Consider the following 144,179-nt stretch of genomic DNA (forward strand, 5'->3'; position numbering starts at 1 on the left):
CAACAAAATTATTAAGATGGGCAGCAGCATCATCAGAACTAACACCAGAAAATTTCTCTCGCATAACAAGATTTAATAAAGCAGGTTTAATTTCAAAGAATTCTGCTGTAGTAGCAGGTGGAGCAATAGGTGTGCATAAGAAATCATTATTATTTGTGGTTGTGAAGTCACACAACTTAGTAATTTCAGGGTTGGCCATTTTAGCAACAGTAAATAAAGCAAACTAGATAAAGTAAATGCAAGTAACTAATTTTTTTGTGTTTTTGATATAGCAAACAAGATAGCAAATAAAGTAAAACTAGCAACTAATTTTTTTGTATTTTGATTTAGTGCAGCAAACAAAGTAGTAAATAAAACTAAGCAAGACAAAAACAAAGTAAAGAGATTGAGAAGTGGAGACTCCCCTTGCAGCGTGTCTTGATCTCCCCGGCAACGGCGCCAGAAATTTGTTGCTGGCGCAAAGTTGACGTGGGAGTTAGAGATCTCTGTGGTGTAGCTTTTCTTCAGGTCCCCGGCAACGGCGCCAGAAATTTGCTTGATGCGTGTGGTTGACACGTCCGTTGGGAACCCCAAGAGGAAGGTGTGATGCGCACAGCGGCAAGTTTCCTCGAAGAAACCAAGGTTTAATCGAACCGTAGGGAGTCAAGAAGCACGTTGAAGGTTGATGGCGGCGGGATGTAGTGCGGCGCAACACCAGGGATTCCGGCGCCAACGTGGAACCTGCACAACACAACCAAAGTACTTTGCCCCAACGAAACAGTGAGGTTGTCAATCTCACCGGCTTGCTGTAACAAAGGATTAACCATATTGTGTGGAAGATAATTGTTTGTAGAAAACAGTAGAACAAGATTGCAGTAGATTGTATTTCAGTATAGAGAATTGGACCGGGGTCCACAGTTCACTAGAGGTGTCTCTCCCATAAGATAAACAGCATGTTGGGTGAACAAATTACAGTTGGGCAATTGACAAATAAAGAGGGCATGACCATGCACATACATATTATGATGAGTATAGTGAGATTTAATTGGGCATTACGACAAAGTACATAGACCGCCATCCAACTGCATCTATGCCTAAAAAGTCCACCTTCAGGTTATCATCCGAACCCCCTCCAGTATTAAGTTGCAAAGCAACAGACAATTGCTTTAAGTATGGTGCGTAATGTAATCAACAACTACATCCTTAGACATAGCATCAATGTTTTATCCCTAGTGGCAACAGCACAACACAACCTTAGAACTTTCTCATCCTTGTCCCGGTGTCAATGTAGGCATGAACCCACTATCGAGCATAAATACTCCCTCTTGGAGTTACAAGCATCTACTTGGCCAGAGCATCTACTAGTAACGGAGAGCATGCAAGATCATAAACAACACATAGACATAACTTTGATAATCAACATAACAAGTATTCTCTATTCATCGGATCCCAACAAACGCAACATATAGAATTACAGATAGATGATCTTGATCATGTTAGGCAGCTCACAAGATCCGACAATGAAGCACAACGGGGAGAAGACAACCATCTAGCTACTGCTATGGACCCATAGTCCAGGGGTAGACTACTCACACATCACTCCGGAGGCGACCATGGCGGCGTAGAGTCCTCCGGGAGATGATTCCCCTCTCCGGCAGGGTGCCGGAGGCGATCTCCTGGATCCCCCGAGATGGGATCGGCGGCGGCGGCGTCTCTGGAAGGTTTTCCGTATCGTGGCTCTCGGTACAGGGGGTTTCGCAACGGAGGCTTTAAGTAGGCGGAAGGGCAGGTCAGGAGGCGGCACGAGGGCCCCACACCACAGGGCCGCGTGGCCAAGGGGGGGCCGTGCCGCCCTAGGGTGTGGCCCCCTCGTGGCCCCACTTCGTCTCCTCTTCGGACTTCTGGAAGCTTCGTGGCAAAATAGGACCCTGGGCGTTGATTTCGTCCAATTCCGAGAATATTTCGTTACTAGGATTTCTGAAACCAACAACAGCAGAAAACAACAACTGGCACTTCGACATCTTGTTAATAGGTTAGTTCCAGAAAATGCACGAATATGACATAAAGTGTGCCTAAAACATGTAGATAACATCAATAATGTGGCATGGAACATAAGAAATTATCGATACGTCGGAGACGTATCATCGCCCAATTACATATTTTTCTGAGAAACTTTCTGGTGCTAAGTTGAACTAACCAATATATGATAAATAATTGTATGCTTTAATTAGAGTTCTTGAGGTTTGGCAACATTATTTGTGGCCAAAAGAATGTATCATACTGATACATCTCCAACGTATCTATAATTTCTGATGTTCCATGCTTGTTTTATGACAATACCTACATGTTTTGTTCACACTTTATATCGTTTTGATGCGTTTTCCGGAACTAACCTATTGACGAGATGCCGAAGGGCTAGTTGCTGTTTTCTGTTGTTTTTGGTTCCAGAAAGGCTGTTCGGGCAATATTCTCGGAATTCGACGAAACGAAGACCCAACATCTTATTTTTCCCGGAACCTTCCAGAAAGTCAAAGGGGGACCAGAGGGGAGCCCTGGGGGCCCCACACGTGTGGGCGGCGCGGCCCAAGGGGGGCGCGCCCCCTAGTGTGAGGAGGCCCTGTGGCCCCTCTGACTCCGACTCTTCGCCTATTTAAGCCGTCCTGACCTAAAACATCGATACCGATTGACGAAACTCCAGAAAGACTCCAGGGACGCCGCCGCCATCGCGAAACTCCAATTCGGGGGACAGAAGTCTCTGTTCCGGCACCCTGCCGGGACGGGGAAGTGCCCCCGGAAGCCATCTCCACCGCCATCGTCACCGCCATCGTTGTCTCCATGATGAGGAGGGAGTAATTCTCCCCCGAGGCTGAGGGCTCTACTGTAGCTATGTGGTTCATCTCTCTCTTTGTGATCTAGTTACTCTGGTGATGTTATTAAAGTACTCTATTCCTCCTTCATGATGTAATGGTGACAGTGTGTGCATCATGTAGTTCTTGGCGTAGGTTATGATTGTAGTCTCTTGTAGATTATGGAGTTAACTATTACTATGATAGTATTGATGTGATCTATTCCTCCTTTCATAGTGTGATGGTGACAGTGTGCATGCTATGTTAGTACTTGGTATAATTGCAATGATCTATTATGCACTCTATGTAGGATAACGTTGCATAGAAAACAAAAATTTTCCTACGGCGAACACGCAATCCAAGCCAAGATGCAATCTAGAAGACGGTAGCAACGAGGGGGTATCGAGTCTCACCCTTGAAGAGATTCCAAAGCCTACAAGATGAGGCTCTTGTTGCTGCGGTAGACGATCACTTGCCGCTTGCAAAAGCGCGTAGAAGATCTTGATCACGATCGGTTCCGGCGCCACGAACGGGCAGCACCTCCGTACTCGGTCACACGTTCGGTTGTTGATGAAGACGACGTCCACCTCCCCGTTCCAGCGGGCAGCGGAAGTAGTAGCTCCTCTTGAATCCGACAGCACGACGGCGTGGTGTCGGTGGCGGTGTAGAAGTCCGGCGGAGCTTCGCTAAGCTACGCGGGAAATATGAAGTGGAGGAGCAAAGCTAGGGTTTGGGAGGGGGTGGCCGGCCACTCAAGGGGGGCGGCCAAGCTATGGTCTTGGGTTGGCCGGCCCCCTCCCTTGGCCCCTCATTATATAGGTGGATCCCAAGTGTTGGTGTCCAAGTCTTCGAATAAGACCCGAAACAAAAACCTTCCATAGGAGGGGGCAAACCTAGCCCAACTAGGACTCCCACCCAAAGGTGGGATTCCCACCTCCCATGTGGGGGGGTGGCCGGCCCCCTATGGTGGAGTCCACTTGGGACTCCACCCCCACTAGGGCTGGCCGGCCATGGAGGTGGAGTCCCTTGTGGACTCCACCTTCCTTGGTGGTTTCTTCCGGACTTTTCTAGAACCTTCTAGAACCTTCCATAGAACCTTCCGCGACATTTTATTTCACATAAAATGACATCCTATATATGAATCTTATTCTCCGGACCATTCCGGAACTCCTCGTGATGTCCGGGATCTCATCCGGGACTCCGAACAAATATTCGAACTCCATTCCATAATTCAAGTGCTACCATTTCAACATCCAACTTTAAGTGTGTCACCCTACGGTTCGAGAACTATGCGGACATGGTTGAGTACTCACTCCGACCAATAACCAATAGCGGGATCTGGAGATCCATAATGGCTCCCACATATTCAACGATGACTTTAGTGATCGAATGAACCATACACATATATTACCAATTCCCTTTGTCTCACGATATTTTACTTGTCCGAGGTTTGATCTTCGGTATCACTCTATACCTTGTTCAACCTCGTCTCGACAAGTACTCTTTACTCGTACCGTGGTATGTGGTCTCTTATGAACTCATTCATATGCTTGCAAGACATTAGACGACATTCCACCGAGAGGGCCCAGTGTATATCTATACGTCAACGGGATGGAAAATTCCCACCGTTGATCCGTATGCCTCAACACATCTTTTCCTGATACTTAATCCCACCGTTATAGCCACCCATTTACGCGGTGGTGTTTGGTGTAATCAAAGTACCTTTCCGGTATAAGTGATTTACATGATCTCATGGTCATAAGGACTAGGTAACTATGTATCGAAAGCTTATAGCAAATAACTTAATGACGAGATCTTATGCTACGCTTAATTGGGTGTGTCCATTATATCATTCACACAATGACATAACCTTGTTATTAATAACATCCAATGTTCATGATTATGAAACTAATCATCCATTAATCAACAAGCTAGTTTAAGAGGCATACTAGGGACTTCTTGTTTGTCTACATATCACACATGTACTAATGTTTCGGTTAATACAATTCTAGCATGATATATAAACATTTATCATAAACATAAAGATATAAATAATAACCAATTTATTATTGCCTCTAGGGCATATCTCCTTGATCTCCCACTTGCACTAGAGTCAATAATCTAGATTACATTGTAATATACCTAACACCCATGGCATTACGGTGTTGGTCATGCTTTGCCCTAGGGAGAGCTTTAGTCAACGGATCTGCTACATTCAGATCGGTGTGTACTTTGCAAATCTTTACTTCTCCATCTTCGATGTACTCGCGAATCGAGTGGTAACGCAGCTTGATATGCTTCAGCCTCTTGTGTGACCTTGGCTCTTGTGCATTGGCGATGGCACCCATGTTATCACAAGAAATGATTAATGGGTCCAATGCACTAGGAACCACACCGAGCTCTACAATGAACCTCTTCATCCATACCGCTTCGATGAAGCCTCCGAAGCCGCTATGTACTCGATTCTGTTGAAGACTTCGCCACCGTGCAATCGCTTCGAGCTTGCCCGACTTACTGCAGCACCATTCAATATAAACACGTACCCAGATTGTGACTTAGAGTCATCGGGATCGGTGTTCCAACTTGCATCGGTGTAACCGTTTACAACGAGCTCTTGGTCACCTCCATAACAAAGAAACATATCCTTAGTTCTTTTCAAGTACTTCAGGATATTCTTGACCGCTGTCCAGTGTTCCATTCCTGGATCACTTTGATATCTGCTAGTCAAACTAACAGCATGTGCTATATCCGGTCTAGTACATAGCATGGCATACATGATAGATCCTCTTGCCGAGGCATAGGGGATGTTACACATCCTTTCTCTTTCTTCTCGTAGCCGGTCCTTGAGTTTTACTCAATACCTTGCACAGTAACATAGGTAAGAACCCTTTCTTACTTTCGTCCATTCTAAACTTCTTTAGAATCTTGTCCAGATATGTACTCTGTGATAGCCCTATTAGGCGTCTTGATCTATCTCTATAAATCTTGATGCCTAATATATACGATGCTTCACCAAGGTCTTTCATTGAAAAACTATTATTCAAATAACCCTTAACACTGCTTAATAGTTCTATATCATTCCTGATCAATAATATGTCATCTACATATAATATCAGGAATGCTACATAGCTCCCACTCACTTTCTTGTAAATACAGGCCTCTCCATGACACTGTATAAACCCGAAGTCTTTGATCACCTTATCAAAGCGTCGGTTCCAACTTCTTGATGCTTGCTTCAGTCCATAGATTGAACGCTGAAGTTTGCATACTTTGTCGGCATTTTTAGGATCGACAAAACCTTTGGGTTGTACCATATACAACTCTTCCTCAATATCTCCATTAAGGAACGCCGTTTTGACATCCATCTGCCAAATCTCATAATCGAAAAATGCAGCTATTGCTAACAAAATCCTCACAGATTTTAGCTTCGCTACAGGTGAGAAAGTCTCATCGTAGTCAACTCCTTGAATTTGTCGGAAACCCTTTGCGACAAGTCGAGCTTTATAGACAGTAATATTACCATCAGCATCTGTTTTTCTCTTGAAGATCCATTTATTCTCGACAGCCTTTCGGCTATCAGGTAAGTCTACCAAAGTCCATACTTTGTTATCATACATGGATCCCATTTCGGATTTCATGGCTTCTTGCCATTTGTTGGAATCTGGGCTCATCATCGCTTCTTCATACGTCGCAGGATCCTCATCATTGTTATCTACAATCATGACATTTAGACAAGGATCATACCAATCAGGAGTGGCACGTTCCCTTGTCGATCTGCGAGGTTCGATAGTTTCCTCGTTCGAAGTTTCATGATCATTATCATTAGCTTCCTCTGTTGCCGGTGTAGGCGGTACATTTACAACTTCCTTTAAGGCGCTACTCTGATCAACGAGTATAGATTCATCAATCTCATCGAGTTCTACTTTTCTTCCAGTCACTTCTTTAGTGAGAAATTCTTTCTCAAGAAAGGTTCCGTTCTTAGCAACAAAGATTTTGCCTTCGGATTTGTGATAGAAAGTGTACCCTATAGTTTCCTTAGGGTATCCTATGAAGACGCATTTCTCCGCTTTGGGTTCTAGCTTGTCCGGTTGTAACTTCTTTACATAGGCTTCGCAACCCCAAACTTTCAGGAACGACAGCTTAGGTTTCTTATTAAACCATAATTCATACGGTGTCGTTTCTACGGATTTTGATGGTGCTCTATTTAAAGTGAATGCGGCTGTCTCTAATGCATAACTCCAAAATGATAACGGCAAATCAGTAAGAGACATCATACTACGAACCATATCTAAGAGAGTTCGATTACGACGTTCGGACACACCGTTTCGTTGAGGTGTTCCCGGTGGTGTCAATTGTGAAAGTATTCCGCATTTCTTTAAATGCATGCCAAACTCATAACTCAGATATTCACCTCCACGATCAGATCGTAGAAATTTGATCTTCTTGTTACGTTGATTTTCTACTTCACTTTGAAATTCCTTAAACTTCTCGAAAGTTTCGGATTTATGTTTCATGAAATAGATATACCCATATCTACTCAGATCATCTGTGAAGGTTAGAACATAACGATAACCACCGCGCGATGCTACGCTCATTGGTCCACATACATCTGTATGTATGATTTCCAATAAGTCGCAGCTCGCTCCATCATACCAGAAAATGGAGTCTTTGTCATTTTACCCATTAGACATGCTTCGCATCTATCAAGTGACTCAAAGTCAAGTGATTCAAGTAATCCATCAAGATGGAGTTTCTTCATGCGTTTCACTCCAATATGACCAAGACGACAGGTGCCACATATAAGTAGAATTATCATTAAGTTTAATTCGCTTAGCATCAATGTTATGTATATGCGTATCACTACTATCGAGATCTAATAGAAATAAGCCATTCTTTTGTGGTGCTCGACCATAAAAGATATTATTCATAAAAATAGAACAACCATTATTCTCAGACTTGAATGAATAACCGTCTTGCATTAAACAAGATCCAGATATAATGTTCATGCTCAACGCAGTACATAATAGCAATTATTTAGGCTTAAAACTAATCCCGAAGGTAGATGTAGAGGAAGTGTGCCGATCGCGATCACATTGACCTTGGATCCGTTTCCAACGCGCATCGTCACTTCATCTTTCAGCTTGTCGTTTATTCTTTAGTTCCTGTTTCGAGTTACAAATATGAGCAACCGAACCAGTATCAAATACCAGTGTACTAGAACGAGAACCAGTGAAATGAACATCTATAACATGTATATCAAATATACCTTCTTTCTTCTTCTTGACAAGGCCGCTCTTCGGATCAGCCAGATACTTGGAGCAATTACGCTTCCAGTTGTCCCTTCTCCTTGCAATAATAGCACTCAGCATCGGGCTTAGGGCCGTTCTTAGGTTTCATAGGAGGCGTGGCAACTTTCTTGCCACCCTTCTTGAATTTTCCCTTAGACTTGCCCTGTTTCTTGAAACCGGTGGTCTTGTTGACCATCAACACTTGGTGCTCTTTCTTGATCTCAATCTCAGCAGCTTTTAGCATGCCAAAAAGTTCAGGTAACTCCTTGTTCATGTTCTGCATATTGTAGTTCATCACAAAGTTCTTGTAACTTGGTGGCGGTGATTGAAGGACACGATTAATCCCCACCGTTAGGAATCACTATTCCCAAGTCACTGAGTTTCTTCGCATGCCCGGTCATGGCGAGCATGTGCTCACTAACGGAGCTGCCTTCTTCCATCATACAGCTGAAGAAATGTTTCGATGCTTCATAGCATTCCACTGCCGCATGAGTCTCGAATATAGCTTTCAGCTCATTCATCAACTCATGAGGATCATGGTGCTCAAAACGTTTTTGAAGATCGGATTCCAGATCGCACAGATGGCACACCGAACTTGAGAGTACCGAGTTTTCCGAGTCGCGTAAACAGCTTTTACTTCATCGGATTCATCTTCTGCAGGAGGGTCACCTAGCGGTGCATCAAGCACAAATTGCAGATTTCCGCCGAGAGGAAGATCCTCACATGACGGAACCAGTCGGTGAAGTTGCTACCGTTGCTCTTAAGTTTCTCTTTCTCTAGGAACTGATTAAAATTGATTGGGGACGCCATCTCTACAACATATATTTGCAATAGTTTAGACTAAGTTTATGACAAATTGAGTTCAAATTTTAATTCAACATAATTAAAAACCTAAGTGAACTCCCACTCAAAACAATATCCCTCGCATTGTCTTAGTGATCACACGAACCAAATCCACCGCACCTAAACCCGATCATCACGAGAAAAGGTGTGATTTCAATGGCGAACACTCAAAGTGTTCATCATATCAACCATATGATTCATGCTCTACCTTTCGGTATCACGTGTTCCGAGACCATGTCTGTACATGCTAGGCTCGTCAAGACCACCTTAGTATCCGCATGTGCAAAACTGTCTTGCACCCGTTATATGTACTTATTGAATCTATCACACCCGATCATCACGAGGTGCTTCGAAACGACAAGACTTGGCAACGGTGCTACTAAGGATGAACACTTTATTATCTTGAGATTTTAGTGAGGGATCATCTTATAATGCTACCGTCGCGATCTAAGCAAAATAAGATGCATAAAAAGGATTAACATCACATGCAGTTCATATGTGATATGATATGGCCCTTTTGTTCTTGCGCCTTTGATCTTCATCTCCAAAGCACGGATATGATCTCCATCATCTTCGGGCATGATCTCCATCATCGTCGGCGCAGCGTCAAGGTCAATGGCGCCGTCTTCATGATTGTCCTCCATGTAGCAACTATTACAACTACTTTGAAATACTACTCAACATGAAATTTAAAGACAACCATAAGGCTCCTGCCGGTTGCCACAATACAATAATGATCATCTCATACATATTCATCATCACATTATGGCCATATCACATCACCAAACCCTGCAAAAACAAGTTAGACGTCTCTAATTTGGTTTGCATATTTTACGTGGTTTAGGGTTTTCGAGAGAGATCTAATCTACCTACGAACATGAACCACAACGTTGATACTAATGTTTTCAATAGAAGAGTAAATTGAATCTTTACTATAGTAGGAGAGACAGACACCCGCAAAGCCTCTTATGCAATACAAGTTGCATGTCGAACGAGGAACAAGTCTCATGAACGCGGTCATGTAAAGTTAGTCCGAGCCGCTTCATCCCACTATGCCATAAAGATGCAAAGTACTCAAACTAAAGATAACAAGAGCATCAACGCCCACAAACCATTGTGTTCTACTCGTGCAACCATCTATGCATAGACACGGCTCTGATACCACTGTAGGATAACGTTGCATAGAAAACAAAAAATTTCCTACGGCGAACACGCAATCCAAGCCAAGATGCAATCTAGAAGACGGTAGCAACGAGGGGGTATCGAGTCTCACCCTTGAAGAGATTCCAAAGCCTACAAGATGAGGCTCTTGTTGCTGCGGTAGACGATCACTTGCCGCTTGCAAAAGCGCGTAGAAGATCTTGATCACGATCGGTTCCGGCGCCACGAACGGGCAGCACCTCCGTACTCGGTCACATGTTCGGTTGTTGATGAAGACGACGTCCACCTCCCCGTTCCAGCGGGCAGCAGAAGTAGTAGCTCCTCTTGAATCCGACAGCACGACGGCGTGGTGTCGGTGGCGGTGTAGAAGTCCGGCGGAGCTTCGCTAAGCTACGCGGGAAATATGAAGTGGAGGAGCAAAGCTAGGGTTTGGGAGGGGGTGGCCGGCCACTCAAGGGGGGCGGCCAAGCTATGGTCTTGGGTTGGCCGGCCCCCTCCCTTGGCCCCTCATTATATAGGTGGATCCCAAGTGTTGGTGTCCAAGTCTTCGAATAAGACCCGAAACAAAAACCTTCCATAGGAGGGGGCAAACCTAGCCCAACTAGGACTCCCACCCAAAGGTGGGATTCCCACCTCCCATGTGGGGGGGTGGCCGGCCCCCTATGGTGGAGTCCACTTGGGACTCCACCCCCACTAGGGCTGGCCGGCCATGGAGGTGGAGTCCCTTGTGGACTCCACCTTCCTTGGTGGTTTCTTCCGGACTTTTCTAGAACCTTCTAGAACCTTCCATAGAACCTTCCGCGACATTTTATTTCACATAAAATGACATCCTATATATGAATCTTATTCTCCGGACCATTCCGGAACTCCTCGTGATGTCCGGGATCTCATCCGGGACTCCGAACAAATATTCGAACTCCATTCCATAATTCAAGTGCTACCATTTCAACATCCAACTTTAAGTGTGTCACCCTACGGTTCGAGAACTATGCGGACATGGTTGAGTACTCACTCCGACCAATAACCAATAGCGGGATCTGGAGATCCATAATGGCTCCCACATATTCAACGATGACTTTAGTGATCGAATGAACCATACACATATATTACCAATTCCCTTTGTCTCACGATATTTTACTTGTCCGAGGTTTGATCTTCGGTATCACTCTATACCTTGTTCAACCTCGTCTCCTGACAAGTACTCTTTACTCGTACCGTGGTATGTGGTCTCTTATGAACTCATTCATATGCTTGCAAGACATTAGACGACATTCCACCGAGAGGGCCCAGAGTATATCTATCCGTCATCGGGATGGACAAATCCCACTGTTGATCCATATGCCTCAACTCATACTTTCCGGATACTTAATCCCACCTTTATAGCCACCCATTTACGCAGTGGTGTTTGGTGTAATCAAAGTACCTTTCCGGTATAAGTGATTTACATGATCTCATGGTCATAAGGACTAGGTAACTATGTATCGAAAGCTTATAGCAAATAACTTAATGACGAGATCTTATGCTACGCTTAATTGGGTGTGTCCATTATATCATTCACACAATGACATAACCTTGTTATTAATAACATCCAATGTTCATGATTATGAAACTAATCATCCATTAATCAACAAGCTAGTTTAAGAGGCATACTAGGGACTTCTTGTTTGTCTACATATCACACATGTACTAATGTTTCGGTTAATACAATTCTAGCATGATATATAAACATTTATCATAAACATAAAGATATAAATAATAACCAATTTATTATTGCCTCTAGGGCATATCTCCTTCACTCTAAGGTTATTTAAATATGAACATTGAATGTTGTGGAGCTTGTTAACTCCGGCATTGAGGTGCTCTTGTAGCCCTACACAATGAATGGTGTTCATCATCCAACAAGAGGGTGTAGAGTGGTTTTATTATGTGATCAATGTTGAGAGTCTCCACTAGTGAAAGTATGATCCCTAGGCCTTGTTTCCAAACATCGAATCTCCGTTTATTTACTGTTCTGTTGCATGTTTACTCGCTGCCATATTTTATTCAGATTGCTATTACCACTCATATTCATCCATATTACTTGTATTTCACCATCTCTTCGCCGAACTAGTGCACCTATACATCTGACAAGTGTATTAGGTGTGTTGGGGACACAAGAGACTTCTTGTATCGTGATTGCAGGGTTGCTTGAGAGGGATATCTTTGACCTCTTCCTCCCTGAGTTCGATAAACCTTGGGTGATCCACTTAAGGGAAACTTGCTGCTGTTCTACAAACCTCTGCTCTTGGAGGCCCAACACTGTCTACAAGAATAGAAGCACCCGTAGACATCACATACATTCTGATCATGAAGCTTTAAAATATCTGAAAGCTCAATCTAACTTGCATAGGCGTCTTGCTAAGTGGGTTGAGTTCATTGAGTCTTTTCCATTCATTATTAAGCATAAGAAGGGAAAAGATAATATTGTTGCTGATGCTTTATCTAGGAAGAATATGCTATTAAATCAACTTGATGTTAAAATTCCTGGATTAGAGATTCTATGTGATTTATATGCTACTGATCATGATTTTGCTGAACCATATCGCATGTGTGATATTGGTAAAGCATGGGAAAAATATCACATACATGATGGGTTGTTTTTTCGAGCTAACAAACTATGTGTTCCAGAGTCGTCTGTGCGTTTGCTCTTATTGCAGGAATCACATGCTGGAGGTTTGATGGGTCATTTTGGGCGTGAGAAGACGCTACTCATGATAGCTGACCACTTTTATTGGCCAAAGATGAGGCGGGATGTGGACAGATATGTGAAGAGATGCATTACTTGCAACATGTCCAAGCTGAAGCCTCACGGTTTGTATACTCCTTTACCGACACCTACTACACCTTGGGAAGACATTAGTATGGATTTTGTGTTGGGTTTGCCGTGTACTAAGAGAAGCCATGATTCTATATTTGTGGTAGTGGATAAATTCTCTAAGATGTCACACTTTATTGCCTGCCATAAGAGCGACGATGCGTCGCATATTGCTAACCTGTTTTTCAGGGAGATTTTATGTCTACATGGAGTCCCGAAGACTATTGTTTCTTATTGTGACGTGAAGTTCATGAGCTACTTCTGGATGACGCTTTGGAGAAAGCTGGGTACGAAGCTAGTTTTCAGCACTACTTGTCATCCCCAAACTGATGGTCAAACTGAAGTGGTGAATAGAACATTGTCACAACTGTTGAGATCCATGATCAAGAAGAACCTGAAGGAGTGGGAAGATTGTTTGCCGCATGTGGAGTTTGCTTATAACAGGGCGGTACATTCTACCACAGAGCTGTGTCCTTTTGAGGTGGTGTATGGTTTCCAACCCATTACTCCACTTGATTTGTTGCCTTTGCCCATACATGAGAGAGTCAACATGGAGGCATCAAAGAGGGCAGATTTTGTGCGAAAGATTCATGTGAAGACTAAAGAGTTGATAGAGAAAAAAGGCAAGAACAATGTTGCAAGAGTGAACAAGAAGCGCAAGGAGATGTTGTTCAAGCCTGGTGATATGGTCTGGGTACATTTTCGCAAGGATAGGTTCCCGAAGCTACGGAAGTCCAAGTTACTTCCTCGTGGTGCTGGTCCTTACAAAGTGCTTGCCAAGATCAACGATAATGCATACTCTATAGATCTTCCAATTGATGAGTTTGGTGTCAGCAATTCTTTTAATGTGGCTGATTTGACACCATATGACGGAGAAGACCTTGGAGCGTCGAGGTCGACGCCTTTTGAAGGGGGAGATGATGAGGACATCCCTACTACACTACTACCTCCGTCATTGCAAGATGAAGACGATGCTGGTGTGAAGATCAAGTCCAATGAAGTCAAGATTGGACCAATGAAACGAGCTCGTGCGAAGCTACTCAAACAACAGGTGAACTTGTTCCTAAGTGATACTTTGATCGATGAGAACTTTATACTGCCTAAGTCCTTTTAGTTATGTATGATCAAGTATGAAGAAGGAGCAAGCATCACACGAGGAGGAGAGGAGCAGCTGGACATGAAGACATCCCATGGAAGCGCGAGGGAGGAGAGGGAGGCATGCGCGAGTGAAGAAGACGAAGTCCAGACCGGCGGCAGACCCGGTCTGACCGGCCGCCACGCCGACGCGCTCGGTCCCAGGCCCGGTTCAACCGGGCGCCAGACCGGCCCAGCCCGTCGCCGACCGGATCCCCAGCTGGTGCCAACCGGGCACTTCCAGTAAGCCCGGATCCCTAGCCCAGTCATCACCCGATGCCAGTCCCGGTTGAAACCGGATGGCCCGGTCCTAGGCCCGGTCGACCGGTCGTATGACCGGCCGACTCCGAGTCTGTCTCGACCAGATCCGATCTGGGTCGTTTTTCTATGTGTATTTTCAATTTCTGGTCGTCTTGAACTCCTATATAAGTGTCCAGGACGCCCCCAAATTAGGCAGACGACGTTTAAGATAAATCCTAGTTCATAGTTGATTGCTTTGCAACTCTATCGAATTTCTACACCATATTGCATTGATTTGGTGTATACCCTGAAAGTCTTGTGTGATCTGTTGTTCCATTGGGAATTAGATGGTTGCAACTTACCGCTTCGTGGTCGGTGACTACGTGCGCAAGTGTGTGGAGTTGCGAATATCTTGCAGGGTTGAGAGCTGTTGCATTGGCGACAGGGACCAATTGAGAGACTTCTTTGCGTCATACAGGTTATCATCAACTTCCTCATCAAGTTATCTCCGATGTGTTCATCCCATGATCATCATCACCACCGTGCTTACTGAGAAGATCGGACAACCCCTTATCACATGGCCAATTGTTTGGTGGGCATGGGTGGTATGGAGACTGGTTGGAGATGGCTTATGTGGCTAGGAACACTTGGCTCTTGGAGTATCCGCATGTTGGGTGTAGAAAAGAGTGTCTCATGGGTATGAAGAGAGGTGGCAAATAGATTCAAATGAATTCGTTGGAAATATTTAAGAATGGAAATTCAAAGGATAAATCACCAAATAAGCTAGATCTTTTTTTCAGATAGAAGGATTTTTTTTGAGTGGTAGAAGACACCAATAAAGCAGTGAGTTTATTTTTTGGGTGTTAGAAGAAGTCTCATAAAATCCTTCTCATGGGAAGCATAATTTAGTTCACATCTACTTTCAATGATAAGTCCATCATAAAAAGTGCATAAAAGTAACGAAGATGATAATTCATGTTGAGGGAAGTGTTCGACAAAACTTTTAAACCTTCCATAACTAGAGTTACCAAACTTTCACCTAGGCGGTGATTAAAATGAGTGACCATGTGTCTTGCTCCATAAGTTCCACTTTCTGGATAGGAGCGAGTCGAGAATGTAGTGGATATGCTAGTTACCAAACTTTCACTTGGGCGATGATTAAAATGAGTGACCATGTGTCTTGTTCCATAGGTTCCACTTTCTAGATAGAAGCGAGTCAAGAACGCAGAGGATAAACTGCTTCATGTGTCAGTTGTACATATGGAGAAATCTTTATACCAAGTGAGTGCGTATTTTGTACTCCCTCCGTTCCAAAAGAAGTTGTTGAATCACCGCTAAGTGACCAAAAAAATTCAGTTTTACATCTATCAGTAGAATTTTTCATTATAAAAGTGCCACAAACTTTTTCAAAGTAATCAATATGCGAATATGGATCTTCAGTGTCGGCCCCTATGAATTCATTAGTGTACATCAAATCAAGTAGGAAGGGATTAATTTCATATCCTCATGATTCACATTTAAAGATACCTTTACAAGCATTTATTTGTGGCTCTCCAAGCGCTTGAAGCGAGGCTAGCTTAATGATGTGGTCAAATGATTGAATATGGTGAGGAAAATACATGGTGTCTGCCCAGTACCTACAAGCATCTCAATACAGGTAGTTAAATAAAATAACATAAAAGAAAAAAGAGCTAAGCTTACCTGCAACGGTGCTAGAAAATATATTGATGCCTGTGTTATCACCAGAATTTGACCGAGTCAGAGGTGGGCCGCGATCAAGATGGACTTGAAGAATATACATGGAAGAAATACGTGAATCGGCCTGTTATGCAAAGTTTGGGCTAGTTTGCCCGTGTATCTGTAATATAGTAGGATACGTGTCGGTTAGTTAGAGTTTATCTCGTGCACGGTGGGGATTATTCCCACGTTAGAAAGTCTACGGACTATAAATATGTATCTAGGGTTTATGAAATAAACAACAATCACGTTCACCACAAATCAATCTAGGCGCATCGCCAACTCCCTTGTCTCGAGGGTTTCTTCCGGGTAAGCATCATGCTGCCTAGATCGCATCTTGCGATCTAGGCAGTACAAGTTTATTCGCTGTTCATGCGTTGCTCGTACTGAAGCCTTTTTGATGGCGAGCAACGTAGTTATCTTAGATGTGTTAGGGTTAGCATTGTTCTTCGTATCATATGCTGTCGTAGTGCAACCCTTATACATCTAGCCGCCCTTACACCTACCTTAGGTGTAGGGGCGGCACCCCGCTTGATCATTATTTAGTAGATCCGATCCGTTATGGTTGCTCCTTGTTCTTCAAGGATTAGTTTAATATCTGCATAGTTAGGCCTTACAAAGGGTTGGAGGATCCAGCGACGCGTAGGGTGTAGTTTGCTAGCCCTAGACAGGATGTTCCGGGGATCAACCTCGTGTTGGTTTTTAGGCCCTGTCTAGGATCGGCTTACGATCACCGTGCGTGACCGCGAGGCCCAATCACGAGTAGGATGATCCGATTATGCGGTGAAAACTCCAAATCGTCGTAGATCGTTTTAGCTTTATCTTGATCAAGCAGGACCACCATATATTCGTACACCTCGTGCGAATCATGGGTGGATCGGCTCCTTGAGCCGATTCACAGGATAACCTGAGAGCCGATCGAGGCTCGTATTTAATGTTTACGTGTATGCCATGCAGGAAACTAAGCGAGGCATCTCCATCACCTTCCTGACCAGGTATAGGTCAGGTGGCACGCCCTTGCACCAGCATCGGACGTGCCTGCCGGAGTTCTGTGCGGGCCGTCGCTCGGAGGGACCAGGGCCAGCCGCAGCCCTAAGTTGCTCCCGGCTCTCCTGTGTTGCCCGTCGCTGCTCGCCGGTGGGTTTCTGACCGCAACACATTCTGGCACGCCCGGTGGGACAATCTTCTACATCAACCACATCGCCATCTACATCTGAGATGGCGGACGGCACCCCAGTCACGTACGAAGATCTGACCGAGGAGCTCAAGAAGAAGTATGACGAGGTCAAAGCGATCCTCGAAGCCGACCTCATCGGCTCTTTTCACAGAACCCGTTCACATGGCATCAGGTGGAAAGGGTTCTCGCCTGAAGGTGCGCTCGATGGAATAGACCTGTCCGCCCCGTCAGAAGAACGCACCAGGTCCCTGCGTCAGGAGATTAACTACATGGTGGCTCACTCGCTGCACCGCCACTCTGAGAACCTGGTGAACACTTTGGAGCGTGTCGCTCTTCGGGTGATCCAGGAGATCATGAGGCACCAGTACTCTCCGTCAGGACCAGCTCTCGGGACATACCAAGGAGAGATGCCACTCCAGTCCCGTCCACCGCTGCCATTCGCGTTGGCAGCACTAGAAGTGCCGAATTCACCTGCATTCGTCGTCTACAAGATCGGTGGTGACCCTAGCGACTACCAGTTCTTGTACGAGGCGCCTAAGGAGATCCCTCACGGATACACGTGCACATACGTGCCGCATCGCAGTAATCGGGCACTCACAAACCAGATCGCAACGGCAGGGACTTCGGAAGCGGGGAGGAACGTCAGCGACAGATCTTGAGAAGCAGACGTGGCTAGCTAAATATGCCACTCCGACAAACCTCCAGAGCTCAGCTCCTGCAGTTGGCTCAGAGCTGGAAAAGCAAGCATGGCTGGCTAAGTACGCCACTCCGGCGAATCTTCAGAGTTCGACTCCTGCAGCCAGCACCGCGGATCAAATCAGTACCATACTGAGAGACCAGTTCGGCATGGTGCCGAAAAGGAGGACAATCGGCTATTCCAAGCCGTACCCCAACGAGTACGAGTTGATCCCGCTACCACCCAAATATCGGCTCCCTGATTTCTCCAAGTTCAATGGATCAGATGGTTCTAGCTCCATCGAGCATGTGAGCCGATACTTGGCACAGCTGGGCACGATCTCAGCAGCAGATGAGCTACGTGTGAGGTTCTTCGCACAGTCCCTCACAGGATCGGCTTTCGGGTGGTACACTTCGTTGCCACCAGACTCGATCCGGACTTGGAAGCAGTTGGAAGAACAGTTCCACATGCAGTATCACTCAGAGGCTTCCGAGCACAAATACGTCAGAAGCGTGGAGAAACTGTGGCAGAATACGTCCAGCGCTTCAGAAATCTAAGGAACCGATGTTATTCGGCTCGTGTGACTGAAAAGGAAGCAGTCGAGTTGGCAGTGGTGGGCCTTGCATCACCAATTAAGGACATGGCCTCCCAAGCAGACTACCCTTCACTGGCGCACATGGTTCAGAAACTGTCGTTATATGAACAGCGCCACCCGGACTTATACCAGGACAAATTCAAGCGTGCGGTAGTCCTGGTTGAGGCAGATGAAGACGAAGGCTCTGCGGGAGATCAAGAAGTAGCAGTGGCTGAATGGACTCGGGGGGCAACCCCCGTGTCCTGCAAATGGGTTAAGCCACCAGGTCCGCCCAGAGGGTTCGATTTTGACGTGACTAAAACTGAGCAAATCTTCGACCTCCTACTCAAGGAGAAGCAGTTGAAGTTACCCGAAGGCCTCAAAATCCCCACGGTACAGGAGCTGAACGGAAAGCCATACTGCAAATGGCATAACTCGTTCTCCCATGCCACCAACGACTGCAGGGTGTGGCGTCAGCAGATCCAAATGGCGATAGAACAAGGACGTCTGATTTTTAACCAGTACGCCATGAAGGTCGACACCCACCCCTTCCCCGCCGTTAACATGGTGGAGTGCACTTACCCTGAAGGTTGCCAGCCAGGATTCTCGTTCAACGTCAACATGGTAGGACCTGGACACCACTCTGGCAAGGATGGAGACGAGGGCAGCTGCTCTCGTAGCAAGGATACAGAGGAGGCCGCTCCACGCGATCGGCTCCGTCACGATGGCAAGCGCTACATCACAGAGGGAGAAGTAAGGAATGTGAGATATCAGCGACCTGTCTCTGATCACCTCCTCAATAAGTATGTGAGTCAATATAGCCAACGCCGACGATCCAGCGACGATGATGATAGAGATCGTCTGGCTAGGGACGCCAGGAGACATCGTCGGCATGATCGCAATGAGGAGAAGTACGAGCGCCGTGCCAATGAAGAATCGAGGGAGCAAGACGACGAGGATAGGCACTGGGACTGCCCTTTCTTCAGACACTGCTGGGATTCAGGAATGAGCCGATTGCCTACAATCGGCAACTGCCCAGAATGTAGACAGAAGAGGAAGGATGCAGCTAACGTGTCCGTGTTCAAACGTCTAGGGCCTCTCCCACCTCGAAGCAAGCGCGCTGAGTCCCCTCGGGTGGAAGATCTCGAGGATTTGGAAGACGAGGAAGAAGAAGAAGAAGACAGGTACCACCGGCCAAGGTGGTGCCCTGATGGACTCAGCCGTTCCCAAAAGCGTAGGGTTCAGCGACTGCGCGGCTTGGAGGAAGCCGAAAGGTTATACCTGCACACGCTAAGAAAAGCGCGGCCTGATCTGGCCGCGAAGGTCCAGCGAACCCTGGATGAAGAGGGTCGACCACAAAAAATGGAGTGGCGCCCCAAGCAAAGGAAAGCCGATGATGAAACATCGGCTGGCACAAACATGGTGTTCATCCTTCCTACGGAGTTCAGTGCTCCAGGATTAGACGAGGCACTGTGGCACAACTTGATCGCGGCCCACGGCCGGTTATCTTTGAGAAGCCACGAGAAAGAAGCTACGGACATCTGAAGGCCACAGTACTTGCGAGGTTATATCGATGGGAGGCCTGTCAATAAGATGCTGGTGGACACCGGAGCGGCGATCCAACATTATGCCATACTCTATGCTACGTCGGTTGGGACGCTCTAGCTCGGATCTGATCAAGACCAACGTGACATTGAGCGATTTCAACGGCCAAGCGTCTGACGCACAAGGTGTTCTGAACGTGGATCTGACCGTAGGAAGGAAAACCATCCCTACGACGTTCTTCATCGTCGATAGCAAGAGCACCTATGCTGTTCTGCTAGGAAGAGATTGGATCCACGCCAACTGTTGCATTCCCTCCACGATGCACCAATGCGTAATACAGTGGGATGGAGATGAGGTAGAGGTCGTCCAGGCCAATGACTCAGCCGAGATTTCAACGGCTGGCATGAACGCTTGGGAAACAGCAGGCCAAGAGCCACTCTCAGGTATCAATTTGGACGACTGCGAGCGCATCGACGTGACGAAGGGCAGGGTTAGGCTGGTCTTATCCACCGGCCTGACCGTGTAGCAAGAACAAACTGATGAGCAAACGTGGTGAGGCCGATCCTTGGGATCGGCCCCAAAGATCTATGAAGGAACATTACAAAACCTTCATTGAGCGATTCAATATGGAGGCCGATTCCAGCAATCGGCCAAAATTATCCTCACCACATGTTCTGCTTGTGTTCAACATCGATCTACTGGGCAGCGGTTTTACGTCGGCTGATGAGTTAGGAAAAATCAACAGTGGTCCTACCGGAGCCGACGTGCAAATACAGTGCCTTGGCTAAGCTACAGAGCCGATATCTGCAGTTACCTGACAGATTCGGCTCGGGGGGCATCTAATCAGATGAACATGTGCAGATGAACATGTGTGCAGTGAAATGTTGGGGGCCGATAGAAAAATCGGCCAGTAAAAAAAATCAGCATCACGATATATAGCCGATGCACGAACATCGACTTTAGAACTAAGAAACAAAGCCGATGCACAGCCATCGACTCTAGTACAATTACACAGGATCTACCTGCTGCGTGTTCAAGACGCGGATTTTCATCAAGTCCTCTACTTCCTCGAGAGGGCAAACAATGAGAGCTTCCTCAGCTGCAGTGAGCCGATTGCAGTAGTACTATCAGAAGTCAGCTCTGGCGTGCAAGACGGCCTTTTGCTCGTTAAGCCGTTGGTGTTTCGTCTACAATATCGGCTTTCAACGGAGGAAGAGGCAATCGATGGGGGCAAGTTCGGCTGGTTCGACATGGTGGTTGCCTCAGAGTTACCTGAGTTCAAAGCCCTTGGTCTGATCTGTGCATCCTCACCAATATTCTTGCCATGACTGAGGCTCGGGGGGCAGCTAGCCTGGTAGATGCTCTGTTTTTTAGAAGCCGATTGGAGTGTCATCGGCTGGTCCTTCGTCGCAACCTTCTTCACAAAATGATGAGTGCTCGCAGAAGAGGATCGCTGGAGCTGGTGCGAGAAATTTAAGGGCTCTCTTGAAAAACTCTACAGTATCCACCAGATCTCAAGGACATCAGCTGAAGAATTGAAGGATGATTTATGAAGGACCGATGTGTTGCTATCGGCTCATTAAGCATTGGCTAAGGGGACAAATTGGCAAAATCAGTATGAGGGGAAATCGGCTAAATTAAGCTCAAGGGAAATCGGCAAAATCAAATTGGGAGAAGTTCTTCATTGATAAGCAAGATTTCTTACATATAAGAGCTGATTGCTCTCAAAAGGAAGTACTAGGGGATACATTGCCCCATCTACTACTACTGATCCTATGCTAAAGGTCCTATCTACGGGCCGTCGCTGCCCTCGTCGTCGCCATCGTCGCCGCTATCGGCGCTACTCCCGGCGGGCTCGTCGTCGCTGCTCCAGCGGCCGCCGACTGGGCCTTCGTTGTCCTCGTCCTCTTCGTCAGCGTCGTCGTCGTCGCTGTCGAAGTCGCTGAGGTTCCCCGGCCAGGGGCAGAAGCGCTTGGCCGGCGGCTCGTCGGAGGAGGTGTCATCCTCCTCCTCCTCCTCCTCCTCCTCCTCCTCCTCCTCCTCGGGAGAGGAGAAGTCGTCGCAGGAGAAGCGATCGTCATCGCTCTCCTCCTCCGTTTCCCCGTCGGCGAGGAAGCGGAGGTCGCTTTCCCCGTTGGTCAAGGACTTGTCGTCCTCAGACCAGACGGAGAAATCATGGCTGGATTCCTCCCCGGCCTCGATGGCACGGCGGGTGTTGGCCGCATGGACCTCCTCCGGGTTCTGCTCCGGCGTCGGCTCGCGGGAAGAGGAGGACTGGGTGGAAAGATCCGATGAGGTAGAGGAGGAAGAAGACATGGTGGCGCAAGAGGGCTTTTGGAGTGCTAATGCGAAGGGGATGCGGAAGTAAACTGTTTGGAGCGGTTAAATAAAAGGGGATATAGTGGAGATTCAATGCTATAGCAGTTTCCGAGGAAGTGGTGCCTAAAAAAAAAAAGACTGCCAGGTCACGCGGAGAAGTTGAGAAGGCAAGGCATCATGATGAAGGATACTGTGACGGTTCTGCCACGACATGACCCGACGAAGAAAAAGCAGAGTGATTTTGGAATTATCAATTCCAAAACCAGGGGGGCATGTGTTATCACCAGAATTTGACCGAGTCAGAGGTGGGCCGCGATCAAGATGGACTTGAAGAATATACATGGAAGAAATACGTGAATCGGTCTGTTATGCAAAGTTTGGGCTAGTTTGCCCGTGTATCTGTAATATAGTAGGATACGTGTCGGTTAGTTAGAGTTTATCTCGTGCACGGTAGGGATTATTCCCACGTTAGAAAGTCTACGGACTATAAATATGTATCTAGGGTTTATGAAATAAACAACAATCACGTTCACCACAAATCAATCTAGGCGCATCGCCAACTCCCTTGTCTCGAGGGTTTCTTCCGGGTAAGCATAATGCTGCCTAGATCGCATCTTGCGATCTAGGCAGTACAAGTTTATTCGCTGTTCATGCGTTGCTCGTACTGAAGCCTTTTTGATGGCGAGCAACGTAGTTATCTTAGATGTGTTAGGGTTAATATTGTTCTTCGTATCATATGCTGTCGTAGTGCAACCCTTATACATCTAGCCGCCCTTACACCTACCTTAGGTGTAGGGGCGGCACCCCGCTTGATCATTATTTAGTAGATCCGATCCGTTATGGTTGCTCCTTGTTCTTCAAGGATTAGTTTAATATCTGCATAGTTAGGCCTTACAAAGGGTTGGAGGATCCAGCGACGCGTAGGGTGTAGTTTGCTAGCCCTAGACAGGATGTTCCGGGGATCAACCTCGTGTTGGTTTTTAGGCCCTGTCTAGGATCGGCTTACGATCACCGTGCGTGACCGCGAGGCCCAATCACGAGTAGGATGATCCGATTATGCGGTGAAAACCCCAAATCGTCGTAGATCGTTTTAGCTTTATCTTGATCAAGCAGGACCACCATATATTCGTACACCTCGTGCGAATCATGGGTGGATCGGCTCCTTGAGCCGATTCACAGGATAACCTGAGAGCCGATTGAGGCTCGTATTTAATGTTTACGTGTATGCCATGCAGGAAACTAAGCGAGGCATCTCCATCACCTTCCTGACCAGGTATAGGTCAGGTGGCACGCCCTTGCACCAGCATCGGACGTGCGTGCCGGAGTTCTGTGCGGGCCGTCGCTCGGAGGGACCAGGGCCAGCCGCAGCCCTAAGTTGCTCCCGGCTCTCCTGTGTTGCCCGTCGCTGCTCGCCGGTGGGTTTCTGACCGCAACAGCCTGCAAGATCACAGATCGCGTGTAGCTAGTTTTCATAAGTAAGAGTATCAAACCACGGTGGAGCCGACTGGTAATAGTTTTATTGATTCTTGTTATCTTCACGAAAATGTACATATGAGTTATCCTTAATTCTAAGAAAGAGTGTTGAAAAGTGTTTTGGTTTTGGAAATTTTAAACAAAGTAATAAATAGTATTAAAGTGAACGGGCCCGTGCTATCGATGGTAAAGTGAATGAAACTCAACAGGGGTGAAGTGTTCCGGGGGAGTTGGGGATTTACCACTAGCATCGTTACTAAGTTGATTAGGATTTAATATGTTTTTGTTGCACGTGTGAAGTGAAGAGAGGCCTAAATAAAGGTGCTTCCGGAAGTACTATTCTACACCCCTCATAACCACTATCTTTCCTCTTGCGAGCCGTGGAGGTCCGGTAATTAAGGGTCTTCCCATGGCTATGGTCATATGCTCTTGTACCCCGTACCCCTCGTTGAGATATGGTTGAAGGAGGCGGCGAATTTTTCCACTCTACACCCACGTACCTCCAACCGCGCTCAACAATGATTGCCTTCAGTGTCCCTAATGGAAAATATTGCGTGGTGCACAACATACAACACCATTGAAGACAACCACCACTTTCACATGTTATAAATAAAAAATATTAAATCTTCATTTTAAATCATAGAAGTGACAGGGTTCCTCCATCTCCCTAGGAGTAAATGGAATTACTCACTCATGGAGGCAAACAACATCATCATGAATAAGTGAATGAATAATAAAAGGATCGAATGGATACAAGTATAAATTCAACTTAAAGTTAAGGATTACAACATGATGAACAATGAGGATGGTGATGGTGATGATGATGATGATCAAGATCGATTCTGGTGCCTCCTTGTCCCAAGTATTCTCCTCTTCTCCATTCAATGGTGTGGTGGTGGTGATGAACATTTGTGGAGCCGGCACTGCAATAGGGCTCCGCTGTGTGGAGATGTGATGGAACGGTTGATGGCGGCTAGGGTTTTCCCCTCCTTATATAACCTCTCAGAGGTCGGTTTTGAGTCTGGGGTAATCCCCGCACTAGATATGGCCTTCGGACCTTCGCAAATATTGTTTGGTTTGACGAAACGGTCCCGATGGAGGTCCGTATGGTCATACCAAACGGTCATCACAACCGTACGAGTGGTCGTTAAACCTTCTGATTTCCTTCAGTAATTCAATCGTCATTTACTCATAAGAACTCCGATTGAGGTGTTCTTTGGCTCATTGGATTTGTTTGAAGAAGGCTACAATATCATGGTGTTGGATCTTTATTATATTTTCATAGAGAATGTCATTTTTCCACCCTTGAAATGGCTAAGTCACGGTGCGTGTAACTCTTCCATATTGCATCCCTTTGGCTCCCTTCCTCGTGCTTTGTTCATAAACATTCATAACACCTACACACACATTCATGACATGAAAAGGTGATAAAATACAACTAAAAATACTAGTTGTGCAAATCTATCATGAAATTGAATCAATACTTGTAATCATACATTTTGGACATAGTAAGAGCTTGATAGAGCATGTAATGAGACAATAAGTATATGTTTATGTAATGAAATCATGTCGTTTTTTGGACTCATCAAATAATACCGCCAAGAGCATGTTCAATGGTGACCGCTGCCGTCAAGACATCCCACTCCGATCCAAGAGAATCCACATCATCAGTGTCGGAGGAGGGGTCTCAATGACGGAGGGTTTATGCACAAGAGCCCTGCTTGGCATACTCAAGGGAACCCTTCGAGGTGAGAAACTCCTCCATGGCTTGGGTCTCCGCCGATGCAGTGCCTACTCATAGATGTCAATGATGCTGAAATCATTGGTGATGAGCTCCAAGATGCCGAAGTGGATGGAGCCACCAGGAGCTTCCGAGCTAGGCATGCAGGCGCCGCTAGGACTGCTCTCGGCAATGACGATGTTGCTACCGCGAATCGGAACGATGAACCCATAGAGATGCTTGAAAGTGATGCAGAAAGCTCCTACCTGGCACGTCAACTATCGTGGTTTCGATTCCTGATCATAAATTTATAGGTGCAAGGGCTTGTGATCGCGAATCGATGGGCTAACAACCTCAAGACATGATATATTTCTACAAGTACACACACCGTATGATGATCCGATAACAACTATACATCCTCTGTTGGATTTATTATATGGAGTGTGTGAGGTGCTTAGGTGTTACAGATGGTGGTATTCCGGCTACAAATCTAGCTGGAATGTTTGATAGTGAGGATGACGGCTAGGAGTCTAGCCGACGTGTCTATTACGGCTAGGATATAGCTCTCTAGCATGGTATATTACATGATTGACCATGCTAGAAGTTACATGATAATTATGATACACTTCGCAACTAGGTAAAATGAATGACTTACTTCTAGTGTTAATGGATACCTATATATAGTAGTTTACACTAAACCGTGGATATAGATGACAAAATCTTTTGAGTGGTAGTTTGGAGGTAATGATCTAAGCCAGCCACATGAGGCTGGTTTTTGTACATGTGTGTAAGTAGATGAAGCTGGGACTTAAGCTGGAAACAAAACTGATCAAGCATCTGATAGGCTGGTACTTCTTCTGGGCCTTCTCCTGGTCAACAATCCGATATAGCGGGCACATCTGATGGTGTTCTTGGTGGTGAACCAACTGCAGATATTTCAGGCCATAACTTAACTATGGGTGCAAATGCAACCTTCAAATCAGGTGCACATACAAGAGTGTCACAATCTAGTGAGGACAGTGGTAGTGATGCCGAGGTTCAGTCGACACCTAAAGCACTAGTATGCCTTGCAATGCTTGTGCTTATACAAGCAACAGTGGAAAAGACGTGCAGATAGGGAAGAAGTACAGTAAAATGATCTGAGTTATTGATGGTCGAGGAGAACCGCCGCCATGCGACCCAAGCTTTGTCAGGCGATGCCCTTGGTGGCGGCGGCGGGAGTGGTCTACGCATGGAGGAGGAGGAGGGGATGTGGGCGGCATGGTGGCACCGAATGGAAGCGCGGTATGGGCAGGGCTAGGGAGATGTCACGGTGAGCGGTCGTCGTTAACTAGTCATATTAATAAATTAAGGTCTCGTTTGGAACGTGTGTGCTTGAATACTATTGTTTTCCCGTTTCAAATTATTAATTTTAATTTTTTACCATTCTGAGTTCAGCTTTCCTAGATGAAATTTGTGTAAAACCGATGTGATTAGGACGAGGGGACGGGGCCGGGGTGGGCATCCTGGCACAACGAGGCGGGGCAGGGGTAACGTTAGGGAGAGGTGGCGGTGAGCGGTTGCTGATAATTAGCCACATTAACATAGTAAGGTCTCATTTGGAACACGTATGCTTGAATACAACTGTTTTCATGTTTAAAATTATTAATTTTAAACTTTTTCTTTACCGTTTTGAACTGAGCTGTTCTAATTTTAACTTCAAAGTCGTTTGTGTCAAACCAGCACCTATAGGTAGGCAGCCAACAAGATGCCCATGTCCGGGGCGTTGAGAACTTATTTTAGCTGCTTTTCTTTTTTGGCATGATTATATGGAACACGGATCTGTTTTATAGGGAGAGACATGTGGGTTCGGGACTTTGGGAGTGAGCTGTCGCCTTCATGGGCGGGTGCCGGTAAGATGTTTTACTAGTATGGTAAAAGAGCGATCAGTGAGGAAGCGAATCAATATTGGCTGCTCTTCCACATGGCTGGACCGAGGTCACTTCATAACAGTAGCTCAGCCAAAACGATGGGCGTTTCCTCAAATCGAAACTCATCGGCATGGCCTCATCACGAGACCCGAAGCAAGAAAATTAAAGATTGTATGCTTTCGGCTCTCTCGGAGGCCCTCATAATGGCTACTTCGCAAGATACTGTATGTGACAGCACGAAGCGATATCATGGCAGGGCACGCATGCACCCGAAGGCTACTCGGCTAGATATAAACGAATCGATGCGGTTAGGGCTTATCCTCCTCGAGAAAAAAAAGATTCCTATTTGATATCATCTCTATCCAATTCGCATCGGACGCATCCTTGCACATCACGCGACTATAAAACTGTGCTATCTATATTCGCATAGGATCCATCTTTACAAGTCTTTTCCTTTTTATCTAGGCGTCGATTCTTCTCTTTTCGCACTTTGCCCCGCTAGAACTAATATTGTTATGTATGGTCATATTACATGTGTTTTTCTCATATTGTAAATTATCCTTGTTGCTAACTTTTAATTTTCTCTACGCCTTAGATGTTACTTCCTCAGTTAGGGATTACAATACCAGTGCGTATCCCTTGGTCATAAATTTGACCAACGTAATACAAAATATATATTATTAAACATGTATCACTAGAAAGTTCATATATCTACTTTCTAATGATATAATTTATTTTTATGTTATATAATTCATATTATGTTGGTCAAATTGACGATCTAGGAATACATGTTGGCCTTATAATCCCGAACGGAGGGAGAAGCATGGATAAGTAAAATTATATATAAAAAAATCAATTGTATCAAACGGGTGCTTGCGATGTGCATGTTGAGGAAGCGTACCATATCATTTTGTTAGGAAACACTCCATGCATTGGTGCATAGAAGTTTGGTACAACAATAGAGGACAGTGACATCTATGTTGATGCATGGACTCTCGTGCAAAATTATAGGCTTTCATATTAATCTTTAGTTGTTACCTTTTCCACGCTTGCTTAACTCATGTTGTCTGGATTTGATGAGATTTGGTTGTGCGCACTTATATTTTAGGCCATGTGGCTTTAGGAGGGCGTGACGTGAAGCTTCGATGTCTGATGCCATTATGGGATATGTCGGTTTTTTATTTACATGAAGAAGACAATGGCAGAGAATGTTATGACGAGTGAGGCCTGAGGTCTGAGGTCTGAGGTATAGTAATGGCGGACTGAGTCTTCATCGTCAAGAGGACTTTGTTTGGTGTTCTTGCCTTGCAGCAGCGACATCAGTAAGCAGCGGCGACAATGTTGGAGTACAGAGTCTTATGTTTCAGTAAAAATTCAAGGTCTGATCTTAATTGGCTATGACTAAAAATTGTTGAAGGCATTGTTTGAGAGGGAGGACTTGCTCCAAGGTGAAAATCTATGGTCTGGTCTTAATTGGTTGTGTCTGGTAATGATATTATTGAAGGCATTATTTTGAGAGCGTGGACTCCGGGTGTTGTCTTGGCACTTGTTTGTGTTGCAACTGAAAGGTTTTGATCACCGTAACGGGATCTTTTGTGTTTCTTTTTTTTTTTTGTAGTGGGGTTGTGTGCATCCGTGATGTCTTTAGAATATTTCGCTGTCGCACATGATGGATGCAATTGGTATCTTCGTGATATTAATATATTCTTTTTTGTCGAAAAATATTGCCTACTTTTATTCAAAGTGTAAATGATGATTGCCTGCATCTACTCTTATGATCATCTCTTGTTCTATATATCATTCCACCACTTTTTGTTATGATTTTTCTACCAAGAGTTCCCATATTTATAGTTATTTCTACTCCGACCTTGTCATTGGCCTTATTATGGTTATTCACCAAAATACCGATGTTTATTAATTGTCCCTACTTATATCTAAATGAGATATGTTTTGTTCAATCGTAAGCATTCTTTTTTCTTAAGCCCGAAAACAAGGACATGTTTGGCGCATGGGGCGAACAAGATTTTGGCATATTCGTCCATATAAAGCATCTCAACCATATGGTGATAATGGCATGATACAACACTGGTCCAAAAATTGCTAATATTCGAACAAGTGGTGGCGAAAGTTGGTAGGAGAGAGAAAATGATTTTTTATTTGCGTAACTATTTCATCCAAGAGAAAGAAAAAATTTATTCGCACAAATATGCCGTTAAATCTGCTGAAAGGATACAAATATTCCCTATCTCCTGCATTTGAAATACTATTTACATTTCGACCTTGTAAATGCCGGTAATGGCCACAGTTGACCCTTAACAAAGGTGTGAATACACCTTGCATATATGAATGCACCCTCAATTAATGTGTCACAAATTTAATCAAAGATTTTTTTGTAGCGGGTCTCTAAATTTTAAAATAATAGCAACTTATATATATTTTAGACGTAGAAATTATTTAAAGTCTTAGCAATTCTAACTGATTTGTTCCTTCTTTTATTTTCTTCTAGGGTCTCCCTGGCGCTTCACAACCTCAAATAATTTATTTGCTGAACTGATGCTCTTGCATATGAATAGCAGGTCGCATAGTTGTGTGTACATCCGCTTCGAAGCAGTGTGTTCTTATTTGAACGTAAAATACATTGCCTCATCGCCATATTAGAAAATCTTGAAAATAAGTAAGGTACATGGTGACGATAACACACAGGAAACACTTCGTTTGAATATATAGAATAGTAGATGATTCCTGATATTTTTTTTTTTTGCGGGTATAGTAGATGATTCCTGATTGAATAGAGTAGGTTTGTGTGATATGCGAATCTATCTTGCGTCCATGATGATTAGCGCTACAACTCATGAAGCTAGGCAGCACTGCGTATATGCAATGAGAAAAAAAGGAAAGGCAATACACATTAGATGCATCCTTACACATCACGCAACTAGAAAAGTGTGCCACCTATATTTGCATTGGATGCATACTTACTCATATTTTGCTTTTTCTTTTATCTGGACCATCCATTCTTCTTTTTTCCTTAATTTATTGCATTTGTTCTTTAAAAATCAAACCTTTCTAGCATGTTCTTTCAGATCGATAGAGCCACGGTGCCATTCAGTTTGCAAAAGAAATCTTGATGTGCTCACCAGCCCATCTTCTTCTATTTAAAGCATCTGTTTCCTCTCTACAGGCAACCTTTCAAACATCATATCTTCTCTACGTACAATAGTCTCAGCTCACACCATCTGCACCATTTGTAGTTGATAATTATAGCAATGGCCTCTACCAACAGCTGGACCCACGAGATTCAGTCGCAGGTGGCCGCGCCGCGCATATTTTGTGCATGCGTCACCGACTGTCACACTCTGGCACCCAAGCTCGCCCCACACATCATCGAGAGCGCCCACCACGTTGAGGGAGATGGTGGTGTCGGCAGTATCGGGCACTACAACTGCGGCTCAGGTACCATACCACACATTTGACATACATTCATGTCACCCTACTGTATTGCACACATGTGCAAATCATAACACTGGGTTGATTGTGCAGCTGTGCCCTTCAACGTCGTGAAGAAGAAGATCCAGTTCCTCGATGTGGACAAGTACGAATGCAAATACACCATCGAGTGTGACGGCATTGACATGGCCACGTGGAACATCAAAATTAAGCCAACGGAAAATGGTGGGAGTGTGGCGAAGGTGGAATGCACGTACAACTGCGTGGAAGGTAAGGACATGATGCTCAAGGCCAAGGACTCTGGCATCGATATGTTCAAGACTGTTGAGGCCTATCTCATCGCCAACCCGGATGCCTAAAACTAAGTTAGCAAAGAGGGTCATACATAATAATGGTGTTTTCTTCCCAATCGAATAAAACTGCTCCAACCTCGGTGGTATGGCAGAGCAAGCTGGGTGTGAACTTATGAAATTAAATATAAGGAAGTTGGGTGCGTACTTCAGTGTGGGTTTGTTTGAAGGTGTTGTTGCTTTCTTATGTATCTTCCTCATGGTTCTGCACAAGAATAAAAGAAAGTATGCTAAATACATGGCACTGTTATTTGGAATCAGTAGGTTCTTTCCAGACATAAAGTTAACAAGTGTTAACAAGACTCAGAATCCATAGTCTATCAGTAATAGATGATGGGGCAATACGCAGAAAATGCACCACTGATGGCATGGATCCACGTCTGTTCTACGGCTCGGCTCTTCAATTGATTCAAGCGTTAATTGATCAACAACTACTTAAAAAGGAGAACCAAAAAGAATAGTTTCCAAACCACACTTTCAAGAATGAGAAAGAATATTCAAGACCTAGAAAAAACAACACAAAATCACTACCTAAGCGTAAAACGTGTTAATTGTTAAATATAGATTAAGCCATATAAATTCCCAGTTTTATCTATTACTCAAGGCATGTATACCATAATTTATGTCCCTATATCATTTGACCAACGTGATAGAAGGTATATATTGCAAAAATATGCATATCATTACAAACTTATTATACTTTTTAATGGTATAACTTTGATGATGTATATATAATTTAGATTATACTTATCAAATTGACGAACTAGCTAGTAATATGCGCAAGACATGTAGACCAGCGCGGAGGGAGTACACAATCAGAAATCTTGCCATATGATCACATCACTTTAGGATTTTCATCATTAGTTAATTAATCCAAAAGTGACTTAATATTTCTAGGATTCTCTGTTCTAAACTACTACTAATAGGCTACATTAATGACATGCCATAATTGCATAATAATTCACATGACTCAACTATTCCGGAGTGGTTTCAACATCAATATCGTGTACACCACGAGGACCAGCAGCGAGCACGAACTCCGTTGAGTAGGAACCTTTCGGCGCTGCTGTTGCTGTGTTTGACAAGACCGGAACGATCGAGCTCACTCCACAACAGCCAAATGAACAGTGTGCACCTGTGACGTGGCCACGTTACATTTCCGTCTCGCAGAAACACGGTAGCTCAGATAGAGAACTAGTTGAGGGATTATATCCCTGCACCAAGAACTAGGAATTGAATAGAGCGTTGGAGAAGTGTTTGGCAGCTGCGGCCATCTGCCCCGTCAAGCCGTCGCCATTGTTTCATATACAAGTCTCCCCCATTGTTTCATTACCTCGACACGCCAGCTACGACGCTGGCGCCACTGGCCAGGAGAAGTTCTGGGATTCGTACTCCATGATCAGGTCGGCGCCTCCGTGTATCTTTAGATTTAGAGGGATCGCACCTAGTTTGCTTTGTGCAAGAGACCCGAGCCGAGCCGTTAGCGAGTCAAGCTCTCACAGGTGTTTGTCGAGCATAAACGGTTTTGACAGCCCGAGCCAGGAGGTCCGGTGAGAACCCAGATGTGAATAACCTGAAATTGTATTTCTAAAGGGTATGTTGCAGTCTCGCCAACAGAGAGAGCCCCTCAACCAACAGTCACATTGGCAGACGCACCGAGATAAGGGATTGAGCTGTAGATAAAGAGGGTACATCACCTCAATACACATATATCTTCTCTGCTGAATATTTAAGGACGTGCTTCGAAGACTCTGGCAGATCAACTTGAGGGCCACGAAGATGGCAAAGACAACATGAACTGCCGCCTTCATCAGTGTGTGCTGGCATGTGAGATCAGGGAGCCTCGATCTATCATTCGCAACATTGGATTGTGATCAATCGCCACCGAAAAAAGTTCACAACATATGGTCACGTTACATTTTCCCTCTCGTACATGGCCACCCTCATAATTGAACTTGTAGTTGTAGCGATACATGTCACTAAGCAGATGGCTTCGGATTGATTGATGTATTATTTTGTAATTCTTTGTAAATAATAATATAAAAAAGGTTATGTGTAGGCTTGTTTTACGGTACCGAAAAAATACTTTAACTCAAGAGGGAATTAATTGAGGAATCATATACTTATTGTTATAGCCTGAAGAACTAGGAGAACTTTATCTTGTGAGCGCTGAAGAAGTGTTTGGCAGCTGCGCCCATCTGCCCCGTCGGGCTGTTGCTAGCACCGTCGCCGACGACCGGCTCGTCGTGGCCGTTGTTAGAACCAGAGCAGAAGCGCGCCAGCCAGGAAGCCAGCGCCGCCGGCCAGGAGAAGCTCTCTGATTCGTACTCCATGATCACCAACGGCAACGCACCTCCCAGAATCTTCAGAGTTGGAGAGACACTTTGTTCACTCTATGCAGGACCTGGAAACGAAGCTTAATTTGATTGACGTACTGCTGCGCCTCTTTTACAGTTGCTAGCTAGTACCCATTTTATAGAACGATGTACTGGGGGAGAGAGTCAGAGAGATGTGTGCTGGGTTTCTTGGTGATGAAGTAGCAACGTGCGCGATTTTTCAATGGTTTCGTTACTTTCGTGGACTACTCTGCGGTCAAGGTGAAGCGAAGGTGATGTATGACAAGGAATATTAATCGGGTGTGATGTGCAGCTGAGTACGGCGCCAGCGCAGCTTCCTCGCTGATGCTGGCCTACCTAAAAAGAAAGTTTCAGTTATCTATCTCACGACCTGAGATTTGAGAGTGAAGTTTGGAGGAAAAAAATGGCGTTTGCTGTCAAGTCCAATCGTAGAGGATGACACGCGCAGATTGACTCTTCCTGAGTTGTGGCATCCCTGTGAAATTCACAGTGTGAATGAATGATTGTCCAAAAGTAAAATGCAACGTCTCTCCGTCAGTATCAACGATTGCACCAACTGAATGTCCTTCGCATGCTAAGCTACGGCCCGCAGAGCATGCGTGTGAGTGTGACGCACTGGAAATGGGGTGGACTATAGCCTGGCATCTTTCAGAAATTTCTTGAAGAACAAGAAGCAAGAAGGTGGTGTCGTTTGGAAACAGTACAAGATTTTCAAGCGCGGACTTCCCCCTTCCTCCCGTGTCGCTCCCGCTTGGGGTGACACCGGAGGACCCCAAACCCTAGACCTCCTAGCCCTCCCCTCTCCCTCCCTCCTCCTCGCCACCGCCGGAGGTGGCCGCCCGGAAAACCGCGCGCGGCCGCGAAGGAAGGTGGCGGCCGGGATCTCGCTGCTTCGCGGTCCTCGCGGAGAGCTCGGGCATCTAGGGCGGCGGCCTCGCTTCGGGAGGGCGGCGTCGTTCCGGTGGCAGGAGGCGCGCGCTGATGCTGGTGGTTCCTCTTCTTGGCTGGAGGGGCGGCGAGGAGAGGATGTGGTGAGGTCGCGGTGCTGTGGCTGCCCCGTCGGCCTCCGGTCAGATCTGAAGACGGTGGCCCGTGCCTGTGCTGTTCCGATCTCGATGCCTCCGGATCTGGCCATGCCGGATCTGGTGGGTAGTCGCGGTGTGCGGGGCTGGGGCTTTGGCCCGGGGAAACCTTTGGCCGGCGGAGGCGGCCACGGCGTCAAGGGCGCTCTGGCCGCACTCCTTGGAGGTGATGCTGAGGTCCAACCCTATCCCCTTCCTCCCTCCTCCCGGGTGAAAACCTAAATCCCTTGTATTGGGCGGCGGCGGCGTTCTGACGTAGTGTCTTCCTTGGAGGCGTCATCTTGGGACGGTGGGAGGTGAACGGCGGTTCGTGGGCACCTGGTGGCGGCTTTCTACCATGGTCGGCTGCGGCCTACAACGGTGGTTGTGGTGCCATTATCTTGGTCGTGTCTTCTTTTGGCGGCTTCGCCCTAAAGCTTGCTTCTTGATGAGTGTTCGGTGCTAAGGATGACGATGTGCGTGGGCAGCTCATGTGCAGTTTTGATCCTGCTCGATGTTCTTCTCCCGGCATCCCTTTTGGTCAGTTCTTCCTGCGTGCTCTAGGGTGAGCTATTCTACCTTCTGATGGTTCGACCCCTTTCGATCCAAGGCGGGGAGGCAGGAGCCTTCTTCGGAGGTAGAGGCGGAGTTCACGACCACTATGGTGTTGTCGAGATTTGACGAAGACAGGGCCTTTCTCAGGCGTGTCTACTCCACGACTTCTTCTTCAAGGCTATGAGCGCGAGGATGGATGAAAGCTTCATCTCAGGCGGTGTTTCTTGATGTATTTTTTTGCTTTGTGCGTGTTGCCTGTTAGCTGAACTGCCAACATCTTGTATCTGCCATTCGTGGCTTTATTAATTTAAAGCTTGGCTAAGGCCTGATATTTAACAGTACAAGATTTTAGAGGCCTCGTTTGTCAGTGAATGGGTCGTGTAAACTCAAGATGAATAGCTGGCCAAGAGTGATTAATGAGCCAAGTATGGGAAAGATTTGTCAGATTCCGCGCGTACCGGTACAGAATTTAACCTTGGATTCGAAATGAAGATGATCTTGCATTAGCCATGATGTATAGGAGGTAGAGGGGATCTATTTGCACCTCCAGGGTTTATTGACTATTTTAGAAGGATTTTTGGTTGACTCACTTGTGAAGGTAAGATTTTTTTTGTCAAATCGGTTTAAAACTGTTTTACTTCTATGTTTTGAGCATGTAAATGTGGGTTTTTCACTTGTGAAGATCAAAATTATCATAATGCGATTTGGTAAAACCATACATAATTCACATCCATTAATGACTGGTGGGACAAGTTCATTGAAGGAAAACCTAAGAAGGAACTGCGTTCCATGAGCGGATGCCTCCTCTACGTCTGTCGAATCTTCATTGGGCAAAGGCTCACGCTCGCTGAGGTGGCATTGATTGCCCGAGAGGACATTCTACAAAGGGAAAAAGAGCCTCCAACGCCAACACACCAGCTATTCCAGCCGAGCCAGATTAGGGTTTCTTTGGTATCTTTTGATGTGGTGGTTTTTGGCATGTTCCACAATAATATAAACATGGCCTCCTTGTACATTGTGTGGGTTTTCTCTCTTTTATATGAAAATGCAGTGCTTCTACCGGTTGGTCCAAAAAATACATACTTCTAGGTGTAAAATATGGATTTTACTATTTATGCTCATATTTGAAAAAGAGAATGAATTACTTTAGTTGATCAAAGATGGTTTGCTTTGATGATGTCTCGTACCAGATACAAAGCTGCATAAAGTAGCTACTTCTTACTAAGCCCTCTCGGCTCTAGAAAAAACAGCTACAGTCCTTGGTTTCCTAAACGGCGCCTACCTCCGCGCCTTCCTCCATCTCATACTTTTATAATGCTCAAGCCTCTAACAATTATTTGAAAAAAAATGTCATGGGAAGTAATGCAATACCATACGTTGTCAAAGTATGGTTTAACAATTATGGTTTTTCGAGAAGAAAGGGATGAGATAACGTTTTTGCCAAGGAAAAATAGTACTAGAAGATTTTTGAGGTTGACCCCATATGTCATGCTAAATCAAGTTACTTTGGGTGTATTTCAGCGCATTTTTTGTTTTTCATATTTTTGTTCTTATTAAAATTTAAAAAACAAAAAAAAACAAAAAATACTTAGTTTTCTTGTTACATTCAAATTTTGCTCAGCAATAACAATCACTTACATAACAGTGGGTGACAATTTAAAATTTATCGTCATCTATGGTTTGTAACTTCCTCCTATCCTAAAATATGAGAAATCTCGCCTCTCTATTATATGTTGTCCAGAACAAGTTCAACATGCACTCTTGTACCTATTTATACTAAACTTTTTTACAGCATCAAACTCTTCAAGATGTTAATGTGTATTGTTAATCAATGCATTATTCGGTACACTATATATACAACTACATTTTTTGTATAGCAAACTCATTAACATTTGAAAAATGCCACTCGTTTATATTAAGGTGCAACTTTTTCATATACTTTCCATATTTATCATTTCAAATATATTTCAAGTGGTACACTAAAATTATACATTGTTGCAAAGTGTGTTTGCATAATTTTTGGGGTGTTTAAGAAAATTATTTTGTCATAGTGGGATTCACCATAAATTCAACCAAATCAATACTTCCACATTATTCCACCAAAAAATTAGATAAATTTTTCACAATTTATTTAAGCACTACATGTTATTATAATGCATTTGTATATGTGTCTTTAAGCACTACATGTATTATAATGCATTTGTATATGTGTCTTTATAGTATATGGATCTTTCAAATAAATTCAAGAGTTCTCACCAAGAGATTAGAAGTTCAAATATAACTAAGTATTTAGTTCTAGAGTGTATGGAGTGTTAATTAGTCGTATGTTCTCAAATCTCAATGCCAAAGTGTCAACTAGTACTCCTTTGTACTCAATCTTTGTTATTGCTTCTAAGCTCCTCCATTTTACAAATATCCTCCAACTTGCTAAGAATTTACATTCGCATGCAACCACATGCAAACCTAGCCTCAACGAAAGCCGAGCCCCGACATGGTTCTTGAATCATCTCGGCTATATCTTACGTGGGACAAACAACTAGGATTTGAGTCGCTGCCTTCGATCCACTTAGACGCATTCCTTCCCACCGCAACCTTGGCCCGTGACCCTTCTAGCCACGGATATCATGTATATGAGTGTATACGTCACGATAATAAGAGATGAGTACATGACACATTGATCTTGTAGCTAAACTCAAACAAAAGTGAAGAGCAAGTTAACATAATGTGTCTTAAGCTTAGAAAGATTAAAATGGTGTATATGGTGGATTATATGAACCCTAGGTCAACTTACAGCTTGAAGGTGACCGATCGTGCGTCTAGGGATTCTCTGGGGAGTATTTATGTTGTGGCCTATATGTTCTTCATATGTACTCTTGTGTTTATAATCAGGTTGGTTGTAGCCAGATTTTGTAAGTACCTATCACACAAAACTAAGGAAATAATCCTTAGTCGGGCCTAAACTCTAATTCCATGAGGTCAGTTCCCTATGCACACATAAATCATTTCCCTATACCATCAGGGTCAGCGCTGGAGAAGAATCGCTCATACTCATATGTAGTCAGGTCGTCGAAGTTTTATTTTGTGTTCTTAATGTGAATATTTTAGGGATTGTTGAGGTGACATTTTGGCGGTTGAAGTGGTGGTGTATTGAAGAAAATAACTAAATTTCTCCCTCTTGGTCTTCGTGTGACGTCCTTGTGGGCACCAATGGAACCATGGTGTCGACATCCTTGGAACCAACGACTCTAGGTTTCATGGTTTTTTGTTCATTATCTTGTCATGTCTTGCCATTGGTGCCAAAAAAATTCGGTGCCTACTTTTCTCAACTTCATCGTTGGGCCTTGACCTTCTTCTCCAACGATGTGGCGAGGAAGTAGGCAGCCCAAACAATTTACCTTTGTGAGGTGTACACCTGCCTTAGTGTGTCTCATCTTCTCACCTCTTGGGGTGGATAACCCATGTAGCTTTTCAAAACTTTTGAGTTATTTTTTCGACTTGTGCGGGTGGGTATTCTGCAGTTCTTCTCTCTCGAGATAAGGAGGAAAGTCAAGAAGTGAAAGTACATCTGAGGGCTTACTTGATGCAACTTTTGGTTCAAAATCAAGTCTATACAATATGTGTCCTTGTAAATTTCTTCGATCTTTTGTAAAGTACCTTTTTTTCAAAAAGGAGTAAAACCTCCAACTCTTCATCAGTTCATGCACACATCCATGATCTTCTGTAATCCTGCTCCTACATCGTTCGCTATCAAAAAAAGTCAAATCTCCGCCTTAAAAACATATCTCTCAATGGAAATTCAACCATGCCAATTCAGAAGGTCAGCTTACCGCCAATTCCGAACTTCAACTGGAGGCAGCCTGGATCTTGGATAGATACAGAGCAACCATCCACATAAAGAAGTCAAAGAGGTGTATATTTCGCAGTGTTGGCACTACAATGAGTTGTATATATTGGAATCCAACCCTTACTCAACTTCTACACATGATGCAGAGCTGCGGAGATATATACACTTGAATTTGTACAAGGAACTCAAGTCAGTCAGTGATCTCTCATCACCCGCTATACAATATACAGAGTGCCATGGTGGAGACCAACGTTCGGCGTCGGGGCTGCCATGTCACATGCCAGCATGCCACCAAATCACAAGGAGCAAGCGTCGCTATACACGGCCACTCCGTTGGACACCGCCGCAATAACAATCATGAAAACCGCCAGCAACTTGTCCCTCTTCTTCGCTATGCCGTGACGATCCCTGACGAGGAAATCAGACAGACAAACCATTAACGTCCATGACGAAACACTTGATATCGAGAACAAGTTAAGCTTACCTGAGCACCATGGCGGCCGGGAAGATGTACGCGATGGACACGGCGGCGGTGGCCCCGGTGAACTGGAAGGCTAACCAGATATTGGGGATGAAGTTGGCGGCGAGGAAGATGACGGCGAGGAGCGCCGCCGTGAGCGCGGCGAACCTTCGGTTGTCGCACGCGAGCGGCCGCGCCGAGGGGAAGAGGAGGCCGTCCATGTTGAGGCGGAGCGCGTGGAAGACGATGGGGAAGACGAGCATGAGGTGGAGCGCGTAGCTGACCCTGACGGCGTCGTTGAAGACGGAGCCGTAGGGGATACCGAGGTCGGAGTCGAAGTTGGCGAGCACGTCGTCTAGCGTGTCCTCACCGAAGAGCATGAAGCCGAAGAAGCTGGTGGTGACGTACACGACGGAGCACAGCACCAGCGACGCCCGCACGATCGGCTTGATCTGGGCTGGGTCCTTGAGCTCGTTGTGAATCGGGTGCACTGCACGCAAGACAGGAACAATGTCAAATCAGGCAATGCCAATGCACGCAGAAGTAGTAGATTGAGTTGATCAGATTCAGCTCGCATGTACCGTTGTAGTGGCAAATGTAGGCGGTGACAAGAACTGGAGCGGCCGTGAAGATCCTGAAGATGGACTCCCAATCGTGGACGTCGGGGAACAGCTTGGGCATGGGGATCTGCCCTCTCGTCAACTTGATGACGGCGATTCCGGCGGTGATCACGACGAACACCACGGCCAGCGCGACCGACACGGCCGAAGTGTACTTCAGTGAATCTATATCGAACCAGCAAAATGTTCAGGAAAAGAAAAAAGGTATCTGAACTTCCTGTTACTATCTGAAACCGGCCGCACGTACCGACGCGCTTGAAGCATGTGAGCGGCGTGAAGACGCCGAGGGTGGTGATGGCGAGGATGGCGAAGCGACCGTTCCAGCGGTTGTGGCCGAACCATCCTTCGAACACACCGTGATGGTGGACGCCGCTCGAAGAAGGAGAAGTTCCCGACAGCACATCGCCTTGCTCGTTCATAACATCCAGGAGTCAGACCGAGCATTTCCAATAGCTTAGATGAAGAACAAGAATATAGACCGGCGATGCTCGGCCGTGGTACCAATGATGATCATGTAGACGACCATGACGCCGACGTTGTTGACGACGACACACAACTGGAGGAACCCCCTGCCGAAGGCCCCGAAGGCGTCGCCCATGGCCTCGCCGTAGGACGCGGCGCCCACGGCGTTGCTGAACCGCATGAGGAGCTCGATGGAGGAGTCCGTGAGCACGGCGGCGAGCACGACCAGCGTGAGGCCCGGGACGAGGCCCAGCACATTCATGGTGGCCGGGAGCGCCATGATGCCCGCGCCCACGATGGTGGTGGACAGGTTGAACACCGCGCCGGCGAAGGATGCGTCGCCGTCGCCCAGGTCCACGTCGTCATCGCGCTTCCTGGTGAGGAGTGGCCTCCTCGCTTCCGTGTCTTCGCCGGCGCTCGCCATCGGCATCACCATGGCGCCAGAACCCGAAGGCTCCCTCCGAGGATAATGTGATTTGCGCGTACGGAATTCCAGCTTTGAATCTCCACGCACCCGCTGATCAATTACAACATTGCGGAATTCCTGGTTTCTTCGGAGAGTCCGGATTGCGGGACGACGTCCGGCACGCGCACCGGCCGCGCAGGCGCAGGAGATAGCGAGTGAAGTCGGGGCGGAACCTTCCTAACTTTGGCCGGACCGCCGGAGGAGGAGACGATCGCCGTCTTATAATTAGAGCGCCTCGTCCCGGTTCGAAGAATTTTTTTAGGGCACCTCCCGTTTTAGCGACCACCTGCTAATCACACGGGGCTGTACGTGACCTGATAATTCCTCAGTCATAGACTCATAGTGTCCCTAGCGTGCTGGATCATACGGCGCGGCTGCATGCCAGAGTGTCCTTTCTCTCGCCGTCCGGCGCGCCGCCAACCCAAATCTTCGGCTCCGGGCGCGGCCACGCGCCTCACGCCCGTGCAGTGCTTCTTTACTTGCCAACGGTACCGCCGCCGCCTGCGCGCAATCAAGCCATTTGACATTGGCAAATTTTTCTAAAATATTTTTTTTATTAATTTCACAAATATTGCACTTCTTTATGAATTTCAAAAATATTGTGGCGTCAAGTTAGCCCATCCCGACATGGATTTTTCGGTCGAGGTGGACCCGAAAAATTTATATTACATGAGCCCTGCCTAGTGACAGAATTGGTTGGGCTGGCCAAATCCAATTGAGTCTTGTCGGGTTAGCGGAACCCGACTAGACCTGGTTGGGCTAGCCTGACTGGTCCTCAGTCAGAAGCCATCTAATGTTTTATTGGTTTACATACATGTTGCGCACACCTACGTTGAATTTTTTTTTAAGTATATCCTTGTGTGGGAAGGGATGGACCCGCATATCCAGTGGGTAAGAACCCATTGGAAGCACGTGTATGGTACAAAAAAAAATCCATGGATATATAAATAAAAAAATATCATACTCATTGGGTTAGGCGGGTACAGGTATGTGACCATAAAGCCCATACCCGTGTACCCTTATACCCATTAGATATTTCACAAGTAGGATCTCGGTAATATTCTAACGTCACGTAGCTTGGTCAAACCTCACACTTTCTAGTCGATCAGGAGCCGTTTTGTGACAATCATAATTCATATATTTTTTACTATTGATCTTTATGGGGAAGTGTTGTTGCTTATGAGAATATGTTGTTATTTATAATACGATGTTGTTATTTATAATACGATGTTGTTCATAAGTAAGTGTTGATGCTTATAAAGAGCCCGTGTTTATAAATTATGGTTACCTATTGTTGTTTATGGCTATTTTTTGCTCAATTCAGTTTTCGGCGACATTTACGGGTTCTGATACAGTTGCTCTCAGATAGTAATATTTTTTTTAAAAAAACACCCCCTTACAATGCGGTGAAGAGGCTCTTCTAGTGGGCCGCAGTGGCTGGGTATATGTTGCTCCCATTGGGCCAAGTAAATGAGCTTAACGGATCATTGGGCTGTGGACATGTGGGCTAGCCAGGCCATGTCGGCGGCGGCGGCGTCATGGGAGGAGGAGGAGTCGGTCTCCGGCGTCCGCGGTCGGACGTCGGCGCCTGCCACGCGCGAGACAGGATCCAAATTCAGTGCTCAGCTTCCAGTGACGAGATGAACTACAGTTCAAGTGGGATGAGCTCCTCCGCGCCGCCAGCCCCTCGCCGGCGTCGACGCCCGAGCACACCTCCGTCCGCAGCCCCTACTCCGGTACCTCCCGGTGATCTCCCATTCTTCCCTCGCCCGTGCTCACATCCGCTCTCAGCACCTCATAGCACATTCCATTATTGCCGCCTCAGAGACACGTTGCACACATCACCCTGCGTCCTGCGATGCATTTGGTACATGGTAGTTGACTAGTTGTCCTTAACTGACGCACGCCATTGACTACTGTTAACACCATGACCTCAACAATCAGGTAGATGCGTACAAAAAGAATCTGTCCTTGTGTCATACCATATCCTCACTTATTCTATGGTTGCTCAACAATTAACATACATTGTGTCCTTTTCTGATGCTTTTTCGTAGCTATAACCTGACTTTCTTGCATCCATTCGTAGTCTATATTTGAGCATGTGTCATCGAATAGAAGTAGGCAGTAAAGGTTTGGCAAGGGTCAGTCCATCAGTTTCAGTTAGGGCACTATGGAACAATCTTTATCCCGCAGTTTCACAAGCCAAAATTCGTGACAACTGATAAGTAGCTTATGCAGTTGAACTTGTGTTGACTTTGTTCCAAGAGAAATTGTTCAAACCTGCCTAGATTATACGTATATAGTAGTATGATGGGTTAGTTGTGGTGACATTTTTCAACGTGCTTACATTTTAGTCCAATCTGAATGTTCAAAGTAGCTTGCTCTCACTATCACCTGCGATTGTGATCTGCATCTTTTACTTTACTGATGCATCATCCATGGCTTCATGCTGAGAGTTAGAAATCAAATGTTATGACTTGTTGGGTACTGATGATATCATTTGTGCTATCCTCTGTTAATCTAGGGAAACTGGAACCATTCCACTGTAAAGTTTGCACCTCTGAAAGGCTGTGGCCAGAGTATGACATCCCAATGCAGACATCCAATGCATACTTCAAAACTGCAATTTCTCTTTGCAGTGGAATGTCTCCCAATGTACCATTAATGTATGATGCATAGCTTTCAGCGATAAGGATGGAGCTGTCATTAGGTTCTCTTGGGTAGCTTGCCAACCTACCGCCTAACTTTGTTTCTATTAAGAACTTCATACTTCCTGTTTGCAGGAATGATGTCATTCTGTCACCAAGAGTGACACCCATTTGTCGTGTTCTCCTTTTACTTGGATAACATCATCAGACGTTTCCTGTGATAAATAAGTGCATTATTAGAAGGGGGCGTATACAATTCACCCATTTTGCTGGCTCTTCTCTGTTTGCACTCCTCTATAGTAGATTGTGCTTCACAGAAGGCTCAGTGCTGGAGATAAAAGAGGCAAACATGCTCATTCTATAGCTCCTCTACAGTGTACACGAAATCGCAGCGTTCAAACTTGGAGGTTATGGATACAGGTACTGTATTATAGCTGTAATCTTCATTCGTTTGTTTCGAGACTTTTTGGAAAAACATTGTGTTAAGCTCTTCTGAGAAAAAGATGCTATCCCTTCTTCAAGAAGATTTTTGTTATGCTTTGCCAGCCTAAGGATCACAGATTCATGGCTCTTAGTTGTCTTTTCTGATCTCTGTACTTCAGGTAGAAAAGGCTGCTGCCTGTCCATGAATAGTTTAGCTAGATAGAAAAATCATTAGTTTGAGAAGAGCACCACATGAAAATGTCAAAAACAATGCAGGTCTTCTCTGAGTAACCATCATAGTAGCTTAAGGCCTCATGTGTGCCCTTGTAATGTTTTTTCATCTGAAACACTCTTCAGTACTTTTATGTCTGCTCCGATGTGTCATTCTGATTAATTAGTTTGTATGTTTCATTAGTTCCCTTATCTGAACAATGTTTTTCGTAGAAGGCTCCTTTATCTGAACAATAACTTGCATTGTTCTTGTCTTTGCTTCTTCTGTATGGATATGCAGTCATGGTGATGGTACCCACTGCTAGTGTTAGCCAAGAGGACTCCATGGAGTCAGGCAGGGCCATAATGGAGCGTCAAACAGCTCGGAGGGCCCCAGCCAATATGATACAGATGCTAGAATCTCTATTTACCAGTATCAACCTTGCTAAAGACCTCACTGCAAAATGCAGAGGAAGAGCACTGCAACTCACAGATGATGAGATGCAAATCACAATACAAGACCTGGAGAATGTCATTGGGAACATATGTGATCATCTTGGTAGTATACCAGCATCAGCACTTGGCAGCAATGCTTACACAGATGTGGCAGACAGGCCCAATAGGAGGTCTGTCTACGACAGTGACATGCCGAGGCTGGTGGACTTTCTGCGGGGAATGTACCATGAATCACATGAATTTGGCGGGCAAATGTTCAACTCTCTCCCGGAGGTCACGGAATATGTTGAACCTCTGTATGATGGATTCTTCTGTCCACTGACAAATGAGGTGATGACTGATCCTGTGATAACAGAGGGCGGTGTGACATATGATAGGAGAGCCATAGAGGAGCATTTTGAGAAGTCTGCAGACAGTTCTGAACCTGTCTGTTGCCCTTTCACAAAAATTCCATTGCAAAGTAAGGCAGTGATGAGCAATGCTTCGCTGAAGAGTGTGATTGCAGAATGGAGAAGGAGGAATGAGGCAATGCGGATCAGGATTGCACGCACTGCACTCTCATTGTCGACTACTGAGGCTATGGTACTTGAAGCCATACATGAGCTGAAGTTGCTGGCCAAGCTGAGGGGGAAGAACAAGGAGCTGATGCATAAGATTGGGGTCACCAAGTTCCTATCACGGCTGTTGGACAACCACAATGCACAGATTCGGCGTGACGCTCTGGAGCTTCTGTGCTTGTTGGTTGATGATGAAGAGGGAAAGGTAAGTAGGAATACAGTTTAGAATAGTAGACATGCTCAATATCCAAGCCTTGCACTGTATATTATCATGAAAGTTTAAAACTTGCTTCATGACATACAGGATATAATTGGAAAAACTAAGGCCATTGCCAGGACAATAAAGCTACTGTCAAGTAATAGTACTGATGAAAGGCACGCGGCCATCTCTTTCTTGCTAGAGCTTTCAGAGTCACAGTTATTGCTGGAGAATATTGGATCAACTGCTGGAAGTATTCTGATTCTCACCACAATGAAGATTAATGATTCTGATGATCCAATTGCTGCCGAGAAATCGAGAGCAGTCCTCAAGAACCTGGAGAAGTGTTCGAAGAACATCAAGTATATGGCTGAAAGTGGTTACCTAGAACCCCTTCTGAGTCATCTTGTTGAAGGTATTGCCTCTGAAGAAATTATGCAACTCTGTTTCGTGCATTAAAATATGTTATGCTAGTTTAGCACAGTAATAGAGCATATTGTTATTGTTTCCTTATAAGTGTGATTATACTTGAACCACCGAGTTTTTTTTAAGCATAAACCATCTTCCTGTTAAGTAATAGCAAGATGCATTGTGTTGCTACACACTAAAAAGATCATAATACATCTTTACAAGAATAATTAATTTAAAAAGACTATTTACCTTATTTAAATGAGGTGTGCTTGGTGAATCTGCAAATTCATAGTAGACATCATGTCTTTTGCCAAAACAAAAAGATTTAAGTGGGCAGGGCAGAACAAAAAACCTAGCAGCATTAAAATGTGTACTTCCCAAAGCTGTTGGTAGCGAACCAAACAGTTTTGTACAAACCCTGAGCAGATGGATCATCACCACCAATTTGTTTGTTTATATGAGTAAAGAAACTCAAGCTGATTATCTACGCTACACATGTTAGAACCGTCTCAATTTTATACACTTTAACATCTGAATAAGATTAAGGGTGTTGAGTTGAGGCTCACGGCCTTCTGCTCCAGTAATTAATTGAACTCCAAGCTGACATGAAGATTCCAAAACAGGTTCAGAAGAGGTACAAATGGAGATGGTCAGCTACCTAAGCGAGCTGGTACTAGAGCAGGAGCTCACAATTGATGTCAGCAAGAGCACGTCGGACATTCTCATCAAGTTGGTATGCAGCTGCAACACAGTGGTCCATAAGGCAGCGCTCAATGTCCTTGTCCAGCTTTCCTCGCACCACCCCAACAACAAGGTGCTCGTCGAGGCAGGTGTTGTGCTGGTCATGATTGAGGAGCTCTTCATACGGAAGATAGATGACGAGCCTGTGAGCTACAAGGCCAAGGCTGCCACCGTCCTAGCCAACATTGTTGAGTCTGGCATTGATCCAGACACCACCGTCGTGAACAAGGAAGGCCACGTTTTCTCGTCCAAGTACTGCATCTACAACTTCGTACACATGCTCAAGTGCTTCATGCCCGACGACCTCAACCTCAGCATCATCCGCCTCCTGCTCGCACTCACCGCGTTCGCCAAGCCCCTGGATGTCATGGTCTCAGTCGTCAGGGAGAACCACCGTGGCCATGCCATTGTCGAGCTCATGAACTCCCCAATGCAAGCGCTTAGCATTGCTGCGACGAGGCTGCTCATCACTCTGTCCGCGCACATTGGGCACACCATCGCCGAGAGGCTCTGCAAGACGCAGGGGCAGCCTGGCAGGCTAGTCAAGAGCATCAGCCACGCCGGGCACGTTAGTGAGCGGCATGCTGCGTCGGTGATGCTCCTCTCAAGTCTACCGCACCGAAACATCTCGCTCAACCTTGGGCTCGTCCAGGAGGGTGCGGTGCCGGTCATACTGAACGGGATAGATGAGATGCAGAACGGCGCAACGAGAACCAGCAGGTATGCGGTACCATACATGGAGGGTCTTGTGGGCTCTCTGGTGCGTCTCACCACAACACTGTACAACCCGACGGTGCTGAAGGCGGCCAAGGACTACAGCTTGGCCTCGGTGCTCACCGAACTCCTCACCGGGGCTGCTGGAAGCGGCGAGGTGCAACGCCTCGCTGCTGTGGGTCTTGAAAACCTCAGCTATCAGTCCATCAAACTGTCCCAGCTGCTGCCCGAGGAGGACCCACGGCCAAAAAGGAAGACCATACTTAAACGCCTGATGGACTCAAGGGTACACAGCAACAAAGCCCCCCAACACCACATCTGCCCGGTGCACCAGGGAATATGCTCCACGGTGACAACCTTCTGTCTCCTCGAGGCCGGTGCCGTCGAGGGTCTCCTTGGCTGCCTGGAGAACGACAGCCCCCGAGTCGTCGAGGCCGCGCTGGGAGCACTGTGCACGCTCCTCGACGACCGGGTGAACGTGGAGGGAAGCGTGTCCGCTCTCGCCAAGCTGGATGGCGTGAGGCGCGTGCTTGGGGCGTTGAGGCGGCACAGGGAGAACTTGGTGTGGCAGAAGTGTTTCTGTCTGGTGGAGAAGTTCCTGATGTACGGCAACGACAGGTGCGTGAGGGAGGTGACCGGAGATAGGACGCTGCCCACGGCGCTGGTGAGCGCCTTTCACAAGGGCGACGCCGGCGCCAAGCAGGCGGCCGAGGGCATCCTCACGCGGCTGCACAAGATGCCCGACTACTCGGCAATCTATCTGTCCGTGGAGATTTAGAGCTTGCCATGCTGCTGCCTGCTGGTGACTAGTATCCGAAGTTTGCTGATGGGCAAATGTTAGAGCATCTCCACTCGTCCCCCCGAACAGGCCCCCGGCGAGCGTTTTTTCCATCCGGACGGCGAAATTCGGCCCAGTCGCGCCCCCGGTTCCTCGTTTTCGTCCGGATTTGGGCCTAAATTCATCCGGCGATCCCACGCCCCCCCCGGCCCCCCGGGGAGCGCTCGGGGACTCCGGACGAAACGAAAGCGCGCGAAACGGCGAGGAAACTTCCCGCGCGTCTGGTGGCCCCAACTTGTCGGCGAGAGAAACCGATCGTCGTCCTCATCGCATCGTCTTCCGCGCGCTGTAAAAGCCTGCCGCCGGTCTGCATTCGCCGGCCACGCGGCGAGTTAATGTCGTCGTCTTCCGCGCGCTGTAAAAGCCTGCCGCCGGCATGCATTCGCCGGCCACGCGGCGAGTAATGTCTTCGTCTTCCGCGCACGCATCGTCTTCCGCGCGCACTAAAGGCTGCCGCCGGTCAGCTCGCCGCGATCCACGCGGCATTTAATCCCCGCGCCAGCCACGCCTATATACGCCGGTCCGCTCGCCGCGAGGCGTACCCCGTGCTCCACTCTCCCTCCATTCTCCCTCTACTCTCAAGATGGCGTTCTACGACAACGACGGCGCAGCCAACAACGGCTTCGCCCGCCGGTCTCTCCACGCGTGGGAGGGGCACCTCCTCCACCAGGCGGGGTACCCCGCCCGCCGGGACACGAGGCCTCCCGGAGGCGGCCGGGCGGCTAAGTGGCGGCGTTCCAATCCCGCCGCCGCCGCGGGCCATGCCCTCGACGTCGCCATCGAGGAGGCGAGGATGACGATGACCGACGAGGAGAGCGCCGACCCGCGCCACCACCCCGACAACTACACGCGGTGGAACTCCTACTTCCTCCGGCGGTGGGAGCGGAGCCGGCGGCCTACGACGGCCCGCCGCCTCCGCTCGCGCGCAACAACGCCGCGGGCCGCCGACGGTGGTGGGCGCGCCGGGCCGGACACTCGAGGCCGTCATCGAGCACATCGAGGCGGCAACTCCCCGGTGCTCACGATGCCCCCTCTATCGGCATCGAGGGCATCGGCGAGCCGCCGTCGGGGAAGCGTCTGGCAGCCACGGCGCATGGCTGCCGGCTCGTCGTCTTCCGGATCGGCGTCAAGGTCATCCTTGGCGCCGGTGAAGAGGAGGAGGCGACGTCGCCTTCGACGCCGGTGCGCGTCAAGAAGGAGCCGGCGTCTCCGCCGGCGACCGAAGGCGCAGCAGCGGCGCCCTCGTCATCCGAGAACAGCCTTCCGCGCCGCGAGCGGCCGGAAGAAGACGAAGAAAGAGGCCGCCGCAAGCCGCTCGCCGAGGAGGAGGCGAAGCGCGCGGAGGAGGCCGCGATGGCGGAGGCGATCGCCGGGTCGCTTGCCGACATGGAGGAGGAGAAGCGCGCGGACGACGCCGCACCGGCCCGGGCGCGATCGCGCGGCCAGCGGCGGGGAGCGGAGCGACGGCGGCTGCTGGACCTGGCCGCCGCACGCCAACTCGCCGCCCGCGCCGCTCCAACCGCCAACGACGATGTCGCGCGGTACCGCCGTCCTGCGACACCTCCATCCGGCGTCGCTGTCCCCGTCGTCGACCTCGAGTCCTCCGACGACGACTGGTACAAGCCATCCCCGGGGTGGGGAGACGCCGGCCAGGGCAGCAGCAGCCAGGCCGCGCAGCCGAAGGTGCCGAAGGTCGAGGACGACGGCTCCGACGACGGCGGCGACGACTACACGGTGTACTACCGCCGTATGGGCATGTAGAGCGCCGTGTTTTAAAATTAGCGTTTGAATTCCCCTAGCCGAATTCGAAATATAGTCGAATTCGGCCTCTATGTATGAACTCCGCCCGTTTTAGTCTAAATATCATTAAATTTAGTCTATATTCACCCGAATTTTAGCCGAAGTTTGTCAAGTTTCCGTTTTTTAAATTCGCATCGTCGACTTCGCCTGGGCACGCGGCTGGGAAACTAGCGCTCCCCACGCCAAAACTTCATCCAATCCGGACGAAAATTTCGCCGGATTTGGGCGTGGGGAGCGCCAACGAGTGGGGATGCTCTTACAATGTCTAAAGCAGAAGAACGTTGATACTTAAATTTGTTTGTTTAATTTCCAGTCTTGTGATTTGTGAACCTGGCCGTTTGCACATATGAATCAAAGATATTGATATCTTGTGACGGAAAATGAACACGCTGAATTGCTTTTGTGAACTATTCTTTTGCTTAAAAGGTCACAGAATTTATTTATACCAAAGAACAGACGATGCTGTAACACTCCCACCCAGGATGCGATGCTGTGCCACTCCCACCCAGGATGCTTATCATTATAGGCAGATTAAGAATAGGCCTGATTAAGCCCAAAGTGGTAAAGTCGGCCCGTTTATATTTTTTTCAAGATCGGCCCATTTATATCTGGGATCGCTCGTTTCCCCTTCCCTTGCCGATATGTACCGAAGAGACAAACCCTAGCTTCCTCAAACCTTAGAACCCTAGCCGCCAGGGACCTGCTTAGCTCCTGGCTCTTTTTTGTTTCTGGCTCCTTTCGTTGTTATTTTTGTTGATTCGTTGTGTTTGAGTTCTTGGCCGCTTTGAGAGGGGTTAATCCTTGTTGCTTTAGTTTTACTCGCTAGGAGTACATACTTTTCTTCGTATTGTTTTCTGGATCTGATTGTTTTTGTTATGGTTAACTCGCACCATTAGCCCCCTGCGCTGTTGAGCTTTGGAGCAGGGAAAACTGCGGGAAAAGGGTATCTATGGGTGCAAAATCAATCCATTGGTTGGACAGGAGCTCTATACGTCTGGGGAAGCCAGCGAATCTCCGCAGTATCACTTCTTCTGTCCACATCGCATCACCTTACTGTGTGTTATTATAGTTTGTTTTCATGTCTTTCCTGTCTTCGCATCATTTATTTGAGCAGATCATGCTCTTGTATTTGTTCAGAAGCGAAGTGAGGAGGCGAAATCATCTGAATATTTTCTACCGTAGATAATACCAACATGGTTTAGGGTTATCTGATCGCTTGGTGTTCAAATCTTTTAGTGTAACTTATTGTGTTTGCTCACCTGAGTTCTGTTAAATATAATAGCACAGCAAAATGAGGAAGTCTTACCATCTGAAAGTCTACTACTGTTTATAATGCATATATGGTCTTCAAAGTTCTCTGATTGCTTGTTCCACGGCTGCAGCTACACCCACTTATCCAAGTGGCGCCTACCTAGATTTATATAGCCATTATTTTTCCTCGTTTTTATTTTTGGTAATTACCTTGCAAATTGCTTCTTGATGATGCTCGAGTAAAAAAGAAATGCATTTCTAAAGATGTTTTTGAAGCAAAATGAGTAGGTCATATGATCTGATGTATCCGATATTGATACTTTGTACCTACACCTTACCGATGCCCATCTTGGTATTCTTTCCTTCTTGCTCGAGTCAAAGTTGTAATGCTTAATATATTTCAAAAGCAAAATGAGGAGATTATATGATCTGAATTATCAGATGTTGATACATCCGTACATAGCCTTCAAAGTTCTCTGATTGCTCAGTGTTGTTATGCCTACACCCTCTTGTTGATGTCCATCTTGTTTTCCTTTCTTCTTGCTCGGACTCAAAATAATAGTGTTTTATGTAGTTGAGAAGCAAAATGAGGAGATTATATGATCTGAAGTATCGGATGTTGATACATGCATACATAGCCTTCAAAGTTCTCTGATTGCTCATTCTAGTTATGCCTACACCTGATGTCCACCTTGGTATTCTTTTCTTCTTGCTTGGAGTCAAAATAATATTGTTTTATGTAGTTAAAAAGCAAAATGAGGAGATTATATAATCTGAAGTATCAGATGTTGATACATCCATACATAGCCTTCAAAGTTCTCTGATTGCTTTACTGTACGCATCTATGTTGGTATTTGTTGCTGTGGCTATATACTTGTTACAAAATTGTAATTGTTTTAGGCACTTGAGAAGCAAAATGAGGAGGATATATGATCTGAAGTATCTCCTGTTGATACAACCATACATGGTCTTCAAAGTTCTCTGATTGTTTCTCATGAACCCTTGAGTAACACATTTTTCAAGTTTTTGTAGGTACACTTTTATCAGTATTCTCTTCTGTATTGTTCTTGTTGTAATTAGTTTCCTGCCCTTTACAAATAAAACTGTCCGCATTATAGCTTCTGAAAAAAAAGGACTATATATTTTATCCTTACAAAAGATAAATATATGGCACTCCTTTACCTCTATTTTCGTGCTGTGCATAACTAAAGATTTGACATGTTGACAGTGCGCACACATGCAATCTCTGTTAAAAACCGAAAATTGTTTTCCAATACAATTATTTTGTCTTTCTAAAGAGGTTTTGGCTAATGGGTTCTGCAGAAAATTTGTTACTGGAATATTTCATGTGTGATCAACCTACATCACCATTGCACTGGGTTTCAAATGTCTCAACTCCTGAGTGAACTGCTTTGGGTCATTGCGGATGAATGCCCGAAGAGATCTACTAGTTGTCGGTTAGCGAGGGCTGGTTAGGATGATCTTATGAGCTGGTCAAGACTTGAGACACTGAGGAAGAAGCTCAGCGATGTAACCTGTTAGTACTTTGATCTGGTGTTCTCACTGTAGTTTGACTTGTACCAATTGTGTAATGTATGGCCGTATGGGAACATACCAGTATCTGTTGGAGATATTGATTTTGCTCTTTTGTGTTGTGAGTAAACTGTTGTAGTACTTTGATCTGGTGATCTCACTGTAGTTTTACTATTAAATTGGAGTTGGTCGTTTGACACTCAACGCGTTTGATGGTCGTCATTCGGAGCATCCTGTCCGTCCAATTTATTCTCAGTAACCAACACTGTCTGATCGATTTGTATATGGTATATACTTACCTCGTCCCACCCAGCCAATGTAATTCCCAGCGCTTACGATAATTATGGTACTGTATCATCAATCATGATTACGGTGAACGCTTGCCTTTCCTATTTAAGGTAGGTACTGCAACCTCGTCCGGCCTTCCTCGGGCACCATCCTGGTTACGGTCAGCCCCGCACGCCTCCACGCCGATCATGCTCGCAGCATCGAGCTCCACGGGATATCCTCCGAGCGCCGCCCCGCTTGTCGGCAATGCCTACCGGCCAAGGGCTGGTCCTCACGCAATCCTATCTCGCCCGCCCACCCAACGCACATGCGGCAGGCAAAGCCCACCTCCAGCCGCCAATTTCCGGCAGAATCCCCCTCATCCTTATCTCCGAGGTAACCAATCAACCTCCTGATTCATTGTCTGACCAATTGCCTAGATTCTCTAGACTAGCAGCAATAATCTACTAGCCCCTCATGTTGTGACATGTTTCATGGTTATAATTCTGTTGAATCTTTGATGGGCTGCTCATCGGCTATACACCCATGATGTACCTCAACAATGCCATCAAGGGCTGCATCGTCAACGTCACCACCAAGATTGAGATCAAGGAGTCCTGCTGCAGCGTAAGGCCAGGTTTCCTCTTCATGTATCCCTCCCTCTGTAGTTAAGTCTAAGCTGATGCCATGTGCAGTAAACTTCAGTTCACGAGAATATGAAATTTACTTGGGATTTCCATGCTGATCTGCTATCAACCTGCAACATATAAAATTTTGCTCACCGTGCCATTGGTAGATTATTTTGCTAATAATAATACTACTGGCACCATGGAATGGATTGTCAGCTCTTACTGATGCTACTTTAAGTACTCTCATCCTGATAGTTTGTGAAAGCATCTAGCTAGCTACAGAATTACAACAAATTGTTAGATGTGGACCATACCTTGACATGCGGTGGGGTTTCTTGGAAGAGCAAGCACTTTTTAGGATTGCTTTCCTGTGCCTTTTTTTTATAATTTGTCGCCAAGCATAGGTTTTATTCTTTATAATCATAACAGCTTAATGGTTAATCATTTTACATATTCCCATAAAATGGTTCCCTAGGTTAGAGTCCAGGATGAAAATGGTTAACCAAATCCCATCATTATCTTCCTCCTCATTTTTCAGTGCTTCATTTTTTTTCCTTTCGTTGATGGAACTGCCGGCAAGCTAAACATACTCTCGGCGTATTGTTTTGTTTCAGCACAGAATTCTGCATGATAGTTGATGCCGAAAACAAGGGCTTGAGAACACCCAGAAGGTGATTCACCACATCTTTTCTCTGTCTATCTGCATACTCATAGGCTTAGAGAAGGTTTGGTGGAAGCGACGAGTGGGAATGCAAGCATCTATCTTGCTTTCATCACCACCTCCAAAGAATATAAGTTGAAACTCGATTCCCACGTCCATGAGCATGGAGAGGAGACTCCTGCTCAAATATTTCGGCACCGAACTTGTCCTTCCAGATGCTGCAGAAGGGGTGAACGGGTTATTGGACAAAGCTACATAGATCTTGAACAAGATGCCTAATTCATAAATTCACGAATAGTTTGCCAACCCTGCAAACCCAAAGGTAACAAGGACATAGAGCCGATGTGTCAACCTATATATGCACTCTAGCTGTGTCTAATCTTGCCCATTTTTCAGTAAGGTACATTACGAGACTATTACTGCGTAAACAAATCTTGGAGGATTCGAAAGGGAAGGTGGGTATATTTATTGGTTGAATCGAGAAGGGTGGGATGAAATCTGGTGCTGGTCATTTCCTCACTGATTAAAATCCTAAATCAAGGTTTCTTCAAATTCTGCATGAACGAAACCTACTCTATTATTTGCGGGGTGTGTATATATTCTTCATATAATTATCTCTTTTCTCTAGGTTATTTTGTGTTGAGCCTACCAAAGAGAAGAACTACAACACACTCTCTTGTGAAAACCTGGTACGGTTGCTATAAGATTTCCTTTGAGCATGTCAAACCTTGTGATCATTGCCTTATATGAACGTTATCCCACCCGTGTAGGCACACATAAGATTCAGAGTATTGGAGCATGATTTGTTTCTTGGAACTTGGTCAATGATGTTCACAATGAAGCAATAAAGGTCATAGGTTATTCCTATCTTAATATTAACTTTGTACTAAAATAAAAGCAAGACATGAATGTTGTAGTTCTTTTTTGAATTCATCTGAGTTTTGCCAGTTATTTCTTTTACTAATGTTTGTGAAATGTCTATCCATAGGTTGGTAGGTATGTGTTGAGTCACCACTTCTTTTTTGTTGTCTGGCGTAGTACATTTGTTGGGATTGTCGTGTGGTTCTACTTTATTAGAATTATTGTTGTAGGGTTTTCTTTTCTTATAGTTATCTCTGATCACGTTCTGCTTATGCTCCAGATATGAAGCGATGAGGCTGTTGAGATGACAAAGCACCTGGTTCTTCGGGAAGGATGACTGATATTGTAACTTTACATGTTGAAACATTTTTTATGTGTGTCCAGCACATTATATTGACATTGCATACATATTGAGATATTGTCCTTTAGTTTTAAGCGTTCATATGGTTAAGGAAAGCAGGCAAATGATGACTCGCACCATGTTTGTCCATGTCCCTTTTTCCTTGGCTTGATATTTTAAGTGAAAGCACTTCTATATGTAATGACTTGATATAGGCACCATGTTTAATCCATTTTAGTTGCTATTTTTTCTCATCTCAATGTTGCTATATCTATGATTCATCCCAATACAATTTTGCTACGATGCATCATATCCACCTTTAATGTTGGAATGATGAGTCTGATGTATGTAGGCTTGTTGCATTTCTCATGATATGTATTGGAAAAGTTGTAGGAGCCTACTTTTTTTTCTCATCATCTACCGATATGAGGTTAAGAATGCTGAAGATTTATGTTTGTTGTGTAGGCCGAGATCTCCTCCGGTGCGGCAGCAGCTGCTGCCACAAGGGTCACTAAGAGACTAGAGAATGTAGGAAAGATGATAGTGGTAATTAAGTGTACAATAAAATTTCCGAGTGGTCCGAGCTAGAATTCTTGTTTCGAAACATTGAATGATGGTCGGAACAGGGACATTGCAGATTTTCAGGTGATATTCCCGCACTTCGGCGAGAGATACTTCCCGTCGGTGTTGTTCCAGTTCCATCTAGAAGAGTGCAAGAAGATGCATGCCAAGGCATGAACTTATGGATTAATTAGGTTCTTTTCTGAAATAAAAAATGAGGCATTAAACGTTGTTTGCTGGACTAGGACATAGGATCCTGTTGACATTGATATTTATTGCAAGAAAAACAATTTGTCCGAGCTTAACAAAATGGCTACGTTGGTGTTTTCAAATGTTTACATTTGACATGGTTCTGTTGTTTTCATGGTAGTATAAATGAAGAAATAAATACAAGTAGAATGTGAATTTTATTCTGTACATCTTTTATAAGAGGATTCTGCAGTTGTGACGTGCTCTTCGCAGACTGAACCTCGCCTATAATTGGATAAAGTAGCCAGTGATGTTAATCGATTTTGAGAATATTACGCGCCTGCTAAATATACAAGAGGTGGATATACATGCATTGGCACAAAGCACTTAACGAAATGTCCATGATAAGTTTTTGAGGAGCACATCAAAACACTCTGACATTACGGTAGAATTTCATGGTATTATTGATATGTAGTGTCATCTTCGCATTTACATAAATCTACTGAGTGATCTTCTTTATTTAACTATTTCAAAATCTTGATTGAATTTCTACTTTTTACTATGAAATTTATAATTTTCAAGCCAAGTACAACTTTTTTAGCTTTGACTTTTGGATTGGCTGTGGAAACAATGGTTCACAATTGCATTTGCACAATACAATGGTTGTAAATGAACTATGAATGGTATGGAGACACTGGTGTTGATTAAGGATATGATTTACATTTATGTTAGAAGTTAACATCCTAGGCATATATTTTCTTTAGATTGTACTCTTGTGTGGGTTCACAACTTCATATTTAGTTTCTAGGTATCCGATAGCTCTCCCGATTATACTATTGTTGTTGGTGTACTATCTTATAGTGTTGACTTATTAGAAATGAAAAGGGACCTTTTTAGAAAACTACATGCCAATATTTTGTATATTCGTTAACAGAATTACGATAAATTTTATGTTTATATGTGTGATATGTAGCGATGAAAAAATATAAGAGACCGTAGCAACGCACGGGCATTCAACTAGTGTATGGGAACATACAAGTTTCTGTTTCAGATATTGATTTTGCTCTTTTGTGTTGTGAGTAGACTGAACAGATAGATTTAAATATTGTCCTATGAGTAAACGGAGCTATATATGTAGGGCACAAACGGCGAAAATATGGTGGAGAACCTAGGGACCAGCGCACCTGATTTCAAAAAATTCGGAAAATGTTATTTAAATGTTTCAAAAAAAGTTGAAATAATTACCTCGCATACATCTCATCTCAATACTTATCTGGAAAAAATTTCAGAAAAAAATACGGCCGTACGTGACTCATACAAAAAAGTGAAAATGAAGTTTTGTTATACGTCATTATACTATGAACAGTACTGTTTGTTATTTCTGTGTAAGCTATATACTTTCATATTTTAGGTTGAAATTTGACATGCACATACCTACATATGTGCTCCGCACACATGATTTATGCCGAATTTTTTGAATCAATTTTAGTATTTTTTTCGATTTTATTGCTAAAAGCGGGTGCTGGCGCACTCAGGAGCCAAAAATTCGCGTCCCGGCCAGTAAACTAATTTCTGCCTTACTCCTCCCTTGTCAAACCATACAGTACTATTATACTAATGAGAAGGGCTCAAATGCAGACGCAATGTACCATCAATTTGCACGGACATAGATACTCACAACAGTTGAGCTATTGAACATTGTCTTCAAATACAGATAAAGTGCAATCAGTTCACAGGTTCTCAATTTTTTGTTCTTCAGAGACGAGACAACCCATTGTTTCAGGTGCGCCACACTTAGATGGCTAGATAAGTCCAGCACACAGAACATTCAAGTGAACCCATACTTTCTTGCTTATTAACCAGGGCCGACCTTTGGGATATCGTAGTGCTCACTAAGATTCGCCAGGTACTGGTTGAAGTCCTGGATGCGATCCCTGTGCGACTTGTCAGCTACCTTTGCCAGCTTGTGCACATCAATCTTCTGCTTCTGTTCAATGTAACGACGTTCAGCTGGAGTGAGGTGATCATAATCGCCTTGTGGATCCCCTTCCTCTCCCATCTTGCCAGCTTCACTCAATTCAGGGTCACCGGGTAATTCAGAGCTTCCACCTGAAAAACATGGAATTCAACAATCAGTATATTCAGCAGAACGCGGTTATAGATTTACAGAGTTCTGTCAAAGATATGAATAGATAAATCAAGTTGTTGGACAAATGAACAAAGCATACTGTGAGTGACAATTACCGAAGCATCCACATGAGCAATATGCCTACTTACATACAATAAAAGTATATAAAGCAACTTCAATAGGTTCAACCACTAACATAAGCACCATGCCATCACTAATGGAGAACAAGGTTCAAAAAGGCATTGGGTGTTGATTATGCATTTGGGCACCACCTAGGCGTGATTAGGCGTTCCGTAGGACACCATATGGACATGCCATCAGGAGCAGTTTTCAGGGTGCAGGAGCAGATTTTAGGGGTGCGGAACGGAGATGAGGCGGGGAAGGAGTCATTCTGACGCTGAGAGGATTGTCTAATCGTGAGACAATATAATCTCCACAGGCTGAAAGATGCTAGTGTCTTGTTCAAACTGTTGGTCTTTGGACCAGCCTTTGTGTAAATAATCTCCCCATTTTGAGTAATTAGGCTAAATCAGATATAGAGGGATGTATCAAACAGGAACCTCTCACCCAAGGTTCAAAAAGGCGTTACTCTAGGCGGGCATAAGCACGAGAAGCTGGCCAAACGACACGTTTTTTCCCTAGGCGGTGGAAAAGGCGGCCAGCAAGGTCCTCTGGCGAGGAATCCGTCAGCCGGCGGTGGAAAAGTGGTGGCACTGCAGGAGAAAGAGGCGGTGGAGCATCTGCCTAAAAGGAACAGAGACAAGTCAGTGATGGAGCTTTGGCGGCGGGGGAGGAAGCAGCCAGAGCTCCTGCAGTGACTGTATGTGTAGCTAATTTAGGGTGCAGTGACAGTATGTGTGCTCTAAATTAGCTACAGTTCACTTAAGTACAAACCCCTAGTCCCCTTTATCAGCTCCAAATAATCAGTCCAACCAAGTGCACTAGGATATTTTTACCTACGAGCAGCCTATAGTGCAACACAATGGCCGTAATCACAGCCACGTCATTGATGATCTCATCATGATGTTGGAACCACGGCAGCAGCACGCGATTGTGCAGCCCAGGTTGTGTCGCGCGTTAGCAAAATAGGTTGCACATTCACTCCATATATTATTGGTTTTTACCTATTACTACTGTGTCGTTACCAAACCATGGAAGAAAGCTTGCTAGCAAAACCATGACAATCCCAGCAGTAAAACTCACGGCAGCTACTTTATCCAAGAAAGTTTTGTATTAAGGGGGTCAATATTTATATGTATTTGCTGGCATGGGCATATGCAGCATGTTTAGACAAAGGTAAACCATCAATTAAGTAATCAGCAAATGGGTCAAATCAATTGTTCAGATTTGAGATGCAACAATCGATCATGGTTTCAGACCTAATGGACACTTTAATGCTCAAGGTCACGGTCAAACTCACGGCGGCTACTCAATCCAAACATATATACCAGAGTGACATCAAATAAATATAGTCTATATGGGAAAAAAAAAGTTGTCTATTAAGTGAGTCAACGCTTATGTTATTGTGAGACAATGGTAAACCATCAACTAACTAGCCAGCAGATGGGGTCAAATCCATTGTCCAGACTTCAGAGGGCAACAAATCAAACATCAGTGCTCTAAATTAGCCACAGTTCACATAAATACAAACCCCTAGTCCTCTTGATCAGCTCCAAAATAATCAGTCCAACCAAGTAACAGCACTAGGATATTTTTACCTCTGAGGAGCCTATAGTGCAACACAATTATCGTAATCACAGCCACGTCATCGATGATCGCGTCATGGCGTTGGAACACAGCAGCACAACACAATTTTGCAGCCCAGGTTTGTGTCGCACGTTAGCAAAATATGTTGTACGTTCGTTCACTCCATATATTATGGCTTTTTACCTATTACTAATGTGTCGTTACCAAACCAAGGAAGAAAGCTCGCTAGCAAAACCATGCCAATCAGCAGCAGTACAAACGCACCGGCTCACCGCAGCTACTCTATCCAAGAACACGTACACAATTGGCACTAAGCATACATAGGGAAACAAAGTTAAAGCAATTGTACAATACTTGGCAATGCAACAAATTGATCATGGAATCAGCTCTAATGGACACAACGATGCTCAAGGTCATGGTCAAACTCACGGCAGCTACTCAATCCAAACATATATATGCCAGATTGACATCGAATAAATATAGGGAAACAAAGTAGTCTATTAAATGAGTCAATGCTTATGTTATTGTGAGCAGTCATCTATTCGAAGGCATGGGCATACACAGCAGAAGACAAAGAACGTTTAGACAATATTAAACCGTCAATCAACTAAATCAACTGTTCAGACTTCAGAGGGTAACAAATAAACCATGGAATCGGCCCTAATGGACACTAGAATTATCGAGGTCACAACCAATTGTCTGAGCAATCTGAACAGATGCTGGTGGTAAGAGTAGAGCAGTTGTAGAAACGAGCGATACCTTCGTACTGCTGGCCATGCTCGACTTGGGACGACTCCTCACGGCGGTGCTTCTTCTTCTTCTTCTTGACCGCGCCGTCCTTGACATCCAGCGGCTTCCCCTTGAGCTTGAGCCTCCCCCCGACGACGTTCTTGTATTCCGACATCTCGCTGCAACCCCAAGACGCAAGAGAGAATCAGCGAAGCAAAATTACTGTTCAGATGGTCTGCGGGGCGGGGCGGACGTGGAATTGGAACGAGGACGCGGCATGGATTTGAGCCGCACCATACGGCAGAACAAACTAGACGAAATCGATCAGGGAAGTTAGGGCTTACGTTGCGTAACAAGAGGAATCGGCGAATCGGAGGAGGCGCGTGCCTTCGGTGGGCGGGGCCGCTTGGCGGCGCCGGCGAAGGTCGAGGGCACCGGCACGGCGGCGGTCGATTTGGCGAAGGGGATTTAACGATGCGAGACTACCGTCTACTGGCGGCTTTGGGGTCGGGATCTTTTACCGTCGGTCGGTGCGGTACTCGGAACTCGGAAGTCGGAACCGGAGGTTTGGGCCGAGCAAAATGATATGGGCCACGTGGTGTTAGGCCGTCGAAGCCCGAACTGCTGCACATCGACATGATGTTACATGCCCACAGCCCACAGCCCACGAAAAAAAAAGAAGAAGAGGAAAGCAGTTAGTCTCTCCATCGATTGATACGTATAAAATCTTTACATTTTATTAATGTTTGCTTTCTATTACAAAGCACAGATCCTATAAAGTTGCTACATGATTGAGGACAGGGATTTCGTGCACATGGACACCAGTGCTCTCTCCATTTTCAGCTTTTTTAAAATTTTAAAACCTCACACTTTTATGTTTTTAAAAATTATGACATTAAATATGTAGATATATATTTTCATGAGAAATGTATACAAAAAGTCCAGGTAAAAAATACTTTAAATTTTGGGAAATACAAAAAAACAAATATCTGACAAAAGGATAGAGTATTGTAATACTATTTTACTACCATTTGCTGTTAGAAATTTGTACTTTTTGTATTGTTCAAAATACAAAGTATTTTTTAACGGGATTTTTTTGCATACACCACACTCGTATATATCTATCTATATATTTAACGTCATAATTTTTTGAAACTTAGAAGCATGAGATTTTAAAATTTTCAAAATATGAAATGCAGGAAAGCATTGGTGCCCATGTATCAAAGACACTTTCCGCATGAATAAGCCATCTAAAAAGAAGAAACGAAATGAACCGTCTTAGCATTAACATGCCAATATTCTATCAAGTCATCGGTCGCATCTAAAAAGAAGAAACGAAATGAAACATCTTAGCATTAACATGCCAATCTTCTATCAAGTCATCGGTCGCATCTAAATTCATACCTTGCTGGTGCTTTATTGGCTAGAGATAAAACCCTAAAAGGGTATAATAGGAATTGAAAGGTATAACCTACAAAAAAAGGAAGAAAATCGTAAATTATGAAACACCAATTCGTGATGCCTGACTCGGGGATGCTCACTTGAAATCTCAAAAAAGCATGCTCACTTTCGTCCCAATTTCCCTGAAACGAGACCATTGTCAGAACTCTTGTTCACCCAATACCTTAAGTTAGATAGGATTTTGCGAAACCCGCTTAATGATTTCATGTGAGAGGCATTTGAGCTTTTACTTCTCTATAACTCTCGTTTTCTGCAGTAGCCTTATCTTTGAAGCAAATGCATCAGTAGCTATGTTCTCCTCTTCCTCCTCATGTTTGTCTAATCCTAGACGTACAGTTGGGGGGATGAAACCAGTGAAATCTTGGTAGTGACGACAACGTCAACTTGGGGCGACTAGGGTATACCAACGCCGATCTCGCAGCTCCTTCTCTCTATTTCTCATATTTTTCTTCCACTCCATGTCCTCGCGGTGGCTAGTTTACGGCCACATGCTCGACATGTGGTGGCTGTCAAGCGTCATCTCAACTCCTTTTGTGTGTTGATCAGATAGGGGAATTGGCAAATGAGATTTAGAGAAGGCTGAGGCTATTTCCCTCGTACCCCCTCACCTCCCTCGTCGCTTGGTAGGTGATACGTCTCAAACGTATCTATAATTTCTTATGTTTCATGCTAGTTTTATGACAATACCTATATGTTTTGCTCACACTTTATAATGATTTTATGCATTTTCCGGAACTAACCTATTAACAAGATGCCGAAGTGCCAGTTCAGAAAGGCTGTTCGGGCAATATTCTTGGAATTCGACGAAACAAAGGCCAAACATCATATTTCACCGAGACGGACCAGGACACCAAAGGGGAGCCGGAGAGGAGGCCCAGGGCCCCCAGACCATAGGGCAGCGCAGCCTAGAGGGGGGGCGCGCCAGCCTATGAGGAGGGAGCCCCCTGGCTCCTCCGACTCCACCTATTCGCCTATATTATCCCTCGTGACCTAAAAACCCGACACCAATTGACGAAACTCCAGAAAGACTCCAGGGACGCCGCCACCATCGCGAAACTCCGTTTCGGGGGACAGAAGTCTCTGTTCCGGCACGCCGCCGGGACGGGGAATTGCCCCCGGAGTCATCTCCATCGACACCACCGCCATCTTCATCGCCGTTGCTGTCTCCCATGATGAGGAGGGAGTAGTTCTCCCCCGAGGTTGAGGGCTCTACCGGTAGCTATGTGGTTCATCTCTCTCTCCCATGGTGTGATCTTTATGTGATCATGAGCTTTGTATCACTATTAATCTATGTGCTACTCTAGTGATGTTATTAAAGTAGTCTATTCCTCCTCCATGATGTAATGTTGACAGTGTGTGCATCATGTAGTACTTGGCGTAGGTTATGATTGTAATCTCTTGTAGATTATGAAGTTAACTATTACTATGGTAGTATTGATGCGATCTACTCCCCCTTTCATAGCTATTGTTGACAGTGTGTATGTTATGTTAGTACTCGGTCTAAATTGCAACGGTCTATTATGCACTCTAGAGGTTATGAACTCCGGATGTTGTGGAGCTTGTTTACTCCGGCTTGAGGTGTGCTTTTATAGCTCTACACAATGAATGGTGTTTGTTATCCAACAAGAGAGTGTAGAAAGTAGCATTTATTTATTCAGTTATGTGATCAATGTTGAGAGAGTCTACTAGTGAAAGTATGATCCCTAGGCCTTGTTTCTAAGCATTGAAACACCGTTTCCAACAAGTTCTGTTACATGTTTGCTTGCTGCCATCTTTATTTCAGATTGCAATTACTACTTACAATCATCCATATTACTTGTATTTTACTATCTCTTCGCCGAATTAGTGCACCTATACATCTGACAAGTGTATTAGGTGTGTTGGGGACACAAGAGACTTCTTGTATCTTAATTGCAGGATTGCTTGAGAGGGATATCTTTGACCTCTACCTCCCTGAGTTCGATAAACTTTGGGTGATTCACTTAAGGGAAACTTGCTGCTGTTCTACAAACCTCTGCTCTTGGAGGCCCAACACTGTCTACAGGAATAGAAGCGTGCGTAGACATCAGTAGGACATGGAGTTTTCGCAGAGCAACATCTTGCCAATTACGAAGTGCTTTTGAAAAAAAAAACGAGCATGGTATATGCGTTATTTAGTAATGATTAACATTATGCGAGTTGGTGGACTAAAACGAGGACAGTGGACTAGCTTATGCCAAGTGCAATGTACTCAACAGAACTCAAGTACAGTAGAGGAGTAATAGATTGTAATGGCCATGAAAAAGCGGTGATCAAGGCGGTGATACCTTTTGGTACAAGACTCTGCCATATACTCTGTCTAGAAATATACGATGTTGGAGCATTTTTTTGGTTCATCTACTTTATTTTAGTTTGTATCTAGTCTATTTTTATGTGTAGATTCACTCACTTTAGCTTATATCTAGTCTATTTTAAAAGTACCTAAAACATCTTATATTGATGCACGGAGAGAGTAGATAGTATGAATAGGCACACAATGCTCAAAGAAATAAGACATATATCTCCACGATAGACAAATGTTGGTATGTGGTTTCCCTCGTCTAAGAGATTGAAATGTGTGCTATTCTCCGACGGCTACGGTTCATGTTTCTCAGCTTGGTAGTCCCTCCTCAAAATATGCTGCATATAGAAGGAAAACTTCAGACTTTATAAAGTTTGATCAAGTATATGTATTTAAATTTGCAACATCTAAAATATTGGAATGCATGTAATGTAAAATATATATATACGATGATTCTAACGATAATGACTTTGATATTGTGGATTTTGCTTCTTCATAATAATTGGCCAATCTTGATAGCTGTCGTGAGTGTCGTTCTATGGGGAGCGGGAGCGACCACCACAACCGATCCATTGTTCACCTGCATCGGTTGGAGTTGGAGCCGGACGTGCACGCCCATCCCGTTTCGCCCTCGCCGGCGCCGGCGCCGGTCGTCCGGTACACCAACCCAACCACAGTTTTAAAGCGCCCACGAAAAGCGGGGGGCGAGAAAAAACACAACAAAACAAACAAAACAAAAGCGAAGCGTAGCGCACCGCAGCGAGTGGACGAAAGCAAACGAGGGCCGGAAAAGAACGTCCTCTCCACGAATGGCGAATTATTCGCTCGCCGGCGACTGCTCCGGCGAGGTCCCCGCCTCCTCCTCCTCCTCCTCCTCCTCGTCCGCGCCCGCTACCTTCCCGTCCTTCTGGCCGCCCTTCCCCTCCTTCCTCTCCGACTCCGACTCCGACGCCCCCTTCCCTCCCCCCCGCTGCGCCACCGCCGCGCAGCAAGACCCCGCCGCCGCGTTCCTCGGCCTCGATTTCCACGCCGACGACGACGAGGACGGGGCCGTCACGTGGGCGGCGCCGGACGAGGCCGGCCTGCCGCTCTGCTGGGACTGCCTGCAGCTGGAGGAGCACGAGGAGGCGCACGCGCACCACCAGCGCTGGGACGGCCTCGGGCTCAGCGACGCCGAGGAGTGGGAGCAGGTCGCCGCCGGCAGGGACGAGTTCGAGGCCGCCGCCGTGCGGAGCCTCGAGTGGGAGGTGCTCCTCGCCGCCAACAGCCTCCTGCTCGACGACGACGACCACTCCGGCGTCGACACGTACTTCCTCGACGACGCAGAGGACGCGCTGTTCGGGCAGCTGGCCGCGGAGCCGGAGCACGAGCCCCCGGCCAAGGGCGGGCGGGCGGCGGCGAGGGCCGCCATCGAGGGCCTCCCGACGGTGGCGGTCGGGGAGTCCGGCGGCGGGGTCGCGCAGTGCGCGGTGTGCAAGGACGGCATCGAGGCCGGGGAGGCGGCCAGGAGGCTGCCGTGCGCGCACCTCTACCACGGCGCCTGCATCCTGCCCTGGCTCGCCATCCGCAACACCTGCCCGCTCTGCCGCCACGAGCTGCCCACCGACGACGCCGAGTACGAGACGTGGAGGGCCAGGCGGGCCGCCGCCGCCGGCGACGACGGCGACGACAGGTATGGGCAGCGCCGCTCGTCGGGCTGAGGCTACACTGCTGAAACATCCTATAGTTTCAAACCGGAAGAGAGTGATTTGCTTCAAGGGCCAATGCGTTTGCAGGAGAGAGGGAAAATGGGTTGAAATCGATGTGAATTGGAGGATTTTTTTTCTTGGTTTTGCACAGAATTATACGAATAAGGTGCGTTTCAATTTGAATAATGCTGTATCTAGACCATAGCAGGCGAGAATGTTCCTTTCTAAATCGAATGGAATGCAAAGAGAAGGGAGGAGGATCAGTGATGAGCCCACTCTGTTTCGAACGATTCAAGCATGCATTTCTATCTAGCCATTCAAAATCTGCTATACTGCTTCAGTCTTTAACTCTACGCGATTTGAATTGTTCCTAGAAATGCTAGGCAACGCAAAGTTTCAATCGGTTGCGATTTTTGTGCCTAATTTTTGGGCAGAAACGATCGAACGGGAAAGTTATTCCAGCAAAGTTCCTTTTTAAGAAATCTGATTCTAAAGCAACAGCAACTTCTTCTTGCACGTTGCTGGCATTGGTTTATCCACAATCTGCAGCGAAATGAAGTGAGGAAATCCCAAGCAGATTGGGGTGAAACAGACAGAGTACACTAAACTCGTTTTGTTTCTTCATCTGTACAGTATTAGGATTTAGGACTAGTGCGCAGCCACGCAGGGTCCGAATCCAACGTACTCCGTGGGCACTTGGTATTCCTGGAGTGTTTTCGCTCGTTCAGCAGACGTAACGTAATCCGTGTGTTGTGTAAAGGGCACCTCACCGTAACCGGCGTGCACGAGCACCAAGCTCGTGGGGGGTGTTTCCGTAGCTTGGGAGCAGGGCGACGCGTCGAAGAAGAAAGGCTGGGTAGGAAGAATGGAATCGGTCGACGTCCCGCCAACGGGCCAATGCATCTATATTCTCTTCTGCAACTTTGCTTGCCTCGCACATTGCTGCGACCTCATCACGTGGTGATGTGGGGCTGATCACTGATGCGGTGCGCCGGTGGCTGAGGGCATCTTTTGCGTCATTGTAGGCACAGGCCGACAGAACCGACCGCGACACACATTCTGTTCGCGGCACACGACCTAAACGGATCGAATGGGCGAGCCTTAGGTCGCTCGGTTGGAATGTCCTAGCTCGTGATGCTACCCCTAGCTCGGTAGAACAGACCACGCGTGCATGCAGGAAGATGCGATTGTGCATTACTATATCATGCTAGAACATTGCTACAGAGTGCCCTAGCACTGGTTAGTTTTAGAGAGTGCCCCACCCAAATATAGAAAGAAAATAATCCGACATCTTCTATATTCCAAAAATAGAAAAAATCACCACTCTCTGCCTTTTCTCCTCCCACGCCTTGGCTTCTCTTTGCCGTGCTTCATTTGCGAGTACACATTGACCAAGTAGGAAAAAATACATCCACCTTCCGTGAACCACAAATTCAGGCAAAAAAACTGAAAAGTAAAATATCTCGTATGCCACCACTTTTTTCTGTAAAATATAGAAGCGACGAATGTAGAAAAATATAAAAATTACATCTAAATCTTGGGATAACCTACTGTTATTTTGAGAATCCTAGATGTAGAAAAAGGGAGAAAAAGAGATCCTAGATGTACAAAAAAAAAGTACATCCACTACTGCCATTATTCTAGATGTAGAAAAAGGGAAAAAAAGAGATACAAGATGTACAAAAATAAAATACATCCCAACACCAAAATTTACCAGAATAAATACATCTTTCGGTACTACTGGGTGTAGAAATGGAGAATCATAGAACAATCAACTTGGGTCGCCATAGCTCAGGCCGGAGATGGCGAACGGCGGCGACATTGTACTGCTGCCATAGAAAGGGATTTTGGGGCTAGGGGACGCTCGAAGCTGTGCGCGTGGCTTGAGTCCGTGTTCGGCCACACGGCCATAGCGGGGCTCGGGCGAACATTGTCGACGCCGACCACGACGCCGTCGATCTCGGCAAAGAGCAGAGCCAAACCTGGTCGCAGATCCGTCTGTCACGGTCCAGATCGATTCACCGGCGGAAGTAGGTGTCGAACGCCGCCTCCATCGCGTGCCCAGCGGAGGCCGTGCTCGCCGGCGACGGTTGAGTTGCCGGTGGTGGTCCGGCGCGCCGGGGCCGACCGGTCGCCGTAGGATCCTAACCACCCCGCCTCCGGTTCCTCCTATGCAGGCCTTAGATTTCACGATGGGTGGTGCTCGTGCTCGAATTTCTTTGCTCAGAGATGGATGGGAGGGATACAGATCAGGTGACATGCACCTTTTGCATGTCACCGTGTGACATGCGGCATAAATCCAAATTTAAACATTGCGGTTTTTTTTTAAAAAAAATCATGCATGTGCATAGCACATATTAAGGTAACCCCTAAAAATTTCAGATCAAAATTCGAAACATACATCGAGAAACAAAAAAGAGAAATATGTCATAAATAGTTCCCGAATTCAAATCTGAGTTTCTCTGTAGACTATTCACATCTGAGTTTCTCTTTTTTGTTTCTCGATGTATGTTCTGAATTTTGATCTGAAATTTTTAGGGGTTATCTTAATATATGCTGTGAAAATGCATGATTTTTTCCAGATTTTTTCGTAATGTTTAAATTTGAATTTAGACCGCATGTCACACGGTGACATGCAAAAGGTGCATGTCACCTGATCTGTGTTCGGATGGGAGATGGGGACGAGGCAGAAGATGTGAGAGGAGAGGATAGCGATGCAGCCAGGACCACATAAGCTCCGCGTTTGACCGAAGGGATAACATCTCTCGCATGTGCGTGTGGTCCCTGCGGGGGAGAATCCCACCTCACGTGCGAATACTCTAAACCGTTCGATCGGGATCCAACGCGTGCTAGACATGAGCACTCCCTAAGACAGGAGAGAGCTCTGCCACGAAATAGATATTGGGATTGATGTGACACTGATGAAAAAAATTCTCACTGGTGAAGATCAATTTGGAAAATGTGTGACAAACAAAGACGCCTTTGTACAGTCGAGAAAAGTGATCAACCTTTTTTTAAAGGGGAGCATAGCCCATCCTCTGCATTACATGGTTCCTTTTAGAGCAACATCAGCGAGAAATGAAGGCCGAGCTACATGTAGCTCTTTATTTTTTAAAAATTTAAAATCATAGTTTTAAGTTTCAACAAAATTTGAAAACAAATCCTGGATGTAGATAATGATTAATTTACAAACGTGCAAAATCTCAATATGAAATTCTTTGTATTGTAGACAAAGTACTAAGAGTTTCACATTGAAATTTTGCTTGTTTGTAGATTCCATCATTGGCTATATCTAGGATTTTTTTTTCAGAATTTTTGAAACTTAAAAATATGATTCCCGATTTTTTGAAAATAAAGAGCTACATTTAGCTCGGCCTCCATTTGTCCACTCTCGCAACATCAGCCATTATAATCAACCACAATATTATTGGATACCGAACATCAAGACCGAAGAATTATATTGCAAAGAAGAAAGAACAAACCCAAATATATGTACATTGGAGCTTTATCGGAAAAAAAAATCTACATTGGACCAGCGTCGCGAGAAAAACGCATCTACCCTACCAAACCTCCATCTTTTAGTTATACGAGAATTGCAAATGTTAATTAAGAAAAAAATAGAGGGGTGTCTGGTGGGCAGCTACAAAATGTATGGATTGCCGAGACAAGTTCAAACCGTACCCCCAAAGCACAATTTACATGCCCAGTTGAAACAACAGTAACCTGCAAGGGGAGCACCGAGCGACCAGATCTTCAGTGAACCATGCACCAAAACAAGTTTTTTTTTCAACACAAGTTGGGGCTGATGACCCCAGCGGAGCAATCCATTAGAACACACGTGGCAGATACATTTTACAGTAAGACCCCTTATCATCACTCGCCTTAAAGAACCAACTGTTTGAAGATAAGGCCTCACACTTTACAAAAAGCACCTTGGAAGAAAACAAGAGAAAGCAATCAAGAACCTCGGTGCCTCTGCCACCACACGCCGGCAAGCTCCAGGCGTCTCCGCCGAGCTCAGAGAGCAGCACGCTCGAAAGCTCTAGTCCGACGAGAAGATCCAGCCGCTGGCAACTGATGACGCGTAAAGCACACGTCCGTTGGGAACCCCAAGAGGAAGGTGTGATGCGTATAGCAGGAAGTTTTCCCTTAGTAAGAAACCAAGGTTATGGAACCAGTAGGAGATGAAGGTCACGTGAAGGTTGTTGGTGGAGGAGTGTAGTGCAGCGCAGCACCAGGGATTCCGGCGCCAACGTGGAACCTGCACAACACAATCAAAATACTTTGCCCCAACTTAACAGTGAGGTTGTCAATCTCACCGGCTTGCTGTAAACAAAGGATTAAACGTATGGTGTGAAAAATGATGTTTGTTTGCAAAGAATAACAGAGAACAATGATTGCAGTAGATTGTATTCAGATGTAAAAGAATGGACCGGGGTCCACAGTTCACTAGTGGTGTCTCTCCAATAAGATAAATAGCATGTTGGGTGAACAAATTACAGTTGGGCAATTGACAAGTAGAGAGGGCATAACAATGCACATACATATCATGATGACTAATATGAGATTTACTTAGGGCATTACGACAAATAATATAGACCGCTATCCAGCATGCATCTATGCCTAAAAAGTCCACCTTCGGGTTAGCATCCGCACCCCTTCCAGTATTAAGTTACAAACAACAGACAATTGCATTAAGTATAGTGCGTAATGTAATCAACACAAATATCCTTAGACAAATCATTGATGTTTTATACCTAGTGGCAACAACACATCCACAACCTTAGAACTTTCTGTCACTGTCCCAGATTCAATGGAGGCATGAACCCACTATCGAGCATAAATACTCCCTCTTGGAGTCACAAGTATCAACTTGGCCAGAGCCTCTACTAGCAACGGAGAGCATGCAAGATCATAAACAACACATATATGATAGATCAATAATCAACTTCACATAGTATTCCATATTCATCAGATCCCAACAAACACAACATGTAGCATTACAAATAGATGATCTTGATCATGATAGGCAGCTCACAAGATCTAAACATGATAGCACAAGAGGAGAAGACAACCATCTAGCTACTGCTATGGACCCATAGTCCAAGGATGAACTACTCACACATCAGTCCGGAGGCGATCATGGTGATGTAGAGTCCTCCGGGTGATGATTCCCCTCTCCGGGAGGGTGCCGGAGGCGATCTCCTGAATCCCCCGAGATGGGATTGGCGGCGACGGCGTCTCTGGAACTTTTCTCGTATCGTGGCTCTCGGTGATAGGGTTTTCGCGACGAAGAGTTTAAGTAGGCTGAAGGGAAGAGTCGGGGGGCACACGAGGGGCCCACACCGTAGGGCGGCGCGGGCCCCTCCTTGGCCGCGCCGCCTTGTGGTGTCACCACCTCGTGGCCCCACTTCGTATCTCCTTCGGTCTTCTGGAAAGCTCCGTGGAAAATAAGACCCTGGGATTTTGTTTCGTCCAATTCCGAGAATATTTCCTGTGTAGGATTACTGAAACCAAAAACAACAGAAAACAGGAACTGGCGCTTCGGCATCTCGTTAATAGGTTAGTGCCGGAAAATGCATATAAATGATATAAAGTGTGTATAAAACATGTGAGTATTATCATAAAACTAGCATGGAACATAAGAAATTATATATACGTTTGAGACGTATCAAGCATCCTCAAGCTTAGTTCCTACTCGCCCTCGAGTAGGTAAACGATAACAAGGATAATTTCTGAAGTGGCATGCTATCATAATCTTAATCAATACTATTGTAAAGCATATGAGATGAATGAAGTGATTCGAAACAAGGGTAAAGACAATGATTAAACAACTGAATCATATAACAAAGACTTTTCATGAATAGTACTTTCAAGACAAGCATCAATAAGACTTGCATAGGAGTTAACTCATAAAGCAATAAATTCTTAATAGAAGGTTTTGAAGCAACATAAAGGAAGATATAAGTTTCAGCAGTTGCTTTCAACTTCAACATGTATATCTCATGGATAATTGTCAACACAAAGTAATATGATGAATGCAAATAAGCAAGTATGTAGGAATCAATGCACAGTTGACACAAGTGTTTGCTTCTAAGATAGAAAGAAGTAGGTAAACTGACTCAACATAAAGTAAAAGAAAGACCCTTCGCAGAGGGAAGCAGGGATTACTATTTTTGTGCTAGAGCTTTTTATTTTAAAAATATAGAAACAATTTTGTCAACGGTAGTAATAATTCATATGTGTTATGCATAAGACATCCTATAAGTTGCAAGCTTCATGCATCGAATACCAATAGTGCTCGCACCTTGTCCTAATTAGCTCGGATTTCCATGGATTATCATTGCATTACATATGTTTCAACCAAGTGTCACAAAGGGGTACTTCTATGCCGCCTGTACAAAGGTCCAAGGACATAGATCGCATTTGATTTCTCGTTTTTGATAGATCTCAACTTAAGGACATCCATACCGGGACAACATAGAAAACAGATAATGGACTCCTCTTTAATGCATAAGCATTCAACAACAGATAATATTCTCATAAGAGATTGAGGATTAATGTCCAAACTGAAACTTCCACCATGATACATGGCTTTGGTTGGCGGCCCAAAGTTCTTCTCTAACAATATGCATACTCAAACCATTTAATCATGATAAATCACCCTTACTTCAGACAAGACGAACATGCATAGCAACTCGCGTGATATTTAACAAAAGTGTGACAGTTGATGGCGTCCCCAGAAACATGGTCACCGCTCAACAAGCAACTTATAAGAAATAAGATACATAAGCTACATATTCTTTACCACAATAGTTTTTAAGGCTATTTTCCCATGAGCTATATATTGCAAAGACAAGGAATGAAATTTTAAAGGTAGCACTCAAGCAATTTACTTTGGAATGTCAGAGAAATACCACATAGTAGGTAGGTATGGTGGACACAAATGACATAGGTTTTGGCTCAAGGTTTTGGATGCACGAGAAGCATTCCCTCTCAGTACAAGGCTTTGGCTAGCAAGGTTGTTTGAAGCAAACACAAGTATGAACCGGCACAGCAAAACTTACATAAGAACATATTGCAAGCATTATAAGACTCTACACTGTCTTCCTTGTTGTTCAAACACTTCACCAGAAAATATCTAGACTTTAGAGAGACCAATCATGCAAACCAAATTTCAACAAGCTCTACAGTAATTCTCCACTAATAGGTGAAAAGTACATGATGCAAGAGCTTAAACATGATCTATTGAGCAAAACAATTGCCAAGTATCAAATTATTCAAGACCATATACCAATTACCACATGAAGCATTTTCTGTTTCCAACCAAATAACAATGAACGAAGCAGTTTCAACCTTCGCCATAAACATTAAAAGTAAAGCTAAGAACACCAGTGTTCATATGAACGAGCGGAGCGTGTCTTTTTCCCACACAAGGAATGCTAGGATCCGATTTTATTCAAACACAAACAAAAATAAAAACATATAGAAGCTCCAAGTAAAGCACATAAGATGTGACGAAATAAAAATATAGTTTCACTAGAGGTGACCTGATAAGTTGTCGATGAAGAAGGGGATGCCTTGGGCATCCCCAAGCTTAGATGCTTGAGTCTTCTTGAAATATGCAGGGATGAACCACGGGGGGATCCCCAAGCTTAGACTTTTCACTCTTCTTGATCATATTGTAGCATCTTCCTCTCGTGACCCTTGAAAACTTCCTCCACACCAAACTCAAAACAATCTCATTAGAGGGTTAGTGTATAATCAAAAATTCACATATTCAGAGGTGACACAATCATTTTTAACACTTCTAGACATTGCTCAGAGCTACTGAAAGTTAATGGAACAAAGAAATCCATTCAACATAGCAAAAGAGGCAATGTGAAATAAAAGGCAGAATCTGTCAAAACAGAACAGTCCGTAAAGACGAATTTTTTAGAGGCACTTAACATGCTCAGATGAAGAAGCTCAAATTGAATGGAAGTTGCGTACATATCTGAGGATAACTCATGAATTTTCGCTGATTTTTCTGAGTTACCTACAGAGAGACCTACTCAAATTCGTGACAGCAAGAAATCTGTTTCTGCGCAGTAATCCAAATCTAGTATCAACCTTACTATCAAAGACTTTACTTGGCACAACAATGCAATAAAATAAAGATAAGGAGAGGTTGCTACAGTAGTAACAACTTTCAAGACTCAAATATAAAACAAAATTGCAGAAGTAAAATAATGGGTTGTCTCCCATAAGCGCTTTTCTTTAACGCCTTTCAGCTAGGCGCAGAAAGTGTGAATCAAGTATTATCAAGAGATGAAGCATTAACATTATAACCAGGGGCTTTGCGCCTCCCCTTCTTACTCTTGTTCTTACTCTTTGATTTAGGGAATATATGACCGCATCCGGTGTAGAGGTAAAATTTAGAGTGCCTTTCCCCACATCTATGATTGCTCCCACGAGTTTCAGCAGGGATCTTCCAAGTGTGATTTGTCCTGTCCCTACACATTCAATAACGAGATAATCAGTGGATACCGTCCTTCCAAGAAAGGTTGTGAACACACCTTCAGCTATTCCCTTAGGGATTATAACAGAGTTATCAGTGAGATTTATTCCTTCTCCTCCTTCAGTAAGTCCCCAAAGTGTCAAAGATTCATAAATACTTTTAGGCATAAGGCAAAACTCAGACATAATATCACAACGGGCATAAAAAGTTTCACCACAAATAGCAACCTTAATAGTAGGTACCCACATTGAAGGTTCAAAGCTTACTGGAACATAATCATAATATTCACGAATCTGGTTGTACCCTTCTTTTAAACAAGATATATTTGTTTCGAGAGTGTTTAATCTATTATGAATGCTAGCAAGAGATGAATCAAAATTATTAGCGGAGCTAGATGATGTAACCAATTTTTTTATGGCATTATAAGCTTGATCCCCATCACAGTGAAGAAAATCTCCTCCCGCTACAACATCCAAGGCAAATAAGCCCAAAATAAAAGTTACTAAGAAGCAAACTTAGAGTCATTTTAGGTCCAGTTTTACCATAAGAATCAAAAATTCTAGACCAAGCTTCTTTAAAACTCTCCTCACCCCCTTGTTAAAAGTAAAGATCAATTCCTCAGGTGACAGAGTAACAACTACAGGACTAGTCATGATAACAAAATAAAGTAAATGCAAGTAACTAATTTTTTTGTGTTTTTCATCTAAAGAAAGCAAACAAAACAGAAAATAAAATAAAACAAAGCAAGACAATAAAAAAAGTAAAGAGATTGGATGTGGGAGACTCCCCTTGCAGCGTGTCTTGATCTCCCCGGCAACGGCGCCAGAAAAAGAGCTTGATGACGCGTTGATACGTCTCCGATGTATCGATAATTTCTTATGTTCCATGCCACATTATTGATGATATCTACATGTTTTATGCATACTTTATGTCATATTTATGCATTTTCCGGCACTAACCTATTAACGAGATGCCGAAGAGCCAGTTGCTGTTTTCTGCTGTTTTTGGTTTCAGAAATCCTAGTAAGGAAATATTCTCGGAATTGGACGAAATCAACGCCTAGGGGCCTATTTTCACACGAAGCTTCCAGAAGACCGAAGATGATACGAAGTGGGGCCACGAGGTGGCCAGACACTAGGGCGGCGCGGCCCAAACCCTGGCCGCGCCGGCCTAGTGTGTGGGCCCCTCGCGTCGCCCCTTGACCTACCTCTCCGACTATAAGAAGCCTTCGTCGATATTAGCCCCAGTACCGAGAGCCACGATACGGAAAACCTTCCAGAGACGCCGCCGCCGCCAATCCCATCTCGGGGGATTCAGGAGATCGCCTCTGGCACCCTGCCGGAGAGGGGAATCATCTCCCGGAGGACTCTTCACCGCCATGGTCACCTCCGGAGTGATGAGTGAGTAGTTCACCCCTGGACTATGGGTCCATAGCAGTAGCTAGATGGTCGTCTTCTCCTAATTATGCTTCATTGTCGGATCTTGTGAGCTGCCTAACATGATCAAGATCATCTATCTGTAATGCTATATGTTGTGTTTGTTGGGATCCGATGGATAGAGAATACTATGCTATGTTGATTATCAATCTATTACCTATGTGTTGTTTATGATCTTGCATGCTCTCCGTTATTAGTAGAGGCTCTGGCCAAGTTTTTACTCTTAACTCCAAGAGGGAGTATTTATGCTCGATAGTGGGTTCATGCCTCCATTAAATCTGGGACAAAGGATGTGAGAAAGTTCTAAGGTTGTGGATGTCTTTGTTGCCACTAGGGATAAAACATCGATGCTATGTCCGAGGATGTAGTTATTGATTACATTACGCACCATACTTAATGCAATTGTCTGTTGTTTGCAACTTAATACTGGAAGGGGTTCGGATGATAACCTGAAGGTGGACTTTTTAGGCATAGATGCATGCTGGATAGCGGTCTATGTACTTTGTCGTAATGCCCAATTAAATCTCACAATACTCATCATATCATGTATGTGCATGGTGATGCCCTCTCTATTTGTCAATTGCCCAACTGTAATTTGTTCACCCAACATGCTATTTATCTTATGGGAGAGACACCTCTAGTGAACTGTGGACCCCGGTCCATTCTTTTAATCGAATACAATCTACTGTAATACTTGTTCTACTGTTCTCTGCAAACAATTATCATCCACACTATACATCTAATCCTTTGTTACAGCAAGCCGGTGAGATTGACAACCTCACTGTTTCGTTGGGGCAAAGTACTTTGGTTGTGTTGTGCAGGTTCCACGTTGGCGCCGGAATCCCTGGTGTTGCGCCGCACTACATCTCGCCGCCATCAACCTTCAACGTGCTTCTTGGCTCCTACTGGTTCTATAAACCTTGGTTTCTTACTGAGGGAAAACTTGCCGCTGTACGCATCACACCTTCCTCTTGGGGTTCCCAACGGACGCGTGCTATACGCGTATCAGCGATTTTCCGCGCCGTTGCCGGGGAGATCAAGACACGCTGCAAGGGGAGTCTCCACATTCCAATCTCTTTACTTTGTTTTTGTCTTGCTTTATTTTATTTACTACTTTGTTTGCTGCACTAAATCAAAATACAAAAAAATTAGTTGCTAGTTTTACTTTATTTGCTATCTTGTTTGCCATATTAAAAACACAAAAAAATTAGTTACTTGCATTTACTTTACTTATTTCATCATGTTTCCTCCTAAGTTTATTCTTAAAGATGTACCGGTAGGCCGAGGGTCTATCCTCGGGAAAGATAATATAGAAGATTTTTTCACTCATATTAGTACGATTGAAGATTTTGAAGATAGACACCTGGTAGAACTTGCTCCTACTTATGAAATTGCTGCTGCTTCTTTAGTAGACATGTTAGAAGCTAGATTTTTTAACCTCAACCCCGTAATGCAGCATATGTTCCTTGCACTAAGTGATATGGAAGAAGGAGAGAAGAAAGATTTTGTCCTAGAAACTCTTCTTAAAGAATTTGGTGATGTAGCAAGAGAAGCTAGAAAGGTCTTTACTAAATATAATATGCTTGGCTCTTATACAAACTTTGCTAGCACCCTTGAAAAGATGGAAAAAGATAGACAAAAGTACACTAATAAAGTTAATTATGAGGGGGATATTAAAACATCAATACCTTGCAAGCTCTTGGGAATGTGCGAGGCACTAGAAAAGAATTTTGATTGGATTGTTCCTGAAGATTTGTTTGATGAAAGTAGCAAGCCTAAGGGTAATAAAAAGGGAGCCTTTGAAACTTACATAGATAAGATACAATGCATAGTTGAGAAAACTCCAAATCCCCCTGTAGATGCACCATCTCTTGATAATACTTGATATACACTTTCTGCGCCTAGCTGAAAGGCGTTAAAGAAAAACGCTTATGGGAGACAACCCATGATTTTACTACTGCACTTTTATTTTTATATTTGAGTCTTGGAAGTTGTTACTACTGTAGCAACCTCTCCTTATCTTAGTTTTGTGCATTGTTGTGCCAAGTAAAGTCTTTGATAGTAAGGTTCATACTAGATTTGGATTACTGCGCAGAAACAGATTTCTTTGCTGTCACGAATCTGGGCCTAATTCTCTGTAGGTAACTCAGAAAATTATGCCAATTTACGTGAGTGATCCTCAGATATGTAAGCAACTTTCATTCAATTTGAGCAAGTCTGGTGCCTCTTAGAAATTCGTCTTTACGAACTGTTCTGTTTTGACAGATTCTGCCTTTTATTTCGCATTGCCTGTTTTGCTATGCTTGATGGATTTTTCGATTCCATTAACTTTCAGTAGCTTTGTGCAATGTCCAGAAGTGTTAAGAATGATTATGTCACCTCTGAACATGTAAATTTTAATTGTGCACTAACCCTCTAATGAGTTGTTTTGAGTTTGGTGTGGAGGAAGTTTTCAAGGATCAAGAGAGGGAGATGATACAATATGATCAAGGAGAGTGAAAGCTCTAAGCTTGGGGATGCCCCGGTGTTTCACCCCTGCATATTTCAAGAAGACTCAAGCGTCTAAGCTTGGGGATGCCCAAGGCATCCCCTTCTTCATCGACAACATTATCAGGTTCCTCTAGTGAAACTATATTTTTATTCCATCACATCTTATGCACTTTGCTTGGAGCGTCTGTTTGTTTTTTGTTTTTGTTTTGTTTGAAAAAAATGGATCCTAGCATTCATTGTGTGGGAGAGAGACACGCTCCGCTGTTGCATATGGACAAATATGTCCTTAGGCTTTACTCATAGTGTTCATGGCGAAGGTTGAATCTTCTTCGTTAAATTGTTATATGGTTGGAATCGGAAAATGATACATGTAGTAATTGGTAAAATGTCTTGGATAATGTGATACTTGGCAATTGTTGTGCTCATGTTTAAGCTCTTGCATCATATACTTTGCACCTATTAATGAAGAAATACATAGAGCTTGCTAAAATTTGGTTTGCATAATTGGTCTCTCTAAGGTCTAGATAATTTCTAGTAAAGAGTTTGAACAACAAGGAAGACGGTGTAGAAGTCTTATAATGTTTACAATATGTCTTTTATGTGAGTTTTGCTGCACCGGTTCATCCTTGTGTTTGTTTCAAATAACCTTGCTAGCCTAAACCTTGTATCGAGAGGGAATACTTCTCATGCATCCAAAATCCTTGAGCCAACCACTATGCCATTTGTGTCCACCATACCTACCTACTACATGGTATTTCTCCGCCATTCCAAAGTAAATTGCTTGAGTGCTACCTTTAAAATTTCTATCCTTTATCTTTGCAATATATAGCTCACGGGACAAGTAGCCTAAAAACTATTGTGGTATTGAATATGTACTTATGCACTTTATCTCTTATTAAGTTGCTTGTTGTGCGATAACCATGTTCCTGGGGACGCCATCAACTACTCTTTGTTGAATATCATGTGAGTTGCTATGCATGTCCGTCTTGTCTGAAGTAAGGGAGATTTACCACTAGAATGGTTAGAGCATGCATAATGTTAGAGAAGAACATTGGGCCGCTAACTAAAGCCATGATCCATGGTGGAAGTTTCAGTTTTGGACAAATATCCTCAATCTCATATGAGAAAATTAATAATTGTTGAATGCTTATGCATAAAAGAGGAGTCCATTATCTGTTGTCTATGTTGTCCCGGTATGGATGTCTAAGTTGAGAATAATCAATAGCGAGAAATCCAATGCGAGCTTTCTCCTTAGACCTTTGTACAGGCGGCATAGAGGTACCCCTTTGTGACACTTGGTTAAAACATATGTATTGCGATGATAATCCAGGTAATCCGAGCTAATTAGGACAAGGTGCGGGCACTATTAGTATACTATGCATGAGGCTTGCAACTTGTAGGATATAATTTACATAACACATATGCTTTATTACTACCATTGACAAAATTGTTTCTTGTTTTCAAAACCAAAGCTCTAGCACAAATATAGCAATCAATGCTTCCCTCTGCGAAGGGCCTTTCTTTTACTTTTATTGTTGAGTCAGTTCACCTATTTCTCTCCATCTCAAGAAGCAAACAATTGTGTGAACTGTGCATTGATTCCTACATACTTGCATATTGCACTTGTTATATTACTTTACATTGACAAATATCCATGAGATATACATGTTACAAGTTGAAAGCAACCGCTGAAACTTAATCTTCCTTTGAGTTGCTTCAAGTTACTTTGAATTATTGCTTTATGAGTTAACTCTTATGCAAGACTTATTGATGCTTGTCTTGAAGTACTATTCATGAAAAGTCTTTGCTTTATGATTCAATTGTTTACTCATGTCATTTACCATTGTTTTGATCGCTGCATTCATTACATATGCTTACAATAGTATGATCAAGGTTATGATGGCATGTCACTCCAGAAATTATCTTTGTTATCGTTTACCTGCTCGGGACGAGCAAAAACTAAGCTTGGGGATACTGATACGTCTCTGACGTATCGATAATTTCTTATGTTCCATGCCACATTATTGATGATATCTACATGTTTTATGCATACTTTATGTCATATTTATGCATTTTTCGGCACTAACCTATTAACGAGATGCTGAAGAGCCAGTTGCTATTTTCTGCTGTTTTTGGTTTCAGAAATCCTAGTAAGGAAATATTCTCGGAATTGGACGAAATCAACGCCTAGGGGCCTATTTTCACACGAAGCTTCCAGAAGACCGAAGATGATACGAAGTGGGGCCACGAGGTGGCCAGCCACTAGGGCGGCGCGGCCCAAGCCCTGGCCGCGCCGGCCTAGTGTGTGGGCCCCTCGCGTCGCCCCTTGACCTACCTCTCCGACTATAAGAAGCCTTCGTCGATATTAGCCCCAGTACCGAGAGCCACGATACGGAAAACCTTCCAGAGACGCCGTCGCCGCCAATCCCATCTCGGGGGATTCAGGAGATCGCCTCCGGCACCCTGCCGGAGAGGGGAATCATCTCCCGGAGGACTCTTCACCGCCATGGTCGCCTCCGGAGTGATGAGTGAGTAGTTCACCCCTGGAATATGGGTCCATAGCAATTATGCTTCATTGTCGGATCTTGTGAGCTGCCTAACATGATCAAGATCATCTATCTGTAATGCTATATGTTGTGCTTGTTGGGATCCGATGGATAGAGAATACTATGCTATGTTGATTATCAATCTATTACCTATGTGTTGTTTATGATCTTGCATGCTCTCCGTTATTAGTAGAGGCTCTAGCCAAGTTTTTAGTCTTAACTCCAAGAGGGAGTATTTATGCTCGATAGTGGGTTCATGCCTCCATTAAATGCAGGACGGTGTGAAAGTTCTAAGGTTGTGGATGTGCTGTTGCCACTAGGGATAAAACATCGATGCTATGTCCGAGGATGTAGTTATTAATTACATTACGCACCATACTTAATGCAATTGTCTGTTGTTTGCAACTTAATACTGGAAGGGGTTCGGATGATAACCTGAAGGTGGACTTTTTAGGCATAGATGCATGCTGGATAGCGGTCTATGTACTTTGTCGTAATGCCCAATTAAATCTCACAATACTCATCATATCATGTATGTGCATAGTGATGCCCTCTCTATTTGTCAATTGCCCAACTGTAATTTGTTCACCCAACATGCTATTTATCTTATGGGAGAGACACCTCTAGTGAACTGTGGACCCCGGTCCATTCTTTTAATCGAATACAATCTACTGCAATACTTGTTCTACTGTTCTCTGCAAACAATCATCATCCACACTATACATCTAATCCTTTGTTACAACAAGCCGGTGAGATTGACAACCTCACTGTTTCGTTGGGGCAAAGTACTTTGGTTGTGTTGTGCAGGTTCCACGTTGGCGCCGGAATCCCTGGTGTTGCGCCGCACTACATCTCGCCGCCATCAACCTTCAACGTGCTTCTTGGCTCCTACTGGTTCGATAAACCTTGGTTTCTTACTGAGGGAAAACTTACCGCTGTACGCATCACACCTTCCTCTTGGGGTTCCCAACGGACGCGTGCTGTACGCGTATCACGCGTAAAGCACCCGTCCGTTGGGAACCCCAAGAGGAAGGTGTGATGCGTATAACAACAAGTTTTCCCTCAGTAAGAAACCAAGGTTATCAAACCAGTAGGAGATGAAGGCCACGTGAAGGTTGTTGGTGGAGGAGTGTAGTGCGGCGCAGCACCAGGGATTCCGGCGCCAACGTGGAACCTGCACAACACAATCAAAATACTTTGCCCCAACTTAACAGTGAGGTTGTCAATCTCACCGGCTTGCTGTAAACAAAGGATTAAACGTATGGTGTGGAAAATGATGTTTGTTTGCAAAGAACAACAGAGAACAATGAGTGCAGTAGATTGTATTCAGATGTAAAATAATGGACCGGGGTCCACAGTTCACTAGTGGTGTCTCTCCAATAAGATAAATAGCATGTTGGGTGAACAAATTACAGTTGGGCAATTGAAAAATAGAGAGGGCATAACAATGCACATACATATCATGATGACTAATATGAGATTTACTTAGGGTATTACGACAAATAACATAGACCACTATCCAGCATGCATCTATGCCTAAAAAGTCCATCTTCGGGTTAGCATCCGCACCCCTTCCAGTATTAAGTTGCAAACGACAGACAATTGCATTAAGTATGGTGCGTAATGTAATCAACACAAATATCCTTAGACAAAGCATTGATGTTTTATCCCTAGTGGCAACAACACATCCACAACCTTAGAACTTTCTGTCACTGTCCCAGATTCAATGGAGGTATGAACCCACTATCGAGCATAAATACTCCCTCTTGGAGTCACAAGTATCAACTTGGCCAGAGCCTCTACTAGCAACGGAGAGAATGCAAGATCATAAACAACACATATATGATAGATCAGTGATCAACTTGACATAGTATTCCATATTCATCGGATCCCAACAAACACAACATGTAGCATTACAAATAGATGATCTTGATCATGATAGGCAGCTCACAAGATCTAAACATGATAGCACAAGAGGAGAAGACAACCATCTAGCTACTGCTATGGACCCATAGTCCAAGGATGAACTACTCACACATCAGTCCGGAGGCGATCATGGTGATGTAGAGTCCTCCGGGTGATGATTCCCCTCTCCGGCAGGGTGTCGGAGGCGATCTCCTGAATCCCCCGAGATGGGATTGGCGGCGGCGGCGTCTCTGGAACTTTTCTCGTATCGTGGCTCTCGGTGATAGGGTTTTCGCGACGGAGAGTTTAAGTAAGCGGAAGGGCAGAGTCGGGGGCACGCGAGGGGCCCACACCATAGGGCGGCGCGGGCCCCTCCTTGGCCGCGACGCCTTGTGGTGTCGCCACCTCGTGGCCCCACTTCGTATCTCCTTCGGTCTTCTGGAAAGCTCCGTGGAAAATAAGACCCTGGGCTTTTGTTTCGTCCAATTCCGAGAATATTTTCTGTGTAGGATTTCTGAAACCAAAAACAGCAGAAAACAGGAACTGGCGCTTCGGCATCTCGTTAATAGGTTAGTGCCGGAAAATGCATATAAATGATATAGCGTGTGTATAAACATGTGAGTATTGTCATAAAACTAGCATGTAACATAAGAAATTATAGATACGGTTGAGACGTATCAGCAACCAGAAGAAGACCGGGGACGCACCACTTGGCCTTCTAGCGGCGTCGAGCTCCAGCCGATGAACCAGAGGGCCTCCGAACTGGACGTTGAAGAAGGGTCACCTTCTTGACCGAAGATCACGGCGACGAGCTTGGTCGCCATGTGTTGCGCGCGAGGAAGAACATCCGCTCCAGAACGCCTCTCAGATCCCGGCGCATCGCCCTATTTCCATCACCGTGACGGCCAGAATGGGCAAGACCACCAGTACAGAGAGCACCACCAGCCATAGCCCTGAAATCACCTCCAATAGAACTTGCTTCGGCCACCATGGACGCAGCATAATGAACAGAGAGGGAAATCACAAGGCAAGCCTCAATTTTATTGGAAAGAAAAGGGGATGGATAGGGAGCGGCGGCAGACGAGTCAAACCGTCACCATGGATTGGGCCGATTAGCGAAGGCATGAGCACCTCCCATGAAGTTCCTGCAATTCCAAGCCTCATCGCCATCAACATGATCCAAAGGAAAAGAAGTAGAGGAATCAAAGGAGGAGCTGGATCCATACGCTGCTTTATTGGCCATGGAGGAGAAAAGCCTACAAACTACAAGAAGAAGAAGCCAGCCCTCCCACCCACCCGCCGCCGGCCACCATGGCCACCGATGACGGGAGGGGTGAGCGGCCGGCACGGAGATCTGAGGAGGAGCTGTTCCACGCAGGGTAAATCGCCACCAGGGCAGTTGTTTGTTTATTTGGTGGTGGGGAACGAACGGAGAAGAAAGCTAGGGCACCAAAACAAGGTGCGAACAAAATAAATTACAGATACGCCAATCGGCAAACATTTGTGGCATCGAACAGTAAGGAAATCGACAACAATCACCACTAACTAAGCGAGCTTCTACAGGCTAATTGGGAAACAACAAACTGAAGCAAAAAACAGTAGGAAACTACATCGTTCGCCAACACAAATCAGATCGACCGACCAGCGAGCAAGGGCTGTGATCTCCCGCACGAACCCCAACACCATCATACGGGAAACAACCAAAACGTAACTAGCAAACGCTAAATATCACCACCACCAGAAGGATACCAAAACCGCATGACATCACCAAATAATCCATGCCGAACGGAAGGGGGAGGGAGTAGATATGCTCACCCGCTCCTTCAAGTCGGGCTTGCGGGCCTTGATGGTGGTGGCGAGGAGGTCGGGGAGGCGGTCGGGCTCGGGGGCCTCTGCATCGAACATCCACTCCCCGGGTCCATTGCAGCAGAGAAACACGTGGCGCTTATGTAAGCCTACTATCCCGGTGAGCGCCTTCTCCTCCCCGATCTCCGGGCGCTGCAACCATGGGCGGACCTAGAGGGCAGGCCGGGTGGGCCATGGCCTACACTGAATTTTCAAAAAATGCCTACTATATGAACATTTAGGTAGCATCCGATCAAATAGTCCATAGAATGTCCCTTTTTCGGAATCAATTTCACTCATTCATGTTATTACCTATTTGTATCAATACCGCATGTGATAGATTCTCATGTTTAATTCCGTACAAAAAAGTTTATCTGAAAAACTAGCTGGAGCACTTGCATAAACCATATGATCACTAATCACATTTAAAACAAGCATATCTAAGGTAATTTTATATCCGTTTATTGTTGTAGTATATATGATTCCAATACCATGTGTAGACCACACACATGTTGTGAACTTACTATGAAATCTAACTTGCAAGAAAAATTTGCCAATGGTTAGAAATGTCTATAAGTATAGGTACCTACAATAAACCAGAACCACAACTAAGATATTTGTTTTATTGTACGATTTATATATTTGTATCATGGGCACCAACACACATACATACATATATAAATACATAATATAAGTTTAGCAACAAGTGAAAAAATAGTTTAAGTAAAAAACTTTATGTAACATAAATTTAAATTAGCAGAAAAATTATGCATTGTATTCATTACAATTGTATAAGAGAGTACTAATATCCGTAAATTGTGTAATGTTGTTAGTTAAGCAATCTAGTAATTTAAAATTATACGCAATTTGACTAAATTATGATTACGGTAGTTTAATACAAGTATAAAAGTTTTGTATAAAATATCTTGAAATTTTAAAATATATTTATTTGACTATAATGTTATAAGATTTCATCAGCTATTTACATATATAGTTTGTAAATTTTAAGTAACACATGAGCAAATTCAATTTTCTTTTGGAGTGTGCCCATCGTTCGCCATTGGCTGCAACCTGAGTTTCTCTTCCACATCGATGGCCGCGGTGGAGAGACCTGCCTGCGGGGCCCGAAGTCATCGGCACGAGGAGGCCGTCCTAGGCACAAATCGGATCAACCGATCAGCGAGCAAGGACTGTGATCTCCCGCACGAACCCCAGCACCATCATAGGCCAAACAACCAAAAGGTAACTAGCAAACGCTAAAATATCACCACCAGAAGGATAGCAAAACCGCATGACATCACCAAATAATCCATGCTGAACGGAAGGGGGGAGTAGAGATGCTCACCTGCTCCTTCAAGTCGGGCTTGCGGGCCTTGATGGCGACGGCGAGGAGGTCAGGGAGACGGTCGAACTCGGGGGCCTCTGCATCGGACGTCCACTCCCCGGGTCCCTTGCAGCAGAGAAACACGTGGCGCTTATGGAAGCCCACCGTCCCGGTGAGCGCCTTCTCCTCCCCGATCTCCAGGCGTTGCAACCATGGGCGGACCTAGAGGGTGGGCCGGGTGGGCCCTACACTGAATTTTCAAAAATGACTACTATATAAACATTTAGGTAGCATCCGATCAAATAGCCCATAGAATGTCCCTTTTCCGGAATCAATTTTACTCATTCATGTTATTACCTGTATCGATACCGCATGTGATAGATTCTCATGTTTAATTTCGTACAAAAAAGTTTATCTGAAAAACTAGCTGGAGCACTTGCATACAACATATGATCACTAATCACATTTAAAACAAGCATATCTAAGGTAATTTTATGTCCGTATATTATTGTAGTATATATGATTCCAATACCATGTGTAGACCACACACATGTTATGAACTTACTACGAAATCTAACTTGCAAGAAATTTTTACCAATGGTTAGAAATGTCTATAAGTATAGGTACCTACAATAAACCAGAACCACAACTAAGATATTTATTTTACTGTACGATTTATATATCTGTATGATGGTAATTATGGATATATATATTATATATATATATATATATATATATAAATACACAATATAAGTTTAACAACAGGTGAAAAAATAGTTTAAGTAAAAAACTTTAGGTAACATAAATTTAAATTAGCAGAAAAAATTATGCATTGTATTCATTACATTTGTATAAGAGAGTACTAATATCCGTAAATTGTGTAATGTTGTTAGTTAAGCAATCTAGTAATCTAAAATTATACTCAATTTGACTAAATTATGATTACGGTAGTTTAATACAAGTATAAATGTTTTATATAAAATATCTTGCAATTTTAAAATATATTTATTTGACTATATTAATGTTATGAGATTTCGTCAGCTATTTACATATATAGTTTGCAAATTTTAAGTAACACATGAGCAAATGCAATTTTCTTTTGGAGTGTGCCCATCGTCGCCATTGGCTGCAACCCGAGTTTCTCTTCCACATCGATGGCCGCGGTGGAGAGACCCGCCTGCGGGCCCGAAGTCGTCTGCGCGAGGAGGCCGTCCTAGGAGGCCGCGGCGGGGAGGACTGCGCCCGGCGCGAGGGTGCCCTCGGCGTTCGCCACCGTGGGGGAGAAGTGAGACCCGTTGGCCATGAGGACTTGATGATGCGAGTGCTGGTGCGAAAGAAGAGGGATGCGGAGGATCTGGTGCTGGTGCGAAAGAAAGGACGAGGCGGTGCTGGTGTGCGCTCGGAGAAGGTAGTGCGGAGGCGGTGTTGCTGCGGGCTCCGGAGAAGAGAGGGGAGGCGGGTGTTTGTGCGCGCTTGGAGAATTTTGGGGAAATGTGCGTGTGGCCCCAGGTTTATGGGCGGACTCCAAAATCTTTCGTTGTTGCGGGAGGGGGAAATTGGGGTCCGCCAAAATACGCTCTAGTTTGCAATTGGTTGGATTGGACCCTACGTATAGATGACTTACCCCCTCCATTCACTCATAAGATGGTTTCGCTTTTATAGATTCATCTATTTTGATATTGTACCTAGTCTATTTTTACTATGTAGATTTACTCATTATACTGTGTATCTAGTTCTCTTTGAAGTGTCTAAAATGCGGTCCGCCCGTGGCAAGCAAATCATGGGCGACAAACCTAGCTAAAAGACACTATGTTCATGCCCAGGGTTCCACGACTCGCTCCTTCCTGGTTGGCTCTAAACTCATATGAGACGGCGATCGTGATCGTTTTTATCTAATTTTCTCTCTTCTTTGAAGAATGGAGCGTGATGGTGCATGCTCAGGAGAGGAGGGGAGAGGCGGGCGTTGGTGGCTTGGGGAGTTTCGTGGAAATTTGGGGTCCGCCCTCGGCAAAGCAAAACAAGGGCGCGGGAGAGGTACCTTAGGTGCGGGAATGTCTCCGGTTCCAAAAGACTAGTTGAATGCCCGTGTTTCGCTATGGCTCAAAAACTTTATTCATCAGAATGGAACTAAAAGATTCAATTGTAACGTCGAAAATTTCAATTATCTTTACAATTAAAATGAAATACGTGATTACCCAGTTAGTGACGAGAAAGTTTGGTGAAATTTACCACCGCTAACATATGCATTCCAATCAGAAACCGTTGGTTTCCAGTAGCAATAATAATCTTGGAAGTGCTCCATCTCTAGCAGCTGCAAGAATCATCAAGAGAAACCAGTTTAAAGCTATCAAAGCTTACGTGCCTACAAGTCTGAAATTCAAAGCACATCTCATAATAAATTGGCTCTTAAGTTACAGGGTAGACCTTCAAACTTTAGATTTTTCGCTAGAAACTTTAGCTCAAGAATCATGTTCTATTAGAGCCATGTTGTACAACCTCAACGATCACTTATTTTTGTCGTATTCTATAAGATGTTTTCAAATCAATAAAATTTTGTTTATTAAAGAAATACAGTAGGATAGAAGTTTTGATTCTGAATGCTACCTTATCTAATATGGTATCAGTACAGTGAGAGGGTACAAAACAAGTATGCAACTTGTTTCTTCATTCAGTCATCAACCTCCAGTGGCACGTCGTAGAATCAATTTACTCCCTCCCACCCATATGAAAAGGCTAATAATTCATCATACATGTTAACCAAAATCACAAACACTGAGTCCATAATCAATTACCCACAAATGTTGCTGCATCACAACCTTTTTAAAATCTATGTCACGTGCCAGATCTCCTCGACCATAGATGGACGGGTTACCATTGAAGAACTTATGCGCAGTGATCTCCGCCAGAGATTTTATGAAGTTCGGTAAGGCGCAGGCACCAAATACGCATAGATGCACCGAAAGAGTCCAATTAGCTTTGAAGTTTCTCGCTCCACTCCGTCTTTGCGCCTCCTCCGTCGGATATCTTGAATGTGCCCTACAACACTATTTCGGTTTCGCGGCAGTGGTGGTGTCCATGAGGAAGGCCGTGGCAACGACCTTCTTCCCATTCACCTAGATGCCGAGCACAACAGCATCCCTGAGAGGCTCATCTCCAACGAGGCAACAACGCAATAGAGTCTTCACTATCTCCAGTTGGTGCATGCGGAAGCTTGGTTTGTTCTTGATCTCTAGAAAATTGGTATAGAAAAAAAGGTTTTCTATTTTCGTGCCCTCGGGTCCTTAGTTGTGCTCAGTTTTCCCCAGCTCCTTAGTGTTTCCTCAGTTTTCCCCAAGACCTTGTCTGAAACCATCACAGGTGCTGTAACGGCCGGTTTCCCGACGGTTGACCATTATCTTTTGACTAGTGGGGCCACGTAGAGCCCGCAAAGACACGTCGGACCATCCATCTTTGTTTGACCGTAAGCATCGCTGTATCCCTGACCAAAACGCGAATGAGTGGGGATTTGGTATATCGAATGACAAGTGGGGCCATGACGCTGATACAAGGGGCAATACACGGGTATGATTAGATTTTTAAACGGAGCTCTACAGCGATGGCACAGAGGAGGTGGCCTGCGGGGTGCCGAGATGAGATCGACGTCCACAAAGAACTGCATGAGGCGAGACCAGACGCATTAGATAGATATAAACTAGACGCGTTTAACCATGCAAAGAAGAGAAGAAATGGTCGACGATATCGACGACTACCTCAAAACTTTGACTGACCGTGTCAGACATGAACACGAGCAATGTAGAGAAAACTAGTGTCTCTCCTTTCTGACGTGTATAGATGGGTGTTAGAAGAGTGTGGTGGCGAAGGGAAAGACCTCGCGGTGATCTGAGTCGTCCAGCATAGCGGGGCGGCGTGGCCGTGCCCACAGCGGCGTGCATGCATGTTCGGCATTGGCATCAGCATGTACATTCGGCATTGGCCTCGGCGGTATCTCTGATGTGTCAGTGATCGAATGAGGGGATGGGATTGAGGGTGCATCCCGACGGTGACCTAGCAGTGGCGGCGAGCATAGCCGTTCTGAACATGCCGATATTGGCATCGGCATCGTTTGAAGGTTGTGATGCTCGAATCAAGGTGGGATTTGTTTCTTGTACGCCAAAATAAATTTGAAACAAGTTTCATGTTGAAGGTTAGGTAACGAAAGTTTGTAACTAAAAATTATACTAGCGCCATGGTGAGGTTCTTTTTGATAGAGCTATACGGTTGTGCAAACTTTTTTGACACGTTTTAGATAGGGTTCCTTGTTGTTACACGTATGCCATCATGTATGGCAAATTTGGGGTCATTTGGAGATGTTCGAAAAATCACTTTGCTTAAGCGCATGATGTTTCGTCTCACTGAAACCAGCTTTTCTAACAAGGTGATTTTTCTACCTTCTCTAAATGACCTCAAATTTTATACAGCTAATCTTCTATACATAGATAAATAGATTGTTTCATTTTTACATTTTTCGAACTTTTTATTTCCCTCTATAATACCCAATTGATTTTCAGGTCAAAACCTCGAAAAACGGCATCATGTATGGCATGATTTTCACCCTAAATTTCAAATTTTGTGAAACCTTCCCTTTTAGATATTCCTTGTTGTTATAGGTATGGCATCATGTATGCCAAACTTGGTTAGGTCTCACTGAAACCAGCTTTTGTAACAAGTTAGGTTTTTTCGACCTTCTCAAAAGGGATTTTTTTTCTACCTTCTCTAAATGACCTCAAAAATCATACAGACGATCTTCTATACAAAGATAGGTAGATTGTTTCGTTTTTACATTTTTTGAACTTTTATTTCCCTTTATAATACCCATTTGATTTTCAGGTCAAAACCTCGAAATTTAACATAAGTAGATGGTGAACCCTCCCAAACTTCAAATACAAAGATAGATAGATTGTTTCGTTTATCATTTTTACCGTGAATAGTAATGGCTACAAGAAATCGGTGATGGTTTATCATTTTTTGCGTGAAAAGTAATGGCTACAACAAATTGGTGATGGTTTATCATTTTTGCGTGAAAATTAATGGCTACAACAAATCGGTGATGGTTTATCATTTTTTACGTGAAAGTAATGGCTACAATAAATCGGTGATGGTTTATCATTTTTTGCGTGTAAAGTAATGCCTAAAAGAGTTGGGCTTATAATTTTTAGCGCGTGAAAAATATTACAGAAAACCGCCCTTTAGCATACTTAGAGGGTGGAAGCTAATTGCCGACAGAGAGAGAGGGGTTATCCTTCCCGTTAGATCATACGATCAACGGTCGGCGGGCACGATCTGCGTGATATGGGCTAGACCAATCAGGACACTGTTGCACGTCTGCGAGAATTTGTGAAGGGAGAGGACAAAACTGAGTAATATCAAGAAACCAAGGGCACCTGAGTAGTAAACAGACTAATTAAGGGATTCAAATATGAGATTTAAAAAATGGAAAATGCGTGTTTTGTACAATGAAACCCATCTTGGCCTACCTCAAACTATTTGCAATACAAATATACATGAGTGTGAGAATTGTGGCCTCATTTAGACAAAGTATGTTTTGGGGAAAGTTGTTTTAGGAAGAGCTTATTGTGAAAAACCATGCACCTTCATAGCTACTAGGTGATTTGAGAAGTGACAATTTGCGGTAAAACTTGATTTATCTATGACTTATCTATGATTTGAGAAGTGGCAATTTGTGGTAAAGACTCCATGAGTAAGTGCCGCTCTTTTTCGGAATTTTTTGCACATTAAATGACTCATTTAACTAGTTAATCCCAGTTGTTGACTCTCTGTTGACCAGCCACTTGAGGGTAAAACTGAGCATATTACACTAGCCAGTATTAGCACTCAAGGGGAAAACTGAGCACACAAAAAATGCTAGTATAAGACTCGAGGGTATACCTGAGTATATCTAAATTTTCAGGGTTAGACTCGAGGACGCGTGTTGCTGTGCAGAAATGGAAGACGTGCAATTGTTGACGCGTAGACGCGGGTCGCGGTGCAGAAGTCGAAGACGTGCAATCGTGGACGCGTGTCGCGTTGCAGAAGTCCAAGACGTGCAGACGTGCAACGGTGGACGCGTAGGACGCGGGTCGCATTAACCACCCCTCGCCTTTATAGACATCTTCTCGCACTATCTCTGTCACTCTTACTCGCTCATGCAACGCTTCACCCGTGTGGAGTCGACACTCATCTCCAGATCACCGGTTGCCCGGCGATGCTTCACCTGTGTGGACACTTCTTTCCGTGTGCCCAGCAGCGAGGGCGTTCCTATCCTGGGAAACTTTTTTTTTCGATCAAGGAGCATAGCCCCAGCCTCTACATCCAAAGGATGCACACAACTTTCTTCTTTATTAAATTATTCGCAATGCCTTACAAGGGGAATACAAAGATCAACTCGAAGCCACCTTCCTAGCGAGAACTTGCTATACCTACGATGAAGGGGGGGACCATTAACAAGGCCATACTCCTTGATGGTACACCAACACACATAATCCAAAAAGCAAAACCCTGAGGGTGCGCCATTGCACACATCACAGAGTTCGCACCGCCATCTATCTCGAACCCATCTCCAAGCGAGATCAACGCATTGACCATGCCAGGACCGCTGTAGATGTCACCATAACACCAAACAGCTCCACCATCCTGCACGCGTCCAACGGTCCTCGCCCGTCTTCAATACCCCGCAGCTCCACGCCGCTGACAAACATCAACGACAACATAGTAGATGAACACCACTCCACCTAAAACCACCTCCATCTAGCCGCTACTCCAAAAACGATGCCCCAAGAGGTAGCACGATGCAGGGTGCACTGTCATCGTCCAATCCTGGCTGGATCTAGGGTTTTCCCCAGAGCAGCACGAGTGAGTACCCGCGAACTGCGACGACGATGCTTTCAAGAAGGAAACGACGCTTAACGCCGCCATCGCCCGCCAATCATGGCACGGTTTTCACCGACAGCCGCAAGTCCCCTACTCGGCGAGAACGAACGGAGAGGCCAGCAAAGATGATGCCTTCGCAAGGGAGCAACGCCAATAGCCGCCGCCATCATCAGCCAAGAACGAAGTCAAGGCTCGGTGTTCACCGGAGGCCCCTTCGCCGCTAGCTCGTCGTCGACTAGATCTTCGTCACCGGGGTAGAGGGATCTCATGATCCGCCTGCCCAGCAACCAGCCGACCTCCTCCGGCGAAGAAGAAGGCCGCCTCCACCGTCGAACCCGAGGCTGCTGCCCCGGGCGTCCTTGTACCGCGGGAGAATCCCAAGGTCACCACCCCGCACCGGCGAGAAGCGGAGGGGATGGCGCAAACCGTCCCACCACCAGCCACCACCGGTGTGCCACCAACGGGAGGCAGAGGAGGCCGCAACACAGATCATCTGGCCACCGTCGCCCCTCCATCCTCCGACCGCCGCCGCCCCGCCCCACCATCACACGGGAGGCAGGGAGTCCACCGCCGCAGCATCAAGGGGAGCCCCCAGCCGCCGTCCCCGCCGCGCTAGGAGGGAGGCCCGCCGCCGCCGCCACGTCCCGCGGCCTTTGCGCGGCAACTGTTACATCTCTTCTCGCTGTAGGTGCTACCATGCTAGCTAGTGCGTGTGATGTGCTCATTGCTTACCGATCAGGGTGTGTTGTGGTGGCGTGATGCATGTGTGCATCGCTGGTACATCTGCTATGTTGGTAGAGCATGTGCTCTGATCTCTCCATGTATGCTCCAGGCGATGGCCAAGGGATATATGCTCCGTCCAGAAGATAGCCGCTAGTTCTTGAAGTTTCTGGGCGCCTCCGCTCCGCCGCCACTTTCGTGTGTGCGTTGTCTCTAGGTCTTGAAGCTATATGGTTGGCTTGTGTGGTGTTAGTGGAAAACGGGGCTATAGGCCCGGTCCATTTGAGCCTTCAGTCTCGGTTCCCAAACCGGGACCAATTAGGCGGGACTAAAGGGTCCCCCTTTAGTCCCGGTTCAAAGTTGCACCGGGTCTAAAGGCCTTGACACATGGTGCGGCCAGAGAGCTCGCGGTGGATGGTCTTTAGTCCCGGTTCGTGTTACGAACCGGGCCTGGGGTTCTCTGCCGCGGCAGAGAATTGCTATTTCTCTGCCACGGCACAGGTTTAGGCTGTACCAGCGTTTCTCTGCCGCGGTAGAGAAACATGGCGTTTCTCTGCCGCGGCAGAGTTTCAGCAATGCATATATATCATTCAAGAAACCACAAAAAATCGTCGTGAATATATATAGACATCGTCAACAGTACACGTAATGCATGGATATTTACAATATAAAGCTAGTCGGATCTCTTTACTAAATCTATTAGCTTCTACGAAGATCCTCAATCGTCACGAACTGCCGATAGTGCTCTCCACCTGGGGTAATGGCCTCGGTTATAACTTTCCTATTTATAAGCACGAGATAAGGTTTAGACTACCCATAATAGGAGTATCATAGGTAGTATCATGCTTTTCATACATGCAAAATGTTGATGTAGCAGTGCAATTAAGGATGAGAGAGAGTGTACTAGTATCATAGGTAGATACCGTATCATAACACATACTACTAGAAAAAATAATGTCAAGTAAATCTTGTACACATATTTGCATTGAGATTCTACAAAACAATTAATATATAAAATATATAAAGACTATGATACTAGTATATGATACCATGCATTGTGGAGATAGTAACATGTAGTAGTATCATACGCATGACACTTCTATATGATACTATGCATTGTGACTAGTCTTAGCGACGCCATGCAGTTCAACTTCCCGATTTCAGTGCTCCATCAACTGGTTGGAACGGATAGACAATATCTCTTGTGAGTTATCTTATCGAGCGGTGGCTTTTTTTAGGATGCTGTTCTGCGGTGGCAATTGTCCTGCAAATAGTGTGAAGTGTGACATCACAAGGAGTGTGACATCACGAGAAGTGTAACATTGCATGTTTCACTTTAATAGTAAAGAAATATTGTGCTCCCGCTGTCCAGAAAAAGATGTCACGGATCAGGATAGGTTTTGGTGTAATAAAAGAACACTCGCCTACATATCAGTTCAAATAAAGTGCATCTCCACCAACCCCTTTGTAACTACGGCCGTTAATAGCGGCAGACGAGTCATTTGGAGCGCCGGCAAAAGCTTTTGCCTAATTGGGGGTGGCTTCCCACAGAGGTAACTCCAATACCATGCCCCTTTGAAATAAAATAAAACAAAAATATGAACTTCATTCAAATACTTCAGGAAATTTATGCAAAGTTTGAATGAAATTTATAAAACTGAACTAAACCTTACTAATCATGCAGATTGAACGTGCTCTACTCAAAAGTGGCGCTGGCCGCACCGTTGTCTCGCCATCCTTGCCACCCAGAAGAAGCACGAGAAGACACTGCACTTGATGGTATTGGCACCTTTGTCCTTCACCTCCTCCTCCCTGGCTATGTAGATGATGGTGTTGGTGTCCTCGGCTGACCACCACTTCCCAAACTCCTCCGCCTGTCGGACGATGTTTTGTCGACTCGGCTTGGCTTAGCCCCGGTAACTCCTCTAGGTCATCGTTGGCGTGCAGCGCCACCTGCATCTAGCGGTGCTCCCGCCACTTTTCATCCGCCATCTCTAGCTCAAGCTTCGACATCTTGGGAATGGTGGCATCTTCTTGTTCTTCGGGCACCGTAAGCACGGCCAAACGCGTGCCTTTGGGGGATGGATCCTAAAGAGTTCACCTATCCCAATAACAAAGAAACCAGACTAAAATTGTCCTATATTAAGAGATAAATTAGCTAAAGGAATGGGGCATAATTAATTATTATGGGGAACTCGCATTGGCTCAACGATCTTTTTATATATTTTTCCAGTTGTAATTCTAGGCACTATTGCATGTAATGTAGGTTTAGTGGTTCCCTCTCCTTATTTGGGACGAGAAGAGGGGCTTTCTCCTTTTGGGGTACGAGGAGAGACGCCTCGCGATCGCGTGTCCCCGACATCCCGGAGGCGATCCTAGTAGCGTGCGGGGTTGTTAATGACCTCGACGCCAAGCCTCGCGATGAGGAAGACCGGGAAGACGAGCGCAAAAGTGGGGACAGTAGGACGGCAGGAGATAAGCGCCGTTGCACGGCACGCGGTGACACATACCCATAGTGGGCGAGCACGGCGGGCGAGACACGAAAGAAGCGTTGCGATTGAAACACACAAGAAACATTGCGATTTGCTTTTTAGATAGGAATTAAAAAGGTGATGAATACAACCCGATGTTGTTTTATGGCACAAGCAAGATAATAGTTTTCATACCATGTCATACTGTTTTAGCATTGGATAGCGGTCATTTCAGCCCCGATTGTTGCGCATAAGCGAGTGTATAAAAATTATACCATCCATATGTATACGGCCGCTTCATGTGAACGTCCACATTTTCGGAAGGAAAACGCTTGTTGTCAGCCGACCGATCCAGGGGGAAAGATCGGTCGTGCTATTTCAGCGCGGCTCGCCCCGCTCCGCCCCGTGTTCGGACGGGCCCATTAGCCCATAAACACTTCCTGCTGTGATTTTAGCCCATGCAAGCAAAGTAGCCAGCGCAGCCCATGCAAGCAAAGCAGCCAGCGCCATTCTAGCTTCGTCATGTCGCACGTAGAGATGTTGTATATGTTCGTTAGTTTTGTAACAATTGCGTATAAAATTTATAAAGAAAGCACGTCAGAGATGTTGTAATGTTTACCTGGGCGTTTGCCATAAACTGTTTTGTTGTAATCACCTATAATTTTTGGTAAAATAGTTGGTGATTTTTATTGTAATTAAATATATAGAAAATGTGTTATTGTTTAACCAATTTTTTCATAGTCACGAACACATGTTTTTTGTTGTTATAGCTTTTGATTTTTTATTGTAATTGTTGTCAATTTTTGTTGTAAACCAACATGTAGAAAAGTAGTTGTTAATTATCCACTTTTTATAATATTTACATTTTGAAATTTTGTTGTGAATATTTTGTTGTAATAGTATATTTTTTTTGTAAGCGGGGTGAGGATTTTGTTGTAATACTCGTTATGACTCAGATCTGTCGTCGGGTGGCATTTTTGTTGTAAATATTGAGGATGTCAGGCCCAAAGGGATATAACTTTTCAGTTTAACTGGGGAAGAGAAGGACTGCGGGTTGAGTTTCCAAAAAATAAGGGGCAAAACGTAAAAGTTACATTACGGTTGATTCTGGACGTCGGATCTCGATCGGACGGAGCGGAGAACGACCGATTTTTCTCTCTTTTTCAGTCGGCCGACGCTCAACAGATATTTTCCCCAAAATCGGTTGTCCTCCTGGCCATTGGATGGACATCTAACGTCCGGAACCAGATGCAACACAGTTTTGCAGTTTGATCCTCGGTTCTTGCAAAATCAACCCGCAGTCCTAGGTTCCTCAGAACCAGATGCAACACATTTTTGTAGTTTGACCCTCTTAGTTCTCGCAAAATCAACCCGTTGTTGTCTCCACTTAAACCAAAAGGCTATATAACTTTGATTCTGTCTTTCTCAATATTTACAACAAATATGCACCCGTGTATACAACAAAAAATTCACCCATGTATACAACAAAATGTTAATTATCACAACAAAATGTCCCGGCATCTGTTAAAAACATAATGTTACAATAAAGTGATTAAACCAACAATTTTTTTCTGCATATCGATTTACAACAAAAATTATTACCCCACGTACAAAAAATATATACTATTACAACAAAAAGATCGCAAAACATATAAAAAAATAAAATTATAACAAAGTGGTGAAACCAACATTTTTTTGCTGCAAATTGATTTACAATAAAAGTAGCCAACAAATTCACCAAAAACCGCAGACTAATACAACAAAAATACATATGTTTGCAAAATAGTTTAAAGTGGTCAAGAAACAATTAATTTACTACAAATCAATTACTCCCTCCGTCACGAATTAGATGTCGGAGCGCTAGTGTAAATGAACTTTTGCATTTCCACCCTTTGTATTTCGAAATCATCAAGATCGAATGCCCAATCGTATCTCCCAGGATCGCGTGCGCAGGCTCGCTGCAGCTGGTTCCCGCCGGCGGATCGCGCGCCCGGACGACGCCGGAGTTCCGCGCCCCGTGCAGCCTGGCAGCGGGGACTCCCGCCGGCGGATCGCGCCGCCACGACACCGCCGAATTCTGCGCCCGCGCAGCCCGATGCCGCCGAAATTCCGCGCCGCCGCCGGAGATCCACGCGCCGCACAGCTTGGCGCCGGCGGAGTCCCGCGCGCCTCGCAGCTCGACGCCGGCGGAGCCCGCACCCCTCGCAGCCTGGCGCCGGCGGAGTCCCTCGCCCCTCGCCGCCTGGTGTCGGCGGAGTCCCGCACCCCTCGCTGGCTAGAGCCGACGGGCCACCCGGTGGAGCTCACAGGCCCACGCCGGCGCGCTCGCGACCTCCCACCCTTCGCGTCGGCGACCTCTCGCAGACTGGCGCCGCTGGAGCTCGAGGAGTGGAGGTGGAAAACCCTGGTGGAGTGGAGGCGGGCGATCTTGCTGTCGAAGACCAACTGCTGAAGCCGTTGGAGTCTGTGCAGGTACCCCATTCCTGGCATACTCCTGAAACTGCTGGAGGTGAAGCTGTAGATCCTGAGATACTGTAATAACCTGCAGATTGTACAGTACATGTATTGAAAAAGATACACATCATATATTTCAGCAATAATGAACACCATTATCTGAAAGTAGTATTATCTGAAAGTACTGTACTTTGTCAGCAACAATGAACACCATTATCTCAAGCAGTGCAAAAATATCTCTATATGCACACATAAAATCTTGGAAATCATACTGTGATCTCAAGAAGAATGGTGTGCAAGTAAATGCCTGACTTTGATAGCTAGTCCTCCAAGAACAAGATAGCTAGTTTTCAAGATCTATATCTATATATGAATCAGAGTAGCAGATGTCTACGAGGAGGCCAAACATTTTTTTTAAGAATGAAACAAAATTTTGGTTACAATAAGCAGGAACAGAAACTTACTTCCATAGTGGAACAATCCCCTTGTACAATCTGCATACCCAACATTTTTTCAGTAGAGTGAGGTTACAGTTACAGAGAACAATAGATTCCAATATTTCGTTTCCTTGCATCGACTTACCCAGCATATCCTTCAGCCTTCACGAACTTAGGGAGCCCATCAGATAAACCAGCTTGATAAAGCAGGATACAACATCATTTTGTATTTCCAAGAGACTCCAGCATATCCTGCAACAATGATAAACAGTCTCGCTGCATTGACTTCAGTCATTTTAGGTTGCATAACAACAACTTGATAAAGCAGGATACAGCATCAATATTCAGAAGCTACTCCTAGAAATTATAAGAGGGAAAGGCATTTTCATTAACCTGATGCTTGTAGTTGTCAGTAACATGTTGCTTGTAGTTGTCAGTAACCTGATGCTTGTAGTTGTCAGTATATCATGCACAGTGAAACTGACAGAGTACTCCTGTTTGTATTCAGAAATTCATATACTGTAACTATCACTTAACAAATTCAGAAATTCATATACCGTGGCTCCAAAAAGTAAAACAAGATCATGCTTTCTTTTTGTTGGCATAATCATTTTCTTTATAGCATTGTTGCATTTGTTTTGGTGTTGTATATTCTTTATAGCGTGAATATTTTTGTAGGATATGGTCAAAGGAACAAGAGGGGTACAAGATAACAAGAGAAAGAGAATAAACAACAAGACAAGACTCCAATATGATGATCCATTAATTCTCTCCAATGAGTAAGTTCCAATTCTTTTTGTGATTTTTGAAGGAGTTCGATGCTCATCATGTGGACTAAATTTAATCTTCTCTCTGCACAGCTATTGAAGGAGATATGCCCTAGAGGCAATAATAAAGTGGTTATTATTTATATCCTTATGTTTATGATAAATGTTTATATATCATGCTATAATTGTATTAACCGAAACATTAGTACATGTGTGATATGTAGACAACAAAGAAGTCCCTAGTATGCCTCTTAAACTAGCTTGTTGATTAATGGATGATTAGTTTCATAATCATGAACATTGGATGTTATTAATAACAAGGTTATGACATTGTATGAATGATGTAATGGACACACCCAATTAAGCGTAGCATAAGATCTCGTCATTAAGTTATTTGCTATAAGCTTTCGATACATAGTTACCTAGTCCTTATGACCATGAGATCATGTAAATCACTTATACCGGAAAGGTACTTTGATTACACCAAACACCACTACGTAAATGGGTGGCTATAAAGGTGGGATTAAGTATCCGGAAATTATGAGTTGAGGCATATGGATCAACAGTGGGATTTGTCCATCCCGATGACGAATAGATATACTCTGGGCCCTCTCGGTGGAATGTCGTCTAATGTCTTGCAAGCATATGAATGAGTTCATAAGAGACCACATACCACGGTACGAGTAAAGAGTACTTGTCAGGAGACGAGGTTGAACAAGGTATAGAGTGATACCGAAGATCAAACCTCGGACAAGTAAAATATCGCGTGACAAAGGGAATTGGTATTGTATGTGAATGGTTCATTCGATCACTAAAGTCATCGTTGAATATGTGGGAGCCATTATGGATCTCCAGATCCCGCTATTGGTTATTGGTCAGAGTGAGTACTCAACCATGTCCGCATAGTTCACGAACCGTAGGGTGACACACTTAAAGTTGGATGTTGAAATGGTAGTACTTGAATATGGAATGGAGTTCGAATATTTGTTCGGAGTCCCGGATGAGATCCCGGACATCACGAGGAGTTCCGGAATGGTCCGGAGAATAAGATTCATATATAGGATGTCATTTTATGTGAATTAAAATGTCACGGAAGGTTCTATGGAAGGTTCTAGAAGGTTCTAGAAAAGTCCGGAAGAAACCACCAAGGAAGGTGGAGTCCCATGGACTCCACCTCCATGGCCGGCCAACCCTAGTGAGGGTGGAGTCCCAAGTGGACTCCCCCTTAGGGGGCCGGCCACCCCCCCATATGGGAGGTGGAACTCCCACCTCTAGTGGGAGTCCTAGCTTGGCTAGGTTTCCCCTCCATATGGAAGGTTTTTGGTTCGGGTCTTATTCGAAGACTTGGGGACTAACTCTTGGGGTTCCACCTATATAATGAGGGGCATAGGGGAGGGGGCCGGCCACCACAAAGCCACAAGTTGGCCGCACCCCCTTGAGGCCGGCCAACCCCTCCCAAACCCTAGCCGCCCCCCTCTCCTCCATAACTCCCGCGTAGCTTTAGCGAAGCTCCGCCGGACTTCTCCACCACCACCGACACCACGCCGTCATGCTGTTGGATTCAAGAGGAGCTACTACTTCCGCTGCCCGCTGGAACGGGGAGGTGGACGTCGTCTTCATCAACAACCGAACGTGTGACCGAGTACGGAGGTGCTGCCCGTTCGTGGCGCCGGAACCGATCGTGATCAAGATCTTCTACGCGCTTTTGCAAGCGGCAAGTGAACGTCTACCGCAGCAACAAGAGCCTCCTCTTGTAGGCTTTGGAATCTCTTCAAGGGTGAGACTCGATAAACCCCTCGTTGCTACCGTCTTCTAGATTGCATCTTGGCTTGGATTGCGTGTTCGCGGTAGGAAAATTTTTGTTTTCTATGCAACGTTATCCTACAGTGGTATCAGAGCCGTGTCTATGCATAGATGGTTGCACGAGTAGAACACAATGGTTTTTTGGGCGTTGATGCTCTTGTTATCTTTAGTTTGAGTACTTTGCATCTTTGTGGCATAGTGGGATGAAGCGGCTCGGACTAACTTTACATGACCGCGTTCATGAGACTTGTTCCTCGTTCGACATGCAACTTGTATTGCATAAGAGGCTTTGCGGGTGTCTGTCTCTCCTACTATAGTGAAGATTCAATTTACTCTTCTATTGAAAACATTAGTATCAACGTTGTGGTTCATGTTCGTAGGTAGATTAGATCTCTCTCGAAAACCCTAAACCACGTAAAATATGCAAACCAAATTAGAGACGTCTAACTTGTTTTTGCAGGGTTTGGTGATGTGATATGGCCATAATGTGATGATGAATATGTATGAGATGATCATTATTGTATTGTGGCAACCGGCAGGAGCCTTATGGTTGTCTTTAAATTTCATGTTGAGTAGTATTTCAAAGTAGTTGTAATAGTTGCTACATGGAGGACAATCATGAAGACGGTGCCATTGAACTTGACGCTACACCGACGATGATGGAGATCATGCCCGAAGATGATGGAGATCATGTCCGTGCTTTGGAGAAGAAGATCAAAGGCGCAAAGACTAAAGGGCCATATCATATCACATATGAACTGCATGTGATGTTAATCCTTTTATGCATCTTATTTTGCTTAGATCGCGACGGTAGCATTATGATACGCGTACAGCACGCGTCCGTTGGGAACCCCAAGAGGAAGGTGTGATGCGTACAGCGGCAAGTTTTCCCTCAGTATGAAACCAAGGTTTATCGAACCAGTAGGAGCCAAGAAGCACGTTGACGGTTGATGGCGGCGAGATGTAGTGCGGCGCAACACCAGGGATTCCGGCGCCAACGTGGAACCTGCACAACACAACCAAAGTACTTTGCCCCAACGAAACAGTGAGGTTGTCAATCTCACCGGCTTGCTGTAACAAAGGATTAGATGTATAGTGTGGATGATGATTGTTTGCAGAAAACAATAGAACAGTATTGCAGTAGATTGTATTTCAGTATAGAGAATTGGACCGGGGTCCACAGTTCACTAGAGGTGTCTCTCCCATAAGATAAACAGCATGTTGGGTGAACAAATTACAGTTAGGCAATTGACAAATAAAGAGGGCATGACCATGCACATACATATTATGATGAGTATAGTGAGATTTAATTGGGCATTACGACAAAGTACATAGACCGCTATCCAGCATGCATCTATGCCTAAAAAGTCCACCTTCAGGTTATCATCCGAACCCCCTCCAGTATTAAGTTGCTAACAACAGACAATTGCATTAAGTATTGCGCGTAATGTAATCAGTAACTACGTCCTCGAACATAGCACCAATGTTTTATCCCTAGTGGCAACAGCACATCCATAATCTTAGAGATTTCTGCCACTTCCCCAGATTCACGGAGACATGAACCCACTATCGAGCATAAATACTCCCTCTTGGAGTTACAAGCATCTACTTGGCCAGAGCATCTACTAGTAACGGAGAGCATGCAAGATCATAAACAACACATAGACATAACTTTGATAATCAACATAACAAGTATTCTCTATTCATCGGATCCCAACAAACGCAACATATAGAATTACAGATAGATGATCTTGATCATGTTAGGCAGCTCACAAGATCCGACAATTAAGCACAATGGGGAGAAGACAACCATCTAGCTACTGCTATGGACCCATAGTCCAGGGGTAGACTACTCACACATCACTCCGGAGGCGACCATGGCGGCGTAGAGTCCTCCGGGAGATGAATCCCCTCTCCGGCAGGGTGCCGGAGGCGATCTCCTGAATCCCCCGAGATGGGATTGGCGGCGGCGGCGTCTCTGGAAGGTTTTCCGTATCGTGGCTCTCTTGGGGGGTTTCGCGACGGAGGCTTTAAGTAGGCGGAAGGGCAGGTCAAGAGGCGGCACGAGGGGCCCACACTACAGGCCGGCGCGGCCAGGGCTTGGGCCGCGCCGCCCTGTAGTCTGGCCACCTCGTGGCCCCACTTCGTCTCCTCTTCGGTCTTCTGGAAGCTTCGTGGCAAAATAGGACCCTGGGCGTTGATTTCGTCCAATTCCGAGAATATTTCGTTACTAGGATTTCTGAAACCAAAAACAGCAGAAAAACAGAATCGGCACTTCGGCATCTTGTTAATAGGTTAGTTCCAGAAAATGCACGAATATGACATAAAGTGTGCATAAATCATGTAGATATCATCAATAATGTGGCATGGAACATAAGAAATTATCGATACGTCGGAGACGTATCACATTATAAGATGATCCCTCACTAAATCTCAAGATAATAAAGTGTTCATCCTTAGTAGCACCGTTACCAAGTCTTGTCGTTTCGAAGCATCTCGTGATGATCGGGTGTGATAGATTCAATAAGTACATACAACGGGTGCAAGACAGTTTTGCACATGCGGATACTAAGGTGGCCTTGACGAGCCTAGCATGTACAGACATGGTCTCGGAACACGTGATACCGAAAGGTAGAGCATGAATCATATGGTTGATATGATGAACACTTTGAGTGTTCGCCATTGAAATCACACTTTTTCTCGTGATGATCGGGTTTAGGTGTGGTGGATTTGGTTCGTGTGATCACTAAGACAATGCGAGGGATATTGTTTTGAGTGGGAGTTCACCTAGATTTTTAATTATGTTGAATCAAAATTTGAACTCAATTTGTCATAAACTTAGTCTAAACTTTTGCAAATATATGTTTTAGAGATGGCGTCCCCAATCAATTTTAATCAGTTCCTAGAGAAAGAGAAACTTAAGAGCAACGGTAGCAACTTCACCGACTGGTTCCGTCATGTGAGGATCTTCCTCTCTGGCGGAAATCTGCAATATGTGCTTGATGCACCGCTAGGTGACTGATACGTCTCCGACGTATCGATAATTTCTTGTGTTCCATGCCACATTATTGATGATATCTACATGTTTTATGCACACTTTATGTCATATTCGTGCATTTTCTGGAACTAACCTATTAACAAGATGCCGAAGAGCCAGTTGCTGTTTTCTGCTGTTTTTGGTTTCAGAAATCCTATTAACGAAATATTCTCGGAATTGGACGAAATCAACGCCCAGGGTCCTATTTTGCCACGAAGCTTCCAGAAGACCGAAGAGGAGACGAAGTGGGGCCACGAGGCGGCCAAACCCTAGGGCGGCGCGGCCTGGCCCTTGGCCGCGCCGACCTGTGGTGTGGGGCCCTCGTGTGGCCCCTGACCTGCCCTTCCGCCTACTTAAAGCCTCCGTCGCGAAACCCCCAGTACCGAGAGCCACGATACGGAAAACCTTCCAGAGACGCCGCCGCCGCCAATCCCATCCCGGGGGATTCAGGAGATCGCCTCCGGCACCCTGCCGGAGAGGGGAATCATCTCCCGGAGGACTCTACGCCGCCATGGTCGCCTCCGGAGTGATGAGTGAGTAGTCTACCCCTGGACTATGGGTCCATAGCAGTAGCTAGATGGTTGTCTTCTCCCCATTGTGCTTAATTGTCGGGTCTTGTGAGCTACCGAACATGATCAAGATCATCTATCTGTAATTCTATATGTTGCGTTTGTTGGGATCCGATGAATAGAGAATACTTGTTATGTTGATTATCAATTTATGTCTATGTGTTGTTTATGATCTTGCATGCTCTCCGTTACTAGTAGATGCTCTGGCCAAGTAGATGCTTGTAACTCCAAGAGGGAGTATTTATGCTCGATAGTGGGTTCATGTCTCCGTGAATCTGGGGGAGTGACAGAAACCTCTAAGATTATGGATGTGTTGTTGCCACTAGGGATAAAACATTGGTGCTATGTTCAAGGATGTAGTTACTGATTACATTACGCGCAATACTTAATGCAATTGTCTGTTGTTAGCAACTTAATACTGGAGGGGGTTCGGATGATAACCTGAAGGTGGACTTTTTAGGCATAGATGCATGCTGGATAGCGGTCTATGTACTTTGTCGTAATGCCCCATTAAATCTCACTATACTCATCATAATATGTATGTGTATGGTCATGCCCTCTTTATTTGTCAATTGCCCAACTATAATTTGTTCACCCAACATGCTGTTTATCTTATGGGAGAGACACCTCTAGTGAACTGTGGACCCCGGTCCAATTCTCTATACTGAAATACAATCTACTGCAATACTTGTTCTACTGTTTTCTGCAAACAATCATCTTCCACACAATACGGTTAATCCTTTGTTACAGCAAGCCGGTGAGATTGACAACCTCACTGTTTCGTTGGGGCAAAGTACTTTGGTTGTGTTGTGCAGGTTCCACGTTGGCGCCGGAATCTCTGGTGTTGCGCCGCACTACATCCCGCCGCCATCAACCTTCAACGTGCTTCTTGACTCCTACTGGTTCGATTAAACCTTGGTTTCTTACTGAGGGAAACTTGCCGCTGTGCGCATCACACCTTCCTCTTGGGGTTCCCAACGGACGTGTCAACCACACGCATCAAGCAAATTTCTGGCGCCGTTGCCGGGGAGATCAAGACACACTGCAAGGGGAGTCTCCACTTCCCAATCTCTTTACTTTGTTTTTGTCTTGCTTAGTTTTATTTACTACTTTGTTTGCTGCACTAAATCAAAATACAAAAAAAATTAGTTGCTAGTTTTACTTTATTTGCTATCTTGTTTGCTATATCAAAAACACAAAAAAATTAGTTACTTGCATTTACTTTATCTAGTTTGCTTTATTTACTACTGCTAAAATGGCCACCCCTGAAAATACTAAGTTGTGTGATTTCACAACCACAAATAATAATGATTTCTTATGCACACCTATTGCTCCACCTGCTACTACAGCAGAATTCTTTGAAATTAAACCTGCTTTACTGAATCTTGTTATGCGAGAGCAATTTTCTGGTGTTAGTTCTGATGATGCTGCTGCCCATCTTAATAATTTTGTTGAACTATGTGAAATGCAAAAATATAAAGATGTAGATGGTGACATTGTAAAATTAAAATTGTTCCCTTTCTCATTAAGAGGAAGAGCTAAAGATTGGTTGCTATCTCTGCCTAAGAATAGTATTGATTCCTGGACTAAATGCAAGGATGCTTTTATTGGTAGATATTATCCCCCTGCTAAAATTATATCTTTGAGGAGTAGCATAATGAATTTTAAACAATTAGATACTGAACATGTTGCACAAGCATGGGAAAGAATGAAATCTCTGGTTAAAAATTGCCCAACCCATGGACTGACTACTTGGATGATCATCCAAACCTTTTATGCAGGACTGAATTTTTCTTCGCGGAACCTATTGGATTCAGCTGCTGGAGGTACCTTTATGTCCATCACTCTTGGTGAAGCAACAAAGCTTCTTGATAATATGATGATCAACTACTCTGAATGGCACACGGAAAGAGCTCCACAAGGTAAGAAGGTAAATTCTGTCGAAGAAACCTCTTCCTTGAGTGATAAGATTGATGCTATTATGTCTATGCTTGTGAATAGTAGGACTAATGTTGATCCTAATAATGTTCCGTTAGCTTCGTTGGCTGCTCAAAAAGATTATGTTGATGTGAATTTCATTAAGAATAACAATTACAATAACTCTATGCCATATCCTGCTAATGGTAACTCTTATGGTAGATACGCTTCACCTAATGAGGAAAAGATGTTAGAAATTGAAAGATCCACCAAGAACTTTATGCAATCACAATATGAGCAAAATAAATTGTTTACTAAAACTATGAATGAGCAATCTACCTTGTTGAAGAATATAGGAAATCAACTTGAAAATCTGAATATGGAAATCTCTGGGTTGCAAACTAAACTTGCGAATGCTGAAAACCGAATCTCATATATGTCTGCGTCACAATCTTCTTTAATTAATAAAATGGCTGCTAAACCTGAGGATATAGAAAATAAAATTGTTACTACAGCAAATGCCATCCAAGTTAGAATTAATGAGAATATAAGATTGATGGCCGAATTGCGTGCTAGGTGGGATAGAGAAGAAAATGAAAAACTAGCTAAAGAGAAAAATGTAGCTAAAGTTTGGACTATTACCACCACAAGTAATGTTGATTCTTCACATGTTGCTGCACCTCCTACTATTAATGGTAAAATAATTGGTGTTGGCAATGTTTCTACTCCTAGTGCAAAGCGTACAAAACTGCCTGAAATTGCTAAAGCTACTTTGAAACTTTGTGATAAAGCTGCTGAAATTTTTTCCAACATTGGGGATGATGATCCCATTGATTTAGATTATAATGGTTTGAATTTTGATGATTGCCACATCTCTGAAGTTATAAAGTTCTTGCAAAAACTTGCTAAAAGTCCTAATGCTAGTGCTATAAATTTGGCTTTCACGCAACATATTACAAATGCTCTCATAAAAGCTAGAGAAGAGAAACTAGAGCGCGGAGCCTCTATTCCTAGAAAGCTAGAGGATGGTTGGGAGCCCATCATTAAGATGAAGGTTAAAGATTTTGATTGTAATGCTTTATGTGATCTTGGTGCAAGTATTTCCGTTATGCCTAAGAAAATCTATAATATGCTTGACTTGCCACCGCTGAAAAATTGTTATTTGGATGTTAATCTTGCTGATCATTCTACAAAGAAACCTTTGGGGAAAGTTGATAATGTTCACATTACCGTTAACAATAACCTTGTCCCCGTTGATTTTGTTGTCTTGGATATTGAATGCAATGCATCTTGTCCCATTATATTGGGAATACCTTTTCTTCGAACTGTTGGTGCTATCATTGATATGAAGGAAGGTAATATAAAATATCAATTTCCTCTCAAGAAAGGTATGGAACACTTCCCTAGAAAGAGAATGAAGTTACCTTTTGATTCTATTATTAGAAGAAATTATGATGTTGACACTTCGTCTCTTGATAATACTTGATACACACTTTCTGCGCCTAGCTGAAAGGCGTTAAAGAAAAACGCTTATGGGAGACAACCCATGTTTTTACTACAGTACTTTGTTTTTATTTTGTGTCTTGGAAGTTGTTTACTACTGTAGCAACCTCTCCTTATCTTAGTTTAGTGTTTTGTTGTTCCAAGTAAAGTCGTTGATAGTAAAGTTCATACTAGATTTGGATTACTGCGCAGAAACAGATTTCTTTGCAGTCACGAATCTGGGCTGTTTTCGCTGTAGGTAACTCAGAAAATTATGCCAATTTACGTGAGTGATCCACAGATATGTACGCAACTTTCATTCAATTTGAGCATTTTCATTTGAGTAAGTCTGGTGCCTCGATAAAATTCGTCAATACGAACTGTTCTGTTTTGACAGATTCTGCCTTTTATTTCGCATTGCCTCTTTTGCTATGTTGGATGAATTTCTTTGATCCATTAATGTCCAGTAGCTTTATGCAATGTCCAGAAGTGTTAAGAATGATTGTGTCACCTCTGAACATGTTAATTTTTATTGTCCACTAACCCTCTAATGAGTTGTTCTAAGTTTGTTGTGGAGGAAGTTTTCAAGGATCAAGAGAGGAGTATGATGCAACATGATCAAGGAGAGTGAAAGCTCTAAGCTTGGGGATGCCCCGGTGGTTCACCCCTGCATATTCTAAGAAGACTCAAGCGTCTAAGCTTGGGGATGCCCAAGGCATCCCCTTCTTCATCGACAACATTATCAGGTTCCTCCCCTGAAACTATATTTTTATTCCATCACATCTTATGTGCTTTTCTTGGAGCGTCGGTCTGTTTTTGTTTTTGTTTTTGTTTTTGCTTGAATAAATGGATCCTAGCATTCACTGTATGGGAGAGAGACACGCTCCGCTGTAGCATATGGACAAGTATGTCCTTAGGCTTTACTCATAATATTCATGGCGAAGTTTCTTCTTCGTTAAATTGTTATATGGTTGGAATTGGAAAATGATACATGTAGTAAATTGCTATAATGTCTTGGATAATGTGATACTTGGCAATTGTTGTGCTCATGTTTAAGCTCTTGCATCATATGCTTTGCACCCATTAATGAAGAAATACATAGAGCATGCTAAAATTTGGTTTGCATATTTGGTCTCTCTAAGGTCTAGATAATTTCTAGTATTGAGTTTGAACAACAAGGAAGACGGTGTAGAGTCTTATAATGTTTTCAATATGTCTTTTATGTGAGTTTTGCTGCACCGGTTCATCCTTGTGTTTGTTTCAAATAGCCTTGCTAGCCTAAACCTTGTATCGAGAGGGAATACTTCTCATGCATCCAAAATCCTTGAGCCAACCACTATGCCATTTGTGTCCACCATACCTACCTACTACATGGTATTTCTCCGCCATTCCAAAGTAAATTGCTTGAGTGCTACCTTTAAATTTCCATTCTTCACCTTTGCAATAAATAGCTCATGGGACAAATAGCTTAAAAACTATTGTGGTATTGAATATGTACTTATGCACTTTATCTCTTATTAAGTTGCTTGTTGTGCGATAACCATGTTCATGGGACGCCATCAACTATTCTTTGTTGAATATCATGTGAGTTGCTATGCATGTTCGTCTTGTCTGAAGTAAGGGAGATCTACCACCTTATGGTTAAGCATGCATATTGTTAGAGAAGAACATTGGGCCGCTAACTAAAGCCATGATCCATGGTGGAAGTTTCAGTTTTGGACATATATCCTCAATCTCATATGAGAATAATAATTGTTGCCACATGCTTATGCATTAAAGAGGAGTCCATTATCTGTTGTCTATGTTGTCCCGGTATGGATGTCTAAGTTGAGAATAATCAATAGCGAGAAATCCAACGCGAGCTTTCTCCTTAGACCTTTGTACAGGCGGCATAGAGGTACCCCATTGTGACACTTGGTTAAAACATGTGTATTGCGATGATCCGGTAGTCCAAGCTAATTAGGACAAGGTGCGGGCACTATTAGTATACTATGCATGAGGCTTGCAACTTGTAAGATATAATTTACATGATACATATGCTTTATTACTACCGTTGACAAAATTGTTTCTTGTTTTCAAAATCAAGGCTCTAGCACAAATATAGCAATCGATGCTTTTCCTCTATGGAGGACCATTCTTTTACTTTTATGTTGAGTCAGTTAACCTATTTCTCTCCACCTCAAGAAGCAAACACTTGTGTGAACTGTGCATTGATTCCTACATACTTGCATATTGCACTTATTATATTACTCTATGTTGACAATATCCATGAGATATACATGTTACAAGTTGAAAGCAACCGCTGAAACTTAATCTTCCTTTGTGTTGCTTCAATACCTTTACTTTGATTTATTGCTTTATGAGTTAACTCTTATGCAAGACTTATTGATGCTTGTCTTGAAGTACTATTCATGAAAAGTCTTTGCTATATGATTCACTTGTTTACTCATGTCATATACATTGTTTTGATCGCTGCATTCACTACATATGCTTTACAAATAGTATGATCAAGGTTATGATGGCATGTCACTCCAGAAATTATCTTTGATATCGTTTTACCTGCTCGGGACGAGCAGAACTAAGCTTGGGGATGCTGATACGTCTCCGACGTATCGATAATTTCTTGTGTTCCATGCCACATTATTGATGATATCTACATGTTTTATGCACACTTTATGTCATATTCGTGCATTTTCTGGAACTAACCTATTAACAAGATGCCGAAGAGCCGATTCTTTGTTTTCTGCTGTTTTTGGTTTCAGAAATCCTAGTAACGAAATATTCTCGGAATTGGACGAAATCAACGCCCGGGGTCCTATTTTGCCACGAAGCTTCCAGAAGACCGAAAGAGGAGACGAAGTGGGGCCACGAGGCGGCCAAACCCTAGGGCGGCGCGGCCTGGCCCTTGGCCGCGCCGACCTGTGGTGTGGGGCCCTCGTGTGGCCCCCTGACCTGCCCTTCCGCCTACTTAAAGCCTCCGTCGCGAAACCCCCAAAGACCGAGAGCCACGATACGGAAAACCTTCCAGAGACGCCGCCGCCGCCAATCCCATCCCGGGGGATTCAGGAGATCGCCTCCGGCACCCTGCCGGAGAGGGGAATCATCTCCCGGAGGACTCTACGCCGCCATGGTCGCCTCCGGAGTGATGAGTGAGTAGTCTACCCCTGGACTATGGGTCTATAGCAGTAGCTAGATGGTTGTCTTCTCCCCATTGTGCTTAATTGTCGGGTCTTGTGAGCTGCCGAACATGATCAAGATCATCTATCTGTAATTCTATATGTTGCGTTTGTTGGGATCCGATGAATAGAGAATACTTGTTATGTTGATTATCAATTTATGTCTATGTGTTGTTTATGATCTTGCATGCTCTCCGTTACTAGTAGATGCTCTGGCCAAGTAGATGCTTGTAACTCCAAGAGGGAGTATTTATGCTCGATAGTGGGTTCATGTCTCCGTGAATGCAGGGAGTGACGAAACCTCTAAGATTATGGATGTGCTGTTGCCACTAGGGATAAAACATTGGTGCTATGTTCAAGGATGTAGTTACTGATTACATTACGCGCAATACTTAATGCAATTGTCTGTTGTTAGCAACTTAATACTGGAGGGGGTTCGGATGATAACCTGAAGGTGGACTTTTTAGGCATAGATGCATGCTGGATAGCGGTCTATGTACTTTGTCGTAATGCCCAATTAAATCTCACTATACTCATCATAATATGTATGTGCATGGTCATGCCCTCTTTATTTGTCAATTGCCCAACTGTAATTTGTTCACCCAACATGCTGTTTATCTTATGGGAGAGACACCTCTAGTGAACTGTGGACCCCGGTCCAATTCTCTATACTGAAATACAATCTACTGCAATACTTGTTCTACTGTTTTCTGCAAACAATCATCTTCCACACAATACGGTTAATCCTTTGTTACAGCAAGCCGGTGAGATTGACAACCTCACTGTTTCGTTGGGGCAAAGTACTTTGGTTGTGTTGTGCAGGTTCCACGTTGGCGCCGGAATCTCTGGTGTTGCGCCGCACTACATCCCGCCGCCATCAACCTTCAACGTGCTTCTTGACTCCTACTGGTTCGATTAAACCTTGGTTTCTTACTGAGGGAAACTTGCCGCTGTGCGCATCACACCTTCCTCTTGGGGTTCCCAACGGACGTGTCAACCACACACATCAGTGACCCTCCTGCAGAAACTGAAACCGATGAAGTAAAAGCTGTTTACGAGACTCGGAAAATACGGTACTCTCAAGTTCAGTGTGCCATCCTGTGCAGTCTGGAATCAGATCTTCAAAAACGTTTTGAGCACCACGATCCTCATGAGTTGATGAAAGAGCTGAAAGCTATTTTTGAGACTCATGCGGCCGTGGAATGCTATGAAGCATCGAAACAATTCTTCAGGTGCATGATGGAAGAAGGCAACTCCGTTAGTGAGCACATGCTCGCCATGACCGGGCATGCGAAGAAACTCAGTGACTTGGGAATAGTGATTCCTAACAGACTGGGGATTAATCGTGTCCTTCAATCACTGCCACCAAGTTACAAGAACTTCGTGATGAACTACAATATGCAGAACATGAACAAGGAGTTACCTGGACTCTTTGGCATGCTAAAAGCTGCTGAGATTGAGATCAAGAAAGAGCACCAAGTGTTGATGGTCAACAAGACCACCAGTTTCAAGAAACAGGGCAAGTCTAAGGGAAAATTCAAGAAGGGTGGCAAGAAAGCTGCCACGCCTCCTGTGAAACCTAAGAACGGCCCTAAGCCTGATGCTGAGTGCTATTACTGCAAGGAGAAGGGACACTGGAAGCGTAATTGCTCCAAGTATCTGGCTGATCTGAAGAGCGGCCTTGTCAAGAAGAAGAAAGAAGGTATATCTGATATACATGTTATAGATTTTCATTTCACTGGTTCTCGTTCTAGTACACAGGTATTTGATAATCGGTTCGGTTGCTCATATTTGTAACTCGAAACAGGAACTAAAGAATAAACGACAACTGCTGAAAGATGAAGTGACGATGCGCGTTGGAAACGGATCCAAGGTCAATGTGATCGCAGTCGGCACACTTCCTCTACATCTACCTTCGGGATTAGTTTTAAGCCTAAATAACTGCTATTATGTACCTGCGTTGAGCATGAACATTATATCTGGATCTTGTTTAATGCAAGACGGTTATTCATTCAAGTCTGAGAATAATGGTTGTTCTATTTTTATGAATAATATCTTTTATGGTCGAGCACCACAAAAGAATGGCTTATTTCTGTTAGATCTCGATAGTAGTGATACGCATATACATAACATTGATGCTAAGCGAATTAAATTGAATGATAATTCTACTTATATGTGGCACTGTCGTCTTGGTCATATTGGAGTGAAACGCATGAAGAAACTCCATACTGATGGATTACTTGAATCACTTGACTTTGAGTCACTTGATAGATGCGAAGCATGTCTAATGGGTAAAATGACTAAGACTCCATTTTCTGGTATGATGGAGCGAGCTACTGACTTATTGGAAATTATACATACCGATGTGTGCGGACCAATGAGCGTAGCATCGCGCGGTGGTTATCGTTATGTTCTAACCTTCACAGATGATCTGAGTAGATATGGGTATATCTATTTCATGAAACATAAATCCGAAACTTTCGAGAAGTTTAAGGAATTTCAAAGTGAAGTAGAAAATCAACGCAACAAGAAGATTAAATTTGTACGATCTGATCGTGGAGGTGAATATCTGAGTTATGAGTTTGGCATGCATTTAAAGAAATGCGGAATACTTTCACAATTGACACCGCCGGGAACACCTCAACGTAACGGTGTGTCCGAACGTCGTAATCGAACTCTCTTAGATATGGTTCGTTCTATGATGTCTCTTACTGATTTGTCGTTATCATTTTGGAGTTATGCATTCGAGACAGCCGCATTCACTTTAAATAGAGCACCATCAAAATCCGTAGAAACGACACCGTATGAATTATGGTTTAATAAGAAACCTAAGCTATCGTTCCTGAAAGTTTGGGGTTGCGAAGCCTATGTAAAGAAGTTACAACCGGACAAGCTAGAACCCAAAGCGGAAAAATGCGTCTTCATAGGATACCCTAAGGAAACTATAGGGTACACTTTCTATCACAGATCCGAAGGCAAAATCTTTGTTGCTAAGAACGGAACCTTTCTTGAGAAAGAATTTCTCACTAAAGAAGTGACTGGAAGAAAAGTAGAACTCGATGAGATTGATGAATCTATACTCGTTGATCAGAGTAGCGCAGTACCGGAAGTTGTACCTATACCGCCTACACCGGCAACAGAGGAAGCTAATGATAATGATCATGAAACTTCGAACGAGGAAACTACTGAACCTCGCAGATCGACAAGGGAACGTACCACTCCTGATTGGTATGATCCTTGTCTAAATATCATGATTGTGGATAACAATGATGAGGACCCTGCGACGTATGAAGAAGCGATGATGAGCCCAGATTCCAACAAATGGCAAGAAGCCATGAAATCCGAAATGGGATCCATGTATGATAACAAAGTATGGACTTTGGTAGACTTACCTGATAGCCGAAAGGCTGTCGAGAATAAATGGATCTTCAAGAGAAAAACAGATGCTGATGGTAATATTACTATCTATAAAGCTCGACTTGTCGCAAAGGGTTTCCGACAAATTCAAGGAGTTGACTACGATGAGACTTTCTCACCTGTAGCGAAGCTAAAATCTGTGAGGATTTTGTTAGCAATAGCTGCATTTTTCGATTATGAGATTTGGCAGATGGATGTCAAAACGGCGTTCCTTAATGGAGACATTGAGGAAGAGTTGTATATGGTACAACCCAAAGGTTTTGTCGATCCTAAAAATGCTGACAAAGTATGCAAACTTCAAATGCTCAATCTATGGACTGAAGCAAGCATCGAGAAGTTGGAACCGACGCTTTGATAAGGTGATCAAAGACTTCGGGTTTATACAGTGTCATGGAGAGGCCTGTATTTACAAGAAAGTGAGTGGGAGCTCTGTAGCATTCCTGATATTATATGTAGATGACATATTATTGATCGGGAATGATATAGAACTATTAAGCAGTGTTAAAGGTTATTTGAATAATAGTTTTTCAATGAAAGACCTTGGTGAAGCATCATATATATTAGGCATCAAGATTTATAGAGATAGATCAAGACGCCTAATAGGGCTATCACAGAGTACATATCTGGACAAGATTCTAAAGAAGTTTAGAATGGACGAAAGTAAGAAAGGGTTCTTACCTATGTTACCAGGCAAAGTCTTGAGTAAGACTCAAGGACCGGCTACGGCAGAAGAAAGAGAAAGGATGAGTAAAATCCCCTATGCCTCGGCGATAGGATCTATCATGTATGCCATGCTATGTACTAGACCGGATATAGCACATGTCGTTAGTTTGACTAGCAGATATCAAAGTGATCCAGGAATGGAACAACGGACAGCGGTCAAGAATATCCTGAAGTACTTGAAAAGAACTAAGGATATGTTTCTTTGTTATGGAGGTGACCAAGAGCTCGTTGTAAGTGGTTACACCGATGCAAGTTGGAACACTGATCCTGATGACTCTAAGTCACAGTCTGGGTACGTGTTTATATTGAATGGTGCTGGCGATGGTGGGCAAGCTCGAAGCGGTGCATGGTGGCGAAGTCTTCAACAGAATCGAGTACATAGCGGCTTCAGAGGCTTCATCAGAAGCGGTATGGATGAAGAGGTTCATTGTAGAGCTCGGTGTGGTTCCTAGTGCATTGGATCCATTAATCATTTACTGTGATAACATGGGTGCCATCGCCAATGCACAAGAGCCAAGGTCACACAAGAGGCTGAAGCATATCAAGCTGTGTTACCACTCGATTCGCGAGTACATCGAAGATGGAGAAGTAAAGATTTGCAAAGTACACACTGATCTGAATGTAGCAGATCCGTTGACTAAAGCTCTCCCTAGGGCAAAGCATGACCAACACCAGAATGCCATGGGTGTTAGGTATATTACAATGCAATCTAGATTATTGACTCTAGTGCAAGTGGGAGACTGAAGGAGATATGCCCTAGAGGCAATAATAAAGTGGTTATTATTTATATCCTTATGTTTATGATAAATGTTTATATATCATGCTATAATTGTATTAACCGAAACATTAGTACATGTGTGATATGTAGACAACAAAGAAGTCCCTAGTATGCCTCTTAAACTAGCTTGTTGATTAATGGATGATTAGTTTCATAATCATGAACATTGGATGTTATTAATAACAAGGTTATGTCATTGTATGAATGATGTAATGGACACACCCAATTAAGCGTAGCATAAGATCTCGTCATTAAGTTATTTGCTATAAGCTTTCGATACATAGTTACCTAGTCCTTATGACCATGAGATCATGTAAATCACTTATACCGGAAAGGTACTTTGATTACACCAAACACCACTGCGTAAATGGGTGGCTATAAAGGTGGGATTAAGTATCCAGAAATTATGAGTTGAGGCATATGGATCAACAGTGGGATTTGTCCATCCCGATGACGGATAGATATACTCTGGGCCCTCTCGGTGGAATGTCGTCTAATGTCTTGCAAGCATATGAATGAGTTCATAAGAGACCACATACCACGGTACGAGTAAAGAGTACTTGTCAGGAGACGAGGTTGAACAAGGTATAGAGTGATACCGAAGATCAAACCTCGGACAAGTAAAATATCGCGTGACAAAGGGAATTGGTATTGTATGTGAATGGTTCATTCGATCACTAAAGTCATCGTTGAATATGTGGGAGCCATTATGGATCTCCAGATCCCGCTATTGGTTATTGGTCAGAGTGAGTACTCAACCATGTCCGCATAGTTCACGAACCGTAGGGTGACACACTTAAAGTTGGATGTTGAAATGGTAGTACTTGAATATGGAATGGAGTTCGAATATTTGTTCGGAGTCCCGGATGAGATCCCGGACATCACGAGGAGTTCCGGAATGGTCCGGAGAATAAGATTCATATATAGGATGTCATTTTATGTGAATTAAAATGTCGCGGAAGGTTCTATGGAAGGTTCTAGAAGGTTCTAGAAAAGTCCGGAAGAAACCACCAAGGAAGGTGGAGTCCACATGGGACTCCACCTCCATGGCCGGTCAACCCTAGTGGGGGTGGAGTCCCAAGTGGACTCCCCCTTAGGGGGCCGGCCACCCCCCCATATGGGAGGTGGAACTCCCACCTCTAGTGGGAGTCCTAGCTTGGCTAGGTTTCCCCTCCATATGGAAGGTTTTTGGTTCGGGTCTTATTCGAAGACTTGGGGACTAACTCTTGGGGTTCCACCTATATAATGAGGGGCATAGGGGAGGGGGCCGGCCACCACAAAGCCACAAGTTGGCCGCACCCCCTTGAGGCCGGCCACCCCCTCCCAAACCCTAGCCGCCCCCCTCTCCTCCATAACTCCCGCGTAGCTTTAGCGAAGCTCCGCCGGACTTCTCCACCACCACCGACACCACGCCGTCGTGCTGTCGGATTCAAGAGGAGCTACTACTTCCGCTGCTCGCTGGAACGGGGAGGTGGACGTCGTCTTCATCAACAACCAAACGTGTGACCGAGTACGGAGGTGCTGCCCGTTCGTGGCGCCGGAACCGATCGTGATCAAGATCTTCTACGCGCTTTTGCAAGCGGCAAGTGAACGTCTACCGCAGCAACAAGAGCCTCCTCTTGTAGGCTTTGGAATCTCTTCAAGGGTGAGACTCGATAAACCCCTCGTTGCTACCGTCTTCTAGATTGCATCTTGGCTTGGATTGCGTGTTCGCGGTAGGAAATTTTTTGTTTTCTATGCAACGTTATCCTACAGCTATATGAAGGAACAAATTGACGGCGGCAAACTAAGTAAGGGTTTGTTTGTGAAAACAGAAGAATTTGTATTCCGGAAACCAAGCGCTTACCCGGAAGGCTTGAAGAACTGCTGGATATCGGGCTGGCCTTTGTTGCTGGTGTCGATAAGCTTGAGCCGCTTTTTCTCCGCCTCCGCTTTCCGAGTAGCCGCAGTGCTGAGCACTTCGCGGGCGCGTTTCGCGGCGGGACTGGAGGGAGCAGGCCTCTTCCTCTTAGAAGGGCGCGGAGCGTCGTGGGGGCTAGTGTTTCCAAGAGGAAGAAAGCACCTCTTAGTGCAAAAGATGTGTGGAGATACAGCAGAATGCGCCAAGAGGACATTAATGTACAGTAGCACAGTAGCATGGTTAGTCACTAGTGATGTTCAGTTGGCTATTTACAGTAGCACACAGTGGGACAGAGTATGATCTTTGATTATGATTGTAAGATCAATTACAGTAGCATAGTAGAAAAGGCTTTTTGGTTTTTTCCCTGGAGTACACTGTATTATCATCAATTCAGGTTTCAGACATAAACTACTCCCATATGCTTTCCCTGGTTTTTTTCTTGCTAAGATAAAACAAGCAACTAAAACATGTTACATTTGCTTTGTAAGTTTGGGTTTATTTGGGCCAGTATCTCCAACTGTATGTCTACCTTGAGGTTCACACTTCACACACAAATTAATCTGTATCTTCCTGGAGTATGATGATTGCTGGGATGGTTGTGATGATTACTCAGTCAATGTCCATGTGAACCAATGAGATTTCAGAGATAACCAGCAATTCAATTGCATTGCTCTTGTTGGAGTACTGTAAACTAGGGAGTAGTTCATAAGAGAGTCGACACTCCACAGAGATAAACAGAGATTAAAATCAACACATACAGTAGTCCTAGTCTGCATCATATTTCAAGGTTGAGTTCCAGAGCTATAACCTCAACATCAGTAATCTTACAAGGAGTATTTTGGTTCTATTTTTAGGAGATCAACCATCCTGCTGCTAGCTACAAGCAAAAAACACCCAGTATTTTGGTACACCCAGGGAGCAGACAATAGTGCAAGCCACAGAAATGGGACTTTAAAAAAAGGTGTGAGCTGAATCTTGTTACAGTGAGTACACAGAATTGGAGCTCATTTCTCACCTATCAGTTACATGTCAGAGAAATGACTCAAAGAGAAAATCTTGCTGAGCTCAAGAACAAACCAGCTAGCAGACCATCATCTTCTTCATTCCTTCCTCTCCATCCATCCATCCACCTCTTTATCCTCTATGGAGAAAAAGGCAGGAGGAGTATTGAAGCTTTGCAGAAAGCAGAAAATACGGAGTAGGAGTACTGAAGCTTTGCAGCAAGCAGAACATACGGCATGGGGATGACGCCATTGAAGTACAGCGGCAGCTAGTAGACGAGCTTGGCGAGCCTGGATCCCCGAGCGTCGTGATGCCGTCCAGGTTGCCTTCCCCGTCCACAACGTAGACCCCCTCCCTCTTGTCCGCCTCCAGCTTCTGCAGCAGCACCACGCAACTGGACCTCCGCCGCCGCCACCACTTTGAGCTCAAGCTCGGGCGGATGAAAAATCCCCATTTTGAGCTCAAGCTCGGGCGATGCAGCACCAGCACCCGATTGGAGCTCCATCTCCACCGCGAATGGATCTCCTCCAGCCACCGCCGCCACTTGAGCTCCGCCGTGCCTCCGCCACCGCCACCGTGAGAGATCGAGAGAAAAATCTCAATTTTTACCACCACCTCTTTGGGCACGAGAGGATGTGGGCTCGGCGGCGTAATTGGGAGAGACTGCCTGCGACGAGAGAGAAGGAGAGGACGGCGACGTCGCACGCAAAGGGTGAGAGGCGTCGAGGGTGGTGGGCGCGTCGACGGGAGGGAGGAGGTCGTCGGGGCGGTGCGTCGCCAGGAAGAGGATGAGGTGCGGGGTGGAGGGACGCGGAGTTTGGTCGGAAAAAAGAAGAGGTGGTTTTCGTAAAAATGTCAATGCGACACCTATTACGTGACGGAGGGAGTACAACAAAAATCACTAACTATTTTTTTAGAAAAGTGACAAACGATTACAATAAAAAACTTAAATATTAGCCACAAAAATCTAACAAAAATATTGGTTATTTACAACAATAAAGTCAACAAAAAAATCCAACCAAAATATTATATATTTTTTTACAACAGTTAACAACAAAAATTCAGCTGCGTATGTGGAAGCTAGCTAGCACCTAGCAGTCGCACTAACTGCTGATGCGTGGTGCATGTGCTGGAGCCAAAAAATTGTACAGTACGTGAATAAAGGCGTTGATACGACGCAACAGTGCATGCATGAGTTATACGGATGTATGAGTTCGGCTGGAGTTTTCCGCGTATCACGCGTGTGGCCCCACCGCGGGAGGACGCGAGGCCCACGACCGATCTTTCCGCCACGAATCCACGATCGGCGGACTACTGAAACCAAGCGTTTTCCGGAACGATCGTCTGACGTCTAGGAAAGTACCGCAAAGGGACGTCGACGCTTCTGGTTTGTTCGTTGCGCATCCGAGGGCAGCAGATCGAACCCCTGGAAACACAGCGACGAGTCCGCCCAGTTCAACGACTCGCTCGCCGGCACGCCCAGCTCCACGGACGTGGTCGCCGTCGAGGCCGTCTCAACCAGCGCCCGTGTCTTGCTGGCGGCTGCGCTCGACCTGACGAGCCGTACGCTCCTGCTGCCCTGACGCCGGCCGTCTCCTCCAAGAGGAGAGCAGGAGCCCGATTTCGTTGCCGCCGCCGTTGCGCATGCTGGCCGCGTCTTCCAAGAGGAGGATGGCGAGTCTGGCGACGCCATCATTAACTGGATTTGGATCGCTGAGCGCAAACAACCGTGCCAAAAATTTGCAAAGTGGAGGTACTGTCCAACCTAGTCATTGTTGGTAACTGAATTTGGAACTGCAGGGAACGGTTGAGATCACTGAGCCAAGGCAAGATGTTCCTATGTTTGCAGTGCCTGTGCAAATCGAAGTATGACACATTGACAGGGCTCCCGCTCCGGTGTCGTGACTCAGCCTGGACGCCGAAGCCGGGCTGATCTACATCTCTCCGGGTCATGGGAGACAGGAGGTTCAAGGTGTGGCGCGTGTCGAGCTCCCGGTGCCTTAGTCGGTGCGCACCCACGCCGACGACGCCGTCAACACGGTGGCGGCCGCGGGCTTCGACGCGCTGGCTTTCACTTGGCTCCGCGGACGTCTTTGTAAAGGTTCGCCGCAGATCGATGGCTCGGTCAAGCTGTGGCGGGCATCCGACGCGCGCGCCTGACGGCTGACGTACGTGATGATGACGCGCCGGAGCGGAGTTGATCGAAACATGTCTCGCTCGGCACGTGTTGCGGGACGGGCAACGTAGAGCACGCACGAGTAAAACATGCGAATCGGCTGTGTAAATACGTGTAAATCTAGTGTGTTTCTGTAAAATTTGATTGATTAGTTAATTATGTTGACCAAATCTTCGTTGCAAGAGGATTTTCCTTATTTGCATCTTCAGTTACAATTAAAAAAATTCTCGGTTGTAACTTAACTTGCAACTCATATGCACAAATCACAATGCAATCAAACGTGTTATATTTCACTGAGCACTCCCAGCTAAACCATTGCTTCATTTACCTCTCATGTCCTGCGCGTGACCGTTATTTACCCAAAAATGGGGCATCAAACCTTTTTGAGATCTCGGCTTCACAAGATTTAAGTTGTGTGATAGGTTAGTTTGCTTCGCAACTAGTTCAGTGACAGCGGGCCGATGTCACTAAATCACATTGCGCCAGGATAACAACGTGAAGAAAAATTAACTCGTCAATAACTACGTATTGTAGGTTTAGTGTAGATCGTAAGAAGTAGAAGTAGAGGGAAAATAGATCTCGAAGGTTCAGCCAAACAAAGGTGCTCAATTCAATATTACGGTGGCTAGGTTACAGTGATTCGGTCCCCTGTTTCCCCCTCGACTTCCCCTTTATATAGGAGGGTGAAGCCGAGGCTTTTTCGTATCGTACAAGTTACAAATTGTCGGGCCACGCTGGGCATTTCCCTATATTGATACAAGTTTTCTACAGTATATAACTCTATTTTCCTAATCTGAGGGCATCCAACCTTCTAGGTCTCCAAAGCTTCGAGTCCATGGGGTTCCTGCTTTCCTGTGGATCTAGGGTACTTATTCAACATGTCCTGTAGACACACCTATGTCAGTAGTTCCCGAGATTTTACTTGAGTCGTAGAGTCGACTGAAATATCCATCTTGCATCTGTTTAATAATACTTTTGAGTTGCATTCAAATTTTACTCAATGTCTATATTGTACAGGGATTATGGTAAATGAGGTTGGTTCATCTGACGGATCAGGTACCAGTTAATAGCTCTCGTGGTAAACCCGCAGAAACCTACTTCAAACTCAAGTCCCTGAACTCGAACCTGGGATACTGGTGTAATTCGATACGTGCCACTTCAGGACTTACCGTGAATCGAATTCCAGCTATTTTATCGAGTACCCAATGCGTCCGTCGGAATTTTTCTTCACATCTGTTGATGTGGATAAAGTGGAAGAGCGCATTTGTGTGCTATGCCACGCCACACAGAACGGATCCTGGGGTCTTACCTTCGTGACCCTTTTGCGAGTCGCGACATTCAGAGTTTTTATCGCGACGAACGCGCTCCGAGAATGTATTATCGAGTGCCTTTGTACAGCTGATGGAATACTCCATTTCTTCGAGTTGATGTATTGTATTGAACAATATCTTGGCTCCCGATGGGAGTACATGAGGAGGTATATGTAACTCAAAAATGTACGCAGATTGATCAAAATTCTTTGGCTTCATTCTATATTGTGTTTCAATTTTTTTTTCTTGTACTTATATATTTCATCCGGTGTGCAGCCAACGTTTCCAATGGGAGTAGCCCCCGAGACTACATCCGAGTGTTTGTACTTGGGGTGTAGGCTCAACTTTTGTTATTTAACCAACTCTATTTTTTCATCATCATTGCTTCATCTTATTAGAAGTACTAGAACATGAAATGTGCGTTGCCGCACCCATCCAAATTCAAAGAAATGATAGAAATGGTGTATAATATTATCTATATTATAATAATACTCACATAGACGTCTGAAATTTGTTCAAATTTGAATGTATCTAGATGCTATTTAGTATCTAGATACATCCAAATTTAGATAAAATGTAGACGTCTATTTATAGACGGGGGGGAGTAATCATAAAATCTAAAAATTAAGAAGGAGAAGATACATTAGAAAATCTGACAGGTCCAAATCGCAACGAGACAGCATATCATGGAAGATCATCCACAAACAGAAGGTTATTATGCTCCGTAATACAAGCTAGATTGTGATAAGCTTCACGCCAACGTATTCAAATGTCCCCTGTGGAATCTCCCTTGCCAGGGAGTAGCATTACCGGGCTGTCACAACAGGGACCAGATTTGCTTTTTTTTTCACGCCATGAACTAAAAATGATCCAGCACTTGGTATGGGTAATCATCCCTTGGTAGCCGACATGTTGTGCTAGCCATGGACTTAATTAGGCAACTGCTAGAAAGTTTATGCTTCGTTCGTCTCTTGCATGCTTCTCTTGTATGTCGCTCAAAAACACTAATTAATAAATACCACAAGTTAGGCTTTGCAAATTGACTTGAAAATTACCTGGCAATCCTTGGGGCTAGTTGTCCGATCTAATCTAGCTGCATTGTTAGACTACTCATAGTGAAAGTAACTAAGATAGTAACATAGAGTTAAATACATTGCAAACTAGGCAAATTGATGACATGTCATGACATTGAATGAAGAAAGAGGTGGTTGTGGTAACTAGCTATGTTACCATAACATCACACTTTTCAATATAGAATGAGTCTACAAGCTAATTAATATACTCACCCATGATAGTACATCTAAGTTATTATACACTATGAAGGTAGTAACATAGGCTACTGTCATATGCATGACACTAGTCGATGTTACTCTCCACTATGACTAGTCTTATTGCGTCAAGTAGTTGGAGGGTGCTATAGTATCCTGGGAGGAAAACAACAGATGTTAAGAGAAATCCTAAGCATCACAATGGATTGGTAAAACTATATTAAGTTTGCAAAGCGAAACAATGCCTCGATTCTTTAAACCACCTATCCTATTAAAGTTCCAATTATGTTCTTTCTAACATCCTTTCTACACAAGGAACTTTCTCAATTCCAATATTTTTCCTTCAAGATACAATAATCGCTTCGTATGAATAGATTTTTTTCTCAGAGATCTGTAAAGTACTACCATGGAAAAGGCTAGTGGAAATCCTTAAGGACATAGATTCACAGTAGTTAACCTTTCATGGCCATTAAAAAACAACCAAGCACGATAAAAAAATCCTGCAATAACATGTTATTAAGAAATTCGTTTAATATCGAGTAAACCCTATGTAGAGTAAACTCCCTCATGCAAAGGAGCTACTGAGCTAAAAAGGTTAAGAAAAATTATAAGTGCTCAAAACATGAAGTGGGGAATAGGCACTTACAGATATTAGAGAAATCTGTGTGGCTGGATAGACCTGTCTCAGACTAACAACAAAGTGCAAGCCCCGGGGAAGTGGGATCAATGAACTAAAGCTGAAGAAATTTTAATTTATATCCAGAGATTTAATAACTATAGTAAGATGACCAATAAACATGAAGCTACACCAAGCCATAAATCTGCACACATCAGCTGGTACCTTGTTTGTTTAGGATATTTACATTCACAGTAATAACAAAAGAAATATTTGCAGAAAAAAGTTACACATGGTTTGGAGCAAGATCAGCAACTACCCGGAGAAACATAGTAAATAGTTACAAGAATATCATAACCATCGTTACATCATATAATACCAGCTAGGCCAGAAAGGAAATATGTGACGGATTTCACTTGTAAAATATATGTAGATGCAATTGCAAATAACAAGATAGTATCTGATAACATGCTAAGCGATGGATACATGCACAACATATTTTGACCTCCCAACGTTTCAATATGATACCAATAATTATGCTAAAAATATATGCAACAGTTATCAAACCTTATAAAATCAAGATTATATCAGAACACTCAATATTTGAAAGGCAGAAATAGTAATCCAAAATAAGATCTGAGCAAATCTGGGCTAGACTGTCCAAGTCACAATAAATTTTCTTAACCAGTGCTATCAACAAGCTTACATGGATGGTACAGTACTCTTTATGGGGACACTCCCAACATAAAAGGCAACATGGAAATATGTCGGCTGAGAATTTATTAGAAGATCCTTCAGTATGCAGAATTATCATGAAGGATCGACAGTAAAATTTTAGGGGTGCCCACTGACCAATTAATGGTGAAGGCACATGGATAAATCACAATATGGAAGAGCTTCCCTGCAATATGGTATATGATCATAGCATTAGATCAGTTGTAAGTACTTTTATTAAGAAAAATTGAACCGCCACGTAGGTTCAGTAAGAAAGCTGTTTTTGAACACAAGTTCATTGGAAATATGCATGGAGGGATTCTAGATCTGAAATTAGCCAGCAAATATTGTGTTAGTTTCAGAATGGAACATACCATATCGGTGATATTAAGAGACGTATCTAGCAGAACCGGAAGAAGGGTCAGCCATAGGGAGTGGAGTCGCAACGCTTACCAGCAACATCTAACCAGGCATCATTGCGTCCATTGAGATCGAAGAGAAGCGGCCCATATGGACGTGTGACTGACTGACCGCTCGCTGTTGACAGTCCATATATCAATATATGCTGGATGTAGGCTTTCGCAGCCGCCGGATGTTCGTCGAACGGAACTCTTGGCCGCTAGAGGTGTCTCCTGAAACAAATCAACTGGATGGATAAGGCTCCTTTTTTTGAGAGAGAACATTAAACTTTATTGATCATTTTTTCGATAAAGTCATTACAAAAGATCTCACGGATACAATCCGGAGAAACACCCCGCCACACCACACAGCCTAAAGAAACACTCAACTTTGCTATAGTATGAGCAGCAACGTTCAAACCACGGACAACATGATTGATGGAGCATGAAGTAAAGGAGGCCTTCCTAACATTATGAATAACAGGGCCACATAGGAATCGATCATCCTCCACTGCATTCACTCGATTCACCACAGATAAGCAATCAGAATTGATAATGATCTTGGTGAAACCTTCGTCCTTAGCAAGGGTGATTGCACGCCTCAAGGCAGGGCCGGTCCATACATATGTGGGGCCCCAGGGCAAGATGACATCGAGGGCCCTTGTTAACAAATAAAAAATCCTAATTATTTGTCATCCTTGAGTTATTGAGAACAGTTAATGTGATGTTGAGATCCATGCAGAATTTCACACTTAATGAACTCTAAGAACAATGCTACATTTTTTGTTTCATAAGTAACAAAAAACCTTAACCAATAGGGAAAGAATCCCTCACTTGACTATACATTGTTAGATTGATGAGACCTCTTAACCTGAATTCTAGCCACCAAGCCAACGCTTTATTTTTATCAGATAAAAAAATTATTACAACACAATATATTTTTTAGATGGGTAGAAAATATTCAAAAATACCGAAAATTTTTGTTGATCAAGGCAATAATAATTTTTTCTGCACTGAACAAAGTCTTATAACATGGCAAACATTTTGTTTATCAATATGCACATGTTGGTAAATTCAACTAAGAGGTCACCCGACACAGATGCGCGTCCCAAGGTATCATACATTCGTACTATTTCAAAAGCATAGAAAATATTCACTACACAGCGTAGATCAATCATCTTTAGGTTCTAAAACTATCAATGCGTACTACAATTTATTTATATCGATCAAGTGACAAGAGAGTTATAACGCGAAAGCCAAAGTAAGGAGACAATATAAGTAGATACGGTCGTATCATTTTTATCGCAGAACAAATTCTTGACAAGCTTGTCAAACTTGATTGTTACAAGTTGCTTTCGTGCTACCATGGGAAATAAAGTTATTCTTGACGAATGAGGAGAATTTCCAGTAGCGATCGATTTATCATTCATCGATTGGGTGAGTGCTGCTCCCAGGCGAGGTGGGCTTACCTTAGACCTTTGGTGCTCTTGTTATTTCTCTGAACTACACTACGAATTTGGGCCAAAAGTGCACAGACCGGACCAGAAATGTAGTGCTACTGCTACAGAAGTTACTGCCTGGGCTGGGGCCCCTATCTCCGGAGGGCCCAGGGCGGTCGCCCCGTTGCCCCGGCCTATGGGCCGGCCCTGCCTCAAGGCCAGTGCTTCAGCAATCTCCGGCGACGTGACCTGTTCCTGGTACTCGCTGCATGCAGTCAAGCACACGCCATTGTGGTCTCTGATCACGACACCGACCCTGTCCGCCGAGAAACAGAAAAAATCGCCGCATCCACATTAACCAAAACCATGCCAGTCGGCGGCGGAGACCATTTTAGCATTGATGAACTGATCTCACGCCTATGACTTGTTGGTGGATTGTAAAGATGTGTAACGATCATCTGAATATAAGCTAGCGCTTTCTCAGCAACTGACCTGGGATGCATCATCGGTTCACCTTCCCGGACCCTATTTCTTGCATCCCAAATATGCCACATTGAAACGACCATAGCAGTCGCCTCCAAGTCAGAACACCGGTCCAAAAAATCGAGCGTCCAGACCCGAGTAGAAGTAAAATACTTGCGCTGAAGATTAATTGGATGAACAGTTTGGACAGCTTCCCAGACTTCACGAGCAAATTGGCAGAATAATAGTGCATGCTCTATGGACTCATGACGCTCACAAAAAATGCAATCAGTGCAAGCAGGGATGTGCCGTTTCTGAAGTTGATGTCCAGATGGAAGACAGTCATGGGAAAAATGCCACAGTGTAATTATCATCTTCCCAGGTGCCTTCACTGACCATAGCGTTTTCCAAAGTTTGGAGTCACCATCAGTTCCTGATGTCATGCCACAGCCAACGGAAGATCTTTGTTCATTGAACTTACACGCACGAGCCAAGTTGTAACCAGAACACACGATGGATAAGGCTCCTTGATGTAATAACAAGAAAGGGAAAGGGAAACTGAAAAATGTGCAATCACCATAATCGAAGAAACAGGGAACGATGGAAGGAAGATCGCGCAGCTTATGAGGAACCAGGGAGAGGAGGTGGGCAGACATGAAACCGTCGTCCACTGCCACCGGAAGGACGCGAACCTTCTATGCAATTAATCGCGTGAATAAACAGTCCGCCAATCACCGTCTTAATCGAATCACCTTGTTGCCGCTCTGTTATTTCTTCTGCTAAAAACTGTCGATCTGCCTTAAGGTATCTGTATTAATCGTTGCCGGTTTCAATCTCCACTGGCGCATCAAGGAAGTAAGCAGCGGCGGCGATGCTTCGCCTATCGCTGCCACATCAGGCGAGGACCCATCGATTCATGAGGCGGCATCACCTCGTCCGCATCTTCTGGCTCTGGGTCGGTCGCACCTGCACTCGTACGGGCTATGCCTTTTTCCCTCCAGATCAGACCGAAGTGGACAAACAAAATTGGTCAATGCTGTTAGGAAATAATTATTGTGATTAATTGTGTATGGGAGGGATGCCTCCCACAAGGTGTCTGTTGGGGAAGAGGTGTCTCCCCAAAATATCCCTTCAGTCTGTATATAAGTGGATCTCCCAACATTGCAATGAAATAACAGAATCATTTGCTCTACTTCTTTGTGTCTCTTCTATCTATACTCAACTTTGGGGAATTCATAACCTAGCTTAGTTGTCCAACCGAGAGTGGTAGCCGCAGGCGCATGTGGAGCAAGAATGACGGCGCAGGCGGCGCACGCATGAGGTCCATAACAAACAAGATTTTTTTTTTCCAACCACCGGTATTTGTTTCAAGGCCAAAACACATAGGCCGTTAAAGGTTTTGTGGCCCAAGTAATATGCGGTGGCCTAACATAATCCTGAGAGTAGCAGTCCTAGAACGAAAATGGGCTTTTAGAACAGGGTGCAATGATGCCCATTCAGAAACATTGCAAGTTCAAGAATTGTAACCAGTTTTGGACCATTAGATTGCCCGATCGAATGGCTAAGAATGTCTAATCGCTGTGGAGAGGTTCTAGTAGTTCCATCATACTGTTAACTAATATTCAATATTGCTGATAAGAGTAGCCCCGAGCATATGGACGGGTGCTTGCAGCTGGACATAGGCTCCCGATTTTTACTTCTGACCATATATTGTCTGGGCAACTCGAAGGCTTGTCCAATCATGACGTCGATGCTGATGAAAACCATGTGTTGTTGCCTCGGAAAGACACGACTGCTGGTGGATCACTGTTTTGTGGGTCCAAAATCTCTGCTCTTCCCCCACGTCGCGCAAGTGGGGCTTGCACGTTCTCCGACATTCTCGGCATGCTCGCAGTAACTTCCTTGTTTCCAAAATGAACTGTAAAATGTTGTACCATGCTGCCACGTGTATGGCTGAAGATCGACCCGCATACATACAATGGTTGAACCACTTCGTCTTCCAGGTTATAAAGTTTTACCCTGGGGCTCATTTTTCCCTTCGCTCCGCCGCACAGTTTATTCGCTCCTGATGGCGTGTGCTCGATGAAAGCGGTTAGGAAATCCCAAGAGGAAGGTGTGATGAGCACAGCGGCAAGTTTTCCCTCACTAAGAAACCAAGGTTTAATCGACCAATAGGAGAAAGACGTGACTTCTGAAGGTGTTGTTGGTTGACTATTGCCAAGGCGCACTACCTGCGTCAGCAACAACGTGGAACCTTCACACAACAAAACCACAATACTTTGTCCCAACTTATAGTGAGGTCGTCAATCTCACCAGTTTGCTAAACACAAAGGATTAGATGTATCGTGTGGAAAGAGATTTTTGCAGTAATAAAAGAGAACAGAGCTTACAGTAAGAAAATAGAGCAGGATTGCAGTAGATGAATTTATCAGTGTAAAGGATAGGACCGGGGTCCACAGTTCACTAGAGGTGTCTCTCCATAAAGATAAATAACATGCTGGGTGAACAAATTACAGCTGGACAATTGACAGGATACCGACCATACATGACAAGATGATTACTATGAGATTCGTGTGGGCATTACAACATAATACATAGACCGTAATCCAACTGCGTCTATGACTAATAGTCCACCTTCCGGTTATCGTCCTAACTCCTTCCAGTATTAAGTTGCAAGCAACAGATTATAGCATTAAGCAATGTGCGTAAAGTAACAATAGAATTACCCTTTGATAAAACATTGTTGTTTTCTCCCTAGTAGCAACAACAAATCTACAATCTTAGAAGTTATTGTCACTCTTCCAGAAAACTAGAGGCATGAACCTACTATCGAGCATAAATACCCCCTCTTGGAGTCATAACATGGTATAAGCATGTGCCAAGTCAACCCAATAAAGCATAGAATACCACAATATTATGATTTTATGATGGAAACAACAAATGATTCTTTCAATGACACATTATGCACTCTCAGCCATTTGAAAAAAAGTCATGCTACAATAATAAATATTAAGCATATGACGAGAATAACATCCAACATGACATGTCAAAGTCTATGCCACAGTCTAGACAAGCTTCATTTTACATCTCTATAGTCATGAAACATTTTACTCGTATCCAACACCAATCAACTTATTTCAAATAACTCTCAGAGATTAAATACATTATGTACTAGAGAGCTAATCATATATAAATAAAGAATACTAAAGAGCTCTGAACAAAATTTAAGTGAAAGAACAAGAGCTAAACGCAGTACCAGAAAACTAGAACACTCGCAAAACAATAACAATGAAAACTAGAGCGTTCTATGCAATTAAAATGGAGCGGGTCTTTCTCCAAAGAAAATGTGCCGGGATCCAACATAAAGACGCTCCAAGAACAACACATAGCGTATGAAGCAATAAAAATATAGCGCATAGAGAGATAACCTGTTGCTTTGTTGATGAAGAGGGGATGCCCGGCATCCCCAAGCTTTGACGTTAGTACCTAGTGTATATTTCTTGGGGTGCAGGGGCATTCCCAAGCTTGAACTTTTATCCATTCTTCATCTCATCACATCATTCTTCACTCCCTACATTTGAAAACTTCCTTCATGCAAAACTTCACACAATTCTCTATTAACAACATTAGTACAATCAAAATAAACAAATCCACTTGGGTTTAGTTCTAACATATATGTACATCTATTAAAGCATTAGCTACTGTAGCAACTCCTCAAAAATCTCTTTGATCAAAACAACTTAAAAAGAAAGAGATTTAAGAGGTAAATGCAAATAGTGCAGAAATCTGTCAAAGCAGAACAACAGGTAAAGATCGATTTTTTCGAAAATCTGCTATTGCTTATCTCGAAAATCGGTCAACTAACGAAAGTTAGATAATAACCTGGGCATATGCATAAAAAATGGAAGCTAAAAATTCCGCTGTGGCTATTTTTACAATTTTTATGGTAACAACACAGAATCTATTTTCAGGACAACAACTTCCCTAAATCTTACTTTCTTCCAATTAGAGGCTATTCTTAGCACAAAAACGAAATAAAAATGATAAGAAGAGGTTATTACAGAGGTAATAACTTCCAAGACTCAACAAAAAAAATTACATAAAATAAAATATGGGTTATCTCCCAACAGTGCTTTTCTTCAACGCCTTTCAGCTAGGCGCAGAAAAAGAGCGAGCATCAAGTATTATCAAGTAAAGAAGCATCAACATCATAATTTGTTCTAATAATAGAGTAATAAGGTGACTTCTTTATTTTCTGAGGGAAGTGTTCCATACCTTTCTGAGTGGCAATTGATATTTAATAATCCCATCTCTCATATCAATAGCAGCACCAACAGTTCTAAGAAACGGTCTTCCCAATATAATTGGACAAGAAGCATTGCATTCAATATCCAAAACAACAAAATCAACGGAGACAAGGTTATTATTAACCATAATAAGAACATTATCAACTCTCCTCAAAGGTTTCTTTGCAGAAATATCAACAAGATGAACATCCAAATAACATTGTTCCAATGGTGGCAATTCAAGCATATCAAAGATTTTTCTAGGCATAACAGAAATACTTGCACCAAAAATCACATAAATCATTGCAATCAATGCCTTCTATTTTCATCTTAATGATGGTCTCCCAACCATCTTCTAACTTTTTAGGAATAGAAGCTTCAAGCTTTAATTTCTCTTCTCTAATTTGCATAAGAGCATTTGTAATGCGCTTTATAAAAGCCATAATTATAGCACTAGCATTAGAACTTCTAGCAAGATTTTGTAAGAACTTAATTACTACAGAGATATTGCAATCATCAAAATCAAAATTATTATTATCAAAGGTAAAAGGACTCTTGTCTTCCATACTTCGAAAATTTTCCGCACACTTATCAGGAGCAGTTTCAGTGGTTCTAGGCAATTTTGTAGAAGGAACGGGGAATTTTACTACAACATTTATTTTACCATTAATAGTAGGAGAGTGGATAGTATTTGAAACTTCGTTACTACTGGTGGTGATGATGGTACAAACTTTAGTCAAATTATTATTTCTAGCAATTTCATCTTCTCTTTCCCACCTAGCATGCAATTCCAACATCCTAACATTTTCATCAATTCTAACTTGAATGGCATTTAAAGTTTTACTTTATTTAACATCATGAGGCAAAACTTTTAATTTAATAAAATCAACATCATGAGAAAGTCTATCAACTTTGGAAGCAAGAATATCAATTTTGCCAAGGTTTTCCTCAACTGTTTTATTGAAAGCAGTTTGTTTACCAATAAATTCCTTAAGCATGACTTCAAGATCAGAGGGTGCACTTTTATTGTTGTTGTAAGAATTACCATATGAATTTCCATAAGCATTGCCATTATTAGAAGGATATGTCCTATAATTTTTGCTACCAAAATTATTCCTATAAGTATTGTTGTTGAAATTGTTGTTTTTGATGAAATTCACATCAAGATGCTCTTCTTGAGCAACCAAAGAAGCTAACCGAATATTATTTGGATCAACATGAGCTTTACCATTAACAAGTATAGACATAATAGTATCAATTTTTCACTCAAGTAGGAGGATTTTTCAACAGAATTTACCTTCTTACCTTGTGGAGCTCTCTCGGTGTGCCATTCAGAATAATTTATCATCATATCATGAAGTAATTTAGTTGCAGCCCCCAAAGTAATGGACATAAAGGTACCTCCAGCAACTGAATATAGGAGATTTCTTGAAGAAAAATTTAGTCCTGCATAAAAAGTTTGGATGATCATCCAAGTACGTAGTCAGTCCATGAGTGGGACAATTCTTTACCAAAGATTTCATTCTTTCCCAAGCTTGAGCAACATGTTCATTATCAAATTGTCTAAATTTCATGATGTCGCTTCTCAAAGATATAATCTTAGCGGGAGGATAATATTTTCCAATAAAAGCATCTTTGCATTTAACCAAGAATCAATACTATTTCTAGGCAAAGAAAGAAGCCAATCTTTAGATCTCACTCTCAAAGAAAGGGAAAAAAATCAGTTTTATAATGTCACCATCTATATCCTTATATTTTTGCATCTCACAAAGTTCAACAAAATTATTAAGGTGAGAAGAGGCATCTTCAGTACTAACACTAAAAAATTGCTCTTTCATAACAAGATTTAATAAAGTAGGTTTAATTTCACAGAAGGCTGCTTCGGGAGCAGGTGGAGCAATAGGTGTACAAATAAAATCATTGTTGTTGATGCTAGTAAAGTCACACAACTTAGTATTTTAAGCGGAACCCATTTTAACAAAATTAAAACTAAGCAAGAGAAATAACAGCAATAATAGTAATTAATGTTTCTGTGTTTTTGATATAAAGACAACTATAAACGAAACTAATTTTTGTGTTTTTGATATAATAAAGCAAACAAAACAAAATAAAGCAAACTAAGCAAAACTATAACAAAGTAAAGAGATTGGAGATGAGAGACTCCCCTTACGGAAATCCTCTTTCTCCTGGCAACGGCGTCAGAAAAAGAATTTTGATGGCGCTTGACGGGGCTTGATGTAGTGTTTTGATTATTCTCCGGCAACGGCACCAGAGAAAGAGCTTGATGGTGCTTATCATAACACCGACTTCACACTGTTGGGGAACCCCAAGAGGAAGGTGTGATGAGCACAACAGCAAGTTTTCCCTCAGTACGAAACTAAGGTTTAATTGACCAGTAGGAGAAAGGCGTGACTTCTGAAGGTGTTGCTGGCTGACTAGTGGCAGGGCGCACTACCAGCATCAGCAACAAGGTGGAACCTGCACACAACACAACCAATATACTTTGCTCCAACTTACAGTGAGGTTGTCAAGATCACCGGTTTTCTGAACACAAAGGATTAGACGTATCCAATGGAAGGACATCTTTACAGAAAGTAAACAAAACAAGATTGCAGTTGAATTTATCAGTAAAGGAAATAGGACCGGGGTCCTCACTAGAGGTGTCTCTCCATAAAGAAATAGCATGTTGGGTAAACAAATTACAGCTGGGCAATTGACAGAATATCGACCATACATGACAAGGTGATTACTATGATAATTTGGTATTGGGCATTACAACATAATACATACACCATAATCCAACTGCGTCTATGACTAATAATCCACCTTCAGGTTAGTGTCCGCACCCCTTCCAGTATAAAGTTGCAAGCAACAGACTATCGCATTAAGCAATGTGTGTAAAGTGAACAATAGAGTTACCCTTGGATAAAACATTGTTGGGTTATCCTGAATAGCAACAACACATCTACAACCTTAGAAGTTATAAAGTCACTCTCCCAGGAAACTAGAGGCATGAACCTACTATCGAGCATAAATACCACCTCTTGGAGTCACAAGTATCCACTTGGCCAGAGTTTCTACTAGCAACGGAGAGCATGCAATATCACAAATAACATATGCGATGAATATATAATCAATCTTAACATAGTATTCAACATTCATCGGATCCCAGCAAACCAAACATAGAGGATTATATAAAGATGATCTTGATCATGTAGGGTAGCTCAGAAGATCGATACATGAAGCACAAGGTGGAGAAGACAACCATCTAACTACTGCTATGGATCCATAGTCCAGGGATGAACTACTCACACATCACTTCGAAGGCGGGCATGGCAATGTAGATGCCTCCAGCGATGATTTCCCCCTCCTGTAGGGAGCCGGGAAGAGCTTCAAAACCCCCCGAGATGGGTTCGGTGATGGCGGCCGTGACGGAACTTTTCGTGGATTTTTTCTCGAGTATCTAGGGTTTTCCCGAGAAGATGTATAAATAGGCGGAGGATTGAGGTCGGTGGTGTGCCCAGGGGGCCCACAACATGCCTTGGCGCGGGCCAGCCGTAGTCCGCACCAAGGGCAGGTGTGGTCGTCCTGTGGCACCACTTCGCCCCCCTCCAGACTTCGTCTTTGTTTCGGTAAAATATTCACTTCGGCTTTTGTTTCGTCCAATTCCAAGAATATTTCCTGTACAACTTTTCTGAAATACAAAAACAGTAGAAAATAGGGGACTGGCACTGTGGCATATTCTTAATAGGTTAGTGCCGGAACTCATGTAAAAGTGCAACGAACTATAAACAAAACACATATGAATTGGTGTAAAACAATCATGGAGCATAAAAAATTATAGATACGTTTGCAACGTATCATCCAGCTCGATGACGGTGACGATGGTGACGATTTCCCCCCTCCAAGAAGGAATTTTCCCGGCAGAATTCTGCCTGCTGGAGAGTTTCTCTCTCTCTGTGGCTTTCCGCCCCGTAGCGGCGGCAGAATATTTCTTTATTCGCTCCCCCAGTCTTAGGGTTCTCGGGGGGGGGGGGGGAAATACGTGAAGGCATGATGGCGTGTATTTCACACGTTCGTTGGGCAACCCCAAGAGGAAGGTATGATGCGCACAGCAGCAAGTTTTCCCTCAGAAAGAAACCAAGGTTTATCGAACCAGGAGGAGCCAAGAAGCACGTTGAAGGTTGATGGCGGCGGGATGTAGTGCGGCGCAACACCAGGGATTCCGGCGCCAACGTGGAACCTGCACAACACAACCAAAGTACTTTGCCCCAACGAAACAGTGAGGTTGTCAATCTCACCGGCTTGCTGTAACAAAGGATTAACCGTATTGTGTGGAAGATGATTGTTTGCAGAAAACAGTAGAACAAGTATTGCAGTAGATTGTATTTCAGTAAAGAGAATTGGACCGGGGTCCACAGTTCACTAGAGGTGTCTCTCCCATAAGACAAACAGCATGTTGGGTGAACAAATTACAGTTGGGCAATTGACAAATAAAGAGAGCATGACCATGCACATACATATCATGATGAGTATAGTGAGATTTAATTGGGCATTACGACAAAGTACATAGACCGCCATCCAACTGCATCTATGCCTAAAAAGTCCACCTTCAGGTTATCATCCGAACCCTCCAATTAAGTTGCTAACAACAGACAATTGCATTAAGTATGGTGCGTAATGTAACTAGTGACTACATCCTTGAACATAGCACTAATGTTTTATCCCTAGTGGCAACAGCACAACACAACCTTAGAACTTTCTCGTCACGGTCCTGTGTCAATGCGGGCATGAACCCACTATCGAGCATAAGTACTCCCTCTTGGAGTTACAAGCATCTACTTGGCCAGAGCATCTACTAGTAACGGAGAGCATGCAAGATCATAAACAACACATAGCATAACTTTGATAATCAACATAACAAGTATTCTCTATTCATCGGATCCCAACAAACGCAACATATAGAATTACAGATAGATGATCTTGATCATGTTAGGTAGCTCACAAGATCCGACAATGAAGCACAATGGGGAGAAGACAACCATCTAGCTACTGCTATGGACCCATAGTCCAGGGGTAGACTACTCACACATCACACCGGAGGCGACCATGGCGGCGTAGAGTCCTCCGGGAGATGATTCCCCTCTCCGGCAGGGTGCCGGAGGCGATCTCCTGGATCCCCCGAGATGGGATCGGCGGCGGCGGCGTCTCTGGAAGGTTTTCCGTATCGTAGCTCTCGGTACTGGGGGTTTCGTCACTGAGACTTTTTATAGGCGGAAGGGCAGGTCAAGAGGTGGCACTGGGGCCCCACACCACAGGCCGGCGCGGCCAAGGGGGGGCCGCGCCGCCCTATAGTGTGGCCCCTCCGTGGCCCCTCTTCGTCTCTCCTTCGGACTTCTGGAAGCTTCGTGAGAAAATAGGCCCCTGGGCTTTGATTTCGTCCAATTCCGAGAATATTTCCTTACTAGGATTTCTGAAACCAAAAACAGCAGAAAACAGAATCGGCACTTCGGCATCTTGTTAATAGGTTAGTTCCAGAAAATGCACGAATATGACATAAAGTGTGCATAAAACATGTAGATAACATCAATAATGTGGCATGGAACATAAGAAATTATCGATACGTCGGAGACGTATCAGCATCCCCAAGCTTAGTTCTGCTCGTCCCGAGCAGGTAAAACGATAACACAGATAATTTCTGGAGTGACATGCCATCATAATCTTGATCATACTATTTGTAAAGCATATGTAGTGAATGCAGCGATCAAAACAATATATATGACATGAGTAAACAAGTGAACCATAAAGCAAAGACTTTTCATGAATAGCACTTCAAGACAAGCATCAATAAGTCTTGCATAAGAGTTAACTCATAAAGCAATAATTCAAAGTAAAGGCATTGAAGCAACACATAGGAAGATTAAGTTTCAGCGGTTGCTTTCAACTTGTAACATGTATATCTCATGGATATTGTCAACATAGAGTAATATAACAAGTGCAATAAGCAAGTATGTAGGAATCAATGCACAGTTCACACAAGTGTTTGCTTCTTGAGGTGGAGAGAAATAGGTGAACTGACTCAACATTGAAAGTAAAAGAATGGTCCTCCATAGAGGAAAAGCATCGATTGCTATATTTGTGCTAGAGCTTTGATTTTGAAAACATGAAACAATTTTGTCAACGGTAGTAATAAAGCATATGCATCATGTAAATTATATCTTATAAGTTGCAAGCCTCATGCATAGTGTACTAATAGTGCCCGCACCTTGTCCTAATTAGCTTGGACTACCGGATTATCACAATGCATTGTTTTTACCAAGTGTCACAAAGGGGTACCTCTATGCCGCCTGTACAAAGGTCTAAGGAGAAAGCTCGCATTGGATTTCTCGCTATTGATTATTCTTCAACTTAGACATCCATACCGGGACAACATAGACAACAGATAATGGACTCCTCTTTTATGCATAAGCATATAACAACAATTAATAATTTTCTCATTTGAGATTTGAGGATTGTTGTCCAAAACTAAAACTTCCACCATGGAGCATGGCTTTAGTTAGCGGCCCAATGTTCTTCTCTAACATATGCATGCTTAACCATATGGTGGTAGATCTCTCTTACTTCAGACAAGACGGACATGCATAGCAACTCACATGAAATTCAACAATGAAAAGTTGATGGCGTCCCCAGTGAACATGGTTATCGCACAACAAGCAACTTAATAAGAGATAAAGTGCATAATTACATATTCAATACCACAATAGTTTTTAAGCTATTTGTCCCATGAGCTATATATTGCAAAGGTGAATGATGGAATTTTAAAGGTAGCACTCAAGCAATTTACTTTGGAATGGCGGAAAATACCATGTAGTATAGGTAGGTATGGTGGACACAAATGGCATAGTGGTTGGCTCAAGTATTTTGGATGCATGAGAAGTATTCCCTCTCGATACAAGGTTTAGGCTAGCAAGGCTTATTTGAAACAAACACAAGGATGAACCGGTGCAGCAAAACTCACATAAAAAACATATTGAAAACATTATAAGACTCTACACCGTCTTCCTTGTTGTTCAAACTCAATACTAGAAATTATCTAGACCTTAGAGAAACCAAATATGCAAACCAAATTTTAGCATGCTCTATGTATTTCTTCATTAATGGGTGCAAAGCATATGATGCAAGATCTTAATCATGAGCACAACAATTGCCAAGTATCACATTACCCAAGACATTTATAGCAATTACTACATGTATCATTTTCCAATTCCAACCATATAACAATTTAACGAAGGAGAAACTTCGCCATGAATACTATGAGTAGAAACCAAGGACATACTTGTCCATATGCTACAGCGGAGCGTGTCTCTCTCCCATAAAGTGAATGCTAGGATCCATTTTATTCAAACAAAACAAAAAACAAAAACAAACCGACGCTCCAAGAAAAAGCACATAAGATGTGATGGAATAAAAATATAGTTTCAGGGGAGGAACCTGATAATGTTGTCGATGAAGAAGGGGATGCCTTGGGCATCCCCAAGCTTAGACGCTTGAGTCTTCTTAATATATGCAGGGGTGAACCACCGGGGCATCCCCAAGCTTAGAGCTTTCACTCTCCTTGATCATGTTGCATCATACTCCTCTCTTGATCCTTGAAAACTTCCTCCACACCAAACTCGAAACAACTCATTAGAGGGTTAGTGCACAATATAAATTAACATATTCAGAGGTGACACAATCATTCTTAACACTTCTGGACATTGCATAATGCTACTGGACATTAGTGGATCAAAGAAATTCATCCAACATAGCAAAAGAGGCAATGCGAAATAAAAGGCAGAATCTGTCAAAACAGAACAGTTCGTATTGACGAATTTTAAAATGGCACCAGACTTGCTCAAATGAAAATGCTCAAATTGAATGAAAGTTGAGTACATATCTGAGGATCATGCACGTAAATTCGCTTAATTTTCTGAGCTACCTACAGGGAGGTGGACCCAGATTCGTGACAGCAAAGAAATCTGGAACTGTGCAGTAATCCAAATCTAGTACTTACTTTTCTATCAACGGCTTAACTTGTCACAACAAAACTCAAAACTAAGATAAGGAGAGGTTGCTACAGTAGTAAACAACTTCCAAGACACAAAATAAAAACAAAGTACTGTAGGTAAAAACATGGGTTGTCTCCCATAAGCGCTTTTCTTTAACGCCTTTCAGCTAGGCGCAGAAAGTGTGTATCAAGTATTATCAAGAGATGAAGTGTCAACATCATAATTTGTTCTCATAATAGAATCAAAAGGTACCTTCATTCTCTTTCTAGGGAAGTGTTCCATACCTTTCTTGAGAGGAAATTGATATTTTATATTACCTTCCTTCATATCAATAATAGCACCAACAGTTCGAAGAAAAGGTCTTCCCAATATGATGGGACAAGATGCATTGCATTCAATATCCAAGACAACAAAATCAACGGGAACAAGGTTATTGTTAACGGTAATGCGAACATTATCAACTTTACCCAAAGGTTTCTTTGTAGAATGATCAGCAAGATTAACATCCAAATAACAATTTTTCAGCGGTGGCAAGTCAAGCATATTATAAATTTTCTTAGGCATAACAGAAATACTTGCACCAAGATCACATAAAGCATTACAATCAAAATCTTTAATCTTCATCTTAATGATGGGCTCCCAACCATCCTCTAGCTTTTTAGGAATAGAGGCTTCACGCTCTAGTTTCTCTTCTCTAGCTTTTATGAGAGCATTTGTAATATGATGCGTGAAAGCCAAATTTATAGCACTAGCATTAGGACTTTTAGCAAGTTTTTGCAAGAACTTTATAATTTCAGAGATGTGGCAATCATCAAAATTCAAACCATTATAATCTAAAGCAATGGGATCATCATCCCCAATGTTGGAAAAAATTTCAGCAGCTTTATCACAGGCAGTTTCAGCAGTTTTAGCAGTTTCAGGCAGTTTTTCGCGCTTTGCATTAGAAGTGGAAACATTGCTAACACCAATTCTTTTATTAGTATGAGTAGGAGGTGCAGCAACATGTGTAGCATTAGCATTACTAGTGGTGGTAATAGTCCAAACTTTAGCTATATTCTTCTCTTTAGCTAGTTTTTCATTTTCTTCTCTATCCCACCTAGCACGCAGTTCAGCCATTAATCTTATATTCTCATTAATTCTAACTTGAATGGCATTTGCTGTAGTAGTAATTTTATTATGATGATTCTCATTAGGCAAAACTTTTGATTTCAAAAGATCAACATCAGCAGCAAGACTATCAACTTTAGAAGCAAGTATATCGATTTTCCCAAGCTTTTCTTCAACAGATTTGTTAAAAGCAGTTTGTGTACTAATAAATTCTTTAAGCATGGCTTCAAGTCCAGGGGGTGAATTCCTATTATTGTTGTAAGAATTCCCATAAGAATTACCATAGCCGTTGCCATTATTATAAGGATAAGGCCTATAGTTGTTACTAGAATTGTTCCGGTAAGCATTGTTGTTGAAATTATTATTTTTAATGAAGTTTACATCAACATGTTCTTCTTGTGCAACCAATGAAGCTAATGGAACATTATTAGGATCAATATTAGTCCTATCATTCACAAGCATAGACATAATAGCATCGATTTTATCACTCAAGGAAGAGGTTTCTTCGACCAATTTACCTTCTTACCTTGTGGAGCTCTTTCCGTGTGCCATTCAGAGTAGTTGATCATCATATTATCAAGAAGCTTTGTTGCTTCACCAAGAGTGATGGACATAAAGGTACCTCCAGCAGCTGAATCCAATAAATTCCGTGAAGAAAAATTTAGTCCTGCATAGAAGGTTTGGATGATCATCCAAGTAGTCAGTCCATGGGTTGGGCAATTTTTAACCAGAGATTTCATTCTTTCCCAAGCTTGAGCAACATGTTCAGTATCTAATTGTTTAAAATTCATTATGCTACTCCTCAAAGATATAATTTTAGCAGGGGGATAATATCTACCAATAAAAGCATCCTTGCATTTAGTCCATGAATCAATACTATTCTTAGGCAGAGATAGCAACCAATCTTTAGCTCTTCCTCTTAATGAGAAAGGGAACAATTTTAGTTTAATAATATCACCATCTACATCTTTATATTTTTGCATTTCACATAGTTCAACAAAATTATTAAGATGGGCAGCAGCATCATCAGAACTAACACCTGAAAATTGCTCTCGCCTAACAAGATTCAAGAAAGCAGGTTTAATTTCAAAGAATTCTGCTGTAGTAGCAGGTGGAGCAATAGGTGTGCATAAGAAATCATTATTATTTGTGGTTGTGAAGTCACACAACTTAGTGTTTTCAGCGTTGGCCATTTTAGCAACAGTAAATAAAACAAACTAGATAAAGTAAATGCAAGTAAACTAATTTTTTTGTGTTTTCGATATAGCAAACAAGATAGCAAGTAAAGTAAAACTAGCAACTAATTTTTTTGTATTTTGATTTAGTGCAGCAAACAAAGTAGTAAATAAAACTAAGCAAGACAAAAACAAAGTAAAGAGATTGAGAAGTGGAGACTCCCCTTGCAGCGTGTCTTGATCTCCCCGCAACGGCGCCGGAAAATGTGCTTGATGGCGTGTATTTCACACGTTCGTTGGGCAACCCCAAGAGGAAGGTATGATGCGCACAGCAGCAAGTTTTCCCTCAGAAAGAAACCAAGGTTTATCGAACCAGGAGGAGCCAAGAAGCACGTTGAAGGTTGATGGCGGCGGGATGTAGTGCGGCGCAACACCAGGGATTCCGGCGCCAACGTGGAACCTGCACAACACAACCAAAGTACTTTGCCCCAACGAAACAGTGAGATTGTCAATCTCACCGGCTTGCTGTAACAAAGGATTAACCGTATTGTGTGGAAGATGATTGTTTGCAGAAAACAGTAGAACAAGTATTGCAGTAGATTGTATTTCAGTAAAGAGAATTGGACCGGGGTCCACAGTTCACTAGAGGTGTCTCTCCCATAAGACAAACAGCATGTTGGGTGAACAAATTACAGTTGGGCAATTGACAAATAAAGAGAGCATGACCATGCACATACATATCATGATGAGTATAGTGAGATTTAATTGGGCATTACGACAAAGTACATAGACCGCCATCCAACTGCATCTATGCCTAAAAAGTCCACCTTCAAAGGTTATCATCCGAACCCCCTCCAGTATTAAGTTGCTAACAACAGACAATTGCATTAAGTATGGTGCGTAATGTAACTAGTGACTACATCCTTGAACATAGCACTAATGTTTTATCCCTAGTGGCAACAGCACAACACAACCTTAGAACTTTCACATCGTCCTGTGTCAATGCGGGCATGAACCCACTATCGAGCATAAGTACTCCTCTTGGAGTTACAAGCATCTACTTGGCCAGAGCATCTACTAGTAACGGAGAGCATGCAAGATCATAAACAACACATAGCATAACTTTGATAATCAACATAACAAGTATTCTCTATT

The 144,179-nt window shown here is 44.0% G+C and overlaps 5 protein-coding genes, 2 long non-coding RNA genes and 6 other non-coding genes across 14 annotated transcripts; 10 read left to right on the forward strand and 3 right to left on the reverse strand.

The window, feature by feature from the left end:
- Positions 1–30,677: 30,677 nt before the first annotated feature.
- LOC127306322 (pathogenesis-related protein 1) lies at positions 30,678–31,510 on the forward strand. Its single transcript, XM_051336937.1, has 2 exons — positions 30,678–30,929; positions 31,017–31,510. Exons 1-2 carry the CDS (start codon positions 30,743–30,745, stop codon positions 31,280–31,282), a joined length of 453 nt encoding a protein of 150 aa, XP_051192897.1. The 5' UTR covers positions 30,678–30,742; the 3' UTR covers positions 31,283–31,510.
- Positions 31,511–39,161: 7,651 nt separating this feature from the next.
- Positions 39,162–41,332, reverse strand: LOC127306321 (amino acid transporter AVT6A). The gene is made up of 5 exons (XM_051336936.2): positions 40,672–41,332; positions 40,418–40,576; positions 40,132–40,335; positions 39,575–40,040; positions 39,162–39,498 (listed from the first exon to the last, which is right to left on the reverse strand). The coding sequence occupies exons 1-5, from the start codon at positions 41,066–41,068 to the stop codon at positions 39,387–39,389; spliced, it is 1,338 nt and encodes a 445-aa protein (XP_051192896.1). The 5' UTR covers positions 41,069–41,332; the 3' UTR covers positions 39,162–39,386.
- Positions 41,333–42,618: 1,286 nt separating this feature from the next.
- Positions 42,619–48,878, forward strand: LOC127306319 (putative U-box domain-containing protein 42). 2 transcript variants are annotated; one of them, XM_051336934.2, is made up of 5 exons: positions 42,620–42,834; positions 43,882–44,166; positions 44,681–45,597; positions 45,697–46,006; positions 46,626–48,878. In XM_051336934.2, exons 2-5 carry the CDS (start codon positions 44,157–44,159, stop codon positions 48,233–48,235), a joined length of 2,847 nt encoding a protein of 948 aa, XP_051192894.1. In that variant the 5' UTR covers positions 42,620–42,834; positions 43,882–44,156; the 3' UTR covers positions 48,236–48,878. The 2 variants fall into 2 exon arrangements, with proteins under 2 accessions (XP_051192895.1, XP_051192894.1); XM_051336935.2 differs by lacking the exon at positions 43,882–44,166 and having other exon boundaries at positions 42,619–42,834.
- A 1,846-nt stretch (positions 48,879–50,724) lies between these two features.
- LOC127306318 (uncharacterized) lies at positions 50,725–53,058 on the forward strand. Its single transcript, XR_007854597.2, has 2 exons — positions 50,725–52,378; positions 52,670–53,058. It is a non-coding gene; the product is annotated as an uncharacterized lncRNA (long non-coding RNA).
- On the forward strand, positions 51,234–51,312 carry LOC127310991 (small nucleolar RNA R160). The gene has a single exon (XR_007857487.1). It is a non-coding gene; the product is annotated as a small nucleolar RNA R160 (small nucleolar RNA).
- Positions 51,381–51,461, forward strand: LOC127310990 (small nucleolar RNA R160). The gene has a single exon (XR_007857486.1). It is a non-coding gene; the product is annotated as a small nucleolar RNA R160 (small nucleolar RNA).
- On the forward strand, positions 51,752–51,831 carry LOC127310989 (small nucleolar RNA R160). The gene has a single exon (XR_007857485.1). It is a non-coding gene; the product is annotated as a small nucleolar RNA R160 (small nucleolar RNA).
- LOC127310987 (small nucleolar RNA R160) lies at positions 51,927–52,006 on the forward strand. Its single transcript, XR_007857483.1, has one exon. It is a non-coding gene; the product is annotated as a small nucleolar RNA R160 (small nucleolar RNA).
- LOC127310986 (small nucleolar RNA R160) lies at positions 52,096–52,175 on the forward strand. The gene has a single exon (XR_007857482.1). It is a non-coding gene; the product is annotated as a small nucleolar RNA R160 (small nucleolar RNA).
- On the forward strand, positions 52,257–52,336 carry LOC127310988 (small nucleolar RNA R160). The gene has a single exon (XR_007857484.1). It is a non-coding gene; the product is annotated as a small nucleolar RNA R160 (small nucleolar RNA).
- A 5,000-nt stretch (positions 53,059–58,058) lies between the features above and the next one.
- On the reverse strand, positions 58,059–61,454 carry LOC127306317 (uncharacterized). The gene is made up of 3 exons (XM_051336933.2): positions 61,296–61,454; positions 60,982–61,130; positions 58,059–58,496 (listed from the first exon to the last, which is right to left on the reverse strand). The coding sequence occupies exons 2-3, from the start codon at positions 61,124–61,126 to the stop codon at positions 58,243–58,245; spliced, it is 399 nt and encodes a 132-aa protein (XP_051192893.1). The 5' UTR covers positions 61,127–61,130; positions 61,296–61,454; the 3' UTR covers positions 58,059–58,242.
- Positions 61,455–65,456: 4,002 nt separating this feature from the next.
- On the forward strand, positions 65,457–66,690 carry LOC127306316 (uncharacterized). The gene has a single exon (XM_051336932.2). The coding sequence runs from the start codon at positions 65,542–65,544 to the stop codon at positions 66,430–66,432; it is 891 nt and encodes a 296-aa protein (XP_051192892.1). The 5' UTR covers positions 65,457–65,541; the 3' UTR covers positions 66,433–66,690.
- Positions 66,691–119,764: 53,074 nt separating this feature from the next.
- LOC127306315 (uncharacterized) lies at positions 119,765–120,914 on the reverse strand. The gene is made up of 2 exons (XR_007854596.1): positions 120,219–120,914; positions 119,765–120,164 (listed from the first exon to the last, which is right to left on the reverse strand). It is a non-coding gene; the product is annotated as an uncharacterized lncRNA (long non-coding RNA).
- Between the last annotated feature and the right edge of the window lie 23,265 nt (positions 120,915–144,179).

Source organism: Lolium perenne, chromosome 6, assembly GCF_019359855.2.
Source record: "Lolium perenne isolate Kyuss_39 chromosome 6, Kyuss_2.0, whole genome shotgun sequence".
In the NCBI taxonomy this organism is placed as follows: domain Eukaryota; kingdom Viridiplantae; phylum Streptophyta; class Magnoliopsida; order Poales; family Poaceae; genus Lolium; species Lolium perenne.

Bases quoted from the DNA above. Each gene is read 5' to 3' on its own strand.
- LOC127306321 (XM_051336936.2), bottom strand. From the start codon at position 41,068: ATGGTGATGCCGATGGCGAGCGCCGGCGAAGACACGGAAGCGAGGAGG. The intron at 40,577-40,671 runs GTACCACGGCCG...TGAACGAGCAAG, and splicing joins CGTCTACATGATCATCATTG to GCGATGTGCTGTCGGGAACT. The intron at 40,336-40,417 runs GTACGTGCGGCC...GGTTCGATATAG, and splicing joins CACATGCTTCAAGCGCGTCG to ATTCACTGAAGTACACTTCG.
- LOC127306319 (XM_051336934.2), top strand. The intron at 45,598-45,696 runs GTAAGTAGGAAT...CATGACATACAG, and splicing joins TTGATGATGAAGAGGGAAAG to GATATAATTGGAAAAACTAA. The intron at 46,007-46,625 runs GTATTGCCTCTG...ATTCCAAAACAG, and splicing joins TCTGAGTCATCTTGTTGAAG to GTTCAGAAGAGGTACAAATG.
- LOC127306317 (XM_051336933.2), bottom strand. From the start codon at position 61,126: ATGTCGGAATACAAGAACGTCGTCGGGGGGAGGCTCAAGCTCAAGGGG. The intron at 58,497-60,981 runs GTATCGCTCGTT...CATGTTTTTCAG, and splicing joins GCATGGCCAGCAGTACGAAG to GTGGAAGCTCTGAATTACCC.
- LOC127306316 (XM_051336932.2), top strand. From the start codon at position 65,542: ATGGCGAATTATTCGCTCGCCGGCGACTGCTCCGGCGAGGTCCCCGCC.
- LOC127306322 (XM_051336937.1), top strand. From the start codon at position 30,743: ATGGCCTCTACCAACAGCTGGACCCACGAGATTCAGTCGCAGGTGGCC. The intron at 30,930-31,016 runs GTACCATACCAC...TTGATTGTGCAG, and splicing joins GCACTACAACTGCGGCTCAG to CTGTGCCCTTCAACGTCGTG.